The sequence below is a fragment of the Aythya fuligula genome, chromosome 11 (assembly GCF_009819795.1).
Source record: "Aythya fuligula isolate bAytFul2 chromosome 11, bAytFul2.pri, whole genome shotgun sequence".
Taxonomy (NCBI): Eukaryota; Metazoa; Chordata; class Aves; order Anseriformes; family Anatidae; genus Aythya; species Aythya fuligula.
This window is the reverse complement of record NC_045569.1, coordinates 2,688,748-2,819,203: the sequence shown is the minus strand read 5'-3', so window position 1 is coordinate 2,819,203 and position 130,456 is coordinate 2,688,748. Positions and strand designations below refer to the sequence as shown.

General features: G+C 35.3%; 1 protein-coding gene across 1 annotated transcript; it reads left to right on the top strand.

The window, feature by feature from the left end:
- Positions 1 to 9,679: 9,679 nt before the first annotated feature.
- Positions 9,680 to 119,468, top strand: WDR72 (WD repeat domain 72). The gene is made up of 19 exons (XM_032195171.1): positions 9,680 to 9,832; positions 10,950 to 11,056; positions 13,861 to 13,939; positions 16,791 to 16,962; positions 17,494 to 17,570; positions 18,596 to 18,715; positions 21,024 to 21,169; positions 21,513 to 21,609; positions 23,211 to 23,352; positions 23,829 to 24,071; positions 24,625 to 24,845; positions 26,208 to 26,403; positions 39,824 to 40,029; positions 56,075 to 56,895; positions 61,743 to 61,834; positions 64,058 to 64,140; positions 69,888 to 69,999; positions 113,430 to 113,528; positions 119,413 to 119,468. Exons 1-19 carry the CDS (start codon positions 9,680 to 9,682, stop codon positions 119,466 to 119,468), a joined length of 3,222 nt encoding a protein of 1,073 aa, XP_032051062.1.
- Positions 119,469 to 130,456: the final 10,988 nt, after the last annotated feature.

Sequence of the window (130,456 nt, the reverse complement as noted above, 5' to 3'; positions counted from 1 at the left end):
CAATATCATTTCAGCAAATATTAAGCAAGAAAATTCAGGAAGCTTTGTGCTTAGCAACACAAACTTCTAAATAATGATAACTCTCATTATTCTGTTAGCTCAGCTGTGATTAAGTCTTTCAACAGAAAAGATAAACTCACAGTTGTACGTTGCAGCTAGTCCACATTGGCTCCTCACAGAACATCTCACAGGCTATAGTTGCTTTATATCTGATACTTGAACAAGAAAAGTGCAGACTTGTAAACCAAAGGAAACCTAATTTCTTTATTCACTTCTTTTCTCCTGCTCACAACTTATTTAGTATAAGTTAACTAAGTTACTATTTTCAAGCATAAATATTTGAAGCACAGTTTACATCCCTAATGATTGGTACCCCCTTCACACCATGAAGAGCCTAACTCTGCAGCTAACTGCCATCTCATATTGAGCCCCTAGGAGCACCTGTCTGAAGGCTTGCATCGCGGGAGAGCTACCCTCACCTACAGCCACACCTTCAATCAGCCGCTGCAAATAGAAATGCTCTTTATGCCATGCTTGAAGCAGGACAGATGGTTGAAAAACTACCTGTACCTCATCATCGTTAAGGGATAACTTCTGAAGGGCGGGTTTGTACATCTCAGACTCTCCCTAGGTGGGGTACAGTCTGGCTCTGCCTCTAACAACGCCTATAGACCTGTGAGGGGGGTGGCAGGGTAGCTGTAGCCCAGGTTTAACCTTTTTTTTTTTTTTTTTTTCTCTAGTCTCTATTTCTTACCATTTTGTCCATCCCCTCACCCCGACTCAGTAAATAAATAAATAAATAAAACTGTTAAGGCAGAAAACTCCCGTTTAAGCTCTTCACCTCAGCGAGAACCACTGGGCTGTGACAGGGCGGTGCGAGCCGCCCCTGCTCCATCCACCGTCCCGCGCCCAGGGCGGGTGCAGAGCCGGGTGCAGCCTCCCCTGAGCGGGATAAAACCGGCGCCCGCTCCCTTCCTCCCTATCCCCTCCGCGTTCTCGCCGCTGCCGATCGGTCCTGCCCTCGCTCGTGGTGCCTGGGAGCCGCTGGAGGTAAGGGACTGTGCTCGCTCGGCTCTTGCGGTGCACCCTTCGGGCACCCCCACCGCTCCGTGGGGGTCGGAGCTTCGCGTCCTGCCGCTGGTGCCCCGCGCTGGAGCGGTGGCGGCCATGAGGGTGCCTCGGGAGGGCTGGGGCCGGTGCAGGTGCAGTGCTTGGTCAGGATCCTGGGTCCAGCTTTGTCTGAGCTCCTGGGAGTTTTGTTTGAGTAGAGCAGACTTTTTTTCAACTGTTTCTGGTCCATCTGTATGTCACTTAAAATACCTGTAAAGCTGTATTATATTGGAGCTTTGGTACTTGGTGTTAGCTGTCCCATGTGAGTGTTCCCAGTCCCTGAAAATCAGGAGACTTATGCATACCTTCCCTTGGCTGTGGGAGAGTGTGCTTCTTCCTTGGTCTTCCTGGAGAAAAGCAGTGATGGGAGGACACAGCAGGACAGGAAATAGTAGGCCATGGGAATGGCAGAATGCTTTTGCGCTATTGTAGCGATGCCCTGTTGGGTAGGCACAAAGTATAGGGTATTGCAATGCCATTGCTCTCATGTTTCGGTTGTTACTTTTCTAGTAATTGCTAGGATTATTAGAGCAGTGTTTTCTTAATAGATCAGGGACTTTTAACACATTGATGCCTTTGGTAAAGAACTATGATCCTTTAGGAATGCTCATTACAGAAACAGCTGTTTGTTGTGAGCTAGTTCTGCTCATAAGGCTGGGGTTGGTTGGCAGGCCTGATCTCACAACAAGAGTGGAATTCTCATTACATGTTCTTGGTGTTAAAGTTAGAACTTTACTGTAACAAGAAGTGCAATCCATGCATTGCAATGCATTGAATCAGTTCTGGACTTTGATTTTGCTTCATAATAAACAGTGTCTTTGTACTTAAGCTTATTTGGCTGTGTAAATATTATAAGTCATTTAGACTTGTTTACACTAAACAGTTGCATGCCCCATAGCACAGAACACTGCATAGAGGCCTGTTTGGTCATAAAGAGTATTCAAAGAGCAGGATGGAAAAATAAGGAGTTCTTGAATTGTCATAGGTTAGAAATCTTGATTATGATGCAACTGATTACAATGCTAATTAGTGATTTTTACATCACTATATAAAAGCCAAAGGATGGTGAAATGTTTTAATTGTTTTATTTCCAGCATCTGATTCCAAGTTTGTTTGTTATTTCAACATTCTGGAGTACAGTGTAGCTGAACCCAAAACACCACCCCTTTGTTGAACAGATTTATCTTCAGTGACTTCAAGGTCACTTAAGGAAGACAAACTGAGTGACCAAAGCTTTGATGAATGTTCACTGACTTTCGGTTTGAGAGTTTTTCAGATTTAAAGTATCTTGACCTTGCCAGATTTTCTTTTCTGTTAAAGTACTGTAAAGAAAAAAGAATTCTGTAGGCTTAGTTATGGCTAGTTTGTTACAGAATCTGTGGTATGTCATAAAAGTCAAAGTACATCAAACCTATTGCAGATTATATATGACTTTGCTTACATCTATGTGAATTCTTGACATAGTTTGTTATTCTCTGTTCTCCAAGGCATATAGGCCATAAACTTGGGGTTGGAGCTACATTAGCAGATCCTGTGATGCTTGTGGGAATCACTAGTTCCTTAAAGAACATAAATGACTTTCTTCAAAAGAACTTAATAGGAAAGTCTAGGAAGCTGTCTCTTTGCTGGCACAAGGAAGCAGCACTTTTTCCATATGGAAAACTTACTTTTTAATAAAGGTAGGTATAGTTTAGTGTATAGAAAAGCTAAGGCTAAAACATGTCTATATGTCAGTTAGGTGCAACTTCATAGAAATCTGAGTTTAATATCTGTAGATACTGGTGTCCCACTTCTGTTATATATACTTTCTTGTAAGAACTGGAGGAGTGAACTTCTCATAAAACCTCCCTGATTAAATACCCACATAAGTAATGCTTTTCACCATTTAAATACATGTATGAGTAACTCCACTGAAGATGAATTAGCTGATGCTATTTGTATGCTTAAGCAAGTTATACCTTAATTCAGGTAGGACTAAGATGCTTAAACATCTCATTTTCTATAGATAATTAGTCTCCTATTTGATAGGACATTCAGACAATAAAAAGAAATGTGGTTTTAAATGACACCTGGTTCCAAACACTCGTATAATGTACTCTTTTTTCCCCCCAAATAAACTGCATGTACGCAGGATCTTTTAATATGTGGTTTAAAAACAAGTTTCTTAGCTCACATGCATTAATTGTTGTCAAACAATGTTTACACAGCTACTAGATCCTTGATTTTGTTGTTGAAGCATTTACTGAAACATTTACTGTTTAATGACAGTAAAAGGAAGTGTTTTTTTATATTTTTCCATGTATTCTGATTTTTTTCACTTGGCCAAAGAGCATCTCATGACACTTGTCTAGCAAGCTTTAAATAATAGGCCATGGGGTAATGCAGTAACTTCAAGGAGGTGTAGGTTATTCTATTGTACCTTATTACAGTGTGTAGAGTACAAGGGTTCTGAGTTGCTTATGTTTTCACTGCCCCCATTTTCCAGTTTAGGAGCAACATAAACTATTTTAATTAATATTGTGTCACCAAAAGGTTTTGAAATGGCCAATTGAATTCTGCCAAGATAGTGTCTTTTGATGAAAACATATCTTTATTGATTGTAGAAGAAGAAAATCATTCTTAAAATGAAATCCAGAGAAAAATCATATCCCTCAGAGAAAATTTCTGAGTGGCAGGCTGAGATTAACATCATAAAATTGAATTTGTGCTGCAAACCTTTGATGTAATCAGCAGCTGGGAGATGGTGTTGCCCTTACTGTGCTCCTTCTGATTGTGGTAAATTATTGTGTGGAATGAAATAAGTGTTTCTTGTGTCACTCGTTCAAGAAATACAAACGAACTATTACTAGGTGGTTCTTGCTAGTTAAAATGGTCTGTATTGATTCCTGGTCCTGGTATCTTGCTCTCTTAGACTGTAAAGCGGCACATTCACACTGCAGGGGAGGTCTGCTGGTCACTCAGCAGTGACTCTGGCCGACTAGTGTGCAGTTCTGCCAGGTCTCCAAGCTAGTCCTGTTAAATCTTAAACTGAAAGTTTGTGGCAGGCTAGCAGGGCCTCCAGGATGAATGTGAGGGGATGAAACCACCAAAACAAAGTAGAGAGAGAAGTGTGGAATAATGCAAGTTCTGGCAGAATACATTAGAACAAAGTAGTGGGAAATAGAGATGTCGATGACTGAAGTATTTTAATTGTAGCCCAACATATGATTAGAGGTATTAATTACTTGAAGTATAAAATCATTTTTTTTCTGTTGAATGCACATCTTAAAGGATACAGTTATATCTATTGTGTAATGTGCTGAATACTAATTGGTTTGAAGTTGTTACTATTAACTAGTTCAAACTTATTTCTTATCTTTGTCCTGTTGTTTAGTGTCATTTCTTTGGTTATCATTGCATTTTAATTTACCTAACCTCATGTCCTACCACTATCCTTTCTGCTTTCTTCCCTGCAGCCTCTACCTCTCTGTTTTATTCCTGTTTCTCACTTAAGCTTTCTCATATTTCATTTCTTTTCTAACTTATTCCATTACGTGCACCCTGCTGTTTCACAAACTGTAAAATATTGTTGAGCTGTATTTTCAGATTCATGGATATAAGATTCTGAATAACAGCTTATGTAAATAGCAAAGTTGGGACCAGCAGCATGGGCACTGTGGTGTATCAGCAAGCTTAAAAAGGCAGCATTATGTCACTTCTGCACCTTTAAAAGTTTTTAGCTCTAAATGCTAAATCTTAATTGTGGCTATTAGAGGGACTTGTTCTATATTGTGGACAGTGAGTGAGTATAATCTTTTAGTTCTGGAACAAATATCTTTGCTGATTTCTGGAGATAACACATCATTCTTAAGGAGAGTGCAGTATTTACAGGTTAAAGTAAATTCTGAGAAATTTGTGATAGCTTTGACTTGCATTCTGTTTTGTTACATTTAAGTAAAATATTTGTTTCACTAACTACAAAAATGTTGATAGAATGTCAGATACAGAATAGAGAGAAATAGGAGAATGAGGTGAGTTAGGAACACACAAACCTTAGGAATTTGTTATCAAAACCTACCAGGCTCTGCTTAAAACATTTCCTAACACTTCACCACAATGATCAAGCTAAAGAGGGTAAAATAGCGTACATGCTGTTTCATGTGGCCTTCAAGGATATTGCTGTTTGGGCAAATAGCATTTTGATAGATGCATGTTGCTTTTATAAAATTTTTCAATAGCTACTTTTAATCAGTTTGGCCAACTTAACCTTCTCTAAATATTTGAATTTTGAATCCAATATAAACAGTTAAATGCTGCTCATCTCTTAATACTTTCAGGTCTGTGAATGGGTTTCTGCCCTCCTCCTCCTCCCCCCCCCCCCCCCCCCTCCCCCCCCAGTTGTTGAGCATTTACCTGGATTTTGAAACAACTGACTTTGTATTGTACAGGCTACAGAGAAAACACAAAATAAGTAACAATACAAAACCAGAAAAGGCTTTCTGATGGGACGACTGTCATCTGTAGAGTGATTTTTTTTAATTATTTTTTTTTTGTCAGGGAAGGTATACAAAGTCCCTCCTTCCCTACATAAGCTATAAATAACTATTCAGTACCTCTCATTATGGGATGTTTTGTGAAGGAGGCTTCTGTCAAAACTCATGTTTTATTACATGAACTGTTTAAGATTATATCTAAGGCAAGTTCACTTCCTAGTTCCAAGGACCCTGACACATTAGAACTGAAGAATTCTGAAGTTTGCTTTCAAAATTTAGGATGTTTTCTTGTATGAAGAAGTGATTCCTATAACTGTAGCTAATAGTTTAATATTGTTCCATGTATCTCATACAGAAAAGTTTCCTTTATGCTTTTGAGTAAGCTCTACCTATAAACATAAAGCCAAATAGAGAATGTAAGCCATAGACTTCAGTGGGAGCAAAACACAACCCACATCTTTCACTTCAAATGGCTGTAAATATATGCTGAGAAATGTGTCCAAAAGTATACCTCCTCCCCTTTGCAGCCTTAAAGTTTTTGATTAGACTTCTAAATACATTGCAGCTTCTGTAAAACTTTAGTTGTATTTAGCTATTCAAATGGAAGATTTGATACTGTACAAATGATCCAAAGTAGTTAAAATAGCACACCTGAAGTCCTTCAAGCTGTGCAGATTGGCATAATTTTCCCAGAAGCTTGTGCTGTGATTCCAGTGTGAAATGTTCACAGAACTAGAGACTGCAGGGTGGAGATGTGACAAGTTAGAGGTGGAATGAACTGGACTGGTTTTAACTAAGAACAAGAATATTATTTTGACAGTCATGAGGGAGTACTCCTTGGCAGTGAAATGAGGGCAGGACAAACAGAAGTGTATTAGGTTGCAAGCGGGGAGAAATAGGGAGCTGAACCGAGGAAGCTGATTTAAAGTTGGATTACAAGCTAATACAACAAATCAGATGTGCTTGAGTGGGCAGAGCTGGAAAAATTTAGCATGTGTTGATAAGCTTACATGCAGGCGAGATATGCCTTTGGCAATATTTGACTTTGTGGAAACAGATTTTACCTTTCTAAAGGAATAGTCTGATTTATATGAACTTTCTTTGCTCTAGGTGTTATCACCTTCAATAAATAGTTTTGATAAAGCTAATAGACAAAGAGTGAGTGTATGTGCATGTAAGTATACAATATTTCTAGGGTCATGGTATTCTTTGAATAAAAACCTTTATGCAAAGTACTTCTATCTTGTGCATTTAAATATCTTGATCTAAAAAAAAATAAGCAAGGGGGAGTAGTTAGGGACAGTTATATTAACACAAATTAATATAATCTGTTTTCTATTTTTCTCCATCTTCAGCCACAAAGGCTGAATGTAAAAAGGTCAAAAGGTTCTTGTAAACCTTCATTTATATAAAAGTGAATTTAGAATGATTTGTCCTTAGTGTGGTATATTAGCAAATTCCAGTAATTTGTTTAATTTGTGTTGAGTTCTCTTATGCATCTCTTACTCAGCAGTGGGTCTTCAACTAAGAATATTTCACACACAGAATCACACAAAATTTCTAGGTTGGAAGAGACCTCAAGATCATAGAGTCCAACCTCTGACCTAACACTAACAGTCCCCACTAAACCATATCCCTAAATCTTGATTCTATATTTCTGATAGAGAAAAATACAACTTACAGCTTCATATTCAATGCACTACAAAACTGGGTTCTACTACCTTATGGTGTTTTACACCAATTGAACATTCCCATAGCACAAGTATAAATGACTATATGATATGCAGGAGAGGGAAAAAAAGGGCACATCTTAAATACCTAGGATTTGGCTTATCATTCAAATATTACCTTTGCAGCCATCATTCCATAAATGTTATGAAAAGGTGAATTTTTTTGCCTAGCCAATATCTAGAAATGTATCTCTAAAGTTTGGGTAGAACAACTATTCAGGGCATAAAACAAAGAAGAAAATTACTGTTTTTCAGTAAACATAATACTTCATATGACTAGAAATTTAAAAAAAAAAAAATAGAAAAATCAAATTCTAACGCATTTAGAATATGCAATAATACCTCACACTGTGGGCCTATACCAAAGTTTTGTTTTAAAAGTAAGTTTATTTTAGCCTAATACACTCTTGATCTCATAATTAATTTCTCAGGTTCCTCTTCCTTTGCCTTTGACATTCTGGTTGAGGTTGCATGGCCAGTCCTTCTGCATTGATTGCCATGCCAGACTCTTCTGTTCTTTTTCTCAGTGACTGAGCTCTTCATCTCGTGTTGTTGTCAGCAGTTAAGACCATTCCCATAGTTCTGTGTCACTTAAGGCTTTTATTAATAGTAGGGAAGATACTTATTGTCTCCCTTCAGCTGCTATGGTGTTGAATTTAGCAATAGTTTGAATTAAATTTTCTTTAAACTTAAAGGCTGCTTCTGTTTCCTTTTCTGCTTTGTAGTCTTCTGAATTATCATAGGAACCGCAATTTCATGCTCTTGCATGATTGTTACATTACTTCCTTCAGCTGGCTGTTATCTGCTACCACATATTTTGTACTTCCCAGTTTGTCTCCTGATATTTCAGCTTTGCTGTCTTCTATTTTGGTTGACCATTTCCATCTGTACTGTTCTAGCACCTTATTACTGGAACCTGTTTCATTTCACATATCTTTGCAAAGGGTGTGGGATATGGAAATAGTTTGCATTTGGGCCCAGGTAGACACTGCCAGTTTATTGTAGGAATTCTTCATGTAAAGACATGGATGATAAAGACATTGTTCATCTGTGTAAGTTTTTTAGTAACCATTGCTTTTACATAAGTTCTCCCAAAGGAGACATATTTGGGTGTTTCACTAGTTCCCCTGAGAAATCTTAACAGGACGAATATATATTTTTAGATAAACTGACTATTTAAATATCAAATTATTTATGTTCACATGTTTTCTCATTTTGAGGATGCCATTGGGAGTACTCTGTAAATATGTTGCACTTAGGAACACATGAATGAAAAAGCATTGAAAAACACTGAATCCAAAAAAAGGCAGAAGGCTTGTGAGGTGACTGAGACAGCAGTTTCCTCCCCAAGACTTTGTTTGAAGCAAAACTAGTACAGAGTCCAGCTAGTAAGCTGAAGTGTTTTTAAAACAAATGTGCATCAGTTTTTAGAAACAAAAAAAGTAGAACTTGTTTAATAAGGAAGATCTTGTAAGTACTGTTGTCTGAACAGACACTGTAATAGTTTCCTAGAAATGCAGTTCATAAAAATCTCGTGACTAGTAGTCATTTTGGACAATTCCAATAAACTATTTTTTCTCAGTAGTGGTTGAAACCTATTACGCTGACAAATCTTTCAGACAAAGGATATATGAGTTAGGAAGAATTAACAGTCTTGTTCTACTACATGCTTACTAACTGCAGGTCTGCCCCCATCTTCCTTTTGGGTCACATCTGTAGGAGATTATGCTCAGTGGTTGAGGGTAGAATTTTTCACTGTCCTAGGTGTCATTTCTGTCCCTGACCCACCTCCCATTCTGTCCTTCGAGCACCCCATTTCTTAAAGGAAGCTTTAACCTTATAGGAACCACAGACTCTTTACTGATATCCCTGTTCCCCTGTCATCCGTATCCTATAGTTTGCTGCTGAGCTTGAACAGCACTGCTTGTTAGGAGGTAGAAAGTAGGCATGGTGCACTCCACCAATAAAAACTTAGGGCAAAAATAGTGATGTGCCCATCAGATCTAAGGCAGGTTGTGTGAGACTGTACGGGACTCCTGTTGCTGATACTTCAGTATTGTGATAGTACTGGTATCTAACACTGGTCCTGTTTGTTACTGCAGAAATTTAAAATAGCAGCACATTACCTCACTGTCCCATTGTACATATAAGCTATTAATGGGTATCTATTTCAATGGAAGTGTTAGTGGGATATTGGCAACAACTAGAAAATGTTTCAAAATGTCATCATCTTTTCTGTAGCTCCCCTTATCAAATGTTGATTCAATTATTTGATTGTGTTTTGCTCTTGGTTGTGTCGTGTTTTTTTTTTTTAATCACATGTGACTTAAAATCATTTTGACTTGTTTCTGTTTTCAGGTGCCAGCTATGAATGTACCAGTACAGGCTGTGGCAGTGTGGGGCAAAATTGCTCCCTCTCACAGCATCACTGCTATTATGATTACAGATGACCAGCAGACTATTGTTACAGGAAGTCAAGAGGGACAAATATGTCTCTGGGATCTTTCATCAGAATTAAAGGTTTGTGTCTGCCAAATTGATGGACTGGAGTTTTCTCTTTTATTACCAACAGTGGAATTACCCATACTCTTGCACTTAAATTAATTATTAAAGAGTGTGAGACTTGTTATAGGAAACTCATGAAGCAAAGTTATAAATGTTGAAATACCTATATGAATAACCTGTTATTTGTGGACTTCAGAAAACTTTTCATAGATGATCATTGACCTGTATAATTATAATTTGAAATTGTGCTGTGAGTTCTGCTGTAACTCACAGTAATATAAAATATATGCTACTATTTTAATTCATATCCTGTGAAGTGTCTTTTTCTTTAAACCAATTGATGAGTGTGGCCTAACATTTCAGGATTAAACACCTATTTATATATAAAAAAAAAAGAGCTCTCTACCAAGTTAATGGAAAAACTTGTAAAAAGATGGAAGTAGTAAGATGAAATATTGCAAATACATATTTTTGGTATAATTAAGCTGCAAACCTACTGGCTTATTGCTACTCTTTCACATTTATTTTCCTCAAAATGGAATGAAGTCAAAGCAATGGTAACTTTTGACTGTGTTCCTAGAGGGATGGCTTTGTTTTAGATTTTGACATCATCTGAGTATGGCTTGAAACTTTAGTGTTTTTTTTTTTTTTTTTTTTTTTTTTTTTTTGTTTTTTATGGGGCTACCTCTTTCCTTTAAGATGACCTTTGCATTTAGTGAAGCTCATCAGAATCAAAGGGGTTACTGAAACATAGTATTAAGCGTATTCTTAAGAGTTTTGCTATATCAGTTCCCTACTTTGCTTTGCCATTTTTTGCTGTATGTAGTACTGCAAGGGCCAGAGTTCCTGTACATTACCAGTTGTATTACATTTGACACTCTGTATTCACTGTAGTCTTGAAATTGTTTTTTCTGAAGAATTTACAAACACTGTACTTCATACTGCCAGTGTGCAAACTGCATAGTCTTTGCACATTTCTGTGCATCCCAGAAACATCATTCAAGAATGCAAGAATATAGAACACATTGTCACTTACTGATAACATCTACAAGTAGTATCTCTATTTTTTAGATCTTTGTAGCTTATACAGAAAATGCTCTGTTTAAGTTAAACCATTGTATTATTCTCCTAGATTTCATCTAAAGAAATTCTCTTTGGCCATACTGCTTCTGTAACTTGTTTGGCAAAAGCAAGAGAATTTGAGAAACAACCATACGTAGTAAGTGCTACTGAAAATGGGTAGGTAACTGAATCCTCAATTATTCATTTCCTGAATCAAGAAATGTATGGCACATATAGGTCAGATTCTGCATTTAGCAAAGGGTCTTTAATCCACTTCCTCTATGCTATGAAAAGGATAACATTTAGTTATGATAATGACTATATTTATCATATGATAGGCTAACTGGGAGCCGACGTCTTGGACAGCAGAAGGGTTTGCCAGTTTCAGGTATCTAGTTAGTGGTCAGGAGAATGAGGGTCAGCTAGGCTCCATTCAAATGGAGAATCCCAACCTGCAGCAGGGAATCAAGATGCTTAAAATTTTTAGTATTGTAGTGTTTCCTTCCTGAGTTCAGTCTCAGGAACAGAATTGGTAAAGGAGGCTCACGTACTATGTCCAGTTTATGCTTGCTCAGTGACCAAATCTGACTAGCTATTTTGGAGCATGTCCTTCTAGAGGCTCCTGATCTTGCAGATTCTCTACTATGTTTGTAGTGACTTGGCCCACCACTTGAGTCAAACTAATTTCTCCAGTTCTTGCAGGGTAACATTTGAGTCTTCTTTTCCTCTGAATACTTGATAATTCTTTCAGCTGGAATTTGAAGCCCATCTGTTCAGGCTTTCAGCTTTTGAAAGCAGTTAGTCAGTTTATTACTTCCTTATGGGTTGTTCTTAAATAAATTTGTCTTGCTACTTTATACAGTTCCCTTCTCATATTAGGTTCATCTTTTCCATTTAACAGGACAGCTTTAAAACCTCTTCCCATTATGAGCTCCTGTCAATTGCCCTTCTTCAAGTTACATTTCTCATCATCCTAAGGGTACTACTTTACCATTGGAAGGCTTGTTTCTTTTCCAACCATCACCAGCTGCTAGGATCTAATTGTCTCAATATTTGATTTACAGGAAGAGGATAACTGAACAAACTGGTTTGGGCTTCTGAACCCAAAACTGCTTACTTTTATCTTCCCAGTGGGATGGTCTAACCTGTAAAGAATGCAGAAAGGGAGATAAGTCTACAGAACTTCTTTTTATTGACCTCTTACAATTTTAATCAAAGATTCAGAGATGAAACTATTTTTCATCCTAATTTTGAAGTTCTGTTAGTGCAATGTTATTTCCAGATCATATTGGGAGAAAATACATGTATACTGTGTTCACAAAAAAACTGGGATAAAACACATTAAGAAACAAACAAGACTTCTTTTGCTATAGGTATGCTGTGAAGAAAGAAGTTCATATTCTGAAGGTTCTGCATCTGAACATATCATTGGGCTTGCTTGGAATGGATATTGGTAGTACTAGTCTTCAGACCCCTTTAAATGTGTACTTTCTACCAAATTATAGCTTACCTTTCATCTGTACTGAATACAGGCAAAGCATCTATCATTGCTTACTGGAAGGTTGCAGTGTCAAGTTGAGGTAATTACCAACAGTAATCTCTTCAGGAGATGTGGAGTCTGTCCAACTGTACTGTCTGGCCTGTGAATCATTCAGTTCTCTCCCACTTTCAACCCTCCATCTCCTTGGATTGAGGAAATTGTGTGGAAGATGTTTGTTTCCCCCCAGCCTAAATCCCATGTCAGTATCTTGAGTGTTTCTGTAACTGACTTATTCCAGAAGGATGAATATCAGACGCTTTCTCTTTCTTATACGCAAATGTTGAGATCAATCCATAATGATTCAGAATCTTTCACTGATGTGAACAAAATTTCACTTTGTCTGCATGTAGTATGCCCTGTAGGACAGGGTTATCAACATGTTACATTACTTGTTCCTTGTGGTACAAAAAGTAAATTAAGTGCAACATACAGAAGCTGAAGTCATATTCCAGTCTAATATGTGCATGTTTGCATGTATGGATAGCAATGTAGCTGAAGTGGTAAAGTTAATTTTCATATTCTGATATCACCAAGAAGAAATTCATTGCTTTAAAGTGACTAATAAAGTGAGAGAATTAAATTATGATTTTTTGGTCTACAGATTGATACACTGTGTAAGTATAGATTATACTCCTCCCATTTAGTTGAAAAATGTAAATTAAGTAATATTTTTAATTTCTCAAACTATGAATATTGGTGTGTAGAATAAAATGCAAGTCTTTGAGTTTTTCTGATATATTAAAATATTTTTCCATAATATGTTCAAGTCTTCTTACAGAAAATGTCTTAAAGTATAATTAGAGAAATCATAAAATGACACAACATTTAAATTGATTATGTTTCTGTTGTACTCTGATTTCAAAGCATGCTGAATATCTTGATGAAGACTAGCTAGTGAGTCTTTCTCAAACATTACTCTTAAATGTAACTAAGTGCAGCTGTAATTGTTGCAGATATTCACGTTGTAAAGACAGTTCAGGAACAGCCTCACGGTGGCACTGTTTAGTCTTAACAGAATGCATCAGTTCCCCTCGATGCCTGTTCTGCAGCAGCATTCAGTTTTTGTTTTTCAAAACGCGTGGTTTAAGTTCAGTGAAATGAATCATTTTCAGGAGGATGTCATTCCAACGAATGATAGTTACAGTGACACTTTGACGAGCTGTAATGGCAGTATACCTACAATTTGTTGTAGAAAAGAGTTGGCCTTAAAGTCAGGTTTGCTGTGAGGTAGCAGGGTATAATTACCAAAACAAAAAGAAACAGATACTGTATGTCATCCCCTGCTAATGACCACAACATTTTCTTACCCAGTAATCTGTAACAAAAAGCCCCATGAACGATCAGACTGCACTTAAGTACAGCACTAAAGAAAAACTTGGTACAAAATTATTCCAGCCAATTGAGTGGAAATGACAGAGTAATATGAAATTGTTTTTGGCAGGGAGATGTGTGTTTGGAATGTCGCTAGTGGACAGTGCATTGAGAACACAAAGCTTCCTTATAGGCACACAGCAATCTATGTAAGTATAGCAACTTTTCATGGAATGTCTGTTCATTACAAGAGGAGTTTGCTTTATTAACGTGATTTTTCAGAAGCATAGTTTTAAACATAGCTAAAATAGACTTCAAAGAAAATTTGTTGCATTAGCTTTGTTATTTTTCCTTTTGACCTTCTTCTAAGAAAATAACTAGAATTTATGTTCATCTGTATTCATTATTCAAATCAAACTGATTTTAAGCCACAGATGTCTAGAATGCCATGTCACTTAATATATTATAAAACTTGGTCATCAGGTAAATGCCACTGTCTTGTAATATTTACTTTTGTCCTGTGTTAAAATAGCATGGGAACTTCAGGTCTAATGTTAGTTTTTGATGTATTTCTGAATTACATGCAATCAAGGCAAATACAGTGAGCCAGTTTGCAGAAGATCTTATTTTCAAACACATCTGAGAGGTTTTGATGCTTAATGGCTATCTTCTAAAAGACTGCTTCCAAAAATGTACTTTCATTGCAGAATTCAGGGGCAGATTACAGAGTATTTTTTTTTTTTTTTTCGGAGGCCAAACTGCTTTAAATCTTTCTTCAGATGATCCCAAGTTTTTGGCTTTAACTGTATCAGGTACACTAAATATCCAGATATTGGAGTATGAGGGTGTTTAAAATGTGTGTGTGCACAGGTATTATTTAGGAGCCCAGCATGTGTGAATTTGATTCAGATAGATGTATTTATTTATGAAAGTATTAGTAAGAGAAGAACTCGGGATTCCTTGGTTAATTAAAATGCTGCTTATATTCAGTGGGGAAGTCTGTGGTGGAACTAAGTTTGCAAACGTTGAAGATCTGAGACCTCACTGAGTTCTCATGTGACTCTTAAACTATGGGTGAATTCAGCATTCACATTCTGCTAATCTTCCAGCAGACACTGTTTTTCATGTCAATGTTTTGGTTGATGTGATGAATTCAAACATAACTGTCAAAGATAAAGGGAAGAAGGAAAAGCTTAGGTAAACTACCAAATAAAAATATTGATGAATCGCTTCTTAAAAATGTATATGTTTATTTATATATGCACCAATATGTGTATGTATAAACAGCGTAAAAAGCTATTCCTCTAATTTGTATGTGTTTATTATAAAGTATCTATGATTTCGTTTGTACGCACACACAATATTAATGCCCCCAGTTATGTAATTGAAGCACAGTATGATCTGTGTGTTGCTTAATTAGATCTTAATAGTGAGTTATGGAGAAGTTTGCAAAGAAGCAGACAGATCTGGCCTAGCTGATTATCAGATAATCTGTGTCCTTTTGTGATGATCAGAAACAGAAGCTTAATTCTTATCCTTCAAGTAGGAGAAACAAGTACTTCAGAAGTATTACTTCTCTATTAGGAGGTGAGAAGTTACTTATGGCTAGATAATTATTTTTCATCTATAGCTTTGACAATATGGCTAAAGGAAAATATGAATATCTAAGAAAACTTTCATAGGAAAGAAAATAATGTGACTAGAACAAAGTTATACTTAAAATTCAATTTTCAAGTATTAGTAATAGCTTACTTGTTTTGCTGTAGGTCTTTTTCTTCCTTTGAAGAATAGCTGTGTGTGGCATAGTAGGACCTGAAAAAGAATAGTTTCATACAGAATGTAATCGCCTGGGAAATGTAGTGCATACTCTCTTTGATAACATCACTGTCCTAAAATGTTGCTTTTAGTTAATGCTCTTATTTAGTGTTTCCTTTTGTTCAGCATAGGTGGTTCTGGTGTAAATTGCAAATATCAAACAGTACAAACAATATTTGCAGTTTGAAATGAAACTTAACACCAGGGTCAACTCCTAACTGTTTGTGGGACCTTAAGCAGTGTGGAATCTCTTCTTAGAGGACTGGCTATACAAATATTCCTGTTCTAGTCTAGTTTAAGAGTACCAGTTACAAAAGTTTCCTATTTCTAAACATTTTTCCTTCTGATTATTTATTTCTGTGACAATAGTTATCCTCTTCTCACGTATTTATCTTTTTGGTTTTAGACTTCAATTATTTAACTGATAGTCTGAGAATTATCTAGCTAAAATTAGTAGAGAGGATTTTAAACAAAAGGCAAAAACTCTGTTATTAGATACTTATCTCTGACTACATGATAACATCATTAAAAAACGAGAGCTTGAAAGCTTTTTTACATGCTATTGCTTATGTATTTATAGCAATTCTGTACAATTATAAACAGATATAACATGAAATGCAAATATGCTTGCACATAAGACACCTCACAAAAAAATCTTCATAATTACTCTGCACCCTTGTCATCTGTTCTCAAGTACTTTTCTGTGTGTGTTTCTTCTATTTTCCTTTTAAGAAAGAATTGTTCTTTTGAACACCAAAGCAATTAGTGTCATACTGAATAATATCTCAGAGCAGAAATTATTTCTGAAAAATAATTGAGAATTCATTATGAATCCTCTGTGGTTTATACCTGATTTTTTTCCCATGTCCTTATGTACCTCTTGGTGATGGAAATTTGATCTCATCTCCCTCCAAACACTATCTCAGAGAAACAAGTAGCAAATTCCTTAGCAATTTATAATTAGAACTAACACCTTAATCATTTTCAAAAATCCTAGTAGGCAGGGCAGATAACACTTTTAATATTAAGTACCTCTTTTAATATATGTCTATTAAATTGTTGTAAATATATGTGGAACACTTGTATCATAGGCAAAATGGTGTATTGACTCATGCTGTGTACTATATATTTTTAGTAATTCTTTGATTGTTAAATAAAAATTCAAGTATGATATGCTTACTGTAAAAAAATATGTATGCACACTTACGTAGCTCTGTATGCTGATGCTTCTTTCCATTTGCACAGTACTACCATTGCTCATTCCGAATGACAGGTGAAGGCTGGCTTCTTTGTTGTGGAGAATATCAAGATGTTCTTATTATTGATGCTAAAACTTTGGGTGTTCTGCACACTTTGTCTTCTCAGTCTTCTGATTGGATAAATTGTATGTGTATTGTTCACTCTGCAAGAATTCAAGGTATATGTTATAGATGTATTTATGTAAGTCAATTTACATAATATTTTTTGTATAGATAGTAGAATTTTAGATTTACAAATATCTAATGCTTTGCAGAGCAGTTATGTACAGGACGTTAATATTTCATTGTTGATACCTTAAAAGGTGTTTACATACTTATAATGCTGGTCATGTTTCATTCAGTATCTTAAAGGAAAAACAAATGGTCTCTACAATAGTAAGCAACTCATTACTTTAATGTGTAATTACAAATTAATTTGGTAATATCAGGGAAATTTTTGGGTGTTGAACTCCTGTTTTATCTTCTGTTGGAACATATCTATAAAGCAAAATAGTTATTCACTATTTGCTTGTATGCTTTGTATTTCAATGTACAAATTAGTTGTTTAATATTTCATTTAAACAGTACCCTGCAGAATCCATCAGGTTTAGTACTGTGTACAACACCATTGTCTATACCAAGGTTCTCCTTTGGTGTTAGGCACTGTTTGGACTTGGTTTCAAATTGTCTCACTGTTGCCTTTTTGACAGAAGACTCGTTGGTTGCAGTGTCTATAACCGGAGTTCTGAAAGTATGGGAGCTATCTTCATCTCTGACTAGCATACAGGTCAGTTTGTATGAGCTGTGAAATGATAATTGGAACAATAAAAAAATATAGTAATATCCTCAAGTGAAGGATGTACTGAAACAAAGCACAAATGAGTGAGAATCTTCTGGACATGAATTAAACCAGATTGATTAGTATTGTCTGTGTCCTTGATGAAGATGTTAGTCCTCACTAAGTTTCAAAAAAAAAAAAAAAAAAAATCTGAGGAAAAAAATCCCCCTATTGCAATTTAAAATTATTTGAGTCATTGGACAGCTCTTAAATTGATGCAGCAGTTTTCTACCCAGGCTTCATATCTTTCCATATTCTATGGTGCTGAAGCTGTAATGGTTTTCTACTATCTCAATAATGTCACTCAGTTCTTGCAACCTTTTCATTCCTTTAAACTCAAAGCTCTTTAAAACTTACTCTTTGTATGTCCTCTTCCATCTTGTTGCTTTTTCTCAAGATGGTCCTCTAGTCTTTCTTCTATTTTTTTTTATTATACTGTCTTCACTTGGAAAACTATTACTGTGTCATGACCTATTTGTCCATCTTCAAACTCGCTTATTCTCTTCAATTTTATGTTAATATCAACAGCTGTCACTTGACATGCACAGGTGCTAGAACTGGAATACAATGGCTTGGTTTGGATGACTGGGAATGCAGAATATTCTTTAGCTATTTTGAATCTGATAATGTCACTCTATGGGTGGTAGTAGCTATTTCTTGACTGAAGAATACTTAGCATATATTCATGGCAGCAGGTTCAATCCATAACCTGCCTCTAGTTCTTTTCCATGCTCATTATCACTTAAAGCGAGATCAAGATCTGAGCCATGCAGAATGTCTTCTGGTTACACAGTACTTGTGAAGCCTACTGCACAGTACTCATGAACGTTGTTCTCTTATTACAGTTTTAATCAATAATATGTCTTATGCTTTGAAAATACATGTCAAATAAACATTGAAAAAATGTTTTCTATTCTAAAAGTAAAACTATCTGGAATAATTTGCTTGTCTTTTTTTCCTTTTGTGCTGTGAAGGAGAGGCAAGATGTATGTGAAAAGGAATCAAAATCTCTGGACTGTTTAAACTGTCAAGCAATACGGTTTTGCACTTACACAGAAAGGCTCCTTCTAGTGGTGTCCTCCATATGCTGGCAGGTATGCTGTTGAGCGTTATTCTTTTTTAATTTTATTAGTAACTTTGAAAAGCTTATTAATTCATCCATGAAAATACTACTTTTCTTCAAGTTAAAATGCTAACTAATGGTCAGATGTGTGCTGTCCTCTCTCCTGTTATTTTAACTGCCTTACTGAGATGAAGTGTTTATTTTTAATTAAAGTATTTCTGCTTTAAAAGTTTGTCATGAAATATACTTACTATCCCATCAATTTCAAGTATTACTTACACTTAAAGAATGGGGTATATTATGGCCTTCTCAGCAGTGCATCTCAAAAGGAGACAAACACATACTAGAAGGACATGGAAGTATTAGAATGAGTCCAGAGGAGGGCCACAAAGATGATTAAGGGGCTGGAGCACCTCTCCAGCCTGCAGAAAAGGAGGGTTGTTCAGCCTGCAGGAAAGAAGGCTCTGGGGGAACCTTATTACAGCCTGCCAGTACCTAAAGAGGAGTCTACAGGAAAGCTGAAGAGACTCAGATTCGTTATCAGGGAGTGTAGAGGTAGGGCAAAGAGTAATGGTTTTAAACTAAAAGAATAGTTTTAGATTAGATATTAAAGAATTTCTTCCTTATGAGGGTGGTGAGGCACTGGAACAGGTTGCTGAGAGAATTGGTGGCTGTACCATTCCTGGAAGAGTTTAAGGCTGGTTTGGATGGGGCTTTGAGCAACCTGGTCTAGTAAAAGGTGTCCCTATGGCAGTGGTATTGGAATTATATGATCTTTAAGGTCCCTTCCAATCCAAGTGACTCTATGGTTCAAGAAATCGCACAATAAATGTTTAAGTATGTCAGAGGTAACCATAGTCAGCAAGTCCTCAGTAATTAGAAGCCTTTGTTTCATCAGGGCCTCAGTACCTTTAACAGTAGCCAGCAAAAACAAACAGCCCAGACTATCACTTTCTGTTTCAGTTTTAAGAAAACAGATGATTGTGTAGTTACTGAAAATGTAATTTGGTGTTTTTAAAGTTGGTCTGAACCATGGTGTGAAAACTCAGTATTTTTCACCTTGGTTGTGACATTCCTCTTGTGCTAACAGCTCAAAATTATATTAAATTAAGGACCTGATCCAAGGAGTACTGTCTGATGGATGGGGTGTGGAACTCACATACATGACTCGAGTCAACTTTAACTAATACACTTATAGGATATTCTTGAGACTTCTCTTGTGCTATTTAAAGTCTGTACAAAAGCACTAATAAGTTTTGTATATAGAACAGATACGTTTTATGTGAAATGAAAGTAACATTCATTGTTTTCTATAAATTTGTATAACATTTTTCACAAAAGACACATGTTTCTTGTAACATTTCCATTATGCATTTGAGTATTTTACTGCTTGAAGCGGTGGTATAGATGTATAAGTTGTTTGTTTTAAAATTTTGTCTGTTAATGAACATATAGCTTTAAAGAAAAAGAGAATGTTACTACTTAATTAGAAAGGTATGTGGTATGTGTTGTAAAGATTCATGTGTGCTTAGTGACTCAATTTATAGTAATGAAAATATAGAGGGAGTTAGATATGAAGTAGCTCCTATACGAGCAATTCATAGAAAGATTTTGGAATGAGAGTTTCTTCAAACTGTTGGAATAAGTTATTGAATGTGGCTAAGAGAACTCTGCATGGGGCTATTAGGAACATGCACAAACTTATTCAGTTTGCCTTGCTCATATCCTGTTCTGGTTTAAAATGGCAAGGTCAGAGGAAACAAGCTATTTTTCTTTTTTTTTAGTCCTCATAAGTGGAAAAGCTACAAGAATTATTCCAAGCAAATGGATTTATACACATGTTTTATATGTATTCTTTACTTTCAATTTGTGAAAAATAAAAATCTGTTTACCAAACACAGAAGAAAATCTGTTCCGTGAAAATGTGCTTTGGTTACACTAGCAGTTTCTTGTACAGAATTCTTAAAGAATACCAACAGAGGTATTCAATGTCTGTCAGACTTCAATGTCATACTTGTTACATACTAAATTCATTATTTTTAATATTTACTGGTCTGTTAAGTTATATAATAAAAAATGCAAAGCAAAACCTAAACCCTATCTAAAATCTACTAATATACTAGAAGCCTTTAATTTTATTTTGTCAGTTTATCTTTCAGATACGTTTTGATTCAGATATTATGGCATTTTGATGGTACAAAAACTGATTTGTCTTTATCTTGACTTTGTAGTGAAACTACCTTTTATGTTTTACTTACTGATCCTTTGCACAAAACTAGCTTGAACTAAAATGAGACAGTACTGTTTGTTTATATTTTACTGTTTTTCCTCTCTGTTAGGTTTATGATTATTGTGACTTCTCCTTGCTCTGTACTGAGTTCAGTAAAAGTGGTCAGTGTTTTGCTGGTGGAGAAGTACTAGCAGCTTACAGACTGATCATCTGGACAGAAGATGGTTACAGTTACATCTACCAGCTGCTAAACAGGTGGGCTCAGATGGGAAATTCACACAAAAAGTTCAGGTACAAGATGAACTTTGGGAGGTTTATTATGGAAAATCTCTGCATGTTGCAAATGATCAAAAACCTGAACAAAACCACTTTGGCACTCAAAGATTTACCCTGAATTTGACAGCCCTTAGCCTTTGTTTGACACAGCAGGGGACACAGAAATAAGATTAGCCATGTAGAACTTGGGCAGCTGGTGCTGTGATTTCACAAAGTCGCTTGTAATTGCTTGGTAACTTTTAATTTAATGTGTGGATCTTGGACATTACCATTCTGCTTTCTAAAAATGACTCTTTAAATCTCTTATTTTTAAATTATACAGCGGGCTTTCTAGAAGCATATATCCTGCAGATGGCAAGGTGCTGAAAGAAACTGTTTATCCTCATTTACTCTGCTTTACTGGTGTGAAGGAAAATAAGGTAAATTCATAAAGGTTTACAGTCAGCTTCAAAATCTGCTGTATGCTTTTAGTAAATTACCAGAATGATCCCTAAAAATTGTTTAAATATCAACGAATCTGAATGTTGTATAAAACAAGTAAGGCATTCCTTCATTTGGACAGTTATTTGTAAATTTGGAGGTGTTCATAATGTATTGTCTTAATCTCTGGCAATTTTTCACAGAAATCCTGTGTCTTTATCTACAGACTTTTATTCTGTTTTTGTAATACAGGCAGAGCTTTTCTTTAAGTGGTCTAAAATAGCTTTAGATCCTTTTATTTGCACATCTGTAAATAAAAGTGAGCAAAATGTAAGCAAGTTGTTTCATTCTTGTTCTATTAAGATATGCATGCATGTTTCAGTGAAATTGTGTAAATAGGTTGTTCCCATGTATACCTATCTTAAGCTGAAGGGGTTTGAGTCTATGACACTTTATTTAGAACACTGTTATCTTGAGCCTTCAGAGGCATAATCACATGCCTAACTTATATTGTGAGCAGACTGACAGTACTCAGAATGCATAAAATACCCACGACTCTTCAGAACTATGGCCTCTGCCTTGAAGAAGCTTCTTTGGTAAGAGAAGAGGAAGAATTAAAGTAGGTGATCTTTACTTCTGTTTAAGAACTTATGATTGGCAGGGTATATCAATTTCAAATTTCCAAGTTACCACTTGGATGAGTTCACTTAAGCTATTTTGTTTGAAATCTGTATCTTGGTTCACTGTTTTGCCTTGTGTGACCAGAGTGAAATAGGTCAGGAAAAACAGCTGAACAGCTGACAGAAATACTGAACAATGGATAGAAGTTAGGAAGTAGAAAATCTGTGTGGGGGTTTCTTACTTTTGGAAAAATAGAACAAAAATAAATCTAACCCTTCAGCATAGCAACAAAACCAGAATCAAAGCCATTATATTATGAAATTTGTTTGAAATTGGTTTTGGAAGATGTGAGGTTTTTTATGTGTGTTTTTCTTAGAAAGCATTTGTATTGCATACTTCTCTGAAACCTGACATTTTCCTTCAGCTGAAGGAAAATAGAACAACTCATGTTACCCTCAACAATCCTTCTGATCTAAAAACAGTTGTCCTAACTGGGGAAAGATGCCAAAAGGTCATTTGTCATGGGGGGAGAATAAACAGAAAGCATGCAAATACAAGGGTTACAGTGAAGGAAGGAAAATAATGTTGACCCCCTCCAAATGTATGCATTTTTAATAATGTCCAATACTATTTTCTTATACTTCTGCTCAAGTATTTACCCTCCTGCATGAATAATTTTTATAGCCAATACAGGGTCTTCACTTAGAGGCAGTGAACCTAGGGATCTCTCCAAGTACGTTTTTCCATTTGAGATGTAGGTTCAGCCAAAGGTACTGGCAAAGCAGAGGGGCTTTCACCAGACAGAGTAGACCTGGTCCAAGCAGAGCTTAGTGACATCTGAGTGTTCAACCTTTATTTGTTTTAGATTTCTATGGCTTTTGATGCCAGAAACTTTGAATTTTCAATTAATTATTGCATTATTTGATCAATTCTTCTACAACAGAAAACTGATTTGCTATTGTTTTGGTTTCTTTGGTAGAGTTTTCCTTTTGTTATGGGCTTTCTGAACGAAAGGAAGGAGCCTTTTTATAAGATTCTTTTTTCTGGTGAAGCTTCAGGAAGAATCACTTTGTGGCATGTTCCTGATGTCCCTGCATCAATGTTTGATGGTTCCCCAAAAGGTCTGGAAAATCTATACTCTCAATACAGTCTCCTTAGTTATGTCTTTAAGTCAATTTTCATGAATGCTTATTCTTATGGAAAAAGCTTTAACAGAAAAAAAAATAGTGCTCATCTATATAGTGTGATGATTGCCTCTAATTAGAGGCAACACCAATCAAGAGTGTCCAGGAATGGACACAACTTCTATGTATAACTGAACAAATCTCCCTATTTCCACCTGTCCATAAACACATCTTTACTAAACATCATCAGAATTTGCTTAGCTGATCCTACTTGTGGCTTTTCATGGACAGGTAATAATACTTAAAGATTTTTAGTGAGAAGGTATGATCCAATGTTGGAACGGCAACTGACTTTCCAACTTCAGGATGCAGAAGGGATAAGTTAGGGAAATAATGGAGAAACTAAAATGTATGTTTGGTTTTGGTTTAAAACAAATGTTCCTGCCTCTCTCCACCCCCTACCCTCACTCCAGAGATCCCAATTGCAGCAATATGGAGTCTTCAGGATAACTTTGATAAAAACCTTTCCATGTCAGAAGGCATTATTGATCATCTTTGTGCATCTAAATATGGAATTGAAAGTGCAGTTGTGACTTCCTCTGTGTACATACCCAGCCTTGATAAACTTGTCTGTGGCTGTGAAAATGGGAAAATTTTCATAACACTAGGCTTAAAAACCGCAAGAGCAAGACTTTTAGAAAATGTGTCTTTGAAAGGTAAGTTTTAACAATTTTACCTATTATCTCAGCCAACCACAGAATACTTCATACTTCCAATGTCCCCTTCAATGAGCCCTGTAAAAATTCACTGAAAGTGAAGTTGATGGTCAGGCTCTGAATGAGAAAAGGAAGATTATGATGGGCTTTTCCCTCCCTATGTAGATAACTTACTAAGATACAGTTTAGTACTACCAAGGTGCTTTGCACTGTTAGGAATCTGGGAATGGCTGCAGGGATTAAATCACCTGGAACCTGGGTTGCAGGATGTCATGATAGGGGCAGTAGTCTTCTTTATTTTCCCTCAAAAAGATGATTCCACTGAAGGAATGAAAAGGATACATCTTAGTAGCTGAATCTCAAAATGTAAATCTTTGTACTTCCTTTTGGGAAAATGTCTAAAATTGTTTGATCCTATGGATGTCTTGCCTAAAACTCATTGGATGAAAATTCTTAGTTGTATTTGTTTTCTGAATCAAGGTATTAACAAATGTGTTTATTTTTATTTTAATTTAATAATAGTCTTTAAAGAACAAAAATACTTTTGTTTCAGGTAATCTATCTCATAAAGTTTTGAATGGTCATAGTAGCAGAGTTACATGTTTACTTTATCCACATGATAACTCAGTCAAGTTTGATCCAAGCTGGCTTCTATCAGGGGGACAGGATTCTGTTGTGATCTGCTGGAATATATTTACTGGAGAAATCTTGCACCAATTTATTCTGCAAGCTGGTACAGTGATAGAGCTATTGCGATCTCCAGAAAACTTCAAAGTAAGTAAAAACATAATAAAAGGTATCAAATATAGATACAAACATAAAAGTATATATATAAACTTATGCATGTGTGTTAAATATATCTGTATATATGAGAAGAAAACACTATCTGGTGGTACTTCTGTGACATTTTGTCTTTGATTTACATTCACTAATCAATCGTCTTGTTTGAAAGTTACTTTTAACTCTAAGGCAGTGACTTTTTGTTAATTTGTAATTTCAGAGGTTCAGAAAAGTGCTAAAAAAAAAAGTGATGTAGTAAATTGAAGTTCTTAACAGTCTACTCATTTTTTTATATTATGATTATCAAGCTATTTTAATCTGTTTACACTTCTCAACTTCAGAAGTAGATCTATAAGGTTAGGGATTTGAATGTAGTAAGACAAGAATTAGACCAATAGCACTTCAATATAAATAGTATTTCAATCTATACGGTTGTATTTAGTTCCTGACAGATCTCTGTAGTCTGTTGTATGTACACCGTTGTGTTTTATAAGCTTTAGAAAAACTTGATTTGTTTTAATTTAATTTTGAAGTAAGAATTCATAAGAAAAAAAATTACTGAACCATTTATGAAAAATCACTGAGCAAATTCTGTCCCCATTTCATTTGTCTTAGCCTACATTTGATACTTATAATTGGCTGAGAGTTTTCTTAATGATACCATTAAGATTAAGCAGTCTAAAAGACCTTTAGCAGTGATGCGATTGAATACCTTCTAGAGGCCTGGCACAAGTTCTTAATGTTTGTAAGGTTCCTTAGCGCTTTTTCTGGAATCTAGATGGGATTTAATACCTGCTTGGATGATGATCCAGTTCTTAAAGGGCTGAATTTTTTCAGTGTGAATTCCTTTGTCACCAAAAATTATTAGCGGAAAGGGGAGGCTTTGCAGAATCAATTCCATCCAATTTTAAATTAAACTGCAACATATCTGTTTTTCATTAGAAATATACTGCCCTTTGCTTTTGTGCCTTAAGACTTGATATAAGTTTATATCACATGATTAATAGTTTGGCTTAAGTTAATTTCTTTACTACTTTCTCTTCAAGGATATCTGCAGATAATTATATTTTTGGTTATATAATCAGTGTTTTGTCAGGCTAAGTAATGTGGACTAATGGTATTTAAATTTCTCATATTTGAAAAATCAGAGTGGGTGTGTATCTTCCTATTTGTGTATTAGTTTTACAGCTAGCCTGCTAAAAATGCATCAGAGAAATAGGCTGAAATAAAATATTTTCCCAAACTAGTATGTTTCAGGAAATAAATCACTAGGCAACTTGCTCCAGTCTTGTATCAGTGGTGTGGTCATAGCTGTTTTTGCAGTACTGATAATGAAGTTCTTAATCTATTCTACAGTTTAAAGATCACAGCATAGTGTGCTGTGTGTGCAATGATCACTCAGTAGCTATTCTACACCTTCAGAAGAGAGAGTGTCTCCTACATGCCAGAAAGCATCTGTTTCCTGTGAAGAAGATCAAATTTGACCCTGTTGAAAATCTGTTGATTGTTGGATGTGAAGATGATTCAGTGTATGTTTGGGAAATTGAAACAGGTAATAAGTTATATGTTCACTTTAAGTTCTGTCTGTCTGTCATGCTAGGCTATACAAACCTAACTTACAGATTACTGAAGCAGAAGTACTAACACGTAGAACATTTTACTTAGGAAGCTAAAATTTTATATTAATATATAATTTCATATAACAAGCATGATATAAAACTTCCATATGGTTCAAGATATGTTCAAGATATGATTCAAGATAAAATAGCTTATGTCAGATCCTGACAATTGGATCATTAGCTGATGTTGTAGTGAATAGAGTTGAATATTTCTGGAAGCTAGGAATAAAAACAATGTGCTCTCTTGAATTAACAAAAGAAATTTACTGTTTTAACAATACCAAATTATAGCATGAAGTTCTGCTTTCTTCAGCAAAATTAATTTGAAAAACCTTAGATATAATTGTGAAGCTCAAAAGTGTGTAACTTGGAAAACTAAAACTGAGTATTCAAAGTTAAACTGAAGATTTCCTCCAAATTAAGACTGATTCACAAGTGTAATAAATGCAGTTATTTGAACTTTTCAACAGAACATGGGAGAATGTACTTGCACTAGGCGTTGCAATATAGTGTTTCTGTGCTGTTCAGAGTAACGTGCCTTGTGTGGTGGAAAGATTACATAATGAGTCTAGAAGCACTGAAATGCAGAGCATATTAAAGCTGCATGAAAACAGTTTTATGTGTCCTGTATAACACTGGAACCACAGTTTGCTTCACAAATCATTTCAGTGCAGTCCCTGTCTAGGCTGTGTTTACTTCAGAGTCCTCAGTTATACAATGGAAAAAGTGTTTAATGAATCAGAAACATATAAAGGCTCAGGTTGGAAGGAACCTTAAATGTGTGTTGTTAGAGAAGGCCATGTCAGCACAGGAAAAAAAGCATTTTGCAAAATTAAGTGATGCCTAAGCGGTCTAGGGCTTTGAATTTACTACTGACAGTAGGGATACTTTCACCACGCTGCAAGGATAAGAGGTTCTTTCTTAATTTAAAAAACAAAACAAACAAACAAACAAAAACACTCATGGGCAGTACTTATTGTGGAGTGAATTCAGTGCTGCTGCTGTGTGTGTTTAGCAATGTGGAAAATTATTTTGACTCTCAAAATCTGTAGAAAAGTAAAGTTAAAATGCAAACTTTTGCAGTAAACTATAAAAGACTAATCCTTTCTATCACAACGCAATGAGCAAAGCAGACCAAGAAGTTAAGGGACTGAAAGGGAGACAAATGTACCTCAGTTGCAACTGTATTCTAGTGCAACTAGATGAAGTCATGTGAAAATATAGTGAGTTCTTTGTGAATCACTGAGATTTAATAGTGTAGGATTTTAATGATACCAGGGAGACAAATCAGAGTATATTTGTCCCCTTTAGCTATCAAAATAATGCCTGCTTCACAGGAAGTAAAATGGATGCCACTACTCATGTATATTATATAACGAAGAAGGGTGAAGATAATTAAAAGCACCTTTAATTGATGTTTTTGTATCTTTTGCTAATAACATCAGGCTGGAAGGAGAACTACAGTCACCACAATTAAGGAATATCTGGTAAATAAGGGATGCAGTTATTTGCTACATTAGTGAATAGCTTCTGTATTTCTCTTCCGTATTTGTGAAAATATAGCTGAAAAATATACTGAAATATATATCTGAAAAAATGATACCTAGAGAGAATACTCAGGAAAGCCTACTAAGATATACTGTAGTTGGTTTAATGTAAGTTATGTTTTTATTCCAAGAGAACATGAAAGGTCATAGCATTGATCCTTGAAATTGGCCTGACCTAGATCAGAAGCTATGTAGATACTTCAGTATCACTCAGGCAGACAGCATTATTCAGAGGTACAGGGAAAGATGTATACAGCATCACAGACAAAACTCAGCAGGAACAAAGCAGACTTCCGTTACAGTTTGATCTGTTGGTTAATGGATAGACATGCAAAGTACTAACTGCTGATGCAGTTACCTGTGAGCATGTCCCCTGATATTTAAAGAGGATAGAGTCTAAGTGACAGCTTTGTGTTTGGATTCCATTATGGATATGAACATAAGATTAAAATGTTAGTCATTTCTATAGTCAAGAAGTATTTCTCTTCTGGCTGTACTGTTAGTTTCCTGACTGAAGCTTTGCCTCCTTAAATGAAAGTCAACAGATTTTGTGTCAGGCTTGTATATCACTGTTTGCAGTTTTTTTAAATGGGGAGGGAAAAAAAAAAAAAAAGAAACTGTTATTGTGCTGGAGTTAATGGATAACTGGGAAAACAGCCAGTCTGTTTATAATTCACATCCCAAAATTAAGGAATTTCCATGAATACTTAAATATTTACACTGCTGTAGAGTCTGCAGTAATTCTGTTGAATTTGACAAATGACTTCACAAAAGTTTAGGGGTGTCTAGTACCTATCACTGTCTTTTAGCGATACCAGTTTAGCTTCAAAACTGTCCTACCAGGTAATTAAGAGGATGAACCCTTAAACAAATGAAAGACTTCATTATACATTACAGTTCATCTTCTCAAGTTCCTATGAGGGAGGTCAACACTTCTCAGAAAGCATTTAGAAGCTCAAAATATCTTTTTAGCAGGCTTTTATTTTCTTGTTTTATGGGGTGGGAACATCACAGATTAAATCTAAACCAGTATTTCTTCATGTGCAACCTGTACAATTTTCATAAGATCGCTGAAGATACTTTATTTTACCTTGTAAATGGGAAATTGCCAATGAGTATGATGGGCTGCCTCTATTTTAAAAAAAAAAAAAAAAAAAAAAGCATTTAATGATACTTTATACTGAAGTGCATTAACTGGCGAGAGTTGACTAAGTGAAATTTACAGTTTACCTTAAATAACTTGGCATTTACATGTATTTACACTTAGACATCTACCTATAAACTAGTAGTTTAAACTCTGTCTTTAATGAATAGGAGGAAGTAGGAATAAGCAGAAGTGCTTATTTTTTCTCCTCCAATAACCACAAGAAGACGGGGGGGGGGGGGGGGGGGGGGGGGGGGGGGGGGTGGGGGTGGAGGGGAAGGATGTTTAAGTGAATTGTTTACTGCTTTTACAAGTCCAGAATAAGATGAATTGCATTTCATCCTTAGTACTTTGATTTACAGAACTAAGTAAAATTATTCTATGTTAAATTTAAATGTTGCTGCTGAGCATACATGTAAGTAGTAATATAGATGTTACGAACTAATATTTGTGTAGTTTAACATTTTGCCTACAGCTTAATATATGGAAGCAGAGACTTTCCATTAAGGTGGAATATCCTTCCATGGCAATAAATATTGATCTAATAAAACATATGGAATATTAACATAGCATGTATACAAGATACATTCCAAATTGGTGTACTAGAAGACAAATATGACAATCAATAACAAATTTTATTTAAATTAGAGTGCAGAATATTTTCTTCAATAGCCACCACTTGAAATCCACTTCAATAAGGAAATCAGCTCTTATCTATTGCTCTTATTATCTGCTCAGGAAAATGCATCTTTGAGGTTTCTTTTGTTGTTGTTGGTTGTTTTTTTGTTTTTGTTTTTTTTTTTTTTTTTTAAAAAAGGTAAATATTAGTGTAAGATGCAGCAATAATAGGATCAGTTTTCTTCCTGATTTACACACCATATTTATGGAGCCACACTTCAATCTAATATATAGAGACTGAGGAAAGAATGGACAGACTTTTTTAAGCATGTCATTTGTTGAAGGTAGATATAGTTTTGAGTTATTACTAGTTTAATATGACTTTATTCATCATGCTTGCAGAATCATCTAGTAACTTACTATATTTTTTTCCCTGCAAATCTCGTTCTGTTTTATTATTTAACAACATGCTTATTGTGAGTTAAAAATAAAATGTAGCTCAATCAACCTTTTTGTTCCATTGTCACGATAGTAATATACAGGTATGATCTGTTTCTGCTAATGGGAACAGTGATTTTACTATAGCTACCTAAAATGGGCACTCTTGGGAAACATGATTCATGAGACATTGTTTGACTTCTGTTCATCTATTTTGTTCACTCCTCTTCTGAACTGTTTATGGATCTTTACCTCTTACCTTTTACATGTTAATATTCTGTACCATTTATTACATGCGGGGTAATTAAATTAGTTATAGATAGCAAAGGAAATAATTATAGCATTCTGAAAACTAAATTGCTAAAGAAAAACAGGTTATTAAAGTAGCTATGTAACTATGCTTGAGATGTTTGAAGGAAGTAAAACGTAAAATTTAAGCTTTGAAAAACTTGATGCTAAGGGTAAGATCACCTGTATAAATCTAACTGCACAAATTCCTTCAGTATTTAGTTTTCTCATGCACTTCTGAATGCTGGAGGACAGACATTTACTAAGGTGTAGAATTGCATAGTGTTTTGTCTACATTATGTGCTGCACTCCCAGTTTCTGTTACACTACTTCAAGCCTTTTATGAATATATTTTCATGTATTTTGACATGATGGTTATCACAGTATGAGGGCTTTAATAAGAAAACTTTTGGCATCTTCCTGTCAGGTGCAGACTCACTGCTTCTAACTTCACTTAACACCTATAGTAATCCAATGGCATATATAATTTTAAAAGGTTATAATGTGCAGAATACATTGTACTTGCATAAACATGCAAGCTACCTCAGCTGATATTCTGTGTTATCCCTTCCTGTCTCTGCAACTTTATGTTGATATTTACACGATTTTCTATGTGTGTATAGCTTTTCATAGAAGAAAAGGAATTGTTATGACTTCTGTTCACTGAAGTCCATATATGTTGTAATATGGGATGGAGTCTGTATAAACCTCTCCGGTTTGAGCAAGCAAATGGTAATGATGCTACATAATCCCCTTCAATTGAAGTTGCCACTATGGTGGGAACAAGACATCAACATTGACAACGTATTTAACAGAAGCGTTCTATTCAGTTTTGATTCCATGCTCTAAGGCATTAAGATTTTATGCAACACCATGTGTTTCATGACTAATATGATAACAATAATAAATGATTTCAAACACTTCTGCTGGGGGGGGGGGGAGTAGTCATAGTCTGACAGTCTGACAGTCATATATGCCAGAACACTTTAAAACACCAGAGTTCATTTTTAGATATCTACGCTTCAAAATTTTTTTTACAACCAGTGCCAAAAAAAAGTCTGTCTCTGATAAACTCTATGCTACTGTTATATAAGCTGCAGGATATGTGGCGTTTCCTTTCTTTGTTTTAAAGGAGACCATCTTTTTAGTACATCTGATAGCTTTTCTCACCTCAGAACAAATTAATCAGTTAAGAAAACTAAGCTTTAGGTTTCATTTAGGGACTGTAAGGAAATAATCCAGAGAGTTTTAATGAAACCCTTAAAGCTATAGCAAAATAAACTTCAAGTTTGTTCTTAGATAATTGTAGAAGTAATCATAATTACTCCTCTCACCCTTTTGTCTTTGTAAAACTTAGTGATTTACAGTCTCTGATATCTTTAATTTTCCTTTTTCCTCTCTTTCTCTTTTTATTTCATGTCATCAGTCAGACTAGATTTGAATGGAGTGTATGGCCTAGCTGGTAAATCCTGTGTTTGCTTTTCATATGCTGCAGGCTGTGGTGTAGCTAAGGTCAAGGTCATAGCAGTCACTGATTTTTTTATTTTTTTCTCCTCAAGTGCCCTCTGCATAGCCTAAAGACATGGGTTGATTAAAAAAAAAAGTTTTAGATTCCTTGGTAACTACGCCTGGTAACACTTTTGTGAAACACTACATGTGTACAGGAAGAATCTTTCATATGGTACCCCATTATATTATTGGGAGCAAAAAAGGCCTATTAATAACTTTCTGTGAAGCCCATTTATTTATTCATGTATTTGTGGTGAACAAAGTTTATCTCTAGGGTCCCATGCTCCTTGTCAGAAGTCTAAGTCACTTATATGTTTGTAGGAGTAAGATGCAGTAACAGTGAAAAGGTTTTCTTAGAAACCAGTCTAGTGTCTCCTTTCTATGCAGTTCATGTGTGTAGAGTAATGAACTTCATCTGTAACTATTGGTATAACACGATTCTTCAAAAGTGCCAAATTCTGCAATAGGCATTACAATGAGATAATACCTAACTAGTTCTATTGAACTCTCGTCAGATATTTGGCTAGTTAACATTAAGCTTTTGATAAAATTGCTGTAGTTATTAATGAAAGCAGTCAGGTAGTAGAGGGCTTTCAGAGATGCCAGATTATCAGGAAGAGGTGGTATATGACATGTTTTAATTTTTTTTCCAAGACATGCTGTATTTTGATTAAAATCTCTCTTGTCTAACCCTATACTTTAGAAAATGTTTACAATTTGTCTGTTTTGGTTTTCTATCGTTTAGTCTTTTACATGCATTTTACACATGCTCAGTTTGTACCCACACAATCTTTGCTTTCTTTATTCTAGAATTACACAAATAAATATTGATAAATGATTTGTTTAAATAACGTTTAATTTTTAAGGTACATGTCTGTGAATGCACCCATAATATGGGCCCTGAAGTCTGCTTGCTTATACAAAAAACACTTGTTCATACTTCTGACGTTACTGTTAATAAATATCACTTAATACAAAACTATGGATCAAATATTAGGTACTCTGCTGCATTCTTAGGAGTTAATTGAAGACTGAGATGCTTATATCTCCCCCAAAGGGAGCTTTTTGCATTTAGAAAAAGACTAGTGATTTAGCTCTTCTGTTCTTAGGTCATGGTCTGACCTTCAACATCAACAGTTAGGGCAGACGCCACGTAGGTTGACATCTTGACATCTTCTTGGTTTCCCCCTCCTCCTCCCTACTTCATGCTTAAGAGGCATCCTTAGAGAAAGGGAGAACCTGCTGTACACTATTGAACCAGAGGCAAAATAACTTATTTGGCCAATGTTACCATAATTCTAGGAATATGCAGTGCAACATTAAAGAATGTCTGGTTTAACTAATATTTCTTTGTTAGTAGCTCTGTGCAGAAGTCGTGTTATCATTTACACTGTGTTACTTTGAACACTGAATAAATTGGAAGGTGATCCCATGATTGCTTCCCTGGGGACTCTCCAGTACCTGATCACCCTCTTAGTGAAGAACTTTTTCTTAACATCTAATTTGAACTTCCTCTGATGCAGTGTTAATTTTTTCCTTCATGTCCTATCACTAGTCACAAAAAAGATCTGCTTTTGAGGAAGATGGAGACAGCAATGAGGTCACCCCTCAGTGTCTTCTCTAAGCAGAATTAATCAAGTATCCTCAGCTGCTCATTACAGGTCATACACAGAGACTTAAGTCCTTTTTTTTTAAGACACAAAATATCAGCACTCACTTACATGTATTTAGCATATTTTAGAACTTCAAATGATCAATAAATGTGAAGATGTGTTTTTGATTTTTTTCATGGGTAAACCTTTAAGCTAAAACTTTGTTCTTTTTGTGTTATCTTGCAAGTAAGCCTCAGGTTAGTAAGTAGATTCCACTCAAATATTTCAGTTGTCTAAATCTGAGAAATTATTCAGTAACTTGGTGATGTAGAAAGTACTGGATCTTGGACAGGTCTGTTGAAAAAGCAATATCGTCTTTTCTTCAGCCTGGAGAAGCTAAGGGTGTGTATTTTGTGCAGAGAATAGTAAGGTACATCTATATTTAATACATGTTATTTGAAACCATATATACTTATGTACTTATATTTGCATATATTTCATGTATATTCAGTAGAACATATATAATTCCATATATTTTCTAAAAAGTATGATTTCTTATAGTTGATAGCTGATGTCCATTCTTTATTGCTAATTAATTAAGTAGGATATTAAAAAAAAAAAAAAAAAAAAAAAACAGTAGTGGAAAGGAAAACTGATTGACATGGTCATTGTGGTCTGAAGGGTTCAACTCTATTCGATGTTTTTAATTCCAGACACTAAGGGATGATTGTCGTGCTCCATGTTTAAGATGGCAATAAAAAAAATAGTTTAAGATGGCAATATAAGAATAGTGAAACTGCTCATCTTTACTAAGTTCAGAAATGTTCACTTCTTCAGTTTTGCTGACATATGTTATATGTACTAAATTCTTGTTACAGTTTTGTTGTCTTTAGCTGTTCAGAATAGTGGAGTGAAGAAGCAAATGGGAGTTCTACTGGCCGTTCTTTCAGGGTATTTTGTTTGCAGCAGAAATCTTGAGATGAGGACTGTCTGTGTTAGAGAATTTTGCCTACACTGTGTAAACTGTGCACTACATAGATAATGTCAGAACTTTTCTTTCTTGCTTTTTTTTAACTTAATATTTTTACAAACTTACTAAAGCAGTTCTAAAAATGTGTATTCTGAAGAATCTCAATGTTCATCAGACTATATGACAGAAGTCTTCTGAATGTGGAAACCACAGCAGTCTGCCAAGTCCATTTTCCTCAGTGACAACTATTCTACTTGCTCCTGTACACAGTGCTGAAGTCATAGTAAAATATAATTTCAGAAATAAATACATTTCAATAGGCAGGATATTATTTGGTCTATCCCATCTGTATTTGTTAGATTTTATTTATTTAGTTTTCTGTCTCAATATTGGTTTGAACGGTGTATTTTAACTTAACACAATGCTTGTTCCATCTAGTTTATGCTATTTGATACTTGTGATAGAGCTAACATTTCAGAGATTTTTTTTCAAGTGCTTGAATACTGTCTTGAAGCAGAATGGTAGACTGCTTGAAAAATAAAAATAAATAAATAAATAATAAAGCATTTTATAGTGAGGAAGGTGTAAGTTCTGTTTCTCTGACTCAACCAGCACAGAAAAGATGTAGGTGGATGCTCTTCAGATGAAAAAGGTATTTATGGAAAGGAATATTTTGATAACAAATAAAACACCAAGAAATAGCTAATATCATGCAGATGATAGTTGGCCTGACAAGTGGTGATTTTTGTTTTGGCTACTAGTAAATTTAAAGAAAGACTTGTTCTTAACCACATGATCTTTTTAAATAACATCAATTCTAAAACCATTTGTCATTCACATAGAGCACCTCTGCTATAAAATTCAGCTGAGTTACTAGGTCACAGCAGCACTGCAGTATTGAGGATGTCTTTTCAATACTTAGCTGTGACAGCAAACAGAAAGCACTGGAGCCTGATGATATGACAGGTCATGTGATGTCAGTGAATACCTTGTCTTGAAATAGATAATATGCATGACCTCCCCAGTAAAAATGCATCATTCAGTAAAAGCAGAACCCTGAGAACTGCATGGACAGCACTAACACCAAGAGACCCAATTTGTAGTACTTGGTCCAGAAAAAGAATAAGATGTTGTAACAGTCTCTAGCCAGTCACATCTAGTGGTCCAAAGCTGCCCAGGAGAGTGAAATACTCCGCTCTTGTCTGTTCATAAGACTTGGTTGCCATGGTCACAACCTTAGAGAGATAAAGACTTTTTCCTGTATTTTGTATGTATAGTAGGGGGTCATAGCAGTGGACTTGCTATCTAGGAAATATTTTCTCCTTCATTCATTGGTACCTTAACCTTCCCTGTCAAAAGCTTTGGGTTCATTGTGTTTTAAAATACTCCAGATTGGAAAGAGTACAAACAAGACAGCTTTCAAATGTACAGTCCCTTTATTGCTCTTTATTTTTGTTTTCCCTTAAGATTAGGGACAGCACTTGTAGCTACAGTTTCTGGAACAAACCACCTAGCCCCTGTATTTGTTCAACTGTCTGCATTGGTCAGAATCTTTGTTACATAAACAGTTTTCTCCCTAACATGCTTCTTTCTTGTATAGTTGTATTCAGGATTTCCAGCATATACCTCTTCCTTCGTCTCTGCTGCCTATTCGCTTTGCAAATGAATATTTCAGTCTCTTCAGAAATGCAAACACAACTGGATAGGATAAATGTTTTCTAGTACTTCCACGATTGCCCAACTTCCCCCATCATCACAATCGTTTGCTTGTGTACTCTGTGCCCTTTTATTGCAGCTTCAAATGTATGCAAATCCGTGCTTATAAACATACTGTGCTCTATGACTTAGAAGTAAATGCAAATAGGTACACCTTTAAGAACAGAGCTTTCTTCTGGAAGATGTTACTTACGATTATAAGGAACCTGAGATAGCCGCTATGAATAAATAGCTTTAAGATGGAACTCCAAGTGGAACTCAAGTTTTTGAGATTGATTTTATGATATCATAGCCTTCTGTCAGTAGTAAACGAAGCTGGTTGTCCAGGGAATTTCCTATGTGAAATTCCTGTCTACAAATGCACTTTTCTTAATCCCCACCTGGCTTCTTTTATGTTACTCTTGTATGTCAAGGGGTCTTTTTTCTTTTTTTCTCCCATTATGAACCTGGTTGTGTTTCTGTGGCTTATAAGAAATCAATTTTCTCCAAACTATACCTACAAAATAGTATACTTGCTGTGGCATGATCTTGCCGCAACCAGTTGCTGAACACTTGCAACTCAATCTGTTTGGTTTCTCAGTTTGCATCCACAAGTCTGTAGGATGTAGAAGTACATCTGCCAGTATTTGGAAATAAATCCATATAAAATGTTGATTTGCTTTCATATACATCAAGACTGTTCATTTATTTCATTTAGGCAGTGGTCTTCAAAAGAGAAATACTGCTGTCCGTCTATTTGTGCAAGGAGCTAAGGGATGGTGAGGCACACTTAGGTGTAAATGCAGCCAGCAAAGCCTGTTTTGCATATTTGAAGCTGTCTAATACTAAAGAGTATGTAAAAACAGGTCTTTAAAATTTAATACTAGGCCCCTAAAATTATTGGATTCATTAAGAATTTTTCCACAAATTCTGCCTTAGCTCCTTGCCCATAAAGGTAATATCCTATTATTTCACAGGTATATTATGGTACTTCTTTCTGAAGTAGCTGAGCGTGTAGTTAATTGTAGTGAATTGTACAGATTACAGTGATATGAAAAACAAGGATGGGTAGAAGCACGTACACATATACATTTCCTGTATAGTAGACTTGCAATGGTAGGTCTTAGTGAGAGTTTAGTCTTCTACGCTTAAGGGAGAGCTACTACTTTTTTGGTGACTTTTATTTATCTTGTGTTCTGAAAAATGCAGTGAGATCTGTGGAGACCACCAAAAACTATTCTGTATGCATAAAGAAGCTAAACTAATATTGAATGAATGTCCACATTATTTCCTTATAAACTTAACTTTACAAACATGATAACACTTTTAAGAATATTTGTTCATTCATATCTAGTATGGATTGTATAGTCCTTCCTTGAATTTTTGTACTCCTGAAATATTGAAATGTTGCAGCCAGTATTTTTTCCTGAAGCGTTCATAAGCAGTCTGACTGAAGATCTTAGGCCTCTTGTTTTCCTACTCACTTCTGTAAGTCCTTGGCACTGACTGCAAATTCTGGGAAGGGGTGAAGAAAATGACATTGAAAAGAACAGGGCCTGATTTTTTTATTTTTATTTTATTTTTATTTTTATTTTTTTTCTGTAATAATATAGTGTAGTTTATGGCATTCAATTGAGTTGGAGGGGACAAAAAGTCAGTTGCATTGCTTTCTTGTGCTTTGAACAGGAAGACTATTGGCCATATAACTGAGGTGATACTACAGTTAAGAGAGATAACTTTTGGAGAAATTTCAGGTAAAGAAATTTTATAGAGACAAATGCATTGTGTGAGATCCCTCAATCCCAGTCCAATATTTTTAGCAAGTGCTACTGTTAAAACTTCAATGTTACTTTTTTTTTTTTCCTTCACTGACAATGAAAGGGGAAATTCATGTTGTATTACTTGAGGCTACACAGAATTTAAATTTAAGGAAAAATATGTCACATTATAGCAGATACTTACTTTTAAATTGTTCACATGTCTCTTATTGCTGCTATTTATAGGAAATGTAATAGTTTCTCAAGAGTTTAATTCATGGAGGAAATTTGTAGTATTTATTAGGATCTCATTTTAAAATATACTCAAGCTCAGTTACAAAGCTTTAATGTTAGTTATGAATTAAGTACTATTACTGGAATATCTTCTTCTGGTCATGAATGTTCATTCTAATTATTTCAATTGTTTGTGTTTAAATATCCTGCAAATTTCAGATATTGAGCCCTGTTTTCTATTCTCCAAAGTTTAGCATTTAGAGTGCTATAGAAAAATGTGTGTGGAATTTTTCCTGATTCCAGTCAGACCTTATATCTTGGTGGGAGGGGATGGGAATACAATTTCTATGTAGAACATAAAAAGGGGTAGAAAGTTTTAATTGGGAATGTAACTTGAAGGAGAGAGAACAGAGCAAATTCATAAGGTCTTCATTCTGTCTGACCCATAAACAGCCCAGAGACTCTGGAAAAGAGGTGTGCTGCTGTCTTCAAACAAAATCAAACAATCTTTTTCCATTGGGGACTGTCAGCCTTCCAACACATGAGCAAATGGATGACGTCATATTTAGCTTTCCTGACAGCATTTCACTCCTCTGCACTAACCTAGGAAATCACATGAAGAGTGGGAAAAATACAGTCAGAAGTATCAAGAATTAGCAGTCACTAGTCAGAACTAGATTAATTTTAGACTCTACAATTTTTCCATGTCGGCTAGAATTTCCAAAGCCTAAGGTAAATGATTTGTTCTTCAGGAGAAATGAAGAGGGTACAGTAAGAATGAAAAGAAAACTGAAGAAAGTAACTGAAGAAGAGCAGAACCAGAAGCTGTTCCTTGGGGAAATAGCACTCAAATCTGCCTGTATTGTGGATGCAATGTTTAAAAGAATCAGATTCCCTATATCCACACAACTGATAAAGCAGTCCATGAAACATTGTATTCATATTCCTGACTCTTAAGCTAGGTGTAATATATTCAGGTATTTAAAAAGTTTCAGAGGTAGATGGGTTTAAGTAACAGAATGAAAAATTTTGAGCTTTCCCTTGCTATTTGTAACCCAGAACACTAGAGGACAGCACTAAAATATTACATAAACATATTATTGTTTACACTGTTAATTACACACTGAAGGCTTTGTGGGAAGGAAAACAACTGAGAGTTAAAGTTAGGGAAAGTGGTGTTTTGAAATTTCTTCACTCCTTTTGAAAGTTGTATCTGACATCATGTTATACAGAATATACTAAGTCTATTGATGTTTAAGGTATTTGTTAGAGTCTCTTCAGTAGTTAAGCTTTTTTTTAAAAAAAAAATAAATAAATGTAATAATGCTATAAAATAGAATCTTGTGTAGAATATACATTTTTAATGTCTAGAAAGTAAGGAATTAGTTGGCTTGTCTATGAATATAGGTTAATGATTTATCTGTTTACATGAAGTGTACTGTGTTAATATAATATTTTAATATTTTGTTGTAAATATTGTGTTATTGTCACAATATTCAAATGGGAATGTGTATTAGTGTAGTTCCTTGAAAAAATTACAAATTGTGTTGTGTTTTTCTAGGCACACTGGAACGGCATGAAACAGGCGAAATAGCAAAAGCAATTCTTTCTTCCATTGAAGATTCGGAATACTTAGTGGCAGATGCTCTACTTCCTATATCTCAAGAGTCAAAAAGGAATAAAAATCCTGAATACAAATCCTCTAGCTCTTATAAGCTTGGCATGGTCTCTTATAATCTTACTCATACAGAAAAATCTTCAGATAAGGTAAGGATGCAAAGTAATGCATTTCTCTAGGGCACATATTTGTGATACAAATTATTTACCCTTTCATCTTCACTGTGGAGCCCTGCATTAATGTTGTGGATACTTGGTGTGAAGTTTGTAAAGCCATGTGCCTACTTGTTCAGTTTCTGTACCATTTTGTAAAACAAGTGGGAGGTGTGCCTTATGTATAGCCAGTAGTAGATGATCTCAGAAGGATTTTCTTGATTTTTAGCATACGTTTTGACCCTATTTGCTTATTCTGCTAACTTAAGACTGCATCTATTAGCAATACCCTCAGGGCAAGTGAACCCACAACTTCAGTTGGAAGTCTTGAGAAAAGCACATCATGGCACAATGCCATTGGCATTTCCCTCATTGCTCTTCTACAAAAGTGCAGATTTCTCTTGACATGCAGTAGTAGTTTTTATTGGTTGTTTGTTTTCTGTTAACAGTGGGGAATGGAGTGAAAGTGCTTTTCATTTAATTAACTTTGGAACACTTTATTGCTTAAAAAGGGCACAGTGGGCACCAAATATGTATGTCAGTATTCAGGAGTGATATGATCGAGCACAATATCTAGATTTATTGAACATTTTTTCACTAATGTAATTAAACAAAAAAATTGTGACTGATGGAAAAGATTTGCTCTTCCTTCTTGTTTTCCTGTTTCCTTTTATTATTCAAAATATAAAAAAGTACAGAAACTAGTGCTAATATGCTGTTAAAGCTGAGAAAAAAAGTACAAAGATATTGAGAAATAAAGTGGAAAGCTCATAAACAAATTTGCTTATGGCTCAGATATATATGTATATTACTTTTTAAAATTATCTATAAATAGCTGTTATTTGTTAAATGTAAAACTAACTTTTAAAAGAATCTCAAATTTAATACAATCTCAGATTTACTGGATTATGTATTACCTCATTCAGGCTGGAAGATAATGGCAAAATGGCAAGTACCTTTTTTTCACAGTCTGTTTATCATGAGTTAAATATATTCACTGAATTTTTGATACAAACATATCTTAAGAATGGGGATTCAACATTGCTTGTTTGAGTGTAGTCTTAATACATTTTTGGAATAGTTTTTCTCTGTGATGAATCGGAGGAAGACAATCTGTTATTCTTCAACAGTAAATGTAGATCAAAAATACTTTCCTATGAGTATGAGAAGGTGAGAAATGTTTTCCCTTAGCTTGCATGTAGAAACAACCTTCACAATGGTCTCTGGGCTTTTCCTGGCTTTTTCGATTGTGTTAAATGAAAGACTGGGTTTTCCAAAATTCAGTCTGATAAAGAATAGCTTAATCCAAGTCTTCATTCTGAACTTTCTTTTCTGTTTTTTTTTTTTTTTTTCTTTATTGCACTTAAAATTTATATATGCCTTTGAGTTTATAATTATGCTTGTTGAACTCTTTATATTTCTCTTTGACCTTTTACTAACCTTCGTCTGATTTCTAAAGTTCTTTTTGATCCCATTTTCTGAAAAGTCTTATTAGAGCATAATCCTGCTGAGCATGTTGTGAGGCAGATGGTGTGCTAGTTGGCCATTGACACAGAATCTGATCTCACTATTGCTTTATTAAAAAGAATAGTTTCTTCTAGTATTTTTAAAGAGAAATAACAAAGTTATAAGCATCTTTGAATCATAATTTTGGCCATACATTTTAAATCAAAAATTGTATGGATTTAAAGTGGCTGGAAGGGAGATGTGCTGCTCGTGGAATATAGGAAAGTAGTTTTTGGCAGATTATAAAGTATGCAGTTTAATGTGCTTTAAGGATTATTGTGATTTTAAATTGGAAGTAATGTCACAATAGGTGACAGTGGAGTTATAATAATTTATAGCACTTTTTGAATAGGCATGTGTCTCAGCTACTCTGAATCTGCAATAAAATATTCCATTTACATTTTTAAACTTTGCTCCTTAGTTACCTTGTTCTAACAAAAACTTTGAGAGAATATTATTGATGGCTCTTGGACTTTCCTATGACTGTCAAAATACCTCTTTTCTTTCACCTTCTCATTTTTTGTCTTTGTGGTCATGTTATGTTAGTCTAGTTCCTTAACAAATGGAGATCTGTACTTAGGAAAACTGCTCTTCATTCAACTAAAATCTGCTGTCCGTTGCATCCAGCATTTCTCCCCACTTCTGTCTCCATTAGAGAAGATTCTGTAGATTCCTGTGGGAGATACTGGAGGCTAAATGTATAGGGTGTAGCCAAACCTGGGAAGATAATGACAATGGTGGTCCACTTAATGCTTTTCCAGAAACCCAGTGTGGTCTGCACAAATGGAGCATGCCGCCCTGTGGATTTTTATACCTGATACTTTTTTTTTAATGAAGTTCAAATAAAGGCTTCTTATGAGTTCTACCACTTTTCTTAGTTCTTATTCTGGATTTTTTTTCATTTTTTTCTTCCAAGTGTTTTGTGTTGACTCTTTTGGAACACTGCGGCTTAGCATCTTGAAATAATTTCCTGAAATCCACTTTCTATGAAACTAGTGGAAGTTCTGTGGATATCAGTGGGTTCAACACTTCATGCTGTATTATTAGGTATATAATGATGACACAGATCAAACTATCATGAAAATTTCAGGTTCTCAAAAGTCTTTATCAAAATGCGTATAAACAATAACTAATTCATTATTAATTTGCTTCTTTGGCAAACTGTGTAATAGAAAGTTAACATGTTAAAGTATTGATAAGACTGATTTTGTGTGTGTGTGTATATGTATATAAATCAACTTTAGCTTGTTTCTGAATTCAGTTTCAGAAGACATGAAACAGAAAAAATGAGGAGGCTCTTCTGTCCTTGTCAATATTACGCTTGTAAGCAAATCTTATTTTGTACAATGATCAACATGAAGCTCACAAGCAAGATTCAGTATTTTTTATTATATTGTTTTGTCATTAAATATTATATTTAAGACAAAATAACATCTGCAAGACGATGGTTTTTCTTTCTTCCTAAGAAGAATAATATTCTCACATAACATTCCAAGCTTCAAAGCCTTCTTTCAAAACATTTGTCATCATGTAAATCACAGATACAAAAGCAGAATGCTTTGATTTCATGGTGTTTTGACCATTTTAATTCTTTTATTGTGCTGCACGTGCCAGTGGGAGTACCAATAACAGATGAGTGTGACAAATGCAGTTAACACAAGATCCATATTAATGTTGTCAAATACCCTTGATATATTTAAACAGATTTTAATTATTTTCCGTGTCAAAAGACCTGGAATATATAGTTTAATAGTTCTTCAAGAAAGCTTTACTTAATATGTGAATGTAAAACCTCTCATAAAAATGAAACTTTTATATTGGCCTTAGTCATTGACATAGGGTATTCATCAAGTCGGCAATTTGTGTGGCAAAGTGCCATTTGAATAGTGTATTGTTAGAATACTTATGGTCCACTTGACAAGGGCTCTTGCTGTAAATAGTGCAATTTGACTCCAGCTGTTAAAGAGTGGCTTTGACAGCAGCCAAATAGAATGGAGATGCTTTACTGCACCGCAGAAAAATCAATATTGGGTTCTTGTTCATAGTAACCTGTTTTTTCTTTTTTTTTTTTTTTTTTTTTTTCTTCCCCAGATTTACACAAGACTACCTAGAGTTCATTTGTGGAGGTTTAAATATTTTTAAGTGTCTGCTTTATTTTCAGATTAATATTAGTGATAAATGATGCATGTGTTTAAGAAGAATAATAATCAGAAAGTATTTTGTGGATGTACATAAGCAATGTGGTAACACAGCATTATTTCAACTCTAGCTTATGTGGATGAGTATTAGGATGTGGGTGCATAAGTTATGTAACTAATGACAAAGTCTTTCCTTCCTCTGTATCTCTTTTCCTTTTTTGTACTGCTTCTGTGCTATCGTGTTTTTTTTTTGTTGTTGTTGTTGTTGTTGTTATTTTTTTTGTTTATTTTAAAAAGCAGGTCTCTTTGTTGTTCTTCCTGTAACAACCCCCACAGATGTTGACAATCTGTAGTGCCATTGTAGATTTTCCTGAAGCATAGTCTTGCTGGTGCTGAACAGTTTTCCAGCAGTATGCAGTGACACAAGGTTGCTATGATACCTGGCCAGTAGCAATAGGTATTGAATCACTGGTCTTAATTACAATAGGCTACATACTAGATTGTGTGCTCCTGGTGTTTGTATGGAACTAGCTCTCATCATATCTTTAAATCATAACTACATTTGCTATCAAAGCTGTGTAAAAAGCTGTTTTTTAAATGTGTGTGTGTGTGTGTATATATTTATAAATGCTTCGGTACTGAAGATTAAATTAAGATTTAATTGATGCACAAGCTAGATGTTTGGGAATTTTTTCCTTGACATTTCACAAATATAAAATATTAGAAAATTTCTCAGCTTCTGAGTTTCAATAATTTAGATGTAAATCTGTGTTTTCAATACTCTTAGTTTTTTAGTGCACTTTCCATATGATTAGAGCTTCCTTTAGATAAAGATGTTGGAGGAAGAAGAGCTTCTAAAATTTGTACAGTAATTGCTAAACTAAATGATCCATGTTGGCCCTTGGTTTTTTGAATTATACTACTGCAGAGCTAGACTAGAAAAGGGAAACTTTTAATATTCTCTTCATATCTGTGTAGGTAAGATGAGCAAGACAATGATGAAGGGATGAAATAGATTTATCTACATATGAGCATTTATAGGAGTTTTTGTTTTATGTATTTCACTTCACTATTTCTTAAAATACTGATCTTTGAGCACTGAGCTATAACACAGCGTTAAAGAATGTTGCAGACAGTCAAAAATATTGAAGTGTACAAGATCTGTAAAGAGTAATTTGATTTATGTAATTATTAGAAATAAGTATAACTAGAGTAGTTAATTAACAAATACTATGGCACTCTTAAAATGCATTTAAAACATTTTACCTAATATTTGTACTAAGGAACTCCTTATTCACTTAATAGCATACATACTTTGCTCTTATCAAAATATATGTATGATGCCTCTGAAACAGAGGTATTTCTTCTGTAGTAGTCAAGTTCATATTTTTATAATTGCTTAAAACTGAAGAAATACACAATAGAATGTACAGAAGTAATAAATTAAAAACCCTACTTTGTGTTGTAATATTGTACAGAAGCAAAAGGCAAATAAGTGCACTGTAGGACAACAGCAGACATTACTTTTAGTAAAATAATGGATGCAATTGAAAATTGTTATTGGAAAACTGGAAAATAACTACAAATTAAGTCTTACCAATGGGGAAACTGATAGAATAGTGGAAATGAATTCAAAGCACAAATACCAACCAATACTTTTCAAATATGAGATCAGAAGCACGGTACATTAAAGACCTTTTATTTATTTTGTTTAGTGATATTTATAGCAGTACTATGCAGTTACAAACTTTCATTATTTGTAAGAAACGGACTACTAAGGCCAAATCAAAATAAAAAGACAAATGTTTCTCTTTAAAGAACAACTTTTGTTGTTCTGCCAATGTATTTCTTTTTCTTGTTTAGGGATTGGTGTTTAGAAATTGTATTTAGTAGTATATTATTTAAATGTAGTAGTAAAATAAGAAAAGAAACAAAGATCTATATATAGATTTCCCATAACCCAAATGCAATGTACTTCAGTACCACATTTATTGAGAAAGACACAATTATGTATTTTGTCAAGGGACCAATGTGGCAACATAACTACAGTGAAGGAATCACTTTGGAGTTCTGAGATTAAATAGGTGACAGTCAAAGGGCATCATGATCCTGAGAGAGGTTGATAGCTTGGACCCCATGCTGGCTTTGCTGAAAGTTACTGCAGTTTTCCAAATTCGTCAACCCAATCAATAAGTTGTTGATTTTAGTGTTTTCTCTATTGATTACTTAAAGAAAAGAAAAGAAAAGAAAAGAAAAGAAAAGAAAAGAAAAGAAAAGAAAAGAAAAGAAAAGAAAAGAAAAGAAAAGAAAAGAAAAGAAAAGGCTGCCATCGTGATATTGTAAAATATTTTACTCTTACAAATGTGGATAGTAAGCAACACAGGTTGACTAAAATCTGTGAATAATCTTTAAAGTTTTGTTTCAAAAAAAGCACAGTACTTATATACTTCTACAAGTTTTTCTCTGCTATTATACTGAAGGTGAAGTATTATACTTAATACGTTTGTTTTCTTTGTCTAGAAATCTAATTGGACCCTGTGCTAAAGCTACAGAAGTGCTACTAGTGCTAAGGTTCTACTAGAAGCAGTTCAACATCTGTAGCTCTTGTAAAGTATTTCACACTGAAGGACCATTTACTGAAGCTAAGCTAGCCATTGCTGTCTTTGTCCTTCTCATCTTTCCATGTACTTCGGTTGCCATGCTGCAATTCCCTTCTCTATCCTGTGGAAGCTGTAGCAATTTTTTTCTCTTTTTGTTTTTTTTTTTTTTTTTTTTGGGGGGGGGTGTATGTCCTGTGTTCAGTTTCTACCCTATTGAAGTGCTATTCCCTTTATCTTATTCTCCATTGATTGTTTCTTTTAGTTCTGTATGTAAAGTCCTGTACAGTTCTAAATCTTTTATTTTACCTTTACCCTTTAGAAGTCCCTAAGATGCAACTTCATCTGTAGATTGACCTAGTTTTTCCTTGTAAGTGCTTTACCTTATTATAATTCTGAAATTATAGTAAATTAAATCATCTTTGTAACCTTTATGTTTTGATGTTCCACAGTGGAGTTCTTGAGGATTATTCACAATTAATGACAAAAGAACGGTGGAGTCTTTGCACTTGTGGCAACAAGTATTTTCTGTTTTAAATATTAGATTCCTGGCCTTTTAAGTATAATTTGATTAGTGGTATTTTAGTGAAGAAAAGTACCAACAGGCATTCAGATCTGTGCTGAGGTGTGTACCTATGCCCATTCAAAACAGAATGGTAGCTTTGTCAGAAATACATTGGCAGCTTAAATGAAATTATGGAACATGCAGGGCTTGCAGAATGGTTTCTCCTGAAACCAACACCCAAATTTACTTTGCAGAAGAAAGACTTGTTATCTGCCAGCATTCTTCTAAAAACATTAAATCTCTTGCTTCCTTTAAATAAGGCAGAAATAAAGGACTGAATTGCAGATCAATTAAAAAACACTATCAACAACAAAGCAAAAGAAAAACAAACAAAAAAAACCAATGCTTATATTTCCTTCTGATGTGTTTTTCCTACGTGTGCTTAAATTTCCTACTCAAACCTGAATTTGGTCTGCTGGTCAGGTTTGGCTCTTGCAATTAATTCTGAGAAAGATGATTTAGCCAACCAGATACGTCTGAACATTTATTTGGAAATACTGTCCTCTTGGAAACCTATGCAGTACTACTGCCTTTTGTAAGATTAAACAACTCAAAGAAAGGATGGCATGAAAGCTATAGGTACAGAGATATTGCTGTTGTTCTGACATATCCTAGAAAATGCCATTAATGATACAGGAGCTGAAGAAAGTCCAGCCTGCAGATTCATGAGTTTTTAAGGACGGCATTTTCTGGGCTAGACTACATTATAGTATCTAAGGATTTAATCCCATAATTTCCTGTTTGCTTGTTTAGGAGAAGGTCACTTTCTTAGAATTCAATTGTGTACTTTCTATGTACTTTAAATTATATGAATGGGTTTCTTACAATCCCATATGGAAAATTCACAATCAGAGCAGGCCAGGGCAAATGCATTATTTCAGCTGGAGTCACCAAACAGCCATGTGTTGGTAACTTAATTTTTTATATACATCAGTTCTTCTTGGAACAAAGTTATATTCCCATGCTGTTAGCCTTCTTCTGTGGTCATGTTGGCAGTATCTCTTTCCAGCATTATTCTCACAGATATTTGGATATTCATTCTTCCAGTAAATTGTTCAGTATAATTCCCATATCCATGAATCAACTCTGTACTTTGTGGATTACTGTGGCATTGTTTGTCCAGCTGATCTAGGAAAAATGGCAGATTTTCCATTTTACAGATTTTCTAAGAGCTGGGTAAGGCTAGAAAAAGTTTTGGCTATTGCCCGTCTCTGAGTCCTGCATGTTTCTAAAGATTAATAATTTTTGGTTATGGAATTTACTTCTACATTCAAGATATCTTAATATGTTAGGATGTAGACATAATATACATATATTTAGTATATAAATTAATAAGACTTCATTTAAAAACACTTTATACTTCCCTTCCTTCTCTGCTTTTCATGGTGCAGAGACTGTCTACGTAGACAGATTTTATTTTGAGGTGAATGGAGTTCCCCAGTTCATTTGGATTTTTTCTATAATACAAATGTTACATAGAAGAGACATTGTTAAAGGTATTAAAAATAGTAAATGAACATGAGAAAGTGCTGAATGCCCACCTCAAGAGAATACTGTCTGTCCTGTGACTATTACTAACTGAAACTGTCTGAAGTTAAAGTGATAAGAATGACCTCATTATAGTCATGTTTACTCTGTATAGTGCTCATCCTATGCATAACATCAGCATTGCTTTGGGGTGGGTAGGCCTGACCTGTCTTTGCCTGCTTGGAAGGCTATAGATACTTTAGTGATAAATTGTTCACATGCTCCCTAAAATCAAGTGATCCTTAAGAAACAGGCAGGATAGATGTGGGAGTGTGGATGGATTTTCTGTAAGAGTTGTATTGGGTTAGTCTACTATGTAGAGATGAATGTGCAACTGATGACTTGAATTCTTTAGCCCTGTGCGAATTTTTAAAGATAACGTGTACTTAAGATCTATTTCAATTGTATACCTATAGTCTGTAACTACTTTTTAACCAAATGCATTTTTGCCCATATCCTAAATTGTTCATTTCAGCAGAGCAAGAGAGTGAAATGAGATAGCTGTGTATTTGCAAATGACAGAGGGCTTATTGTAAGCCTATTGTGAATAGCTGATACAATTAACATGGTGATAGAACAAAGAACTAGAAAATGTTTTAAGCTAGTATTCCTATAAAACATCAATGATGTTTTGCCAAAAGATTCAGATAAAAACTTTACCTCTTGGATTTATTTTTCTGAAAACTGAGACATGTTTTAAGAAGAATATGCCATGGTTTCATACAATTTAGGAAATTTTCAACAGTATATCTTATTAAGACTGTATAACACTCATTGTATATTCAATATTATTGATGATTATTTTTCAATTACAAATGCATAAATATGGCAAAACCACATTTATATCTATTACCAGTTCTTCAAGCATCACCATGAAATTTGATGCTTTCTCTTTTGATATTGTCTGACTGAAATTTTGGTGCAGTAATTTAAAGAGTAAGGTTTTTTCAAACATGTAAGTTCAGGGAAATTTGCAATCGAGGTCCAAGCCCTATCCGAATGCTCTGTAGTATCTAACTATTCTAGTATTTCTCCACTGTATGATCTGTTTGAACATGCGCTTTGTACCACACTAATTCTGACTGTCATAGTAAAAGCCTGGATTAAATTTTCTTCCTGCCCTTTAAATTAATAAAATAATTAAGCTTTCAAAATTTGAAGTAACTTTGTCATAACTAGTAAGTTAAGTTGTACCAAGCTTTTAGTTTTATCTGTAGAAGTTGAATCTGAAAAGTATATTTTCCTAGTCAATAAAGAGGACTTGTACATGTATTTGTAGTGCAGATTTAAGATGTGCTGTTTGAAATCTGAGATTTTTGTGGAACTTGGCAGCAATATTTTATGTTCATAAACCAGGTTGAAGCCCCAAACACAATTTCATTTATCTTTATATTCTAAGCTTTATAGAATCTGCAAAAGTGTCCATCTGTTCAGCTGAGATTGCTTCAAATAGTGAGTGGTCAGAGAGACTTAGCTGATAAAGGTCAAAGGAGCCTCTTGACCCTGTGATACTTGCTAAAGCAATTGGAGCATAGGGACTGATATACAGTTAGATATAGCTTGCTAAAGCAATCTCCACTTTAATTGGTAATGATAGCAGGAATACACAGTAAAGTCATTGCTGAAAGAAAACAAAAAGTATCCAATATAGTAATTTATTACCAGTCAGTGGGTTTCACGCACTAGGTTGTTTTACCCCTGCAGTGGTCAGAGAAAGCAAAAAGGTACTCTAACACTTAACTGGAAATGGATGCCCTGCTGCTATCAGAGATGCATGGTGGTCAAATGATTGCCTGTGCCATTAGCTTGGTAATGTTTTCTCTATTGTAAACTCAGCTCCCCATGTTCTTCCTGTGCATCAGCTGCAGATTGAAGGCTTTCTTGTTTGTCTTCTATTTGTGCTGCCAATCATCAAGCTGCTGTCCACCAAGCACATTTCAAGGAGGCAATTTTTTTACCACTATCGACTACCATCTCCAGCAGCCCAGGGCTCAGAGGATTTAGAAATGAATTTAATGCTTTAATTTACACTGTGCCAGCCATTTTGTGCATTGTTTATGTATTTGTATTTTTGAGACAATTACAATTTTTCTATTTTGCAAAACTGTTAGATTGCACCTGCAAATATGTCCCTGAAACATAACTGTTCCTTACATGTATTATGTAATGTTACTATTTTCATTTAAAAGGTTAAAAAGTCTAGTCAGGTAAAGCCACTTACTAAGGTATTCCATATTAATATTTAAAAACAAACAAACAAAACAACAACAAAACTTGCTACCCACCATCAAGGTCAAAAACATCATGGAGAATAGAATAGAGCTGTCACTGGCAATACAAGCGGTTATTTAAGACAACTGGGCGTGGTAGCCATCCTTCAGTCAAAACAGTTCTTCCAGATCCATGAACCAAAAATTTGAAACATAGGGTAGGAGTAACAGACAGATTTTTACAAGCAGCTGTGAGACATGCTTATTTTTTTATGAGCCTAGAGGCAGACCAATGATGGGACATGATTCCAAGAAAAGTTAGGAGTTCTGAACTTCTATTGATATCCCAGTAACAGGTATAATCAAGATGCAGAAAATTTTTCACCTGCAAAAAAAATTTAGTTGGCAAATTCTACTGCCCCACCCTCCTTTTCTTTTTGGTAGCTGAGTTTTGTCACATGTTAGTTTATAAAATAATAATCCTACTTATTGTCAATGCTATTGATTGCCACAGAGGTAATGAACAGTAAACGGGAGTAAATGAAATATGTAAAAGCTATTTAAAATTTCTGTTGTCTTTGTAGTGTAACTCAAGGTCAGATTACAGAGAAAAAAACCTGTTAATTTCATTAAAATACATCCAGTCATAGTCTCAAACATTTGTGCTATTTCAGAAATTATCATCTAAAGCAATTTAGACTATAAGAGTGGTTTTAAAAACATTTTTTTGCTTAATAATATTTGTGAAAGGGTGAAGTGTGTGTACTTTTTTCGCATTTTTCACAGATTGTCTTAATTGAATGCACTTAAGCAGACACACAAGGATGCTGGTATTTAACTGATAAACTAGATTTCTTTTTAATAAGTATATTTAATAATGGATTATTTACTCTTTAAAAGTGAAAGTCATGCTTACAAACTTTTATTATGGACTAAATGCCGTGTTTTATTGGGTCTGTGATTAAGTGGTCTATTAAGACTATATTTTAATGATTGTCAAAACAGTGAAGTTTAAATCTGCTTAAAAAAAAACTGCAGGACACTAACAGAAAATCCCCTTCCCAGCTGCTACCACCCCCTTCCCCAGGCCTCAAAATCACCCATAGCACAGTTTAAGAATTTTAGACTGCTTTCTCAATACTTCAGTGATGCACATTGCCACCCCCCCCCCCCCCAAAAAAAAAAATCTAACTGAAATTTATCCTAAGAAAAATTTATCCTGAGAATAAGTTGTTCATTTCAGCCTAACATTTTCTAGAACCTACTCTCACAAGAGAAAGCTTAAATGAGCAGAATTTTAACTCCCTGAATGTTGCATAATTTAAAAACAAATAAAGCAAAAACCTTACAGATTGGAATTGGTGGCTCACATTTATGCTTTATATACCATAATTCATATTGCAGGCTCTTCTGTGGCTTTTTTATTCTTTTATTTTTTTTTTTTTTATTTATTTTTTTTTTTAATCCCAAAGTGTACAATGGATAAAGGAAACCCAAACTCTGTAAGAATCCCTTTTAATAGTTTTGGACATGTTTTTGTGTAGAAGTTGATACTACCCACACTGTGAGAACTGAGCTATTTCTTTTTAGTAGTTTTAAAGTGCTCTCTAAGTATACTTTGAGTCTGGTTTTCCTTCTAGAGTCCACCACATGATCTTGCCACTTTATTTCTTTTATGTAAAATAAATGTCAAGACCATTCTTGTCAAAACTATTTTTAGCACAAAGCCAACAAGAGAGTGCATCTGGTAAAGAAAGCTGGAGTGCAGAAATAGTACATATACATGAGGAGCTGAAAAAATACAGGAATCCTTGCCAGCTAATGGAAGTGTGTATTTTACATGGAAAAATGTAAAAATGTTCCTAGATTAAGTTGTATCCCAGTGGAAAAATGCTTTTAGAGATGAGAAGGCAGCTAGATAAAATAACACTTGAATTCTACTTCCCTTTAAAATTTTACATAGTGTCTATGTCTCAAATATGTTAAAGATAGCCCACACATAGATCAGTGTTATGGTAAGGGTAGCCCCCTACCTCCCACTACTCATAAACAAGGGAAAATGTTTTCTGGGCTGCTAATGTGGTTTTGTAAAGATTTGTAAAGAGGGAAGTAAAAGAGCAGTCTTCTAAGTTATGGGAAGGAAAGGATTCCATGTTAGAAGAAATCCTGCAAAGTTGGCTCATGTCTTGTCCTGGCTCCAATACCTTTAATAGCTCCCTAGATGGCCCCTAGAGAAGTCATAGTTGCCATGCATGGCATATAGCATGGCCTTTCTTTGAATCCTTTCTTTTCTACATATAGAAAGCTGTCATTCAACCAGAGATGATGAGTCTCTGGATATAATTTTGGTCTGTAGCCAAGCTTCTTTAAAGCTCACAGGTGAAGGCTTCAAATGGAGCATTATCAGTGAATACAGATTACTCCAAGCAGCAAATGCTCTGAACTCCAATTGTTAGCAGGAATGTCATCAACATGGCTGTGTTTTTGAACAAGGGAAGTCTCACCTCTTTACTAAACTTCAGCATCTAACAGGGATTTTGTTTGGTTTGGAGAGGGGAACAAACACTATTTTACTTCAGAATTTGTTTAAATTAAGTTGTGATGGTTTCTAAAGCTTTATGAGAATTTATCAGTTTTGTTAGGAACTAGCCAATATTTTAACTTAAATGGCTGGTGGTGGTATTAATTTGGTAATAATGTATAAAGACACAATAAAATAAAGTGCTTCCGACTTCCCAGTTTCCAACGTAAAAAAAAAAAAAAAAAGTGTTAGGTACATCATGACAATGAGAACGTTTTTAGTGACAGTTTTTAGACCTTACAAAAACATGTTTTTCTTTTTCTAAAATTTACTTTCTTGACTGGCATAGATCTCCTTCAGAGTGAATTGTTCTTAAACTTATTGCTAGTGATGCACAAAAAAAAGTGGTAGCAAATTCAGCTAATTCTTACAACTAAAGTGCGGTGGTGTGCCTTAGCATTTATAGTTATTTTAGATTCATACATCTGGATAATGACAAAAAGGACAAAGTTCAGCTTTTAAAATGTGGATCAAGTTATTGAAGCCAAGAAAGGCTTTTTCCCTGTAACAACTTTCAGAAGTTTTTTTTTTTTTTTAATAAATAATCTTCCTAATTGCTCAGCTAAATAATGAAAGTAGATGAACATTGGTGGTCAGGAAAGAGATGCCAATGTGGAATCAGAAGGTAGGCCGTGCCTACAATAAAATTTAAAATTAACAATGGTAAATCAGAAAAAGACGCCTCTGGTCATTTAACCTGCAGAATTGAAGGAAACCTTTGTATTATTAGATGAATCCTTTTTTTTGACATGAAAATTTGAAATTCATTGGGAGAATGCTAAGGCTTGAATGGCTTGATATTTGGGTATACACAGTATTATCAACTAATTTGGGTTTGAAAGATCCCATGATATATGAAATTGCATCAAGCAAAAATTGTCAGAAAAAAAAAAAGTATCTTATTACAGAGACCTGTGTGTTGGCAACAGGGAGACCCCAAAGTTGGACCATGTGGTTCAGAGACAGGTCATGCTTTGTTATTGCAACTCCTATTAGCCCACTTCTTGAAGCCAAGTTATTAAATTCTTCATATGTTCATTTAAAAATGATAGTTCTGATACTTATCTGTATATAGTAAAACTTATTTTTGTAAAATACTTCTGGAATTTCAGGAAAGACAGTACAGAATGTAAATAATTTAATCTACTTTTCAATAACCATCATCAAATGCTATTCCCTGTTCTCCAGTTCATAGTTAGTTTTATGGGTTTCCTTCCATTTTCTGTCATCTTATGTTACAGTGAATAGCTTGTCCATATTTCTAAATAGTGTTTTATGTCTGAAGCTTTAGATATCCACCTTCTTTCAATGGAATTAAATGCCTATGGCAGAGAGCTAAGGTAACTTTGTAGATGCTTTTAGGATCAATGTCAATAAGCTTTCATATTGCCAATAAACATTTATTGTGGCCTTGCACCCAGTAACATCACCAAATGCCTCAACAGATTGACATTGTCATAGTATTTTCTTTTGTTTGTATGGCGATTTTTCTAAAGGCTTCTAAATGCTAGTCAACCAAATATAAATGTATAGAACAAAGAAGAAAGTTCAAAGCCTAAGAATACTTTCTATTAATGTTAAAACTAGCTTATGAATTCCACTGTTTGCATTCCATTGGATTCTCCCTATGTATCAGTAAATATAAAGATTAAAATAATCCTAGTGCTGAAAAACAGCAATATATAAATGTTACAATATATACATTAAAGGAAAGGGATAGAAAGGAAACCTGAACAAGCTGTTATAATCCCTTACTTATGCCTTCCCATAGAGATCTTTAAATAAGATTGTATATTTAGAGTCTATCTTCACCTGGTGGTAACATCATTCCCTAAATAACAGAAGGGCAAATTTTTTATTATCCAAAACTAAGTAGTCAAATTGCTTGTAAACACGGTTAAAATTGCACTTGTGTTATTTGTAACTAAAATATTAACAGTTTATGAATAGTTAATCTTATAAAACTTGTTAGCAATGCAAAAGCAGTTAGGTAAAACTACTCTTGAGAAAGATGAGTTAATCAACAATCATTAATCATTCAAATTAAATCCAGCTGTCACCTCATTTTTACTAATATTTGTTGATAGTGTCTTTTAAGATTCAGCTCACATGCTCATCAGAAACAGTTCTTCATTTGCATTAGCATAATATTTCTGACTATCACAAAACAGATCCAGAAAATCCTGCATCACCTGTGATAAGGAGCATGGTGCTATGATGGCTCTTTGCAGAAGCATCACTGGGCTGAAAATTTGCTTCTCTATCTTTCTGCTTGTACATGCTTGCTTGTAGACATGAAATAACTGGAATGAACACAGTGCTGAGAGTATAGGCTTGTGCAGGACAATAAAAGCATACAAGCCGTAACTGCTTAAAGAAACGGGCAAAAGAATCAAAATGGAATTTATACTCATGTCTGTTTTTTCCCTGAAGGTAAAAGATGCTTCTTTAATAGATAGAGCAGGTTTCTGATATCAGATGTCACCATCTCATAATTTGACTTTAACATTTGATGGTCCTTCCAGTAACTTCAGAAGAGTGCACCTTGGTAGTGAGGCACAATGATTCCTATGAAAGAAAGTAGTTGTTTTCCTGGAAACTCATCTGAAATGTGTCTCAGACCAAAAAAAAAAAAAAAAAAAAAAAGTTTCTTCTCTACAATGAAAATTTATTAGAATATTTTTACTTTAAAAGATGTTGGGGAATTGGGGTTGCAGTATTTAAGTACATGTCCCTTTGCATATATGAAATGATGTAGAAGGAAAATCTTTTTCCTAAGTAAGAAGTGAATAAATATGATTAAGTTAGACTTAATGGAGTTAATGGATTTAGCCTATTCTATATGCAACTCTATGCAACTCTATAAAATTACAAAATATTATGGATTTGTCTTTGGACGTTTATTATTTTTCTTTCAGATAATGGATAACAGCCTCATTCGACAGCCCTTTACTGTTTTACCAGTTAAGACAAAATGGAACAGTGCAAACTTTCATATTCTCTTATTTGATCTGGAAAAACTTGTGGAACTTCTGCTGTCATCTCAGCTCTGTGGATTAAAGTCATCAAATTCATTCCACAACCTTGACACTATAGAAAGAGCCAAAAGTACTACTGAGAAAAGGGCACTGACATTAAGAAGAAATAAAACTGCTGGTTCCATATCAACAGTTGATGGGCAAGTAGATGCTGTTTGTGCAAACCAAGTCAGTGGGGATACTAATGCAGTTAGATCTTTGGAAGAAAGTGGTGGCATAAAAAGACAGAAAAAAATGAAGAGTTCAAGAAAGATTAGAATGCAGTCATCAGGAAACATTGATGTGGACATCGCCACAGATACAGCTAAACTGCTTTTGTCATGTCTCTTACCCTGGGGTGTAGATGAAGAAATAGACAATCTTTGTGTAAGACACCTAGATATATTACGGCTCCAGTGTCCAGTTTCTTTTGGACTTCTGTCAAATGAAAGTCACATATCACTGATGTTGCCGGGATGGAAGTGTACTGATTGTGGTGTGCTAGAAGAACACACATTGAGTAACTTGTTTTCAAAGAGAGTGTTTGATTTATCAAACAAGTACCTTGCTGCAACTGAAGGACAAAATGAAACAAAGGAAGAACCAGTGAATAATGCTTATGGAGCAAAGGGATCGGAAACAGTTCTTTTCTTATTTAACAGAATAGCTTTAATAAACAGGATAATTAACATGCCTTCAGCAGATACAAGTGAAATTGAAAGGTAAGAACCCTTTCTTTTGGTTGTTTTTTTTTTTTTTTTTTTTTTTTTTTTTTTCCAAAGTACTTTGAAAGAAAAGGGAGGGGAGGAGGAGAGAATGACATGACTGATTTTGTTCTTAAATATGGACGTATTCAGTGTAATTTGCATTCTTCCTGTAGAGATTTTTTTTATAGGATGTCTTTTCAATGAAAGAACAGGTAAAAGTTAAGTATCTTTACAGCTGATGAATAAAATGACGTAAGAAACTTTTCAACTGAACAAAAATTTGAATTATCCAACTTCACACCCTATCTTTCCAGAGAACTATTTTCCTCACTACTTAAAGTAAGGAGAATAATGTGGTCTCTTCAAGCACATTTGGAGACGTATTAACGCATTTGTGCTGTTTTAACTTCCATTCCCTATAAGCAATATACTTCCTTTACCACGAAACCCCTACCTCCACAGATAAATAAAACATGAGAGGCAACAATCTCTACTTGTTATGTTATCTAAAGTAACACACACAGAGTAATAATGGCAGCTAGAAGGAATGAATACTTTAACAGCCCTTATGTTATAAGAACCATCCCAAATAACATTTGTTACTTAAAACAAATTTATCAACTAAACACTTTTTCCACATTTTGAGAAATAGTATGCTCATTAAATAATAATGACCCATCCAAATAAGGCTCACTAGTCAGCCAATGGATATTGTCCAGACTGTTTTCATTCAGCAAACCAATGTTGGTCCATATTTAGTATTTTAGGGACAATGAAATTCAGTGTTGACACTATGACCTAGAGGTAAGGAGGGGAACAAAAAATACTGATCCTGGTGCAGCAAAGAACTGTGCATCTTCCACAAGGCTCTGGATATTCAGGATACCTCATCCTGAATATATATACATCCTGAATATATATACATCCTGAATATATATACAACATCCTGCAGGACAAACATGCATTTCTCAGTTACTTTTCCTGCTTATTGCATTGTCTACTGGTACATATTCAACACAAGTTCTTATATTAAAGGACACTTCCAAGATTCCAGCTTGAACATGAAATCTTTTTTATGCAAGAAAATGTTATGCCTACATTGTGTCTTACAGTACTCTGTTGGTAGAGACAATGTATTCAGTTAGGAACATACTAAAATAATATATTTTTCCTGACAAATTCTAGCTTTGGAGAATCTCACCCATAAAATTATTGAAGTTGAATAGAAAAAATACATAGTTTATTTTGTGAAAACACTATCGTACAATTTTAAACTTTCTCTAGGGAAGGTAAAGCCATAAAAGCAAGTGTCACCTGTAGAAATAAGTGATATTCTTATTGTACAAAATACAAAAAATTGCCATAAATTTCAGTTTAAAAAAACATTAGTTTATATTCAATGACTGTGAAATGCTTTAATTAGGATTTTGACATGGTTTGGTATGGATTGTGTCTTTTTTTTAAGAGCTGAATAGTATTCTTATTTACAGCTGTCTTGTGACTAGGTTTCAGTTTGGTGCCATTTGTGATGCTCTCATATGGGCTGTTACCTCCTTATGGAGTCATCTGAATAAGAGCTCTTGAGTTGTATCCATTTAATTCTTTTTTTTTTTTTTTTTTTTTTTTTTTTTTTGGGGGGGGGGGGAGGTTGATTGGTTGGTTGCTGTTAAGCTCCCCTGAGTTCCTACACAGCAATACCATGTACTATGAGTCCAGATAGAGATAACACAAGTCTTTTTTTTTTTTTTTTTCCTGATTTTACTTGTTGAAAGATAGTGTTCTTTAATAGGGAATTTGATCAGTACTAGACTGTATCTGCTGAATTAACGGAGACCTTAGAGATTTTAGAGTAACCTGGGCCTTTTCCCTCTATACCTTTGGTGACAATTTTTTTTTCTCATAATGGCTTTCTGTTCAGACCTTATTCTCCCTGCTACATTCCAAGAACTGTTTTGGAATGTTAGACGTGTGAGTAATAATTCCCTTTTTTCCCTAATAAACAAAGATAACAGATGAAGTATGTAAAGAACTTTATACATTTTCCTAACGGCTGTAATGTGCAAATGATGCCCCACTACAGTAAAGAATCATCCCTTTGACAGCAAATCAAAGTTGTGTGAGTAAAGACGACAAGATTGTTTTTCTGTCTCATACACACACACACAAGAGGTTATTTAAAGAAAAAATAATCTGTCTTTGTAGAAGAAGCATATTAGAGTCAAGGAAATGAATTTAATTCTTCAAAAATTAGTTTGTTGTTTGTTTTAATGATTCCAAAGTTGGTAGGCTTAGGAAAAAAAAAAAAAAGACACTATCTACTTTAATGCAATAATGTTATCGTTGTGTCTGAGTATTAAAGGCATAGTTCTGCTATCTGAATTTACTATCTAAATGTATCTATAAATTCTGTATAACCTTAAAATCAGTAATGTGTATGTAAATGTATCTCTTTCCACCTAGAAAGCCCTTTTCCCGTGAAGTTTCCTTTTTTTTTTTTATGCCTAGTAGTATGCCTAGTGTGAACATGACCATTTATTTACCATGTTTTTGTGATTTAGTATTTGCTTCACTTATTCTTCTCACAAATAATTTAGGTTTGAGAAAATTATCACAACCTATGTTAATTTTTTTTTTCATCTTCCTATATGACTTGTCCTTATTCTTTATACATTATTCACTTTGTTTTGGGGGTTGGAATGAGTTTTGTTTTGGCAAGCTGTTAAAATAATGCACTTTTGCCTAATTAAAAGTTTGAAAGAAGCTGAGCAAATACAGTTTTATATAGTCTGATTTCTAAAAGTACAGCATGTAGGCACACCTGCTTGAGCAGTTGATTTAGCTGAAACTACTGCATGCCCAAGGGAAAAAGCATATATTGAATTCCAATTTGCTGCAGCATTTGCTGAAGGAATTAGTAAGACTGCTTTTATAGCTTGTAAGAGTGCTGGTCTACTAATTATTACTGAGGTACAAACAATTTTTACTAATTCAGTTACTAATACAAAAGAAAAGAAAAAAAAAAAAAACACATTTTAATCTCATTTTAGTAGGATCCTTTTACTTTTTCAGTAATCTCCTTTTGAGAGTTACAACTCTTTCCTTCCTGTGACAGTTTACTTTCTATTAGCACACTAGTGCAAACAAGAAAATAGAATCTTTTAAACTTAAACACTTGAATAGATTATCCAGTGACCAAGATTCTTGCTTAATATGTATGCAGCTGAAATGGAAATTCCTGCCTAATTTCATGAAAGAGAATAGATTGCATGTTTATTTCTGTCAATGTAGACTGGTGTCTAGCTACTGGTTTGATAATTCGGGGATTACAGCTTTCTTCTTTTTATGGTAGACCACTTCTTTGCTTATAACATATTCTTGCAATAACATATTCTTTGGACTGTAGGGAGAATTATTTTATTGTTAGCTATGGCCCTTATCTGGGAAGGAAATAATAAAGTTTAAATCCCTGTTCTTTGGCATATCTGATAATTTTGCTATTACAGGAGAGTGAAAGGATTTTTTGTTGTTGTTAAATAAAATACATTTTTAATATGAAGAATGAGAACTGGAAAATGAATTCAGTCAGTACATACACTTTTGGGTATTCTTGGATGAGTCTGGTATTCTCATTTTGAGCAGATACATGTCCTTGTCAGCATATATACATGTATGTTTCTGCATAAACCATGTCTTTAGCAGCTCATCACTCCCCAGTGAAAAACACTTGGTTGACAAACTCATACATTTTCAGGTAATGATTTGGATCAATAAGTTTCAGGATATAGTTTGTACGTGAACTGTTAGCTTCCTGATACACACACACACACACAAAAAAAAAAAAAAAAAAAAAAAAAAAAAAAGAATGAAGTATGAAAAAAATGACTTTGGAAAAACTTGACTTGGGACTGAGTCTATTAGCTATTATTCATAAAAATATTTTTGAATCTGCTTTTTTTTTTTTTTCAACTTGACCAATGCTGTGATAATAGAGGAAATTGTAGTAAAATGTCAGGTTATAAAAGTGGAACAGAAACAGGAAAAAGCTAACAGATCTTCAAATAACTTTTGTTCTGCTGCATTTTGAGTTTTGTGTCTGTACCTCAAAGTGCTCAAGCTCTCAATTTTGAGAATTGCTTAGTATTGTAAAGCTTTCAAAATATTATGACTTATTGTTGGTTGTAGTGAATTTGAAAGGTGAAATATATTATTTTTAAATGACACACAAATTCAGGGTCACTATAGCAAAGCATTTGAAAGAAATAGTTTAAAATAGCACAAGGGTTTAGGGGGTTTTCTACTTCCTTTCCACCCATATTCTTTGTCTTCAAGGGTTATGGTTTCTGAATTAGTCAGAGACAAGTACTGAAGGGTTCTCCTAGATACTAATAGGTATACAAACATGTCCCCTAAATTGTAGCTCTTTATCAAAATCCCAAGTATTACAACTATATTCCAAGTGAATATTTAGAACTGTGAAAAGGTGAAAACCTGTAAAAATTAAAGCTGTCACTCTTGGACTTTTATCCTATGTAATAGAAAAAAAGCTCAGGTACTTGGTGAAAATAGTATTTTGATGAAATTCTTTTCACATGACTTTGCTTGTATAAAATAATGTAAGAGTTAACTGGAAGAAGTTTTGGCTAAACATGAAATTTCTGCGTAAGGACGATACTCAGACTTGTGTACATGTGACTGTTTCAATAGCAAGTTGAGGGCAAAAGTGTGCAAGTCATCTGAGGATAAACTAATTTGTGGTTGACTGATAGTAATAGCTACAGTGATTGTGAATATCTATCTTAAAACAGACATAAGGTTTTTGTAAATATGTTCAGGTTTTATTTAACACTTCCATATTATTTTAGTTCACATCGATCAGAATCTGTACATGACAAATGGAGAAATATGGAAGCGGCCATGTCTTCGTTTTCCAGTTTTTATGGAGAGTTATCAAGCAGTAAGTGTTGAAGAATGACAATATTAGCTTTTTTTGGTGTTGTGTTTTGCATGCATTTAATTACTAAAATATGTCATTTAATTTCAATAATGAAAAAACTATTTATATTCTTTAACTTTGAGGAGGTCTGGATTGAGTGGTTTAATATGTTTTTTAATGTGAATATCACTTTTACATGCAAAAGCACATTAAATAATACAAAGATATGCGTTGTGTGATGGCAGAACATTTGGCTGAGTTTCTAAAGATATCTTCTAGCAATCTGAAAAATAGAAACGTAATAATATAAACGCTGTTGTCTTCCCCCTCCCCCATCTCCCTCAACATCGTTACATGCCCACCCTACAATACATACAACCCTTCAAGCAAACTGTTGCCTTAGCAATACAAGAGTTGTGTTGACTGTTCGGTAATGCCAAACTTAGACTTTTGGCTTAGTGCAGAATCTCTTCATGTTAATGTCCCATAGGCAATCGTTCACCAGTCTTGGCTTGCAAGTGACTTTAAACTTGTTTTTATAGCATGTAATGAACCAAAGAGTAGAGGAAAGAATATGGATATTTGACATTATACGTTACCTTAACAAATTATAGTGTTCCTGTTATGAGTTAAGTCCTGTCTAGACAGATAAAATGAACTTTTTCAAGTTAAAACTTTTTTCCCTGGTATTTAAATAAACCTTAAAATCCCCATCTAAAATCAGCTTGTGCATCACACAGACATTTTAGGAATGACCACTTTAGCATCAAGGACACACTGGGCAATGTTAAATCTTAATTCTGCTGACCTTTTGGGAGTTTCTGTATATATTTACACTTGTAAAAAGAGATGGGAATAAAGCCAAATTAGAACAGGAGCATTTTGCATATATATGGACATTAAACTGAAATATATTTGCATGAGAACAGACAATAAGGTTGGATAAGGTACCATATTTGCTGTTCTCTTTTTGATTATGGGAGATGCTTGCTAAATGACCATTTATGTTTAGAATGGAGAAGCTTCAGGTTAGCTCTTATCTAGGTTAGTAAGAACAATAGAAGCTGCCAATTCAAATAAATATTGCTTTGTTTGGGGGGGGGGGGGGGGAGGGAGAGAGCATTGTGTTTGAAATAATCTTTACAGTGACAGAGACTTGGATTGACAGACAGAACACGAGAGAAAAATAACACTATCTTTTATTGCAATGAAGTCAGGCCATACTTAAATTTGTATTCAGTTGAAATCATTGAAATGAAGCAAATTCTGTTTCAAAGGTAGAATGTTAATTGAGTAAAAAATTCATAATCTGGTCCCAATGCCAAATCATTAATCAGAGGATATAGCATTTGAAAATTTGGCACTAATTACCTATACTTATAAAATGTTTTTACCATATCTGCTGGCCAACAAAACAAACAAAAATTCAATCAACCTTCAACTTGGCAATTTTGCAAGTTTTGCTGTGTCAGAAAAAGAAAAAAAAATAAAAATTCATCAAAAATTCATCATCCTGATGTATGAACAAATTTCAAAATTCAAATTAAAATGTGAGAATGAAAGAAGTTTACCTTCATATGATCAGTTTTGCCTTATTTTGTCAATGCTTTTTATATTTTTGTATTAGCCTTTACATTTTGTATAATATGGTACGTTACGTCAGCTACCAGAGGTAAAGAATGTAGTGCTTGCCCTTATCCCATCTAACCATAAAATAATATCACATGCTCTCATTTTATTTTCCTTTCTTTTTCACTTTTCTTTTTGATCATACCTGCATGTATATACATATGTTTAAATATTTAATTAGATACTGACAAACATAACTATTTCACAAAACCATTTACTGAATAGCATACGATCCTCTTCAGACTACACTAGTGAATACAATTGACTTTACAGTATACGTATACCCATGCAATTCTTTCAAGCTCCAGTCTTCATGGCAGGACTCGATCATCTCAGTGGACGACTGCATTGTATGATCAGAATACTTTCAGTATTTTTTTTGGTCTTTGCAAATAAGCAGACAACTGTAAAAAAAAAAGGACTAATCTGATTTTGGATAACTGTAAGTAGTTCAGATGACAATGTGATATGGGTGCCTTGTGCTTATGTCATTAGATTGAAACGTTCTGAGAAATTATTCTTTTTCAGATGTTGGAGTTAAAAATGTTTAACATCTTTGTATTTCTGTATTTATATGTGTACTGTCAGTTCATAAGTTCTGTATGTGTTTTTCAGAAACAAGTAAACACCATTCCCCTGACTTTAGGAGAGTTTCACTGCTGAAACTCATTTGCTGTTGGAGTGACCAATCTATAAAGGTAGGTAATAGGCTGTGTTAATAGCAACAATCTAATCTTTAAGTGACATTGACTGTAGTTTAGTACTTGGAATCTGTCATGTGATACCATAGTTACCAATTTAAGGAAAATATTATATATAAATCATGCCATTCATATCTTTAAAAGTCAGATTACTTTGATATGGGGTATGCTATTTATAAAGCCTTAATGCGCATGCTCAAATATGAGAAGGTAATTGTCCTAAAGTCTGAATGAATAATCACCAAGTATGCTTCGTGATGTTTTCTAGAATTTGCAGCATGTTTTTATATTTTCTATTGAATTTAGTGATTGATAAGTTTATGCAATGATAATGGCCTTATCTACCAAAGGAGATTAGTGTGTGGAATAAGCTACCTCATAACTTTCATCTGAAAAGATCTTAAGACACTGAAATTGTGAAGTACTGCAAATACCATCCTATCAATCCTACACAAATTCTAATGTTATTAAGACTCAGGTTTGCAATGATCTTTAACCAGCTTTGTAGTGCATTTTTTTTCCTGTTTGCAGCCAAACTGCTGTAAATGCCATAACATTCAAAGCCATTTGTGACTTTGGCAATAGGGGTGGGTATTCAGCCACCCACATTTATATAAAATGATAGTTTTATTGATAGTAGGATGGCTCTCTTACTGATTTCTTTATACAAACACAGATTGATGGCCAAACTGTAAATCCTGAACAGACTGATTAAACAGTCATGTATGTTCTCTCCCAGCATCGCTAGTTATTCTACTTTTTAAAAGTTTTTTCTTTTTTTTTTTAACGTCTTTTATGGAGGATACTGACTCTCAGACATGACCCAAAGGATTTGCCATTTATTGATTCCTCATCTCCTTACAGTACTACAACAGATTCTGTGCAAACAAGGAAACTGAAAGAACTTGCAGCAAATGATTGATCATGACTTTACTGACTAACTGACTTATTGAAGTTTAAGGGCCAAGGGAGGTCTTTTTGTTTTAAACTTTAAAAATGCACGTATTTTTAAAATATTTTTACAGGATTTATTTCACTGGTTGATTTTAAAGAAAAGGTCATCTTCATTCATTTTCCTGTTCTTTTGGGTGAAATACTGCTACTTTTTGCCACACTCCCACCTCACCCAGAAATTACTGAAGTGTTTTGGCCTTTCCAGAGATACACATATATAGAAATAATTGCTTGCCCAGAAACATTTAACATGATGAAATAATGACTGTTCTTACACTATACTTAAAATAAACTGTTCCTCTATAATAGACGTTTAGTTGTATTTTAATTTTATTTACTGTACTCTTACATTATTTCAGCTTTACAAAACCTTTGTGGCTGAAAGAGTGCAAAATAAAAATAAAAAAAAATTAAAAAAAACACATCAAACTGTAATGCAACTGAAGTGTTTTGATGTTGATTCTGGGAGATATAAGCATCCTTTTTTCCACTAGGAAGATTTCTTTGATAAATATTCCTTTGCTCTTCCTAGCTCCTTATTATTCAAATAATAGAGATTGAAATGTGTCCTTCCTATTCCTTTATTCAGTCATTTCAAGAATAATACAATATGAAATAATTTGCTTCCTTCTCTTCTGTTCTAAGATATTTTCCAATCTCATTGAGTGAAGCTACTTCTTGTTAGGTTGACTTCCCTGAAGATTGAAGTCCTTTATCACTTCATAAAAATGTTTATAGACCAAGTAAGCTTCTTCCTACAATGTGCCTTATTCCACGAGCTGAACATTTTGTAAGACATAGTAAACGACCATGTTTCCATAGCCTTTGCTATGGAAAAAAACAGCCTTTAGCCATTTTCAGTGCTAATCTCAGTAAAGGAAATCAGGATCAAAACAGTAAGTTTTGCATGAATCTTTTATAGGTCAGTAGTTCCACTAAAAAAAATGCTGTCTCCAACCTTTGTATATATGGTCAAGGATTTTATTACATGGCAATATGCAAGCAGTCTATCAGACTTGTTTGGCACCAATCAGTTTATGGGGATTCAGCAGTTTGTCTCTGTTTTATGTATGACAGCAAGCGGAATCTGTAGTGTGACACATCCATATCGAAATGTCTGAGCTTTGTCCCATTAACTACTAATGTCTTCGCAATCAGTAGGGAGTCATGCATCTGTTTTAGTTCTGAGCTACCTGGACATAAGTCAGTTCTAATCTTGAAACTGTCCCAAGTAGTAAGACCATGTTAGAACTGTATTAATTCAGGACCACCATCAGAAAAACAGTTTATATAGCTTCAGTGTATAACATTTAGGTTCTGGTTTGGAAGTCCTCCTCTATCTTCCTGATCTTACTGTATTCCTTTTCTCTACAAGAAAACCTGTATCGTCGATAATTAGTTAGCTACTCCGCACAGTCTTCCCTTAGGAAAACTGCTGACGCCATATTTAGACCTCTGACATAAACATTTGCATGAGGACTGTGGTTGCTTTAGCCTCCTCTTTCACCACTGGGAAAAGATAGAAACTGTGGAGGGACTGTTCATATTTTTGGAGGAATGAATCATCTCTGTACATCTTCATCTTTCTGTGGATTTCTGCAGTACACCTATATTATTGTCACATCAATTACTTCCTTTCAGTTAATACCTAAAATAAGATGGGATAAATCTGAGGCATATTACAGAGAATTTTACTTTCAAGCCATAGACCACTTCCTGTTAAGGCCATTGCTAACAGTAGCACAGATGAGCAAGTACCTTTTTACTTATGCTACTCATGTTTACAGTAATTTCCCTTAAAAACTATGGAAGCATTTGTTTTTACTGTGTTTGACTCTACCTGAAGACAACTTACCTCATTATTAGGGTCTAAACAATTCCCCTGATAGTGGATCCTCTCCATAGCCATGCCACTGATAATTAATTTAATTTATACTCCCCCTGCTCCATATGACTATATGTTCTTGTAGTTGGGTTGGCTATCAATTTCTTTATATTAAAGGAAAGCAAGCTGGATGCTACAAGTCTGATGCTTTGATCTGTATTTTTTTTTTTTGCTCCCTGATGTGCCTGTGTTATACAGGTTCCTGGGAGTCAGATTCCAGAAGGCTTAACACCGTAAAGGCTATGGCCTGAGCAATAACCAGGGGTGATGCCTTCTCTCATCAGACCCAGTCATTATAAGAATAGTTATGCTTGGAAATAATTGATTAGGAGAAGAAATGAAAGTCAATATAACTTAGTATTTATGTAACAATACTGCTTGCTTCCGCTCTTGTTCACTTATGTTTGAATTGTTCTCAGATATTGGTGCTGCAGGTCCTGATGGTCAAGCAATTACCTTTCACCACTGAATATCTCTATTTGTAGTTGGACATAGAGTATTTATACCTTGTCAGGTATACCCTTAAAAGAAGTATAATTTCTATCATATTTCACAATCTCAGCTCAAAAGTAGATGATTTTTTCAGAAATTTTCACAATTATGAGGAAAAAGGAAAACAAAAACAAACAAAAATACGTGTTAGCCAACAAGATAGCAGTTTTACATGTAAGTCAGAAGAATCCTGAAGACAGACTGGAAAATGTCAAAGAAAATGAAAAGTACTCATGTAAATGTGTTTTGTGCTAAAAATGGGCAAAGTTTCTGGGGATTTTTGAGCTTGGAGATAATGTTAGATGAGGTATATAAACTGATGGGGAAAACACCAGGAGGACAAAACCAAATGTGAAACCACACTGAGCCCTGTGGAAATAGGGATTCAACAGTAGTAGATGAGTAGCATGCAGAGACATACAGGTGCCTGCACAATATTATGCTGTGCCATTTGCAACAGGTTTTTTTTTTGTTTGTTTGTTTTTAATTCTGTTGTAAGATGTTAGAGGAAATAACATATTATAAATGCTGTCTAGCTCACATACACAGCAATGAATATCATATTCAGATTACCAACAGGTTCTTAGTATATCAGAAAAATAGATAATGTGTACAATCCTTTTGTGTAATCCTGTTATTTTTTTTTCTTGGTCTGAAGTTTTCCTAGGACAATTAAAATGTCTCTGGGCTTCTTTTTCTTTCTTAATTATTGTAGATACATTGTAAGAGTCCTCTATAAAGTCAGGATCTGTAATCCCCAAAGCTCAGGGTTCTATCGATGTGAGGAATCAGAAAATGCCTTTGGTTTCCATTGTAAAGTCAAGTGCTATTATAACAAGATGGTTTGCACTGTGTCACAACACGCCGAGCTGTGTTCATTTGCTGTGAACTTCCACACTATGAACCTGACTGGGGTACACTTGTCTGTAATAAGGAATTTTGTCATGAAGGACACCTACAGCCTTTGTTCTGCTTAATGATTTGAATTTACAAGAGCAGCTAGAAATGTGATTGAGGATAGCCCACGAATTCACTGTACTTGATTAGTGAGATGAAATCTCTCTCCTCCAGGCAGTTTGAGGAAACCTGTGTATTGACTTAAATTCCTATTTAATTTAAATTATTAACATACTGTTTTTAATATAACATTATATAAAGAGCATTTATTTCACAGAATTTCACAGAATTTTCTAGGTTGGAAGAGACCTCAAGATCATCGAGTCCAACCTCTGACCTAACTCTAACAGTCCCCATATATATATTATAATTATTATTATATTATTATATATTTCAATTATATTATAATTCAATTATTATATTATTATATATTTCAATTATTATTATAATTGAAACATTTCACTTATTTATTTTCATATGCAACTTAAATTTATATTTATGTTAAGGTGGGGTACACTGTATTGGAAACTTCAGATTTTCTCTGTCCTTCAGGAAGAAGAGTTGAATAACTACCTAATGGGGCTTGGGGGGGGGGGGAAGGGGGATGTATCCCTTTTCTGATAGACATACCAAATAAAAAGGTATACATGCTACCATTCTGCATCATATTGAAATATAGACTGAGTAGGAACTACAAAAGCTCAGGTCCATTGTGGAAGTTCTCCATGTGCTTTATACATGTACATGTCTTAGGTTTTAATATTTCCCAAGTTCTCCTTGGGCTTCTCCACTAAAGCAAAGATGAGTAAAAATAATAACCTTGTCATGCAGTTTCTAAACAGCACTGTCTTAATACACACGTGGTGTTAACATAACAAGTATTGCAAGTGCCATTTATAGGCTGTTCATATTTGCAGCAGTTGTTCCTTTTGGATAAGAGGAGTCAGTGGAACCTTTTGCTTCTTGTATTTAAAAAAAAATAAAAATGAAGTATTAATACAGTTGAGCTGGAGAAATAGAAGATTGCCACTAATAATGAAACATTTGGAAAGCTTTTTGGAGAAGACTGGACATCCAAATTTCTAAAAATGTCAAAACACCAAGTCCTTATTCAGCCCATGAATCATTGCACACAAAGAAGCAAATAAAGATATTTTTTTGTTGGATGATATCACCACCTGTCCTATCTGACATATATTGTCATGACCCCTTAATATCAAAGAGATAGTAGGCAAACAATTCTAGTTTGGAGATTAAGGAGAATTAATGTTTAATTTGTGAACAAGTCACAATTCACAATTAACATTTGTTAACTGGATAGCAACATCTGATGAATACTCTGTGCATATAGAACCACATGATTATCACTGTCTGAAAGATATTGGTAAATGTTGACTTTCTAATGGCATCTACTCAACCATCTTAAAATCTTCTGGTATTTGCTTAAAAGGGACAAGTGCTTAGATAAATGACTGAAATAAAAATATCATCCAATTATAATTTGCATTTTTGACAGATTATTGAGGCAATGCAAGCGGTGCTGTTGGCAGAAGTTCAAAGGACTATGAAAACCTTGAGAAAGACAGCAGTCTACAGACAACCATTGGCCATAGTAGAGAATGGAAATGGTAAGTTGCAGACACTGCCAAAGTCTGAGGAGGCAAAGCAGATGGGTTTGCAATACATTAAAAACCTTGCCATGTAAGTGCAAAATTTATTGGAATATTCTTTTAGCTGAGAACTTTCTCTAGTACTCAGAAGTTAGCAGTATGAGTTCATAATACATTATTATCATGTAAGACAAGCCAAGTGGCCTATTTTTGACCCTATCAGCCTATTGCTTTTTCAGATGTATGTCAGGGAGTTAAAGGACTTCTACACTCTCTCATCATCTCACAACATTAAAGAAGAACAGATAGGTTTTTTGCTTGTATGATTTCCCTTATAAATATAATTGTTCTGGTATCGTAAATAAATCTGAAAATAAAGGAAGAAGTGTGCTTGAAACAGGATCAGTAAATCATAATTAAAAAAAGTTTTGCAAATGTATCTTTTCTATGACATCAGTCTTATCCAGCACTAAAAATTAATTGCTTAAATTTTATACCTTCGTAATGTAATATAGAATATTTTATTTTTCTTTTAGAAATAACTTCTCTGCAAGGAGATATCAAATACATTTTACAATTAGATCATTTCATTTTACAAGAAGCCTACCCTTTGCAACTTTACAATGGTGCTAATGTTTATGGTAAAAAAAGATTGAACTTGAATTTATATTATGAAGTTATACTTTTTTTTACCACATTAGCTGAGTCATAAAATCAAGTGACCTGAATTTTTGATCTGATCTTATTAGTGAGCCTTCTCTTGGGAAACTAATTTATAATCTCATTGAGTATGTGTCTGTCATATAAAATTGTTGCATCCTTGCTTCTTCCAGAATGCTAAAAGCTATTAGTCATACTTGTTTCAGGACATGGAACAGTACAGACCCTAAAATTTTGGCTGTTGGAATACAACAAACTACAAACACTTTGAATTATTGTCATATATGAATTTAGAATTTGTTTACACTGGAAACAGCATTGAATCATTCTAGTTCTATGCAGTTTGGGATAAGTTGCTTTATAACTAAAAAACATCCCCAGCAACAAAGTTCATACCTGGACTTGATTTCAAAATTTCTGAATTTTCAGGCTGCATTCGAATGCAGTGTTTTGATATGGATTACAACAAAAATTGGATTAACTAGAATTTGCAAATGCAGACATCTGCAAACTCCAGATGTGTTTAAGTGTTGGGTTTGATTCAAACCCTTCTATACTAGATGGAAAAAAAAAAGTCTCTTATGTAAAGAGTGCTGGAATGATTACAAGATTCTGGTAGTCAAGTGCTATTTAATTCTGCTTGAGTATTGAGGCTCACAAAAGTTATGAACTGAGAGCAGCTACTCTAGATTTCCAGCCTCTGAAAGGGGAATGTGTTTGTTTGCACGTAATGTTAAAAAAAAAAAAAAAAAAAAAGTCTTTTTTTTCCTTACCCTATTTTTTGCAAGTTAATCAAGAGAAAACTAGAAAATTCCTCTGTTACAGTGAGCACAACACTCATGTGTACCTATAGTGGTTAGGAAATAGCTTTTTTTCCATACTTGAACCTATAAAGCAGTGTGGATTTTATTTTTTTTTTAATTATCATTGTTCAGCAATGTATTCTGGAGCAGACTGAAACAGATAGGAACACTAGGAAAGAGTTGTTACGCTATGAGTATTTGATATACTGTTTTTCTTTTTTTTTTTCTCATTTCCATTACTGTTTTAACTTATTGCATTATTCATCATATTATGTAAGTAGCACAAGTATTCTTATTTTGGCTTTTACAGTTTTCTAATAGGAACTATTAAAAGGAAAAAGTTGTTAAAAGGAAATATAAATGCAACTAGATGTAGTTTCTTTGTTAATGTCAGTGATATGATCATTTTGGGCCTTTTCCAAATATACTGATAAACATTTTCATATCAATGGCATGATTGCTATCTGTGAGCTTTGGTTAAGTTCTTCAGAGAAACTGAAGTTTTCCCTGCTTTTTTTGGTTGTTGTTTTTTGTTTTGTTTTGTTTGTTTGTTTGTTTTGTTGTTTGTTTTTTTTGGTTGCTTGGTTCTTGCTTTGTTTGTTTGTTTGATTTTGACATTCATCATAATTCTGAAAAAGGACACTGCACTAATCTTTTACTGCCTTTTTCCTAAACATTAGTAACCTTACATTAATGGTACCATTTAACAGATTTCACTGTGGTATCATTTTCCACTGCCAGCTAAGTCAGAAGAGGTGGGTTTAAGGATCTTATCTACCCTTATTTGCGTAAACTAAGAGGAAATAAATTTGCTGACATCCTTTTATTCATCTTTCATTTTAAATATTTGATCTTATGACATATATACCTGGTACAAATCCACACATGCAGAACTTATTAGATCAGAGGAAAAATGGTGGTAATCTCATTCAATAGCCCAGTGACTGGATACAAAGAAATTGGATAGTACCTCCTGTAGTTCATTTGAACCCACAGCTCCCTCAACATTAATTCATTGCTTATCTTGCTTGAATTGCTTATTCAAGGTGTTTTGCAGTGAGTTTTTCAAATTCATTTACAGAAGATGTTTCACTCTTAATGCAAATCACAAAATATTTCTAAGTGCTAGAATATTTGCAAAACTTAGAAACTAGTTTCTCTCACCTCCAGATAAGTGTTGTGTGTAGAACTGTAATCTCCTTTTAGCCAGTGCACTGAAGCAGTGTCATATGTGCCATCATTGAATGTCTATTTCTTCTAATGCAGAAGGAGCCGAAACTATATTACCTGAGATAGCAGTCAAGCACACAAGTTTTCTGGCATTTTGTACCTAATTTTATTTTTTATTTTTAAATGTGAATAACTGGATTCAGTTGCATTTTAGGAAAATTGAGAGGATAAATGTGTTTTTGATATTTATGCTCAGATATTAAATAGAGGAATTGATGTACACATTTCAGGAATGACAAAAGGTTGAAAAGTGAACAGCAAACACAACATACCAGCTTTATTTGTAAATACAGTATATTATTTTAACTGCATCTTAGATTAGTGAAAAATCACACTTTAGCTGGCAAAAAGTTCTGGTTAATGCATAAAAAATACTAATTTAAGTATGATTAAAGTAATGATTAAGATTTTAAGTATATTTGAAAGCTATTAACTATAACCTCATCTTTTGCATGTGGTTTTGGAGCACTTTAAATTATTCAATTAAATTGGTTCTTGCAGGAAAAACAAGCTTCTTGTGATAAATACCATTACAAAATTAACACTCAAATATGAATTTCAGAGTTCAGTGAGTCAAGAATTGTCAGAGTCTTATCTACACCTTAATGTTTTGTTAAAATAAGGACTCCTATTTGGTCAGTAATGATAAATCAATGAAAGACAAGATATAACAGCTTCTGTTCGCTACAAAGTGCAGTGTCTTGCAGTGGAAGCTTGCAAATACTTCTGTTGTCTCCATTTCAGAAACCAGTCTGGTTGCATACTTTTATGTGAAATTTATGCATATTTGTTAGGAAATCATTTTGTGATGGTGCCTTTTTGTATAGCAAATTAATCTTCTAGCATGCCTCTGAGGTCTTAACGTTTTGTCAGAAAAGTGCAGATAAGTACAAAGGATGTGCTTCTGTCTGATACTTTCTTTTATCTTGTATTCTTCCTGTAGCCTACTGCCTTTTCATATTAGACCAAGTATGAGATTTGACTCTATATTTAAACAAACAAATTTGTACCATTGATATCACCATGATTACATGTAATAGAAAACTTGACCTTTGTTGCCTGACTGATGTAGAAATAACTTTTAGTGGTGTCAGAGACATTTGATAATGTAACCACACATTAATATAACTTGCATTGTTTCTGTTCTGATGGAACACTCCGCACCCAGGGATCTTGAACATCTGATGAATTCACTGTACATTGAGATGAATGTACCTGTCCTCACATCTTTACATTTCCCTTATTGTGTTAGTTTCAAGTTTGGATTTTGAAACATAATATTCAGTCTTTTGAAACTCTTTGCATTGCTGTTGCTGGGTTCCATATCCAACATGAATCAAGTAATCAAATAAGATCTGGGAAAAGGTGTCTAGTTAAGTCCCAGAACATCACTTAAGCAGAAAAATAAATGCATAAATAAAAGGAGGGAAAAAAAAAAAAAAAAAAAAAAAAAAAAAAAAAAAAAGTGAAAGAGAAGATTATGGATGCAAAGGAATTGAGGTTAAAATATAGAAGTCCAGATAAAATAGAGAAGAAAAAGATACTGCAATAGAAACATGGCAATGTAAACAGGGTGAAAAATTTCCAGTGTAAACAGGGTGAAAATTTTCCAGTGGAAGTCATATCCAGAAAATTGGCTGCTGATTAAAAAAAAAAATCCAGGAACAGAATTTGATCCCATTTCTGGCATGATACAGCTTTTTGATGTTAGTTGGCAGATAGACAAGAAAATGAGGAAATTTTGACAGAGTGCATTATTTTGTCTTGAACTTTGTCAATTCCAAATTGTGAGAAGACATGATTAAATGTAAAAACTGGTAAAAATCCAACAGCATGGGTTTCAAAGAGTATGAGACAGAATCCTCTTTTTCTAAGCACATTCAAATAATATGAAGGAAAAATACAAGTTGTTATTGGGAAGAAAACTGAACAAATGGGAATCACCTTTCATTATGACAGATTTCCTAAAGAAAAGCAAGTGAAGGATTTGTGCTAGCTTTTATCTCTTTGTGAAATTCACAATCGTAGTGCTTTTTTTACAAATATTTTCTTACATGCAAATATTTGAAGGAACCTAAGATAGTTTACTCCACGAAGACTGCTTTAAAGATTTTATTGCTGTACAGGAAGCAATGGTTAATTCCTCCTGATTTCTCAGACTAGTTCAGTTTTTCAAGAGTATTGTGATTATTTTCAGTTTCATCTATGAAGACCTGGAGTATGACTCCAGAGCTTGTATTTTCACAGGCAGAAAGTAAGTGCCACAGGACTAATAGATTACATGAGATGAGCATAGGTTTTGGTAAAAATAAATAAATAAATAAATAAATAAATAAATAAAATTGACATGAAGAAATCTTTAGATTCCAGGTACTGTTTTCATAAATGGAGCCTCCAAAATGTGTAAACTGAAATCACTTTCAGAGTCGCACAGCACCTGTGGTTAAAACAAGTACAATTTCAAATTAAATAGGTTAAAATTGACCCTCTTCCTATATAGTCTCTCTACTCTTTTGAAGGATTTCTAAACTTTTGGTTGTAAAGCAACTTCTGAACTAAACACTATGTTCATATTTTCTTGTAGTTGTTACTTTTCAACTGGTTTGAATTTTGGCTTTTTCCACTCTGGTGCCTCTCACATTTTTCCAGTCTAATAGTCTTCTCCTGTTGCATGTTATGTCCTCCACCTGGATTCTTCCAGGCTGCTTTATCCCTTTACAGTGCCATCTTCCTTTTCAGCATTCTTCTCTAGCTGCACAGTCTTTCTGATTTCTGCATTGGTCTTGCTTCTCTCTCTTCTAACTCATCAGAAATTCTCTTCCATTTGGACCTTGATATATTGCACAACGCTGCCAATGGTCTTAGTATATACACTTCCTTGGCATGAAACATTGTCTACTATGGCTGCCTTGAAGTTTTCTATGCATTTTTTGTTGTTGTTGTTGTTGTTCTGCATTAAGCTGAATGGCAAGAGAAGCTATAGAATTTGTTGTATGGAAAAAATGTTAGGAGGCTTTTTTTTATGGTAATAGGGGTGGGAATAATAGAACCAAGGATTATATAAACGTTGAAATGTTTTAAAGAAAAAGGATAGTAAATGTACAAGTTTAGTTAGAGAGGAATGCAATGAATAAAAATAATTTAAGGAAGTTATTTATAGATTTGTTACAGGAAGGCATTTGGAGATTATTGATACAGAAGGTTTACTGTAGTTAATTAGAGATGCTCAACTTATATGTTAAAAGATAGACTTTCAAAAAAATTTGTTAAAAGTATGATACTACTTGATGAAAAAAAAAGTGATTACACAAATTGCAGTTTAAATAAAATCAGATGCTCTCCCAGGTCATATCAAAGCTGTCAACATCACGGCAGCAAGAGGGAAGAAGTTCAAACACTTCAACCTTTTCCTAAGCAAATATTATGAACTTCCCTCTGGAACAAAGTATTATCACAGAGACCTGCAGAATCACAGATTTGTAGGGATAATCATAGAATCAATAGGGTTGGAAAAGACCTCCAAGATCATCTGGTCCAACCATCACTCTACACCAGGCCAACCTTTTCTTAAACATCCCCAGGTATGGTGATCCCACCACTTCCCTGGGCAATCCGTTCCAATGCCTGACTACTCTGTCTGTGAGGAAATGTCTCCTAATTTCTAACCTGAGCCTCCCCTGGTGCAACTTGATGCCATTCCCTCTAGTCCTATCACTAGTTACTTGTGAGAAAAGGCCAACCCCCAGCTCCCCACACCTCTCTTTCAGATGGTTGTAGAAGCAATAAGGTCTCCCTTAAACCTCCTCTTCTCCAGTCTAAACAACCCTAGTTCCCTCTGATGCTCCTTGCAGGACTTGTGTTCCCTTCACCAGCTTCTCTGGACACACTTCATGTCCTTCTTGTACTGAGGGACCCAAAACTGAACACAGTAGTTGAGGTGCAGCCTCACCAGAGCAGAATACAAGGGGAAAATCACCTTCCCTGTCCTGCTGAATACACCATTCCCGATACAAGCCAGGATGCCGTTGGTCTTCTTGGCCACCTGAGTGCATCAGGCAAGAATTAATCAGCACCACCAGAACCTCTGCACAGCTTTCCAGCCACTCTGCTCCAAGCCTGTAGCGTTGCATGGGGTTGTTGCGGCCAAAGTGAGTGTTTTAATTCAGTAAGGTAAAACTGCACACTATTGAAACATAATATTTTGCTCAAAGGAAGATTTTTATATTTGCTTTATTTTCCCAGGAAATAAGAATGTTACAGTATTTTCAAAATGAATTTTCCTTTTTCTGTTCACTCTGTTCATATTATCACAGATGTATTGGCCAATAAGAGCAATTTTTGTAGACAAAACTGACATTTTTTACTTTGGTCTTGGACAAGTTCATGCAACTAAAAAAAGCTCATTAAACTATGAGACTTCAGGTCACTTAAAAAATCTCTGGCTGACCAATTTGGTATGCACTTGCATTAGTAACTAGCAATGTAAGAAATGACACTATAATCAAAATTTCATCACTATTGAGTGAGATTTATCTGTAATCTCATTATAGTCCTTTAAACAGCAAACAAATTAATCTAGTATTTGACAAATACATGCTGGTGACAGCAGTAGCTTTCTTCTATACTGAATATGCATTAAAAATGAGTGTATTATATCTTAGTTTCATATTACAAATATTTCCAGTAAAAGAATACAAATCAATGTTATATTTTAGCATCTAACCTGTGGTTTATCTATACCACTGTATCATCTCCTATATATCCAATTAAAACTGTATTTTGATCCAGTAGTCTTTAATATTAGTGGTCAAGTACTAAAGGAAGCCAGCTTAAAGACTCATTCTAGAACTACAGCTTATTTCATTCCATGCATCATATATTTTACCAGAGAACTTCTTAATGTAGCAGAAATCAGATTTAGTGTGTATTTTTACACAAAATCAAATTGTACAGGCGCCATCTCAGACTCCTCCAAAACATTAGGAAGGATAGAATTGCTGTAGGACACTGGTCAGGGAGGGACTAAGGATGACATGTATTCTAAATTCAAATGCACAATATAGTTTGGGCCATTTTCTACTTGTTGTTTTCTGTTTGTTTGTTTGTTTTGTTTTGTTTTGTGTGTGTTGTTTTGTTTTTTTTTCAGTGTTTATATACTGACCAGGAAAAATTCTCATAACTTTCTATTTAGATCTTTAAAGGTAGATGCTTTTTCTTTTACTGTTAATGCAGGCATAAAGTTGTTATTGTCTCATTTTAATCCCTCTACTGATTAACTTTATTTATAAGTTCATTGGGCAAAGTGAAATGAAAGATTGAAAAATTTAAAGCTGATTCTGAGTTCAGTCTTCAAAATAAATAAAGGAACTGCACATACTTCATGTTTAAAACAGTGTTCCTAGCTTTTTGGGTGCGAGGCTAGTCACCTCTGTCTTTTATGCTTTTGTTGAAGAGACACAACTTGTCATACCTTGTTTCATTATTGTGAATGTCCTTACGCGAATTATTCTTAGTCAAACAGTGTTTAGATCACAAAATCACAGAAGGGTTGAGGTTGGAAGGGACCTCCAGAGATCATCTGGTCCAACCCCCCTGCTCAAGCAGGGTCAACTATAGCATGTTCCACAGAATGGCATTCATGCTGGTTTTGAGTATCTCCAGAGGAGACTCTACAGCCTCTCTGGGCAGCCCATTCCAGTGCTCTGTCACCCAAACCATAAAGAAGTTTTTCCTCATATGGTGATGAAACCTGTGGTTCAATTTATACCCATTACCCCTTGTCCTATCACTGGTCACCACTGAGAAGAGTTTGGCCCTGTCCTCTTTACGTTGTCCCCTCAGATATTTGTAGAGGTTGATAAGATCCCTTCTCAATCTCCTCTTTAGAATCACAGTACCACAGGTCTTCAAGTGTAGGTGCAGTGGCCAGCAATACTGTGACTTTTTATTAAGCTGTGGATGTTTCAGGACAAGACAAAAGTACAGTGCTCTACCATCTGAAAATTAAAAAATTAAAAAAAAAAAAAAAAAAAAAAAGTTTAAAAACAAAAAAATAAAGGAGCTCAGGAACATATTCACAATTTCCAGTCCGAGCCTAAGAGAATCACAGAATCAGAGAATTGTGGGGGCTGGAAGTGACCTCAAGAGATCTTCATATCCAATCTCCCTCCCAAAGCAGGTTCCCTTGTGCAGATTGACCAGGTAGGTGTCCAGACAGGCCTCAAATATCTCCAGAGAAGGAGACTCCACAACCTCCCTGGGCAGACTGTTCAGCTCTCCATCACCCTCACTGTGAAGAAGTTCTTTTGCATATTGGTGCAGAAATTCCTGTGATCCATTTTTTGCCTGTTGTCCCTTGTTCTGTCCTCACAAACTGCTGAGAAGAGTTTGGCCAAATCCCTCTGTCTCCAACAGTTAAGGTATTTATAGAATCATAGAATCATAGAGTATCCTGAGTTGGAAGGGACCCTTAAGGATCATCAAGTCCAACTCTTGACACCGCACAGGTCTACCCAAAAGTTCAGACCATGTGCCTAAGTTCACAGTCCAATCTCTTCTTAAATTCAGACAGGCTCGGTGCAGTGACCACTTCCCTGGGGAGCCTGTTCCAGTGTGCAACCACCCTCTCTGTGAAGAACCCCCATTAATAAGATCCCCTCTCAGTCTTCTTTTCTCAAGGCTGAACAGGCCCAGATCTTTCAGCCTTTCCTCATAGGGAAGATGCTCCAGGCCCCGTATCATCTTTGTGGCCCTCCGCTGGACTCTTTCCATAAGATCCCTGTCTTTTCTGTACTGGGGAGCCCAGAAATGGACGCAGTACTCCAGGTGAGGCCTGACCAGGGCCGAGTGGATGGGGAGGATCGCCTCCCTTGACCTTTTAATGCATGCCAGGATCCCACTGGGGATCCCATTGGCCTTCTTGGCCACTAAGGCATGCTGCTGGCTCATGGTCAACCTGTCGTCCACCAGGACCCCCAGGTCCTTCTCTGTAAAGCTCTTCTACACCAGGTCATCCCCCAGCCTGTACTGATACATGCAGTTGTTCCTTCTCAGGTGCAGGACTCTACACTTGTTCTTGCTAAACTTCATTTGGTTTCTTCCTGCCTAGCTCTCCAGCCTGTCCAGGTCTTGCTGAATGGCAGCACGGACTTCTGGCATGTCAGCCACTCCTCCCACCTTTGTATCATCAGTGTACTTGCTGAGAGTGGACGCTCTTCCCTCATCAAGGTCATAGATGAAGATGTTGAACAAGACCGGACCCAGCATTAACCTCTGGGGAACACCGCTAGTCACAGGTCTCCAGCCAGACTCTGTGCCACCAATAACCACCCTCTGAGCTTGGCCAGTCAGCCAGTTCTCAACCCTACCTTACTGTCAACTCCTCTATCCCACACTTTCTCAGCTTTGCTAGCAGAATGTCGTGGGAGACAGTATCAAAAGCCTTGCTAAAGTCAAGGTAGATGCCATCCACAGCTCTCCCCACATCTACCCAGCTGGTGATGTGATCATAGAAGATAACGAGGTTGGTTGAGCATGATTTCCCCTTGGTGAATCCATGCTGACTACTCCTCATAATCTTCTTCTCTTCCAATTGCTTGGAGACGGCATCCAGAACAAGCTGTTCCAACACCTTTCCAGGGTCAGAGATGAGACTAACTGGCCTGTAGTTTCACAGATCCTCCTTCTTGCCATTCTTGAAGACCAGAGTGACATTGGCTATCTTCTAGTCTTCAGGCACCTCTCCTGTTCTCCAAGACTTTTCAAAGATGATAGAGAGTGGTTTGGCGATCACATCCACCAGCTCCCTCAGCACATGTGGATGCATCCCAACAGGACCCATGGATCTGTGTGCGTTGATCCCACTTAGAGGCTCCCAAACCACTCCCTCCTCAACCAGAAGGGGAGCTCTCCATTTCCCAGACTCTTTCTCCTCCCTCCAGGGTCCAGGAGTCCTTGGTGGGGGGCAGGGAGAGGGGAAGGTCTTTGAAGCAAAGATCGAAGCAGAGGGCATTCAGTATCTCCGCCTTCTCAGTGTCCCCCATTACCAGGACGCCCCCCTTGTTCAGCAGGGGACCTACATTATCCCTAGTCTTCCTTTTACCGTTTACATGCATAAACAAAAACAAAACAAAACGCTTATTATTCTTTATCTCCTTTGCAAGCTTCATCTCCAGATAGGCTTTAGCCTTCCTTGTTGCGTCCCTGCAGGCCCTGACAATACTCCTATACTCCCAAGAGGACAGGCCCTTTTTCCACATTTCATAGACTTTCCTCTTCCTTTTGATCTTGTCAATGAGCTCCTTGCTCATCCATGCAGGTCTCCTGGTCCCCTTCACCAATTTCCTACTCAAGGATGCACCGATCCTGAGCTTGGAAGAAGTGCCATTTTCAATCGCAGGGGCCTATCATACTCTCATGCTCTTTGCCACTCCTAACTGTGTTGCCTCAGAACACATCTCTGGGTGGGATTTTTGAGTAATTGTTTAACCTTAAATAAAGCCTGAAACGCATTCAGGAGACATAGCGATAGTAACATGCTGGTTTGAACATCCCAACGATATTCAGAGTTTTGAAGAGGCCTCTCTAGGAAGGAGGAGGTGAAGGAGAAAAGAAGAGTGAGGAAGTGGAGGAAAGTGTCCCCCTTTGTTCCGTTGTGCTCTCTTCCCCCCCGTAGACTGGCTCTGTGAGGAGACAATGTAAAGACTGTAATTATTAATAGTTTCTGATAGTGATGACAGCAGTGCTGAGTAGAAATACCAGAATTGACTGGTAATTTTATCATTTTGTAAACTAGTGTTACGCAGTACAGCAAAATAATAACCTTAAACCAGCCCTCAAAAATTATAAACAGCATGACAGGGAACAGTAATATGCTATGCAACACAATTCTGAGAACCAACACAACAACCCTGTGAGGAAAAAAAAAAAAATCAACATTGTGATCAGCAGCTATTAACTGATATAATACTTATAACAATTTTATTTTAACACATTCTGGTCTGATCTGCCATTATTTCAGTGACATCTAATGATAAGGCAGAGGGCAATGGGTACAAGCTAGAACTTAGGAGGTTCAACTTAAATATGAGAAGAAACTTTTTCATGGTGAGGGTGACAGAATGCTGGAACAGGCTGCCCAGAGGGCCTGTGGAGTCTCCTTCTCTGGAGACATTCAAACCTGCCTGGATGCATTCCTGTGTGACATGATCTAGGTGTTCCTGTGCCAGCAGGGCGATTGGACTAGATGATCTTTCAAGGTCCCTTCCAATCCCTAACATTCTGTGATTCAACTCCTTGGGCCCCACATTGAGCGCCAAAAGGAGTTGTGCTTTAACCTGGCAGGCAGCTAAGCATCAGAGCCATGTGGATGGTGGAGAGAATTGGGGGAAAAGAAATGGTAAAAGCTCATGGGTTGCGATAAAGGCAGTTTAATTGGACAAGAAAGGAAGGGAAATAATTAATTGTAAGTAAAGATTGTACAAAGCAAGTGATGCATAATGCAATTGCTCACAACCTGCTGAATGATGACCAACTGATCCTTGAGCAGCGGTCCCATTCCTGCCTTTCTCTCCGCTCCCTGGCCAGCCACTCCATATTTATTTTTCAGCATGATGCCGTATGGTATGGTATGGTATGTCTACCTTGACTTCAGGAAGGCTTTTGACACTGTGCACTGTCTATCATAACATCCTCATAGACAGGCTCAGGAAGTGCGGCCTAGATGAGTGGACAGTGAGGTGGATTGATAATTGGCTGGATGGCAGAGCTTGGAGGGTTGTGCTTAGTGGTGCGGAGTCTAATTGGAGGCCTGTAGCTAGCTGTTTCTCTGAGGAGTCAGTACTGGGTCCAGTGTTGTTCAAATTATTCATCAACAACCTGAACAATGGAACAGAGTGTATTCTCAGCACATTTGCTGACACAAAGCTCGGAGGACTAGCTGATACCCCCCCAGAGGGCTGTGCTGGTATTCAGAGGGGCCTTGACAGGCTGGAGGGATGGGCCGAGAAGAAGAACTCGAGAAGTTCAACAAGGGCAAATGCAGGGTCCTGCACCTAAGGAGGAATAACCCCAAGAACCGCTCCAGGCTGGGGGCTGACATGCTGGAAAGCAGTTCTTCAGAAAGAGACCTGGGAGTCCTGGTGGACAGCAGGCTGATCATGAGTCAGCAATGTGCCCTTGTGGCCAAGAAGGCTGATGGTATCCTAGGGTGCATTTGGAAGTGTTGCCAGCAGGTCAAGGGATGTGATCCTCCCCCTCTACTCAGCCCAGGTGAGGCCACACCTGGAGTATTGTGGCCAGTTCTGGGCTCCCCAGTACAAGAGGGGCATATAACCACTGGAGCAAGTCCAGAGGAGGGCTACTAAGATGACTGGAGGACTGGAGCACCTGTCGTACGAGGACAGATTGCAAAAACTGGGCCTGTTTAGCCTGGAAAAGAGAAGAATGAGGGGGAGACCTCATCAATGCGTATAAATATTTGAGGGGAAGCTGTCGAGAGGATGGAGCCAGTCTCTTTTCAGTTGTGCACAGTGAGAGTATGAGAGGCAACGGGCACAAACTGAAGCTAAGTATGTTCTGTCTGATTATGAGAGTGCATTTCTTTACTGCAAGGGTGACAGAGCACTGGAACAGGTTTCCCAGAGAGGCTGTGGAGTCTCCTTCTCAAAACCCACGTGGATGCCATCCTGCGCAGTGTGCTCTGTGTGATCCTGCTCAGTAGGGGGTTGGACTAGATAATTCTTAGAGGTCCCTTCCAACCTCAGCCATTTTGTGATCCCGTAGTGTCTCTTTGGTCAGTTTGGGTCAGCTGTTCAGCTTGTGTCCCCCCAGCCTCCCCACTGGCAGGGCTGTATGAGAAGCTGAAAAGTCCTTGATTTTGTGTAAGAACTGCTTTGCAACAGCTAAAGTATCTGCATTATTCTCATCTTAAATCCAAAACACAGCACCATACCAGCTACTAGGAGGACAATTATCTCAGCTGAAACCACACATTTATTTACTTATATGATGCATAAAGCAAGTGAATACAACATTTTTGAATCATTTTGAATATACATAAATTGTTCCCGAACATAGTCTGTACCTGTTTGAAAAGTTTCCATCCTTGAATTTCAGAATATCTGACACCCCTAACTTAAACAAGTTACTATAGAAATTCAACTCAGACATTGAACTAAACAGCAAATGACAACTATCTGGTAATAAGACAAGTTAAATGCTTTAGTATTATTGATTGTTTAAAAAAAAAAAAAAAAGTACACTGAAAAGTAGAGGTACTTAGTACTTTATACAAGGCTTTATTGTAAGTGTTGAAGTTGAGTCTAGCTAAAGTCCACTTAGCAGAGCAACACAATTGAGCAGTTCTTGTCTCTAATAATAAAAAAGTAAAACATCTGCATCAGCCAAAAAATACAGAATGACACAAAAGACACTATTCTTGCCTATTAAGCTTATTGAGAAAATATTGAACTGTATGTAGATATGTATGTCCATCACTATGTAGAATGTTCATGAACAGAACTGTTAAATTTCAGGATGTGGAAGTGCACATACAGATGAGCACAATCTCCACCTTCATACATTTTTATAAGTATACATGGACATATATACAAAAGATTTGTATGCATCCATTTGCATGTTATGTCTCTTTTGTAATCCAGAATCTAGCTTTTCTCTTTAATGTAACTTAACATCATTCAGCTCAATAGTTCTTTGAGCTTTCAAATGTAGAATAGGGTAATTGTAGTTTGTAAATAAAATATAGTGATCTATAACAGCTTTTTCTTACATGATTTACTTAGCCTACTATATAAGGCATAGACAGAACTCCATATAAAATTGTTGTAAGATGTTAGCCAAGAATAGTCCTGGCTGAAATTTTTGTATGTGGTTTTGTTTTCTTAAATTAAACAAACAAACAAACAAACAAACAAACAAATAAATAAATTACTTCCATACTTTTGAAATTATGGAGGAGAGCACTAGTATGACTATTGCAGACTTGAAAAGGGGGAAAATTATAAGGCATCACTGCATTTCTCCCAGTGATTTTTGCCAGATGCTGGTAAAAGTGTCAAAAAAAAATGGGAAAGTACAACTTCAGTGTGGCCTAATGTGTTCAGTATTACAGGTTCAAATTCAGAGGCACCTGAAGGACCTGTAATCCATAAAAGTTGCTAACCTGGTTTTTGTTTTCAGAACCCTTTTAACACATTTGTATTTTAGAATAATCCTGGATTTATTTTATTTTATATATTTGGACTATACTGTCAAACCCCAAATAGCTTATTTCCTCACAGAAATCTTTATTTAGCTCTGTGCTCATATGATGATGATATCACTGTTGTTTCAAAGCAGATAAACAATAATAGAAATGGTATTTCATATTTGGATGGTGTGTAAAACTAATCAGCACAAGATTTCCAAATTCTGAAATGTAAGAAAAGCATTGTTCAAAATTTCTCCTCTTATTCCTGGTCCACATCTAGTGTTTCAGCAGATGCTTTATTTTGAGTCACAGTTAGATCCAGTAAGTATCTTATTTTGCTTCAGTAATCTATTTTAGATTCACTTTTTGCATTGTACTGTACTGAAAAAAAAAAAAATAAAAAAAAATTGTAATGAATACAGAAAACTTTCCAGTACATCTGGGGATTTTTTTCTCAAATTCTAGTAAATATTTGCAGAAGATTTTTTTTTCTATTCTTGAAAAAATTCAACTTCTGTCACACTTGAGATACCTATCACTAATGCCCTAAAGACCAGATGCCTGCACTGTTTTCATATGATAGATGTTAGTTTCATCACTCCTAGAAGATGCTCAGATAGCCTAGTGAAGATGGTGAAGTAGGAACGTGAACCCAGGAAGTACTTTCTGTAGTATATAGTGAATAGCTGCTACATGCATTCTATTCTTCTACACCGCCCTTATGTAAGGATAGGTTTGGGATTTTCTTTTTCCTTTCTTTTTCCTTAAGTTCCAGGATTAAATATAAAAAGGAAGTAGATCTGACATAAGGAAAGCATTCTTGTTCAGTTTCGTGTACTGATAAAGCTCTACTGCTAAATTTTCTGTTTCTTTTAGAAATCGAGTACTGGCAGGTTTGGCATCTCACCACACTGGAGAGGTTAATGCTGACAACGTTATCTTTTATGTCAACATAAAGACTTATCTGTTTTTGTGTTTCAATGTAACTTAGGCAACAGTTTTAATTTGTGTTTTCAAGAAAGCGCAGCATTTTGATATCAATGAGAATGATCTTTCAGACAGGTGTCTTCTAGATCATGTTAGCAGATTAAGACCATATTAAGGCCATCTTTATCCCACAGGAAAGAATTAGTTATTTAATTAGCACATACCTCTGGAAAGGTTCAAGGAGTTCCTTTCATTAGTGAGCATTGCTATCTATGTTAAGGTATGAGTATTATATGAATTACACTACTGCTAATAGGCTATATTAAGGAGGAGGAAAAATCATGATTGTAAACCTGTACTTTCCTTTGTATAACAACGATGTAATGATTTAGTTAAAAAAAAAAAAAAAGCAACACTAAAATGCCAGTAGAATGTCTAATCTAACAGGAATAACAAGCACATCTAAGTCATATGTACTGGGACAGCAAGGCGTGATACAAAAAAATAATAGGCTGATGGAAAGACAGGGCAAAGAGAACCACTTTTTCCAAACTCTGCTTGTGATAATTGTGTATAACAGCCATATTTGCAAACCAGTATCTCCAATGTTCCATACTTTAGAAGGGCATAACTTCCTTTTAAGTTAGCCTGGTTTTCGTGACGGGTCTTGAATGGTCAGTTCACAGATACTATAAGACAGTGTTCTTGAAATCTTCTTCTCTCTTTAACTGTGCCTTTTAACATGTCATTCACTGTTTGTGGTGAAATTCACCACATTCTCTAGGATGCTAACCTCCCTGCCTTGGGATGGATGCTCATCCCTCCCACCCCCACAAAGGTGGTATTGCAGTTTGAACCTTAACAGCGTAGATGCATTTTTCCTAAAGCTATGAATGAATAATGTGATGAACATAGTCTACTTTATGGAAAAGCAAGATTTATAATTTTTGGATCAGTGGTTTTGGATCAGTGGTATTACTGTACGTTTTCTATTTTATAGACCATCTTATAAATAGATGCTTTATTTATAGAACTAATAGGTGAAAATATAATGATACAAAATGAAGAAATTTCTTTATTTCGTCCAGCTGTCTGTGTGTGATATTTGAAGTTGTGTATCAGGTTTTATAACAGAATACAAGGGGGAGCTGTCTCTTATAAAAGATACAGTTTTAGGGCTCTGTGTTTTTAGGAGTCAAGCAGTAAGTCTTGCAACAAAACAAAAACCTTTAAGACCTTGTTTATTGAATTCTGTTGGCTAAAACTGCCAAAAAAAAAAATAATAGCTGTTACCACTACAGTGCTTTTTTTGTTCACAAGAAAAATATCTTGACATATTTTTTCATTTTGTGATTGGTGCACATTTCAAGGGTATAAATTAATCTTCAAAGGATCCTAGGGAATATCTTTCCTGGACACTTCACTTATACATCAAGTTGGCCATGTTAGCAATCTAATCACAAACCTGTAATTCAGTGGACAACAATTTCTTATTGTGACCAGTGTAGCAGCTTTTACTATCATTTAGGTCAGCCTAAGATTGCTGATGCACCATATGTTTCAGGCCACAGATGATGGATGGTATCCTCTGGTGCCCAGCCCTAAGTGATTGGAAAGATTGAAGACACACAGTTCACTTAAGCTTGCTTACTATTACATCAAGTAATCAGCGTGATAGGCAAACCTGTGCTCTTTATGTCACACTGCCCAACTTTCTGCAGGGACATTGTGTCAAAAAATCTAACATTTCCAGATGACAGGCCAGTTACTAGAACAGCTATTTAACAACTGGATTCATCCAAAAAGCTCAATAAAATGAAGAAATCAATACACAGTTTTAAAACACCTTTATTTATATGAAGCAGACATGCTGTTTTGTATTTAAAGGTTTTTCATTCTGAGGTTGACCTTATGCAACAGAGATGTAACTGTGCAATCCTTCTCATAATTCAGCCTTTGGGATGTAAAAACAGTGTTCCCAATATTAATCACTGAGAATTGCTACTTTGAAATAATTATAAATGCTTTACAAGTCTGTTTTAAATTTCATAGGTAGAAACACACAACATCAATTGGAAGCTTAAGACAGAAATCTTTTTCCTAATGCCTGTCTCTACTGATAGCAATCAATATTATTTTCATTCTCCCCAACTCCCTTGGACCAGTATCTAACCCAGACAATTGAGAGCATCTGCCTTTTTATCAGGATGCACTGTGGTGAGAAAAGTCTTCTATGCTATAGGAGCAAAATCCTAGATGAGAATAAAAATGACATTTTGCATAAAATCCTGCAAGACTTGTAGTTACATGCATCAGTCAGAGTAAATGCAACCAAATAAAATCATAGTAAGTGCTTAAAATTATATAGTTTAAAACTTCTATTGGTCTTATTCTATAAACGGGTATTTTTTGTTTTGAACTTGGTTGAAAGCTGAATACGTAAGACCAAATGCCTATATACCCACAGTACCCATAAAAAAAGGAGCTAGACAGATTTGTGAATTCAAGCTGAGTAAAATGCTCACAGTTTGCCATTAACTATCATTTTTTGTGTTTGTATTTTCTAATTAAAACATAGCTACTGCATGATCTTTGATGATTGAACAGCTTACAGAATTACAGAATGTTTTCCTAAAGTAGCAGACATTGCTTATTTTGAACACTAAATCCTGGAAGGCATTCTGCTTTCTTTTGTCTTGACTTCTTTGCCTTATTTGATCAGTTATTATCTTCACAGTTGTTATATAGACTTAGTTAAGGAAACTGTGGCCTAACATCAAAATAAATACATTTTGCATATTTGAAATGTACAATTAGTGAGAAGTATTGCTAAAATAGTTTTAAAACCATTTCAAAGCCAGTCTCTTCAAAGTCAGGATTTCAAGACAGGCTTCCGCTTGTCAGCCCTTTGATAGCTGAGACTCTGAATTTCATAACCAGAGACGATTCAGGCAGCAGCCTCTAAAGTAAATATTAAACTAAGGTAATGGAAAGAAGAAACTATTCTGAAGCAGAGAGTCAGGGGAGAAGTGATTAACGTGGACTTTAAAACAAAGTTAAAGAAGTGGGGAGGGAATATGTTGAGAAGCATGGTATCCATAAGGCTCATTCCTTCACTGAGAGCAGAAATTGTTAGAAAGCTGATTAAGAACCATTCTTCTAGTCAATACCTGAGTTACATGACCTTATCCATACTAAAACTGTGCTTTTTCAGCCATTGACACTTTGCTGGATGAAACACCTCCTGGAGAGACATAAGTTTATTGGGCTTTACCATAGCTTGTTCTGGTCTGAAGATGTTCTCACTTAAATACTGGCATTTACATTGAGGCACTGCAGCTGACAGAGCAACAAAAATTGAAGTATATGAATAAGTGCAAGGATTAATGAAAGCATTCCAAATATCAATTGCACTACTTTGGCTTTGCCAATTTAAGAGAGAGAGAAAGAGACATATAGTTAAGGAAAAAAACTATCTGAAAATACATTTTTTTTCAAAGGAGAGTCAGTGAGAGTGAATGAGAGATCAACCTCTGGAAAGTTATTTTAGTAACCTGATGAGCCAGGTATAACAAGAACATTAACTAAAATAGGGTATTATCAAACTTGTATACCCTGAAACATTATTTTTGGAATTTGTTGCTTTTCTAATATCAGAAATGTCAGTCAATATGAAACATAATCCCTCATATTTTCTTCCTTATGACTGTTCTGAGTTGGATAGCAGTGACAACATGCCAGTCATCTTCATTTGAAAGAAGAAGTTAAAAGCAGCACCTAAAACTGTGTTGAGGTATCCAGACTGGAGTATGAGCAAAGAGAGGTCCTAAATACCTGTAAATAAGGGTTTAGGTATTTAAGCAGTGAAGAACAATCTCAGTAATCTCCTGTACCTGTATTTATATCAGACAGTAATATGAGTCTCAAGTCCACATGCTGAGCTTAAAAGTTATGGCCTATGTTGTTTCATATAATGATTCAAATGAGAGCCAGCTGGTTCCTGAGCCTGGGAAATCTGGAACTGTCTGCAGGAATAGTGGCATGTACACAGTGGAGCGGGCTAAGCCATGTCCTGCAGGTATGTTTTGTAGAAGTGACTGGCTCATAATATTTGGGTCTAAGTTGAGTCTGAATTCAAACGACAAGAGCAGTACAGCCTCAGCCAGTGTGTATCACAGGTAGCTAAATACCTTCAAAATCTGAACCAAAAAAATCCCACTTCCTAAAATAAAGAGAAGTCACTGCTTTTATTAAATTTAACAGTGCACAAAAGTCAGCAGTGTTTAGGTCGCTAACTGTATATGGTTTATATCAGTAATGCAGTGTTGGCTCTTTCAATTTAATTTTAATTTTTGATTTTAATTTTCCCTAGATATCCCAAGCATGGAGATGAGCATTCAGTTTTTGCTAAAAGCAAGTGTAGTGTAATAATCAGGTTTTGTGAATATTTATTTATGAAATCTATCAGTAGTGTCATGTCAGTGGAGAATGGAACCACACTTGGAAAACAAAAAGGCATTAGGAAAATAGAGATTATATTTTGAAAAAAGTGAATGACTTAATTTCTGAAGAAAGTAGCACAGCAGGTAGATATTGCCTACTATGCATAATGGTGTGTTTTTTTTCTGTATCTTTAAAATGAGACAGTTGTTCCTGAACAATCAGTCCTGTCACTGCAATAAGAAGCCTGTGGTAAAACTGATTATATTATTTTTAGTCACTGCAGTTAAATGGACAAGAGGCAAAGTTTTTACCTACTGCAATCTGCTATCCCTTTTAAAATCCTGTAAAGATGGCAGACACATGTTAAACACTGTGGATTGTTGGTAAAGTTAACCGTGTGCATCCAAAAGTGGCAGAATATGGACTAAGGTGCAACCTCAATCTGTGCTGTAATAAAGTAGCTGTTCATCTGTGGTCAGAGATCGTCATGAAAGACCTTGAGTTCCTTCACTTTATTTTGCAGAAAGGCCATCAGACAGCTTTGCATCATCTAACTCTATCAATCAAGGACCTCAACCACTGCTTTCTGCTGAAAGCTTTCCTGTTTGGCTCTGTTTTTCACAGACAGCTCAATAACTTGTCTGTGGGGCTGTGATAAATGTACCATGTGCTTCTAAACTGTCTCTTTAACACTGAACTGAATTTCAACTTGTAATGCTTGTGACTAATTGTTTTCATCAGAAACATTTTGTTTCCAGCTATTACCCAATAGCCTCTGATTATCTCATTTTTTCATTTATTCTCTGGCAATGGTAGCATTTGAAGGCTGCCTTCCATACAATGGACTGCTAGAAGACTAGATGTTACTCAATGAATAAGCCGCATAGTGTAAAGAATAAAATTAAAGCAAGCCCACATGAACAAGAAATATCAATTTCTAACACTTTTTTTTTTTTTTTTCAAAATAAGTATTAAATCTCTTTCTAATTACAATTTTTTCTCTTTCTGGTTGTGAGCTAGTCCTAAGTGAAACATCCTTGTGCTTTTCTCAGTATATAAAAAACAGGACTGATACCACAAAACCTCATGCTATTTGGGCACAATTGCCCATTTTGCTGAGAAGGCCCAAAATAGAGCTATTATGGCAAATGAATAACTTCTCACTCTGAAAGAAGGTGGTTCTTTCAGATCAGGTTGTAGGTCAATGGCAGGGCAGGGTAAGGAAACTCATGTTGCAGCTGTCTGCAAATGAGCTTCACTTCTGATACAATATAAAAAGGACTCCAAGGTTGGTAAAGGTTAAAAAATGGATAAGAGGACAATTATGTAAAATATGGGGAAGCAAAAGAGTTTTCATATCTGGACACAAACTTCCCAAGCATTTGTGTAGCTCATGCATTTTTAACATTTTTAACTTATGGTCTTAAAATCTCTGAATGCTAAGACTGAAATTAATACAGTTTAATGGCTGAGAAAGTATGGTGATTATTGAGAGTATATAGATAGATAGATGGAAATTATGTTACATCAAATTAAGGTCCTAATAAGGAATGCAGGTAAAAAACGTATGTTGTGGGTTGTTAGGCAGCATGAAGCTTACGTACAGAGAAGCTGTTCCTTTGAAATATAAATAGATTAGAATATGTTTAATTGTTGTGACAAAGTGTAGGGTAATTCTCAGCTGCAAATTCATGCAAATTACAAAACTGTAGTATGCATTCAACATCAGAGTAAATGGTCATCTTCCCAGGGGAAAAGTGGTATGCAAAAGGACATTTTAATAGAAAATAGCTGCCACAGAATGCAAAATCTGTTCTGGGATATATGAATGTGACTCCTATCAAGCATAATTGTGCTCAAAAACTGGCGGCTAGGACTTTAATGTGGATCATATTAGACAAAACATAACCAAATCAAGTATTAGTTTTCTACTTTTCTCTATAGCAGTACTAGTAAGAGAGGAAAAAAGAGCATAAGACATGTTAATTGCTTATGGGAATATGCTGTTCCAGGTTAGGAAAAATAAATATTGTAGTCTGGAAAGCATGTTGATTTTTGGTGTACAGTACTAGTTTACACATTCCTCTTTTAGAGCACAAAGGTAATACTAAAAATACATCTTTTGTACCAGTGAAGTAAAAAATTACATGTACTGTGAAAATTCTCATTCCTTGTGTCACTGCATAAACATGCAGAATCAAAAATAAAATGGAATGGCATTGCTGTACTTCATGAAAAGGAGGGCAAACAGTGGAAAACTGCAGCCCACTTTGCATTAGCTGTTACCACAATGACATAGCAGCACAGGGTACATTAGAGCACAGCTAGATTTGTTTAACAAATTCTGTGTGTAGGACCTATCTGGGATGATTTTCTATAAGAGAACTATTTACTGTTATTACAGTGCCAGCTGAGTACAGTAACCTTTTTGACTTCTCCATTCCTTACTTATACCCTTGCAAGCCCATAGAGAGATCCAATCTGTAGTATATATTTTTTACTCCTGGCTCACAAATAGAATACCCAGAAGAAACCTGCTGTGCAAAGCCAAATAGAATTTCTGCTTGTAGGTGACACCATTTGCCAAATCTGTTGAGCTCCTCCTCTCCCTCTCAGATTAAAGTATTTTCAGATATTGGTTAATAGATTCATCTCAAGACTGTGACTCTAATTCTAGACAGAAGTGTTCTGCCTCACACAGTTTTACTAGTAAGCAATTAACATATGTCCAGCTGATCTATGTAATGGAAGATTTACTCTGTTAGACAGAAGCTTCTGCTGGTGCACGTAGCCTCCAGGGTCTCATCCAGGGAAAATAAGTATGAAGCTGTTGTGAACAACTCTTCTTTGGCTTCCAAAATTACTTGTGCTCTCATGGCTATAAAATAGAACACCCATAAAAGAAACTGAATAGTGGGGGTTTCTGGTTGTTGTTGTTTTGTTTTGTTTTTTCCCTTTATGATATTTTCCAAAGATCCCATATATATGTGTGTGTATATATATATATTTATATATTTAAGAAAGGTATGATGTTGGAATACCATAGCACTCATCAAGAAAAGGAAGCAGCAGGGAAGGGGTTAAATTAGGAGCACATAAATTAGGTTTGACACTGGTTGCCCATTGTAGAGCTCATGTCAATTGTAAAGCAGAGTGAGTATAACGTTTTAAGGAAATCTAGCAGAGTCCTTAAAATACAGGTATTATTTAGTGGCAGGAAAGAAATGAAGCAAGTCTAGGTACTCTTTACTGATACACTGGATGCACTAAGATAGTCTTTTGCTTGTGTAGGCTACTGCTGTCCTAAATACATGAAGTAAAGCTACAGGCAGATTTTTTGAGCAACTTTTGTAATCTAATCAATTTATAATCAAATTTTATTTCAATTGCATGCAAGCTGGAAGTGCAGGAGCTGGTTGCTGTTACTGGTTCCCTAAATGAACGCAGTAAGATTTAGAAGCTGGGTTCACTAACAATGAGTTTAATTGGTAGCTACACACAATACTGAAGTCCCAAAATTGTATTCTAGACACACACTTGGCTCGGTGAAAAATTGGGATAGATTATGTAGAGACAGTGTTTAATTCTCCTTGCAAAGTCCTTACAAGTGCAAACGGAGGACATGTGGTCAAGACAATCCCTTGTGCTAGCTCCCCTAGCTATTGGCTGCTATGAGATCTTTAGAGGCAGTGATAAATTTGAGGGTAGTCATCTGACTTGCCTTAATCAGCACTGATTAAAAAGATCTAAATGGCTCCTGGCAGCCCCTGGATCAGAAGGATGCAGATTCTTTCTCCCTAGTGGTATGCCAGTCACCACTGTGGAGGTAAATTTCATCTATAAATGTCAGGGGTAACATTTCAGTCAAAAGTTGCACAGTGGCACTCAGAAGAGCTGATACACTGTGGGGATATAAGAAGAATGTAAATAACACTGCAAATATTACAAAGTTATTATGTACATTGATTGTATGGCCTTTTGAGGAGGTCATGTTCTTTTCTGTTGACTCTGTCTCTGAGAAGATATGGCATAAATAGAGAAGAGCTTAAAGAGAGGCAAGAAAAATTAACAGGCTTCTTTATAAATGTAATTTTAAAAGCCGGTCAGTTTAAAGAGGGGATAAATACGAAAGAATGTTGCATAAGAAGCATATGAAGCATATGAAATTACAAATGGTTTGGCAAAAGTAAATCAGCTACTCAGTCATCTTTATCCTTTCTCATAAGTCAAGAACATACAAACATTCAGCTAAACTGAAAGGTTGAAGCTTTAGAAAGCTTGAAAGAAAACCTTTCTTCATAACATGTCTCAGTTTTGCCTTCTATTAAACGGGGCAGCAGTTTTTCTCCATCTCCATTAAATGTTCCAAGGTTCCAAGTTCCTAAGCACTAGTCCCCATGTAACTTAAAAATAACTTACACAAAGTTCTACAGAATTAAATAGGCCATAGCAATTTTTCTGTAGAATTTTAATGTAGGATCCAGGCTTCTGTATCTAAGGAGCACCCTCTGTAAAAGTATTTATGGTGACTTTTAAAAGATATGGAAAAGCTCCTCCTGTCAGCTTTGTAGCTCCTGCATTGTATTCACAGTCAAATATTGAGACATGAGGAGAACAAAGCATTTATTTACTTTTAACAAAATAAATCTCAAAAAAAAAAAAAAAAAAAAAAAAAAAAAAAAAAAAAAGGAATCCAAGAATGGTATTTAGAAATTTAGCATATAGCTGCTAATTCATGCAGGACAAAAGCAAATATAGAGGTATTTGTGTAAATTCATACAAGCAGCTAGAGCATACCTGACAAACAAGCTGGCAGTTTGTGGAGCTCAGACCCAACACCCAGGGTGAAGTCAAAACTCAGGGTTTCCAAGGTCTGGAATGGAGTAGTGACCCTAGGCCTTTCATGCACAGAAACCTAATGGTGGGTAAGAATTACTAGTAGAATTACTTCTAGTATAGGGATCTCTCTTCTTCATGAACTATCTACTTTGCAACTCTTTCTAAGAACTGTTTATGAAGTGTTCAGGAGAAAATCGTTCTTGGCCTTACATGCTCTAGGCTTGTCTTTCACCCTCTGAAGAAAGAATATATTAGCTTGAATTTCAATAGAATAAAATTGAATGCATCTTAAAAGTATTTTTTTTTTTGCTGACTTGCATTAAATGAGGTGCCAAACAAAAGCACTAACAAATTATGCCTCTTCAAAGTACATCCCCTGAATGGGAACCATATAAATATGAAGAGAAAAGACCTCATAGGAAATGTTAGTCAGGTATTATATTTCGTGGCTAAAGGCCATCTAGGAGAAGCAGTAAAATAATTGCTGCAGTAAGGATTACAAAGTATGTCATATTGCACCTCACTGTAAATATCACTTTAATTTTTTATGGCACAGATTATTTGAAAGTTTATTTTATATACTGCATAGCACTTAAATGTCACTGGATCTGAAACCCTTATGCAGGAAGCTCATTAGTTGAGCTGTCTGCGTCTGTATATCTGCCATCAGCATCTGGTGAGATGGCTGCTGCTGACCCTGCCAGACTTGGGTCATGAGGTCAGCAGGTCTCATTTATTATTCAAAATTGCTTTCTGACCTTTTATCTGCTAGGTCAAAGTATGCTGCATTTTCCTTGGTTGAATTTTATAGTGAAATCAGTATCATGCCCAGATAATATAATTACCAATTCATGTGAATCTCATCCCTCTCTCTCCAAAAATGTACTCACTCTGAGGTTGATGAAGTTCAAAGGGTTGCCAATACAAATACACGTATGCTTCAAGACCATGTTTATACCTTGTCATCCTTGTGAAATAACACATGTAGCTTCACATCTAATTCATGCTTCAAATTGTTCATCTACTTTCCACCGTTGTGGTACTGAGACAGCTAAAGACAGCTTTGTAGCTCGCAGATATCTCTCATCTTTATCACTGCCATTCTTTTACATAGATTTCTTTTTAATGCTTTTAAATTTGATATACATACTCAGTATATTTTTCAGTAGTAACAGTATCTATTATTTCAGCTCCACATATGTGTATCCATTGACAATAGGAGATCTAGAAGGACTGTAAAGCAAAAAATGCTAATAAAAAATGAAGAGACTTTAATTTAGTTTGAAAAAAAAAAAGTCCAAAATATTTTTACAATATTTTTTGATTACAGATGCAATCTAGATCTAGGAAATCAGTGGTCAGCATGATTTCACTCTCCAAACAGAATCAAGAAGGACTCTGGTGAAATTAATGAAGATCTGATGATTTGAAATTTTCATTTTGCAGTGAATAAATAGGTAGCATAACATCCTAAGAATAAAATTATTTTGAAGTTTTAAAGCACTAAACTTAGAGGATAAAATTAGCCAAAATTAGCTTAACAAGCCATAATACAGTATGGAAAATCAGAAACCATATATGGCAGATTGATTCTTAACAGGATCTGTGCCGTTCAGCATTATTCCTCTGGAATGATTTCATCCTTTTTAAAAGAAAGAGTCAAAGGTCACATTGGTCTTGCCCTTGAAGCAGACAATATGAGATGTCAGCGTGTGTTTTCTGACACTGCATATGATGAATAACCTTGACATAGTAATAAACACATAACCTATATTAACGTTTATAAGCACAGTGAAGTATTAATGCAATATATACTTCGACAATATATTGTGAATACACAGCTTTCATAGAAATGGATTTCCTCTAGCAACACTGTAGTGAATTTATTGTTTGTTAAAAATTGCTGTAAAATACAAATTCTTTAAGTATCAGAATTCATACATATCTGAAATATGTCCAACCATATATGCATACAAACTGAGTAAGAGAAGTACTTTAAGCAGACACTGGATTAAAAATATGCAAAAAACTAAACATGTGATTTGTATTTGTGGAGATTTGTAAGAGAATTGTTAAATTCTCTTAAATTGTAAGAGAATAGTTTGTTTGTCTGTTTTGTCTTTCAAATATTGTGCAGTCGATTGTCTTTGCAAGTACAGCTCTGTCATAAATTAGTATTCAGTAAAAGTTATCAGCTATTCTCATGGTATTTCCAGTAGTGGAGAAAATAATTGTGTACTGGTATGATGTTAAAGTGTACCTAACATTTGGTTGGAACAAAGGAGTTTCCTGTAAGTACAGGAAGCTGTGAATCTTGTTGTGGGAAGAGTTATAACATGATGTAATAGTCCTTAAAAAAAAAAAAAAAAAAAAAAAAAAAAAAAGTAAATATTTAGCTTTTAAAACAGCCTTGTATTTGTTATAGCTTTCTTGATGACACAAAAAGTTTTTTCTCTCTCTCTTATTTTTTTATTTTTTATTTTTACTGAGAATTAAATAAAGCTATTGTATATTAATGAAATGCAGGCAAACATTAAAGGATGCTACTTTGTCCTGTGCAGAACAGTTTGAAGTACAGTCTTGTTCATGAGCAATATCTGTATCTTGCAAATATTCTTTTGTACATCATTTTTGCTTGCTTTTAGCTATATAGCATGCTCCCAACCTAGTAAGCTATTTCTAATATAGACAAGCAGTGTCGAAGTTTGTCAGTATTCTCTCTGTATCTTTTAGAGAAGTCACCACATACTATTACATGTAAGCTAACCCCAGTTTCTACTCCAACTTTTATTATTATGCAAACACTATTATAACCATGGTGCAATAAATATTCACACTATGTGACAGAGTTGGACTAATGCCCTCTATCTTAATACTTGCAAAACATCCTAGCACATATCCTGGTGTACTTTACAAAGTGAAAAAAAGACATTTGTCATTCCTCCTATATATTATGAATGTTACATGACCATGAGATATACTTTGTAGGAGGTATGTGTACAAGAGAGGTCAAGAATACATTTCATAGGATTAAATGAGAAGAAAAATATATAGAAAACAGAATTAAGTAGGTTAATGAAAAAAAAAATTATCTTTGTATTTTAATAAACACTTAACTGCTCAGAGATTGACATGTCTTCACATGGGTCCATCATTATTCCTATCATTACATATGGTGTAAATCTTCAGGTGATTTGTAAGTATTATTTTGGATTTTTTCTTTTCTAGTCTAATGTTTGTCATTGAAGTATTTTAATGTAAATATCTGCTTTTAAAGCAGAAATATACGTTCTCTCACTGTTGACTTTTTGGATCTTACCTGAGACGTATATTATTCATCTATTTCACTTAAAGAGGTGACTCTGAGGGAAAATTACTTTGAAATATAGTGAAAATGAAATCATTTAAGGACAGCTAGATAGCTGGTCACAGTGTTTATCATGGTGGAGTAAAGAATATTAATTCCCAATTCAAAACTCATTTTAAACCCATCATTAATAATCTCTCCAATCATGTTTGGCTTCCATGAAAAGCTAAAATGAGCTATTACTGGTGTTTCTATACGATGTTATTGTGTTAGTTGTTTTTTAAGGAACAAGATTTATAAGAGGTTGACTGAGCTGCTAGAACAGGCAGGGATAAACATAAAGAATGATTAAGCTACAACTAAACTAAAAATAATAATAAAGAAATAATAATAAAGAAAGACAAAACAGTCTCTCTATTGTCTTTACATTGAGTGTTAAGTGAATCTTAAGTAATGAAAACTAAAGGAAATAACATGCTTATACATCCAGATAAGTTTGCAGTTCCAATGAAACCATAGAAAACACACCAGCTTTTTGTGGGTGTCAGTGTAAGAATAATAAATAAGTTGAGGAATGTAACCCATATTCATTTGCACTCCATAGCTTTCTTCATGGACTAAAACAAAACAAGTGGTTTGCTCCTCTCAACCACATTTTCACTTTTCTTTAGCTCAGAGTGACTGAGTGGTTGTCTTGAAATGGAACGTGAAATGGCACCTGCCACCACTAAAAGTGTCAGATAGATACAAATAATAGGTTTATAATAATACAGTATGGTAATACTGCTGTGATCCCAATTTTGTATTTTTTTCTGGAAAAAAAAAAAAGTTTTTTTTAATCATGTTGATAGATTTATTTACTTATTTACTTATTTATATTTTTTAGCCTGTCTCTGTTTTAAAGAACAAATCTAGGTACTAAATGTTTTACACAAACAACTAAGCTACTTGTGTATTCTTGAAAACCTACAGGTAACATACACTATAGGTATCCTTTCACATACTGTTGTAAGAACTCTTTTGATTCTGTAGCAAGGGAGAGAGAGGGCATAAAAATACCAAAACGTAAAGCAGTTCTCTCTCTCTCTGCCAAGGCAGAGGCAGGTTCTTCCCCTCTGCAAAAAGCATCAGGCCATGAGAGCACCTAGAAGCTCACCTGCATTTGTCATCTGGTTGTGACAAAGGATGTGCAAAGTGTGAGGTGCCTATGAGCATCAGTGGGTTCTGTGCATTTAATTAATCTCTGAAATTAGATATACAGTTGCAGTACACCTGTATAGTCTCAAAGTTTTGGACTTTTTTTTTTTGGGGGGGGGGAGGGGATTTGGGTCTCAATTAGCTTATAACTTGGAAAAGATTGGAAAGATTCTAAAGTGCCAGTTATATTCTGGTGATAATGAATTTGTCTTCTGATCTTCTGGACATGATTATGGAAAGTTGTCTTACATTTTATCTGTTCTAATCTTTTTAATACATCCAGAAGAATTTCTACATTGCTTGCTTTTATCTCATTTACCTTGGCCAAACTCAGGCTGTGGTTAAGCAAGTGAAGTTCTATTGACTTTTGTAAAAGTGCACCTAGTTAAGAGCAGTGTGAATCCAGCTCCCTGAACATTCTGTGATTCACTTCACAAGAACGATGTGTTCTCTGTTAATAATACTACAGCCATTGCACCACGCCTTTGAAACTGCAATGAAGGTCCTGCTGCACATTTGTACCTTTTTTTTTTTTTTTTTTTTTTTTTTTGCAGGAGCCCTTTTAACATTTCCACTTCACTCATCTTACAAGCTAGTGTGCAACTTTTAGTGATCTCCTGAACATGCAGTTTTGTTTCCTGAAACACTAAATTGTTTTTATCTTTCAATATGTAGAGGGATGTATGTGACTGTCCCTAGATTCACCTCTGATTGTGCAGACAAGCTGTTAGCTGAAAGCATATAAGAACAAAAAGCAAATTAACCAGTAAACAAGAGAAGAGTACCAGGAGTACAGTTTGAAACAGGCAGGACATTTCCACATGGAATTTCTTGTTGAGGACTGGATCATTTCTAAATACCCAGAGTATGCTTACCTTTTCTGTGTGGGAATTAGGATATAGACGTGTGCAAATAAGCACCAGCCTGGAAGAAGTAGGTTTCAGAATAACTAAAGATATTTCAGATACTTTGAGTTTTGCATACAGACTCTTGTTCATGTTAATGCAAGAGTTGGAAAATCACTTCAGCAACAAAAAACTGCCACAATCAGAAAATCAGAGGTTGCATGAAATGATTTATTTATTGAATCTAAGAGACTAAGACTGTAAGTATGACACTTTACTGAGTGGACACTCACAATGAAACCAATTTGATTTAACATTTTCTATGATAACTGCTTTTCTAATGTTGATTTTAAGATCAAGAGGGAGAAGTTCTTGCTGTATGCTCACTAAGTTATATCTTTGTTTTCAGAATTAACAAAGAACTAATGATCAGACATCAATGAAAAATCAATTTGTATCCATCGACTTGACTACCATGATAATGCTGGCTCAATTCAAATTACTCTGAACATAATGTAGCTTCCCCAACTTTCATAATTTATGGCAAGTCTTAAGCTACCTTGTGTGTTTCTTTTTTGAAAGTTCAAATTCATACAGCAATAATAATAGGAAAGCATTAACTTTTAGTAAAAGCAGACATACACACACAAAACAAACAAAAAAACAAAAGGAACAGAACGGAAAAAGGACCTAATGACCTCAAGTTGCATCAAGGGAGATTTTTGTTGGGTATTAGGAGAAATTTCTTTACTGAAAGTGTTCTGCGGCATTGGAATAGGCTTCCCAGAGACTTCCCTGGGAAGTGGTGGAGTCAGCATCTCTGGAGGTTGTGAAGAAGCATAGATACATAGAACTTAGGAGCATGGTTTAGAGGTTAGAGATGGACTTGCCAGTACTAGGTTAAAAGTTGGACTAGATGATCTTAGAGGTCTTTTCCAACCTGAATGATTCTATGATTCCTTCTTTTTTAAGTCTCACTTTTGAAGAGTTGAGTCATATGCTGAAGGTGGGCAGCATGATCAAATTGATTGCAAAATTTTAAGATTGGGTGCATTGAGCTTCAGGCTCCTGTTTCATCTTACAAAATATATTTAAGTGAATTGCAATGAATCTAACAATTTAAAAAATCTTGCTGCTTCTCCATCTGGATTCTTTCGTCCTCACACTCTTATGTGGCATTTGAATCAAAGAGAGTATGGATAAGCTCAGACTCATGTTACTTGTTGGCTCTTCAACCTCTGTGATGACTAACTCCAGTAAAAGCATGGTCTTGTACCATTTTTCACGTATCAAGAGAAAGATCATCTGCATTTTGGAACTGTGTTTTTCAATTTTTCATGTGTGTGGTTTCACACAGCCTCTGAACTACAGGGATACTTTCAGTCTTCTCCTTAGATGCCTGTCTCTTTGCAAGTGCCTGTAGTCTCCTCTTTCTTACTTATTTATTGCCCATCTCAAAGTGGAGGGTCCAGGCCCTTTTTCCATTTACACATATGTCTTGAAGATGGCCTGAGGAATAAAGTTGAGCACATGTGAATGGTATTAAGGTGCAGTAAGAATGGTATTAAGGTGCAGACAGGGGTTATCTTTTACCTATTAACTACTTTACCATTTCTTGGTCATCATCTCATTTCAGGGAGTATCACATTGCTTTTCTGGTAATATATACTGTACTGCTTGAAGGGAAATTCTGTTTCCCAGATTTGTGTCTGCTTTGTCATAACTGAAAAAAAAAAAATGGTGCACATTCATTACCAACAATTCAACAAAGCACCTTTCCAACATTTATATGTATCAACATTTTTTTTATTATTAATTCATAGATAAGTAAAGTATAGATTTTGTTCTCAACTGCATCAGGAGTGTAGCTCCATTAGAATTAACTTGGATTTATGCTTGTATAAGAGATCAGAATCATAGTCCACATGTGCAAAATGGATTTCTAGCCACACTACAAAGGAACAATTACTTGGAGCAGCTGTTGTTTGGGAACAAATACAAAATTATATAAATCCATTAGAAGCTAGTTTGCTGCCTAAAACACCAGTTTACTACAAAAAAATAAAAATAAACATGCAACTGAAACTCGTTAATTAAATACAGTTTAGTCAAGAGTCATGCATAATGTAACAGCTACTGCGAACAGTTCACTCCTTGTTTAAATTTCCTTCTTGCTCTTACAGACATGAGGATCCTGTACATCAGGTAGTCACTAATAAGATTTTGCTTTCACATACTTGGAGAATGTCCTAGTGCATGTTTGTAAGACAAAGCAGAAGGATTACATATGCAGATTTTTGCTTTTATAGCATTAACCCTAATCACTGAAAAAATACATACCTTGGCAAGTGTTTCATACATAGTACTGCATGACTACATATGTACACCTCAAAGGTCTTCAGGCTGTATGAAAAACAAGTGGCCTAATGCTTTAAGCTTTTAAGTAATAATATTATGACTGGGCTGTGTATGTGAGATAGCCACTTTTAAATGGAACGTGAAATTCTACCAGAAAAATAGTATTTCTATGTCTTCCAATAATTTCTATGAAGAGGATTTTAGTAAGCAGTCCACTATGCACAGCAGTGTTATTTCTGTAGTGCTGTCATGTTAGTGGTGAGAATATGTTACTACAACACCACTGCTAATGTTCAAAAATGGAATTTGTTTAGAAGACAGGGACAGAAAAGGAAGCAAGTGGAGTTCACAAATTAAAAATTGTACAGCAGTTTCACTGCAAAACCATCTACTACTCATACAGTACCATCCAATTAATCCATTACTCTTAATCCAGGTACAATCCTTGCCAGATATCTGGACACAATCATAGGCTTTTAGGATTACAAGTAACATAATAAAAGATAATGACCAAAATTAAGCACACCAATACAGAACGCTTGGGTTAACTGGGCCTGCCATGTGCACACTAAGGCAGCAGTCTGTTAGGTTTAAAGTGAGATTAAGGAGTTGTGTAACCTGCAATTATGCTGTTTTTCATTTAAAAAAAAAAAAAAAAAAAAAAAAAAAAAAAAAAAAAAATATTGGGCTCAGTAGGGCTCTTCCTTATATTTATCTCTGTTTAATTGGATTGGGAACTGCTTAAACATCTTTGAGTTGGAGCTTAGAAGAAGATGATCCCAGCTGTTTTTCGAAGCTTAAGACAGCAGGCAGACAACATGATCATGTCAAGACTCACACTAAAGCCTTAATCCTACTTTTTCATCAACTAGCACTACAGCAGAGTCTTTAACCTTCTAAGTACTAAATGTGCTTTGTATCTCTCACAGGACATTTGCTGTCAAATGTTACTGTCCAATAATATTAATTTTGCTTCCTTTCTGACGAGGACTTTAAAGAATAGTTTCTATCTATCTGAATTTGGAGAGCTATAGTGTAAACCTGTATTTTCAGTCCTTTTAAAAATACTATTTAAAAATCAGCACCCATCAAACTCTATTGCTCTCTAAGGAGGTGAGGAATTGCATTAACCTGTACCTCATCTGTTATAATGTAATACCCAGTATATTGGTAACTGTTATTCTTTGTACACCTAATACTAGATTGAATACAGTTTTATTTTAAATAGGAAATAAATGGCAACAACTTTAGATTTGTTCAGGTGTTGTTTTTTTCCTACAAACTGTTAACATGACAAAAAGAGACTTGCTAACTAGAGTGTTACTTAGTCTGGTAATCCTTGAGTTGCATAAAGATTAAAAGTTCTAATGATTTTTCCCTGTATCTGTTAATAGTATTCTGTGAAATTTGTAATGCCATAATCTCTTCTCTTCTCTTCTCTTCTCTTCTCTTCTCTTCTCTTCTCTTCTCTTCTCTTCTCTTCTCTTCTCTTCTCTTCTCTTCTCTTCTCTTCTCTTCTCTTCTCTTCTCTTCTCTTCTCTTCTCTTCTCTTCTCTTCTCTTCTCTTCTCTTCTCTTCTCTTCTCTTCTCTTCTCTTCTCTTCTCTTCTCTTCTCTTCCCTTCTCTTCTCTTCTCTTCTCTTCTCTTCTCTTCTCTTCTCTTCTCTTCTCTTCTCTTCTCTTCTCTTCTCCTTTTCCTTTTCTTTTTCCCTTTCCCTTTTTTTCCTTTTCCTTTTCTTTTTCCTTTTCTTTTTCCTTTTCTTTTTCTTTTTCTTTTTCTTTTTCTTTTTCTTTTTCTTTTTCTTTTTCTTTTTCTTTTTCTTTTTCTTTTTCTTTTTCTTTTTCTTTTCCTTTTCCTTTTTCTTTTCCTTTTCCTTTTCCTTTTCTTTTCCTTTTCCTTTTCCTTTTCCTTTTCCTTTTTCTTTTTCTTTTTCTTTTTCTTTTTCTTTTTCTTTTTCTTTTTCTTTTTCTTTTTCTTTTTTTTCTTTTTCTTTTTCTTTTTCTTTTTCTTTTTCTTTTTCTTTTTCTTTTTCTTTTTCTTTTTCTTTTTCTTTTTCTTTTTCTTTTTCTTTTTCTTCCTTTGTGAGGCATTGCTCCTATTTGTCCTAGTGACACAAGGCTGCCAGCAGGAAAGCAAGCGTAGTTAATGCTCAGCTGCTCAAACCAGTCAAGCAAGCTAGCAAGTCCCAGCTGTGCTACTTGATGTTTTTTGATTGCACCTAGTCCTCAATCTGTGAACTGTTTTCTGGACTTAGATTCATCAAGCTCTGCCGCTTTAAAAACTCATGCAGGCAGGCATCCTAGGATATGCCATTATAAGCTGCTGCCAGGGGATCTTCTAGGAGATAAATGGAATCTGTGTGAAGTAAATTAGTGTGAACCAGTCAATCTGTGTGTCAGCCTCGAGCCACATCCATGGGTAACTAGCTTGCTGACTGAAAAGTCCACTGTCTTTTGCCAATCAGAGGTCTCAGCCACCAGGAAGCAGTCCTATACAACATTAGTTTCTTGGAATAATGCCTATTTGACCAGCTAGTGAAACTGTTTGGTATACGGTACTGTACTGCCTGAGTTTACTTATTGCTTACAATTGAACTGAAAATCTTTTAAAGTCCGATAACATTTTAACAGTAGGGAGCATCACAGAAATGTCTTGGAAATAAGTACTTCCACTTTCGTACGGCAGTCATTCAGCAGTTTCATGCTGTGCTGCTGTTGGCTTTACCTCCCTATCAGTAATGCATCTTCAAGGCCATAAGGCAAAGTAATGACAATAATCTGTCCAGAAGAGGTTAATAAAGATTCTCTGTGTATATTTTTCCCCATGGATTAAGCTATTTGGAAAGCTTTGATCAAGAGATGGGACGAGTATGCAAGCTATAAGATTCACATTATGAACAGGGATATGTGAGTGTCATAAAGTGCTACACACTGTTGTTTCATTTTGTTTTTAGAAGTAAACTGAGGCAATCAACAAGAATTCTTGTGTATAAATGGAATAATTAAAAGGATTTTGGACTTGAATGCCAAATAAATCTATCTTCATGAATAATCTGGCAATAATGCAATTTTAAAAATATGGATTTCTTTATGTGTTTGATGTTCTTATAGAAGCTATTGATATACTAATAGGCAACTGTATGTGCAATATGAACTATCTCACACCATTAATCTGATGTGCAAAAAGCAAGACTTTATATATTTTTCAGAAGAAAGGACAGGACAGGAAAGGAGAGGCCATACATTTTAAGGAAGGAAGGAAAGGAAAGAAAAGGAGAAAGAGAGAGGAAGGGAAGAAGGAAGGGAGGAAGGAAGGGAGGAAAGGAAAGAAAAGGAGAAAGAGAAAGGAAGGGAGGAAGGGAGGAAGGGAGGAAAGGAAAGAAAAGGAGAAAGAGAAAGGAAGGGAGGAAGGGAGGAAGGGAGGAAGGGAGGAAGGGAGGAAGGGAGGAAGGGAGGAAGGAAGGAAGGAAGGAAGGAAGGAAGGAAGGAAGGAAGGAAGGAAGGAAGGAAGGAAGGAAGGAAGGAAGGAAGGAAGGAAGGAAGGAAGGAAGGAAGGAAGGAAGGAAGGAAGGAAGGAATAATTCTTGTAAAAATTTATTTCTACTATCTTCCAGTGACTGGATGGAGGAAAAAATAAAGGGGGGGGGGGAATAAGTATAAATAACATTAATCAAATGTGATTACACTATTCAGTCCTACACCAGTTTGTTTAAAACACACACAACCGGATATTTAGGGAAACTGGATAAAAGAAAGTTGGGCTTTCTGGCTAGAGAGATTATTGAGAAGAAAAAGCAGTGTATAATGATAAAAGAATTAAAGATGGTTTGGGGTTACATTTTCCTTTTTACAATCCTCCTAAGTTTTACAGAAGCATATGCTTCAGAGCTTTGCAATAAATGCTGTGTGGGATTTTATGGGAAAGAATTTTATTTCTTGCAGCAGAACCCACTGAGACAAATTTAACTAGTTATGTACTTTATTATATATAGTACACAGAATACATGGACAGATTCTGATATAAATCATAACTAATATCAAGACAACTGCTTTAAAATTGAGTGAATGTTTCATTGCACTAATGAAACAAAAATAGGATGTCCTTTGAGAGCATAATTTGTTACATGCCACTGTATTTTAGTTGAGAGAAAAAGGGAAGTCCCTCTGGGTGAATAAAACTTCAAGGTATATTGGGGAAAAAAATCACTGAAAATTTCAGTTTTCCTGTCTGGAGTAATTCTGTCCTCATAGATATAGAGAGGGAGAAAAAAAAAAAACACAACAGAGTTTTAGATGTTTTTTTATTTAAAATATATAAAAACCTTAAACCAAATTTTAGCCAATGTCACATTCAATCATCAGAAAATAACAAGTCATTCTCAATTAAGTGACAACTACATACATCAGTAGAGTATTTTCTTTGTGGTTTTTGTTGTTGTTAATTGATTGTTTGTTTTAATGTCACTAAATATTAGGAAATGACGAGCAACTGATGTCCCTTGTCACCAAGATGAATTAGTCATTTATATGACCTGAGAAATGGTTTGAGAAAACAAACAAACAAACAAAACCAACAGGGTTCAATTCAATAAGGGCAAGAGCAAGGATCTAGACTGAGTAGGATTAATCTTCTGGGGAAAGACAGGATGGGGTGGAAACTGTGGCAACAAAGGCAAACACTGTAGCAGATTCTGTAAACAGGAGCATCACCTGTAAAAACGTGTGAAGTAATCTGTGTGCTGTACTCAGCATTGGTAATATCAAGGGCACATCCCCAGCCTATCTGCCTGCTGGCACACTGCTCAGTGGTGAGTTCTATCACTGCAGTGGAAGGGTGAGTGCTCCATATGGGCTGGTGGTACTTCATTATCACCTTGTCCTGTTTCCAGTTGATTGTGGCAAGTGCTGATAATACTTCACCTGCCATTTCATGAATACTTTATGCATTTTTGTACTAGTGAAAATCAAAATACATGGCAAAATAAAATAAAATAAAATAAATAAAATGCTAAGTAGCATAGTAATTCTCAACTTGGAGAAAAAAAAAAAAAAAGTTAAAATTTGAAAAAGGATACAACAAAAGACTGGTTGAACACCATGAACACCACAGAGAGTGTAGTGTGCAGGAGTCTTCCATATACCTTCTTCTTCCACAGAGCTGGGGAGTTTCATGTTAAGCTAGTAGGGACACACACAAACAAATGAAAGAAGATGCATCCCAGAAATTCTGTGATTCTGTGATCCCTATAAAACCATAAAAATCATAAAACCACAGAGCCTTATATGTTAAGGCAAGTTAGAATATGGGGTCTGAAAATGCTACACACTTAGGGGAAGAGTGGGAAAGTTTATGGAAGAACAATATACTGAGAGTTATTAAATATCAAACAAAACAAACAAACAAACAAAAAGAGTCTGTTTCTGGAACTAACTGAGTGTCAAAATGTAATTTAGGAGGAGTTTCTGGTGGTTTTACTGTATGGGTGTTGCATTCTTCCTTGGCATTTCCTTTTAAATTCCTTGGCATTTACTTTTAAACAGTGAGGTAGACAAGTGCAGTAGATGATGTTTTCTCAGTACGTGAAGGTATTCTTACTCTTTTTATGATATCTGTGAAACAACCTTTTAAAAATAGTATTCAAAACATTTATTTCCCAGTTGTCAATCTAGCTTCTTTGGTGTATTATGGTTATGGTAGACCCAATGAATCCCATTGAAGAGCAGCTGAATCTATAGAAATGAAAAATTACCAAGTTTTTCTTTTACATACCTTTTTTTCCTGCAGTTTTACTTAAATTCAGGTTGGTTTATGTTCTGCATTGGACCATAACTACACGTATAACCTATAGCCAATCTTACCTAATATCTTTGAATGAAAAATAATTTTTGTTTTGTTTTCAGCTTGTTTTGAAATGTCACATATTGAATGACAAATATGTTACTGTTTTCTCTGCAGACACACTGTGTCTAATTTATTAATCCACCTTATTAATAAAAAAGGCATATTATCAAAAAATGTGAATTGGTTGATTCACCTGCGTTATGCAAACTTTCTCCAATATATCTGCCCTGTGAAAATCGGTATGCAGAACAGGTTACCTAAACTTTAGTGTCTGATGTTTCTTTCCAGCATGGAACAAGGCTTTTCAGAGTTCAAACAAAACATATAGAAATAAGATAGTGATTAGCTGTTGCTGTAATCAGTGATTAGTACATATTCACAAAGAACAGCTTATCATTTAACAGCTCTTTTACAAGAAGACTGTTCTTTCACAGGCAGGTCACAAATGAGTTTGTGATCTCTTTGTAAATAATTTGTTTTTATTTTTTTGGAACTTGAAATATTTGGAAACTATTTACATAAATGTTTCATTGAATACTCTGATCTGATAACATTCATTTACTATTCTAAATTCCATACTTATCTTGTCTTTTTCTTTCTTTTTTAATGTTTTAATATAAGAGAATCAAATTCAGTAAACAACTCTGAAGAGCTTATTAAGATATATCAGAAAAATTACCACAGTCCTCAAGATTGATTCTATACAATGAAGATTTACATCACTTTACATATGAAGTTCAAGGTCTTTTGCATCTATGAAATCTGTCCTTTTTCCTTACTTCCATTCTAACAAGGGTAATTTCTACTATCCGTGTTTTAAGAAAACATGGATAAAGAACATATCATTGGGGTTATGTCAGAAATTTTTGTTTCCTAACTTTTTTCTCTGACACATAGATTTGGGGTTTATTTGAACTCCAGAAATTTACATCACTTCAGCTACATAAATTAGCTTTCAAATGGAAACAAACATAATGTTAAGGTCCATTTAAGTCCAGAATAAGATGGAATATCCTCAGAATAAGTAATGATCATACCATTTATGGTTACATCAGTTCTGAAATTCCATCAATAACCTAGGTATAATCAATTCAAAACAATATTTCCCCTATTGATATTTGAACATAAAATCACATTCCTGTAGCTGAGAATACAGTAAAGTAGGTTTCAGTTTTACAATTTTTTGATTTTTTTCCATGATTACATAATGCCATTTTTTAACTTTCACTCTTTATTTGGGCCAGACTGTTCTTGTGTTATTTTTAACTTTTCAATTCCCTTTGTTCTTCTGTCTTTTGTGATATTTTTAAGGAACCTTCCTCTTCAAATAGAGCATGTAACACATTTATTGTGTGTTTAAAAAAAAAAAAAAAAAAAGATGTGAAGACCTTTGCCTAGGTCCCTTTCTTTTCTCACTGCATGCACTATTATATAACTTCACAAACTAGGATATTGTGAAGTTTATTTGCCTGTATTATCTAGGGAGATATGTGTATTTAGAGGTAAGTGACAAAGCTAAGATACTCATCCCTCACTTGCACCAGTGACCTTATCCTGGTTTTCTGAAACATTCACTTGCTGACCTCACCCTTGCTGGCTGAACATCATTCTCCAGCAGCTTTTTACTTTAGTTATCTAGAGATCTGCTTCTCCATCGCTGTGAAAACCCTTCCCATCTGTACATTCCACTTCCTCAAATTTGTTGCTAACAGCTCTTTCCCAATCAACTATTGATGACAGCGTTTCATTGTTGTTTTCCATCATTAGTCGGATGGTATGAGCTCTACCCATGACCCTTTTTTAAATCAATTTTGTCTCTCTCGGGCTTCTCTGACTCCATCTTCTGAAGAATCTCCCCTTATCTCTGCAATCTTTACTTAAGCATATCACATGGAGATTCTTCTGTTTTGTCCAGGGATCTGCTAGACTCTCATTTGATTTCTTTCTTGTTCAATTCACACTTTCTTTCTGATGTATGCCATCTGTGTATGGACCTCCTTATAGCTGTCTTCTCTTCATTATCAGAACTCAAACAGATATGTGATAATGAAGAGAATCAGATCTGGTGGTTCCACTGATGTTTGTCATTATTGCAGAATAAACAACTAAATCAGAGCTCTTCATCATCTCTTTCAAACCTTCTCTCTCCTTACTTTCTGATTTTGTGATTCTGTCCTTAAATCTATGTCCTAACAAAACCCTCTAATACGTCTCTTTTGCATGTTTGGTCCTGGCCTGATTCAGAGCCCTCACTCCACTATGTTTTTGGACACACTTTGTGTCAAAAATAGTTCACATTCTGCATGTATTTCATCTGAGAGGCAAGATTTCAAGTCCAGTTTAGGAAATGGCTAAAGGATTGTGTGCCCAGTACCCCAGCTACATATTGTCTTCTTTGTATTTGATTTGACAGAAAGGGCTGAACAGAAGGGAAAATGCATCGCATATGTTATATATGATAATGAGTTTATACTGTTTGGTCCTTCCCGCATAGGTGCCCCAAAGATTTTTTTCAGAGGTGTGAATTTTGCCTCAACATCACACCACATTTTAAATTAGACATCAAGTAAGCATTCTTCTTCCCTTGGAATCACCTTACCTTAATTAAACTAATATTACATAGCTTTTAGTAACTAGACCCAAGAAAAACAGTGATAGTTTGAAAAGGATGGCCACTCAGAGTTACTTACTGGATAAAAATACACCTCACAACTTATCCTCAAGTCAGGAACTTCAGGTCCATTCATTTTGAAAGTCTAACTCTGAATTTTTGGTGACTGTTATGTTGTTTAGAGAAGATAGCTATTGTGATTTTTCTCATCCTCTCCAGAGTCATAGCTGTATGTTTTGTTTTCTCCCTTTTATCATAGTATTCTCTGTTGGAAATTTTCCTATTGCTCTACTTCAGAGGAGTTCTGACTTCTAAATTCGTACAGCTGTAATGGCTCTATCTATCACTCAGCACAGCAGAGCTCGGTGCTTAATAGGAAGAACTGTTTTAGAAAGAATGTTCTAATAAATCTGTCACAGAACAAATATATAAATACAATACACACACTTGAGGTTTCCAGTTTGTCTTTTTGAAGTGGGAAACCTGGCCTTCATATAAATTTGAAAATTATTTAAATATTGTAAAAATCAGACAAAACCACAGACATCTATGAAAACATTTCTTCCTGCACATGTTGTAGCATTTTCTTGAATGAACAAGAACATATTTTATTTACTGTAAGTTGTTCTTCACTGTCAATGCACCTCATGCAGATAATTTTGTCAACACTTCAATGGTAGAGGTATGAACTAAAACGCCTCTTTATGTGGATAAGTTGACTGTTGTTACACGTTTACTAGCTGTATGGTTAGAAATTTAAAGACTGCTTTTGCTTGGTTGCCATCTGCAGCAGATGTTTTTAGGAAACTATTTTTTTTCAGTTGAAATGTGCAGTGTTAGTATCAAAGATTTTACTATTTTATTCTGTTTTAATGTTGTATTTTCAAGGGTCTAACTCCACAATTGTGCTGAAGCATGATTGCTTCAAGCGGATCCTGTGTAGGTGTAGGAGTCAAGAATGATGGAAACTTTTGGTGACCTGGGATCAATAGCTGCAAGCTGATGGAAAGTGAAGAATGTCGAAGTGGAATATGTGTATTTTGAGGTCTTCCTGCCTTAATAATGCCCTGATGCCTTGTTAATTCACTAATAATTTTGGCAAATTTAAATGGGTCCGGTAAAAAACAAAAACAAATCCATCAAAAGTTAAAACGGAATAATTCTTTCTTTAAATGGCACTTGTTTTAAAAACAGGATAAATCTGTGCTGGAATTGTTTATAGCCATTGTGATCCCAACCCACATGGACTGGAAGCCTGGAACTTTTCTTAGTTTTGTAGATATTAGGGAAAAAACAAGTCAGCACCATTTATTTAAGAAATGAGATCAGCTTTTAATTAATCAGAGTTTTAATGGGACTGAAAATTTGAGATCTACTCTTTGTTCTTCTTTAATGCATTTTTGGTTCCATATGAAGATATTGAGCAGGAGAGAGAAATTAACATTGTCAAGATAAAAACCTTTATTCTTTTCAGCAAAACTCGTGATTTTTTTTTTTTTAAACCAAGAGAATTAAAAAGTCATATACAGACAAATAACTATTTCCATTAAAATATTTTTCTACTCTAAAATTAAAATGGTTTTAGCGATTAAGTAAATGAAATCAAATTTTACCATATCTAAACTGCAATTGAGTCTATTTTCTTCTGCATGCTATTATAGCTATATATATTATGTAGTTATAAACATATATATTATAATTATAACTAATTTTATTACAGATTCAAGCTTGTTATATTCAACATGTTTTAATCTTAAAATGGATGTAATTTCTCTACTGGTGAATGACTCCAGTAATTGCAAAACCAGCTAATTGGTCTTTTTTGTTGTTTACTGGGTTCTTTACTGAAACAGAAAAGCACTTATTATGACTACTAAATTAATTTATTATTTTTGGCTTATATAAGAAAAAAAAAATCTTGTTGTTTGTTCTTTACTTCAAAGAGATCAAATTTAAGCCAATGTCTCAAACTTCTCCCCAGATGAATTCTTGTCTATAGACTTTTCAAATGCGTTATGGTTGCATATATGTACTTTGAGTTTTGGTTTTATTTAAATCTATCATTTGAGTTTATAATTTATATTTTCAGCATTGAATGATCTGCAGAAGATCAGGAAGTCTTTGTTTCTGGATATATTACATTTCTCTCTCCCCCTGTTTTTATTCTTTATTGCTCCAGTTAGTGCACTGAAGCATGACAAGAGCTCAAACTCAGCAAACTTCCAAGATGTGGAGGATGTGCCTGACAGATGTGTCTTGGAAGAGTCTGAGAGTCCAGGTGAGAACTATTTAAAGACAGTCACCAAGTATCAAGTGATAAATCTGACGCAGCTTTTGGGTCTGTGAAAAAGGCACATTGTAATGCTGTTTCCTTTTTAGCAGCTGCAATGTCAAATTAATGGTCACCTCCAGGGGTCACAGTATGGAGCTGTTATCCTTTCCTCTTTCATCAACAATTCAGGTCTTAGAAAGGATAAAGGCTTTATGACCAAAAAGAAAGCTGACACTACCAGTTCATTATAATTAGTTTTGGACTATACTGCTTAGTTAATATATGTATGATGTCTGACCCTTTGAAGGTAGCATGAGATTATGAAAACTTAGAAGCACTGTATATACTGCAGTTGAATGTAGCAGTGGACATTCAAACACTGTATCTCTGGAGGAAAGCAAATTGGTAGTGTTGAGTAGCTTGATTCTTTTCTCTAAATCAGTTCACAATCATGATTTCATTTTAATGACTCTTAACATTGATTCAGCTAAATAGAGGAACATCCATAAAGTGCATTATTTTTGGTGACTAAAAGATTTATCTTCATGTAGTTTCATTATCTTTCTAGTTATGGGATATCTAAGAAATTTATTAAATGATTCCCAAAGGGAAACAATTAAATATCAAATGTATCCAGTCACAGATGATTAAAAATGTTCTGTGTGACTGAATATTAAGATCTTTCAAACAAGCTGTGAGTTTGACCCACATACAACATATATGTAACCTGGATGTAGCACTCATTAGTGAAAGAGTTAAACATCTTTCTTAACGTGGTATTTTCCTTTCCTGCCTTATCTGGTGTCTGTGTACCCTCTTGCATCTTTGTGTGCTGATCCGTGTATCATATTTTTGATTCATCGTCTCTGTGGCCTGTCAGCTTAGTTAAGAGATTTCCAAATCTTGCAGCCTGTGCTGACAGGGGGCAGCTGCCAACAGTCCCCTGATCCTTCCCCAAGGAACACTGCTGAGATTTAATTTTCAGTCAAAGGGTGCAGTCTGAAATCCATGTCAGGTCCCCTAAGTCATCTCAGAACCCAGAAAGGACCCCTGTCTGGGGGATTATATTTCAGTGCACTCCACTCCTCCAAGATTCCTTGGGAGTTCAACTGCTGTCATATACCTGATTTGAACTACATTCCCTTTTCATCTTTTCCACAGAAGTGAACACCAGTATACGTTAGAATAATTGAAACCAATGAATTGTAAATCCATATTCACTTTAAAGCCACATTGTCTTGGACTCACTGCTGTACAGCAGAAGGCAGCATGAGATTTAGAAAGAAATAGGTAAGCTACTTGAAAAGGAGACCAGTTTAATTTCTTATCAAGGCTACATCAAGCTATCTGTGGCAGATGACACCTCCTTCAGAAAATATCTGTAGTCTCTTCTACAACGAGTATGCACAAAAATGTGGATTGGCCATCCAAGTTCTGATCTGTTTGGAAGTGAGAAAGAATTTAAACAAAGTGGTACTAACGCACTGAGGTGAGAATTAATGTGCCCTTAAGATAGCTTTAATTTTAATCTTGATTTAAATTATTCTGTGGGGCAAAATGCACGCATTTGGATGGAAACTTGAATATCCAATTCTGCCTTCTGCATGACTATATGGAAAGAATAAAAAACTGTCAGGAGGTGAATATTGACTAGCAAAAATACATGTTGATAAAGCATATAAACTTAAAAACTGAGTTCCATTCAGTCCATCTGACATCATTAAACTGGTAATAAACAATGAATTACTCTGGCTTTTGTTTCTGTCCATTCCTGCATTTTAAGACATCTTGTCTTCTAGGTCTGAAAACCTCAGGAGATTTCACTACTGGTCTCACTGCTTTCCACTGAGAATTTGTGGCTTGGTTGTCATGGAGACATCGTATTTCTCCAAGAATTGCTCATATTGATCCGTGGACAGGCGTAAATGGCCAGGCGAATGTGAGGAGTAAAGGGGGTTGGGCAGTACTATAAAATGACCAGAGGTTATGGGTCAGAAATAAGCTCATAGCAAACACTTAGGTAAAGAGAAAGAAACAGTTTCATTTTGTTTCAGGATTTCGTTTTTGCACTATATGCCATTGTCTTCTTTCACTATAGACTGAAAGAAACTTGTTAGTCACTTGTCATGTCAGATCTTTGGTGCTTGTCCTGACACAGCTGTCAGCCTTCCAGCTCTGTGCAGTTCAGGGACACACAACAAAGAGCTAGGAACATGAATTATTTATTGCTCCTTGTGCGGATGAAATTCTGTGATAAGAAATTAAGACACTTCTGACAGAAGTGCTTGTTTGAAAGGAAAGATTTGGTAACAGAATACATTCTCTTAAAACTTACTACTTACTTTTAGAAGCAAACATTGAAACAATAATGCGACATTCACTTGGGTATGATTATCTGTAGTGTTTCTCAGATGCTTTAACTTCAGAATGGATCTTGGAATTTGAGAGTGCCTGGGAGGTCAGAATTTGATTTGATGAATCCTGGGACTTTAGAAGCACTCTCACATATTCAAAGTCTCAGCAAACTTACAAATTTGTTTTTATGTAAGAGTTGTATGTATGTATTTTTTGCAGAATCTGTTGCAGTTTGCTTACCATATGTTGATATATGCACAAAAGTGACATTAAGAAATATGTTGACTTTATTTATCTCTTCTGATGGGGAAAAGGTGAAAGTATGACAATATACCTGTAAGAAATTCCAACTATTTCAAGAAAAGGTTATTTATGACAACTTCTACCAGAATCAGTAAGGCTTTAGATACATAGAGCAGCCATTAACAGACACATCTGTGTACTGTGTTTTCTGATGCTGAAAGGTACAGTATCTAACCTTGACATTAGACTTAGAATTATTTTCAAAGTGATCTTAGTTTTCTAAAATCACATAAAGCATACTTGGCTAGTTTTGCTTTCACACTTTCTACATGTCTGCACATTATCTCACTGCTCCAGATGTAGGCTTCCAGCAGTCATGGAAAAACATATATACTCTGATGGCAGGAATCTATCTGACTACCCAAGACCCCAGTCTGAGATTTACCTGTGATTTCTTATATTCAATGTGTGATCCGAACTACTCTTAGATGGGAAATGAAACCCTTCAACCTGCACTTTTCTCTTGGATAATTCACAGCAAACACTTTTCACTTGTGATGGACACAGGTAAATATCAGACTGCAGTTTCTTGTCTAAGCGAGATAGATTTTAGTTTCTCCCTTCATGTGCCTACAAGCTGCCATTATCCGTGATAGTGGTTCATGTCTATTTTAGCCCACACACAGCGGAGATACAGGGTTTCTCTCCCAGATGCCTAATAGTAGGTTTATCACTGCCATTTTCCCCACATGCTGAGGACTACTTCTGTTTGATATGCAAAGCCTTGGCTTTTCAAACTTGCCTCTGCTCTTGCCTTGAACATAATAATCAGATAAGAATTGCAACATCCTTTTGCAGAACTTAACTTTTAATCATACCAACCCCCCATAAAGAGTTCGGTATCACTTAGAATGCTTCTTCAGTATAAATATTCTCAGCACAGTTTTCCATTTTATCAGTCAAATTTTCCACATTTAGAGAAATTGAGAAGGAGGCTGAAACTGGCCAAACTTAGGTGTCCAAGTTAGAGTTCTAGGTCTGAGCTACTCACCCAAGTTTTCTTGTGTAAACAATGGTGGAAAATTCACACTCCTAAAGGCAGATCACCCTATTCAAAGGGAGTTGCTTAAGATAAATTTTAAGGGAATTGAAAATGCTCAGAATTTTGTCAGTTAAAATCTGAGAGGAATGCAGCATGACTTGACACAGCTGGAGATGTCTTAGCTTCCATATGGGCTGCAGTCCCACTAAGGAGGCTTCTGCAAGCATAACTCTTATGAGAAAAATGAATAGATTGGAGCTGGAGTTAGGAGCAACAATGTAGGCACAGATATCCCTTGCTTCTTATTTCCTCCAATGCAGATTTTGCACCAGACTAGGCAGTAGTTTATTATTTTGCTAGGTAATACAGGGAAATTGACCCTGAACAGCTCAAAATCAAGCAAAGAAACAAAAAACAACCGAAAGCTGTAGATTGAAATTATAAATGGGTTTTCTATCTCTTACATGAAAACCATGTAAATAGTGAGAAATCTATATACTTATGGCCTTCAGTAGCCAGGAAGACTGGCTGAGTCAAGTGACGCCTTCTGCAGCTCATGATCCTCCCATGCGTTCATTGCAAAAACATTGTACGTACTATATTTTTCCTTCTTCATTCAGGACATAATGTAATTCTGGTTGTATAACACTTAATAGTGAAAATACAAGCAGTTTTCACAGGCTAACATAGTTGCATGTCCTAGGTAGATCTTGTCACAGAGATGAGAAAGGTCTCTGACTGCTCCTAAAGTACCATCTGTTAGAAAAGGAATTGCAGCAAATAGAAATGAGAATATGGAGATGTATCAAGAAGAATAGATTCCTATTAGCCACAGTGTGCTTAAATATTCATCGCTACAATTGAGATTATCTTGTTATCAACCAAGTTATAATTACTTTCTTGAATATTGTTACTAGCTCCAAGTTCCTTCCATCAACTGAAGACTACGTTATTTACATCAGCACTATGTCATCTTTATCTATATTGTTCAGTACGCTGGCAGGAGGTATTCAGTAGATTGACAAGTGTGTGCAGCACCCTAGAAAAGCATGATTTTATTTTTTTGTATTTGCATCATCATCAATAGTAGTTAGCAGTAGATGTGAGCTGGAGTGCTGGAGGCTGTTCACAGGCACTGATAGCCCATAGTACTCATCAACTGTGTATAAAATATTATTGGCTAGGTGTAAGTCCAGAAATTAAAGTCCGTAAGAATTTCACTGCAGTAGATGCAATGTCGCATCCTGTCAGCATTCAGGGTTGCAAGTATTACGACTCATTTTTTGTTTGATTGGTTGATTTTGTTTGGTTATACATAGTAAATCAAAGTGTAAAAACAGAAGACTACCTCAGTGGACATTTATGACACATATGCAGAGAGATGATAATATGATAAACTGAGAAGATAGTTATTATATTGGGAAAAAATAGTGTGTGCTTCTTTCTCTGTGCTCATGTATTCATAAAGTGTGCCATGTCTATTTAAACAGTGTTTCTAATAGAAGCATTATTTTAAATTCAGGTGGTAAATGTTGTCATATATTAAATGGGAAAAAATCATGAAGCTAAAAATTGATGGTTGAGATTGCTTTTCTGTAGAATTCCAATTAACTGTGACAGAGTTAAACTATAATGACTTGTTAATATAGCTTCCTATCAGTTCTGTGATATAATATATATATATAGCTGTTATATATACATATAGTTGATATAATAGCTGTTTATGGCTATTATAGAATATTTTCTCTGGAAAGGATATATATAAAACTTGAAAATAGTATTATCAGAGGAAACATAAATAATTTACTAACTTTATCAGAAATTATCTTCCAGCTGATCCACTAAAAAGTGTTCCATTAAAAGATGTTAAAAAAAAAAAAAAAAAAAGAGAGAGAGAGAAAACAGTAAGAGGAAAAAATTAAAAAAAAAGAAGAAAAAAAAAAAAGGAGAGTAGGACTGTTCAGCAAAAATTCTGGGGAAGGCTATAAATTTTCTTAAGCTATTTTGGTTCCACATTGCCTCTTGCAATATAGAAATTGTGATGCAAACAGAACAGAACAGTTTTCTAGAGGTATATTTGTGCTCTTTTTTTTAACCCTAGTGTGTTGATGCTGAAAGTTTTATTTCCATTACAAAAGTTATAAATTATTACTCTAACAAAAGATTATCAAATAATTTAAAAAATTTTTTGCTTACTACTTCAAACTGTACAGTCATTAAACCAAATTAATACATTTATTTCTTTTCCAGATGATATGAAGGCACATCCATGGATATCTAAGGTGTGCTCCTGTAAGGTGTGTTAGAAAAACCCTACTTAGCTGAAAGAATGAGAAGATCCCAGAGAGCAGCCAATAAATAGGACATACGTGGTGTGGACATGGAACAGCTTGCTGTAGCTATTATCTTATACCTTTAATAATTCATTTTCAGAAGAAATATCTTTCATAAGATCTGCCACTTTTTGCTAATTTATTGACTTCAATTCACACTTTCATTGTTTATAGATTTATGTTTATTCAATTTAATTTCAATAGTTCTAACAGAAAATATCAAGTCCTTATTATAAGATATTTTTCAGTAGTTTAAGTAGTGACTCCGAATCTTACAACATTGATTGACCATAAAACTCTTGCCTCACTTTTAATATTCTGTTGTATACAACTAATTTAAACAAGCTAATTCATTTTTTTCTCTCTCCTTGGCTCTGACTGTTATTACCATTAACATTTTAACACTGAACAAAAAACAAATTTGAAAAAAAATCAAGAATTTTCTATGATTTAAAGGAAAAATGTATAGTTTGAATTAAATGTGGAATATCTAGAAACAATAAAGTAAAATTTTTGTGTGCACAGGACAGCATGGATAATTGATTTTAAATCTGGTCTTTTCTAGCATGTAAATTTTCCTTTTATAAATACTGCCAGCACTGTCATCTGAAGAAATGTGGTGCCAGTATGAATATGGAGAAGCCCATCTGTGTCCTATTCTCAAATGATGCACTTTGTTGAATTGTATTTGTGCTCTTGGGGAAAAACATTTAAACTTTTTTGTCCTTATTTAAAAAAAAAAAAATAGGTTTGGAAAATATGTGCAGTTGATTAGACTCATATCTCCTAAAGTTCTGAGAAATTTATGCTGGCTTGACAAAGAACAGCCACACAGAGTGGTAAACTTTCTGTATTACCAATTGTAGGAGCACTAATGAAGTCAAAGGGACTTGTGGATGTGTTCTGGATCTGTATCTTATGGTGGAAGCCATCACCTGATACTATCCTTCCTAACTGCAATGTTAGCCAAAATCTGCCTTAACGAGGAAAATGAAGATTTCTTTGGCGTGAAAAGATTCTCTGGCAATGAATCTCTCCTACCTGTGGGGAAATGTGGCTGCAGGAGTGACAAAACCAGGTTCTTGTTGCCGTACTATGACATGAATTTGGTTAAATGTGAAACAGACACGAATTCTTTTGTTTGTTTGTTTTCTTTTTTATATCCTGTGACTCTGTATCTCTAAGCTATAGTGTATGAGGTCTTCAGAAATGTTGAGTTGAAGGGCATTATGGGAGTAGTCTTTCAGCTAAAGCAAGCATTCAGCTCTAGTGTATTCAGCATTTAGCATTCAGCTAAAGTATATGCCATTGAAATGGGCTGCAGCCCAGGAAAAAATAAAGTTAATTTAATGTTCTTTTTCTGGAATTTTACATGCCTTGCAGAAAATTACATCTTTCACAGATTAGTCAATGTGTTTTACACATTTGGTATTTTTCAGGAATAGCTTTCTTTATTCTTAGAAGTCATTTTCCTATGTAAACCGTATCTTTTGTTTATACAGTCTTGTGTATGAATTACCATGACTAAACAATCTAGATGTTGAGTGGAATGGCTTCATTCTTTCACTTAGCATGCTGGATGTCTGGAGTAATTTCATAGACTTATTTATACTCGCATAACACAAGTTCTGCACAGCTGAAAGCAGAACGTGCCTTCAGCTGACATGTATCCTCTTCTTAAATTTATGATTAAATTAGAGATTAAAACATCAAGAAGGTAAAAATAAAATTAAAACTACAACTACAGGAACTTAGTAACAATACATGTACCTTGCAGACAGTAAACCAAATGGACTATAAGGCATGGATTTGCTATTTGTTTTGCCACACATCCTTGTCAACAGTCACCTCTATTTTGCTGCAGTACTCTTCCATTGGCATTGAAACGTCCATTTACCCTCACTACAAACATTACTCCTTTGTATCAGTTCACTTGGGCCAACTCTGTTCTTAGTGCAAGAGTAGGAAATCTTAAAACAATTTCTGCTAGATATTTTAAAAACTGAGTGTTCAATGTGGTTTCATAGCTCAAGGAATTGGCATTGTCCATAACACCCAGTATCGCTGTGGTAGCAATTACATTTGTGCAACACAATATTTGATTGCTTGTCTTTAATTCCGCAAAGCAGTGCACATCAGCAGACTGCCAATACAGACAGCCCTTTGGAATGATTTGTGCAGTGATGATTGGTGTTTGGCACATGCTTATGCGTGCTTTCTGCTAATTATAATTATAGTATCAGTAAGGTAAGTGTTCTGGGTCTGGCTGGGATGGAGTTAACTTTCCCCACAGCAGCCTATATAGTGCTCTGCTCTGCACTCCTAGCTAGAACAACATTGATATTGCTGCCTATTTCTGAGCAGTGCTGGCACAGCATCGAAGCTGTGTCTCCAACTCCCCGCCCCAGAAGGCCAGTAGGTTGGGGTGGGCAAGACGTGTGGAGGAGCACAGCCAGGACAGCTGACCTAAAGGGGTATTCCATGCCATATAATGTAATGCTTAGCAATAAAATCTGGGGTGGAAGAAGGAGAAAGGTGGAATTCTCATTATGAAAGTGTTCCCAAGTCCTGAGTTTCTGAGTGTACAGGGGACCTGCTTTCCAAGAACCAACTGAACATTGCTTACTGATGGGAAGTATAGAATAAATTTTCTCCTTTTGCTTCCATGTGGCCTTTGCATTTTTTTCCTTTCATTTAACTGCTCCTTATCTCAACCCACAAACTTTTCTCTACTTTCATCATATTTTCTCCCACTTTCCTTCTGAGAAGGGGGAGTGAGAGAGTGGTGTGGTGGTGCTTAGCTGCCTACCAGTTGGTAAGTCATCACAGTAAGGCAGGAACTTTTTTAATTACGTAGAATGAGTATTTTTCCAGTGTGGTCTGGAGGTCTTTCAAATAACCAAAAATATATTATATGCTCAAGATGAACTTGCTTAGAACAATCTTTTTGTATCAAAATGATGATTGAAAAGAAGAAAAGGTTCTGTACTAATGCACTATGATGTACCATTCTGTTCATGTTTATGGAGATTGATGTTACAATGAAGTTGCAACGTAATTATGAATATATTTTTCTATTGTGTTACACTGAAGGAATCCTGCCAAACGAGTCATAGACTAATGTTTTAGAGTACTTGTCTAAGTTTTAGATATGGAATTAAAAAGTCTTAAATAGCTGTATTTCTTAGGGAGAAAGGTCCTTTTTCTACTTCTTCCTCCAGAAATCATGGGGTCTCTTAAACCTTATAACTCAAGTTGTCATTTCATATTTTAAGCAGTATTAGGACATCCTTCCACTAAACAGGGCAGTTTCTCCCCATTCCAGCCATATGCTTTCATGTCTCCTTACTTATGTTTGCACTAGTGCTCATATGACCAGGCCATGTCAACAAAAACACTGGTCTCAGTGCAAGCAGAGAAGTAACAAGCAGCCCAGGGTAAGAAGATGGGTGAGATACTGATACCATGTAAGTAAGGGGTAACCCACAATTACATTAGCATTATCTCAGCACAAAATTGGAGCTTTAGGATGCATTATGAAAGGGTCTTTCTTGAAAATAGATCTTTGGCTTTCAAGCTTTCAAATCCTATAGGCATTTATACATTTTTGCTCACAATTCTTTATATTATCAAAAACAAAGGTGGGGGGGGGGGGGAATGGACATGGGACACGACACATTTCTGATTCTTTAGTACAAGCCCAAGTCAAAACTCATTGACATGTCTTTGATTTGAGGGATTTTGAATTTTCCAAATGATTCATACTTTTTAAATGATCACTGACAGAGATCCATGCCTGGAAACTTCCCTGAATAGACTGTTCATCTATGGCTCCAAATACAAGCCACTGTAATTTGAAATCTCATGCTCTTTACATAGCTTCCATTTCTGGGTTCTATTTTTTTTTTAATTTTGTTAAACAACACTCTTTCCCAGTCAGATTCTCTGAAGGTAAATTGGTATAGAATTTGAATGAGACTTGGCGTTCCATCAGAGAACACTGAGATTCAGAGAGAGAAAAAGAGAGACTTTAACAAGACCACAATGCAACAGGGCTACAAGCCCTAAGTAGAACCAGGAATCTAGCAAGGGAAATGATTTTGCTAATCTGACTGACCTAAAATTGCTGAAAATTCTGAAAAGAATGGGACAAGGTATAATAAACAGCATCATTTCTCTCCAGGTTTCTTCTCCTTTTGAAAGAACATGTTCTCTGAAGGCAGACTGGGTGAGTGGGCTGGAACACAAATCTCAAAGTCACTGCCAATTCTGAATAGTTAGCAAGCATGCACACTCCTGATGCGGGTTCTGTGAAGACAAAATCCTGCTCCTCTTAATGTATATTTCTGTTGAATTTTGCAGGTCATTCTTGCAAGAGAAAAGGATTCAAAGGAATTTAAAGGGCTGGTCTTCCCCTTTTTCCTTCTTCACAGAATAGCCAGTGTGAGCTGCTAGGCAAAACTCTTAGAATTATTACTAGAGACTGAGTTAGATTTGATTTACAATTTGAAGTCATAGATCCCCAAAGTGATACTTGAGCAATATTATTTTAGAAGTAATACCAAACTTGGATGCAACACAATAAATAAATAAATAAATAAAATCACATGATCACCCAGGATTGTCTTACTGGGGATCATGGGAAGTTTGTTTCTTTAATGACACCTGCTGGAAAGTCTAAAGTGCATTCAGGAGCTGTGCTGCAGGACATAGTTGATGCTCACATAAACTTTACATTCCCCATATTCTGAAGAATATGAGAGTCCTGTACATGGTATGATAGGTAAGTACAAATATAAATGCCAAGGTGAAGCAGTGAAAGTTACTAAGCAATATTAAACATAAGGAAGCTTCGACATCTGCCAAGATTTTTTTAGGGTGGACTGTGCACATGATGAAATTGTTACACAATTCCAATTTAGCTGCACTTGTCATTTTCTTTCATGTATTTCTAGAAAGAGTAGCTGAAGAAGACAGTTATGCAGCCTGAATTTTCATTAAGTGTCTCACAAACTTAGAATTAAGAACTGTTTTTCTTCCTCTGGCAATACTCTCAATAAGATAGCCATGAAAAATAGCATCACCAAAGTAATATATGTAGTGTAATTAAGTACACTTTTTTTAAGTACACATTTCTCCCTCCATTTTTACAGCAACCAAGAGAATTTTTTACTTTGTATTTAGCATTTGAAAGCTTAATACTCAGCAGAAAAATGTTAGAAATATTAAACACTAGGAAAATAATTGCATTTTTCTTATCTATTCTCAGATTTCATCCAAATAATTTGTAAATTCCTTGTTTAAAGGGATCTGGGGAAATTGTACTCTAAATTATTATGAATTTCCCATACAGAATCATAAGGCAATAAAAAATTGTGTTCAGCTTCATAACTTTTTTTTTTCTGTAATCACACTGGCAAACAGACTTAAGATCTGCCCAGTAAAATGCAACAAATATGTTTTTGTTGTTTGTTATAGTTTATAGTCTTCCTGCCATGTAGATGGCAGCAGCACTCAAGACTTGAAACTCACGCCAGCTTTTTCTGGAGCTTATTCCATAACTCCATGTTCAAGAATATTATTGCCATAAATGAACTAAAAACAAGATTATTTTTAAGATGGATATGACATTAGTTGCACATATATTTAAAGAAGGCTGCAACATCATAATATCATTTTTTAAAGGGGTCTTATATCTGCCTGTATGAATACAGATGTCACTGTTTGTTCTTTGTACATTATGATTTATTTTCTTTCTCTAAATTAAACTGCTAGTATTTTTTCTACCTTCTTAGGCTTCAGAACACACATGCTGTTTCTGAAGGTCTGAAAATGTTAAGATTTACTTGAATAATCCCCACACATATTTCCCTGCAGAATGAGAAGCAGCTAGTGGGTGCTTGGGCTGGAAAGCTGTTGACTGTGAGCACCCTTGTCGATGATACAAAGAGAAAGAGCAGAGAAAGGTAACGGAATGCACGGTGTAGGATTTTGTGCTGTGGGCTCTGCTAATCATAGTACTTTATAAAAATATCATGATTTATCCTGAAAGGATATATTCTGAGGGTCCAGATTTCTTTAGTTGTATGAAAATGTCTGCACTCTAACATTTGCTTTGCCTAAGTAGAGCGAGGTTTTAAAAGAGAAGCAACAAAACTGAGAGCCAGAATCAAAGCTGTCTTAAAGCCTCAGTCTCTTTGCAGCATCAGTTGAAACCTCAAGGAAGCTTTGTGGGATCATCTTCAGGCCCCGGGAGATAAAAGCAGGTTTTAGACACGTGACTGGAAGTATTCGTTGACAGGGCCATAGAGGAAAAACTACCACAAAAAAAAAAAAAAAAAAAAAAAAAAACCTACAATGTTAGGTCCTTGAGCTAGGAAATACTTGTCAAATGCTGGAGGCAAAAGGTAGTGTTTCGGTAACCTGTAATATGCAGTAGTAGATAAGCACTAACTCCCAAAGTTTCCTAACCAGTAGCAGCTGCATTAGCAGGGAGACTAAGTATGCAGTGGGCAGCATTTCTCATTTCATAGGTTCTGGGCTACCAATGGCATAAGTGACAGTTAGTACAGGGAACAAAATTAGGCTATATGCTTTTCAGAGTAGGATACACTATTTTGTTCTGTACGTCTGCTGTTCCTGACCCTTGCTGACACTACAAAAGAGAAGAAAAAATAACAAGAGTAACACTAAAATGAAACCATTGCCTACTACGACCATTTTGGACAGCACAGTCCTCTTTTGAGTAGCTACCTCTGTTTTCTGCTACAGGTAATTTTAAATATTACCTCTAGCAACCTGGACTCCTTCTGGCAGTTCAAATCAGGCCCTATCTGATAAAATGGGGATGCATTTGATATATCTTAATCCATATTGAGCACAGAATCAGAGAATGTAAATGTGAAAGTGGGCAGATTGTGGTGCCTCACCCATCCAGAACTGTCACTGCTGCAGATTTTGACTGGTCTGTTCTAGCCTTGTGCAGAAGCTGGCAGGGAAACAGGAGGCCATATCCCTCCCTTGTTATACAGTGTGAAGCAGAAAACCTTGACCCAGTAGATCACCCAGCCATTTGTAGTCAGGCAGCTGTTCTCCAGAGGACAGAATTCCACACTGAAGAGTCTATTATAGCTTCTGGCTGCACTCGATGGATGATGTGTCCCCAAACAGGCTCCTAAAACATAATGGGACTACAACCAAAAAGCTATTTCAGATGTCATGATACATATCCTGGAATGATGGCATTCCTGCTGCTTACCTGGTGCTTCAGGTAAAGGACTAACAAGGGGAAAGTATGAATTTGTCGCTTTTAAAATTTGTGATGTCATTAGAAGTAGAATTAATTATAGTGAAAAAGGAGCAGCAATAGGACACCTGCACCATAGCTTTCCATGTCTCCTGCATGTCACTGAGTATGACGTTACATCTGCTACGTGGGACAGGGCTAATGGGAAATCTCTTCCACTGTTAAAGCTCTTCCAGACAAACACATGCCTAGAATGAACATGTTTTAAGTATGTAACAGCTATGTTATGGAGATTTAGGAGTTTTTACTCTCCACTGTACATCACTCATGAAATGAATGTTACAGATTTTTTTCCTGTGAGCATACATATATATTTGCTAGAAAGCTGCTTTAAGGTCCACCAGCTCTACGTGCGTGGTGTTTTATTTTGTGTGTTTGTGGTTGTTTTTGTTGTTGTTTTTTTTTTCTTGAATACATTCAAAATGATGCTTGAGTAATGAAAATATTTTTTCATCTTTCCATCATACTCGTAGTACATTCAGTGTAGTTACGGTAGTGTTCTGTGCCTTGCAACAAAAAATGCATTTGCATTCAAATTGCAGAGCTTATATTATGATTGCGCACAACCTATAAAGAACATTTTTTTTAAGTTCTTGGAAGCTTAAAATATATTTCTGTATCTTTTTACTTTGTCTATGGAATAGAAATAATGACAAGGCCCTACATCAGAGTTTTTTTTGTATTTGTGCATGTGGGTGATCACTGCATTCTGTCAGCAAAACACACAACAAAAATTACACAGGAAAAAGCTGATAAATTTTCATTATACCTACCCAAACTTTTTAGGCTTTTTAGGTATAAGCAAAACTAACTAAAGTAATAATGATATAGCAACTCTGATAAATATCAAATATGTCTTTCCTTAGGGATATTTTTGCAGAATCACGTTGGAGGATAAATGCTTTTAGGAACATTTTTTTTTTTTTTTTTTTTTTTTCAACAGTAAGATTTATTTCAAACTTCTGAAGAAGTTGAACAATTTAATGGCTGGGATACTGAGAAACATATCAGACATGACACCATAAGGGAAGATTCATTCTAGCCACTGTTTCTTATATTTGTTGCTTTCATTAAATGGAGTGACAGCCAATGAATCATTGGGTGGTCTTTTGGTCTGACAGTTTGGGAATCATTTGAGCAATTAACAGACAGTCAGCCAATTGCAGTGGCTAGTGATTAAATTACAGAGGTTCTTTGGTGGTTTCCATTAAGAAGTCTCTGGGAAGAGTCAGGTGGATCCATCATCTATCATATGATGAACATGTGTCTTGTTAAATTTACTTGCTTATTCAACTAAATACTTAAGATTATTATGTCACTCAAGAAGTATTGATATTTGAAAGATATTTCATTATTTGGTTTCTACTGTAATAAGTCTGTGCATGAGGAAAATTTAGGATACTGTTGGGGTAAACCTTTATCTTTAAAATTTCTTTTGTAAGAGATTTCAAAAAGTCCTTTCCTCATGTCTTAAGTCATATCCCTGACTAACTCCATGAGTACTTTACTGGTTTCTCACTAAAAATTATTTTCTCTGTTACTTAACTTCTTTAAGCAGATATTATTGATATGAACTTTTTGCTTAGCCCACAAAGCCCATAGCATCTCATGTTACTCCTCTTTTGTACCATACCTAAATCTGTAGAAAGTCATTCAGTGTTTCTGCTGTTTGTGCATTTTTTTCTTCCTTGTGTATGTGACAAATCTATCACACTCTTCACATAATTTTGAATTTTTTCTTTCTCCCATGACACCCAGTAGTTAAACTCCCATAGGGTAAGAGCAGAGTAAAAGCAGCAATAAGGAAAAATAAAAAGAAGTCTATTAGCAAGAGTGAATATTCTAGTATGGCCAAATTATGGTCACACTGACCTTCAAGCTGCACTCTGATCTTTTATGGTAATTCTGAACAGAGCTGCTGAAGGTAGATGTAGATGTCAATATGGTAGGAATAAAGTATTTCTGGAATTTGCATAGTATACATATAGCCATAACCACAATCCTGCATGTATTGGGCACAGTCCCCCACTACACTGAGCTCACACTTGGGATTCTTGGAAGGGAGATGGGACTATAAAATGAATCTCAGCAACATTAAGTTTTCCTAAATGTTTAGTCCCTTTCCCTGTGGCTGGTCTTTCTGGATTAGTCAGAAAAGTGCCTTTGCTGGCTAGCAGAGAGGGGAGGAAGCAGTTCTGTACGTTTTACTGCTTTTACAGCTTCTGCACTAAAAGATACTGGGAATAGGAGGGATGCTTGCATGAGTTCCTTAGAGATAGATTCAGCTCCCTTGCACATAAAAATTTTGCCAAGGTACTGACAAAATGAGTCCTCACAGTAAATGACATGTTTTTCTTATCCAGTATTCAGTCCTGGACCATGTCCTCCACCAGGTTTTACTCAGCCAAAGTTGCTTCCAAAAGGGTTCAGGGGAATCAGTTGGTCAGCAGCAACCAGTGGTTTAATACAGCTTGGCTTCTGCCTCTTCCTAATATTCAGGGGAAGATGATAAAGCAGGAATAGAGCCAGTAGGTTAAGGAGGTAACCCAACTTGAAGGAGAGGCTTGGGAAGGAGATGAGGAAGACAGTGTTAAGAGGTTTTATATTCAGGTATTACACAGTTGAGAGAGTTGCTGGGGTAGGATCATTTTCTAGGACCATTATAAGGACCATTTGATTTGTTAAAGCATAGATATGAGCAATAAGAAATATAACAGAGAACACAAACTTGAAATTACTAATCTGCCTGGCAAAATAGTCTGCCTTTTACATTCTTACGATAGTTGATAGTGGACTATGTTCTGAATTCTGTTATGCTAACTATAGTGAAAAAAGAAAAAACATAGGTACTTAGGATAAACAGTGAAATCTCTCTAGCAAATTATAACTACTGCTTGAGTGAGCATTGCTAGAAATATCTCTCATGCATTTGAATAGCATCTATTAATAAAATGAATGAGTAGAACTTAGACAAATATAGGGTGGCAATACAGTAAAACAAATGGCCCTAATAAAAGATGCTGTTGTACTATACTGTTTTGAATACCATCATGAAAGCAGCTTACCTTTTTGCTGAATCCTTGCAAAAATCCTGGGCTCTAAATGATGCAGCCATGTAAATAACTCTGACAGTTGCATCTTGACCACATAATATGAAAAATTTCTAGCTCTCCATAATTGCATTGTCAAAAAATTCCTTATCAGTATGCAACCTCCTGTTACAGACAAGCAGAATACAGAAAAATCTACACAGCCTGCAGCCTTCAGAATGCTATTCTTACTGGTATTATCAGCAATGACGATTATCTCTAAATGTTCAACAGTAAATCCAGGAGAATAAATGGAAACATTTCTCCTAAGTGGTGTATAACAATACCTGACATTTGTATAGCACCTTTCATCTGTAAGAATCCCAAAGTGCTTTACAAAGTCTGCTGGGATCACTTCACCCACCACTGAAATGTAGCTATCTCCATGGTGAAATTCTACTTCCATTCCACACAAACAGCATTGCACAACAGTGTTTTTGTAAGAAGTGGCAACTAAGTGAAATGCATTGAACTACTCTTGTGAAAGCTATCATAGGATCCTCAGCAGCAGCCAGTGGTTAAAGCTGTGATTTGGAATGTAGAGCAAAAAACAGCAGCTGCTTCAT

Excerpts from the sequence above, each read along its gene's own strand:
- WDR72 (XM_032195171.1), top strand. The coding sequence starts at position 9,680 with ATGAATGTACCAGTACAGGCTGTGGCAGTGTGGGGCAAAATTGCTCCC. Across the intron at positions 9,833-10,949 it reads ATCTTTCATCAGAATTAAAG|ATTTCATCTAAAGAAATTCT; the intron begins GTTTGTGTCTGC and ends TTATTCTCCTAG. Across the intron at positions 61,835-64,057 it reads TTATGGAGAGTTATCAAGCA|AAACAAGTAAACACCATTCC; the intron begins GTAAGTGTTGAA and ends TGTGTTTTTCAG.